This window comes from Caretta caretta, chromosome 10, assembly GCF_965140235.1.
Source record: "Caretta caretta isolate rCarCar2 chromosome 10, rCarCar1.hap1, whole genome shotgun sequence".
NCBI lineage: Eukaryota > Metazoa > Chordata > Testudines > Cheloniidae > Caretta > Caretta caretta.
The window spans coordinates 32,562,466-32,687,818 of record NC_134215.1 but is presented as its reverse complement, the minus strand read 5'-3'; the positions used below and the strand labels follow the sequence as shown (position 1 = coordinate 32,687,818).

General features: G+C 52.4%; 4 protein-coding genes across 10 annotated transcripts; 3 read left to right on the top strand and 1 right to left on the bottom strand.

Moving 5' to 3' along the window:
• Positions 1–497: 497 nt before the first annotated feature.
• Positions 498–21,871, top strand: DNASE1L2 (deoxyribonuclease 1 like 2). 4 transcript variants are annotated; one of them, XM_075132840.1, is made up of 9 exons: positions 498–646; positions 8,731–8,903; positions 11,654–11,742; positions 13,603–13,686; positions 15,433–15,533; positions 17,388–17,500; positions 18,831–18,985; positions 19,708–19,804; positions 20,560–21,871. In XM_075132840.1, exons 1-9 carry the CDS (start codon positions 625–627, stop codon positions 20,611–20,613), a joined length of 888 nt encoding a protein of 295 aa, XP_074988941.1. In that variant the 5' UTR covers positions 498–624; the 3' UTR covers positions 20,614–21,871. The 4 variants fall into 4 exon arrangements, with proteins under 4 accessions (XP_074988941.1, XP_048723689.1, XP_048723690.1 ...); XM_048867732.2 differs by lacking the exon at positions 498–646 and adding an exon at positions 4,009–4,062 and having other exon boundaries at positions 20,560–21,870; XM_048867733.2 differs by lacking the exon at positions 498–646 and adding an exon at positions 4,012–4,062 and having other exon boundaries at positions 8,756–8,903; positions 20,560–21,870.
• A 389-nt stretch (positions 21,872–22,260) lies between these two features.
• ECI1 (enoyl-CoA delta isomerase 1) lies at positions 22,261–34,428 on the bottom strand. Its single transcript, XM_048867731.2, has 7 exons — positions 34,271–34,428; positions 34,042–34,146; positions 32,239–32,366; positions 31,470–31,616; positions 26,408–26,529; positions 25,744–25,922; positions 22,261–22,821 (listed from the first exon to the last, which is right to left on the bottom strand). Exons 1-7 carry the CDS (start codon positions 34,314–34,316, stop codon positions 22,655–22,657), a joined length of 894 nt encoding a protein of 297 aa, XP_048723688.1. The 5' UTR covers positions 34,317–34,428; the 3' UTR covers positions 22,261–22,654.
• Positions 34,429–41,303: 6,875 nt separating this feature from the next.
• PTX4 (pentraxin 4) lies at positions 41,304–54,577 on the top strand. The gene is made up of 4 exons (XM_048867428.2): positions 41,304–41,333; positions 41,950–42,027; positions 43,570–44,386; positions 51,006–54,577. Exons 1-4 carry the CDS (start codon positions 41,304–41,306, stop codon positions 51,641–51,643), a joined length of 1,563 nt encoding a protein of 520 aa, XP_048723385.2. The 3' UTR covers positions 51,644–54,577.
• A 4,034-nt stretch (positions 54,578–58,611) lies between these two features.
• On the top strand, positions 58,612–114,854 carry CLCN7 (chloride voltage-gated channel 7). Of its 4 annotated transcripts, XM_048866364.2 has the most exons (26): positions 58,716–58,847; positions 71,987–72,110; positions 75,973–76,044; positions 80,275–80,346; positions 80,767–80,832; positions 82,297–82,429; positions 84,311–84,420; positions 86,487–86,567; positions 87,814–87,876; positions 89,191–89,274; positions 90,664–90,757; positions 92,085–92,149; positions 92,835–92,951; positions 93,400–93,454; positions 95,049–95,109; positions 97,273–97,411; positions 100,101–100,194; positions 103,626–103,795; positions 104,285–104,336; positions 105,290–105,417; positions 105,862–105,947; positions 107,613–107,745; positions 109,731–109,790; positions 110,688–110,864; positions 111,234–111,314; positions 111,495–114,854. In XM_048866364.2, exons 2-26 carry the CDS (start codon positions 72,051–72,053, stop codon positions 111,579–111,581), a joined length of 2,340 nt encoding a protein of 779 aa, XP_048722321.1. In that variant the 5' UTR covers positions 58,716–58,847; positions 71,987–72,050; the 3' UTR covers positions 111,582–114,854. The 4 variants fall into 4 exon arrangements, with proteins under 4 accessions (XP_048722320.1, XP_048722317.1, XP_048722319.1 ...); XM_048866363.2 differs by lacking the exon at positions 71,987–72,110 and having other exon boundaries at positions 58,612–58,847; positions 103,713–103,795; XM_048866360.2 differs by lacking the exon at positions 71,987–72,110 and having other exon boundaries at positions 58,612–58,847.
• Positions 114,855–125,353: the final 10,499 nt, after the last annotated feature.

Sequence of the window (125,353 nt, the reverse complement as noted above, 5' to 3'; positions counted from 1 at the left end):
AAGGTGACTGCTGGCGAAGGGCTCAGTAAAAGCTGAATAAGACCTTTAAGATTTGCCCCCACACTAGTAGATTTAAGCCACAGTTTCCCTTCTCCTCCTTGCTTGTCTATTTTGCAGCCCACTAGGGACCATTGGCCAGCTGGGAGCCAGCAAGCTGATGCCCCTTCCCTTTGATCTGGAAAGGATGGCCATGCACAGAGCTTGTGTTCCCACAATACTATGACAAACACCATGAGCAAGCAGGTCTCTTCACTCTGCCTGGCTAGGGATCGTCCTGCTGCTCTTGTCTTGCATTGTTTTCGTGGTTCCGTGCCACTCCCGAACTAAATTAGCTGCTCCTGATTAGGCAATGAATTGGTTTTCCCCTTGAGCACTTCTTTATTTAATTCTATTGTAAGAGAGAACTCACTAAAGCAGCCCCACCCTTCCCAGGGATGAGTGTTTGCTTCCCTGTCCACAGAGAAGCATCAGTTCAGAGCCAAAACGTGCACCGAAGGGTCCATCTCGTTCTACCAGGACTCCTGTCTGTGCTCCTGCCAGGGAAGTCGGAGCAGGAGAATTGTGGGCCGCGCGTTATCAGTCAGGAGAGCAGAGCAGCTTCCTGCAAATTCTCCCTCCAGACCCATGCCTGGGAGCTGCTTACAGAGTAAGAGCTAGCCTCTCTTTTTAAAGCATGCCTCTTCTTTTTATTTTTCACAGGCAAAATTATCTTTGTAGCTTTGGGCTGGGCTGTTAACAAAGGCAGAGGTTTGTCTGCACTTTTGAAGGTGAGGTGTATTGTTATTAGCAGAGATCAGCATGACTGGGTGGGATCAGCCATGAAAGTCCCAGAAGATTTGGAGTCAGATCAGATGAAAGTTTTGCGGGACACAAAAGCAAGGCAAAATTACTGTGGATCAAGGCCGAGACCTGAGCATTGGGATTTGCGATAGACACTTAAAAAGCCCCAAACCCAACCCACAATAGGGAGGTGGGATCAGAAATTAAAAATGTGGAGAAGGCATTGGGGGATAATGCACATTCAGCTGGAGACATTTGCAAGAGAGAAGATGGAGGCTGCCTAGAGATCCCCATCCAGTGTCCCTGCTACGGACAGACTGTCTGAGAGTAAAACCTGAAGGGAAAGGGAGAGCTCGCCTTGGATCTTGCTGGGTGCAGAAAAAGCTCGTGGCTGCTCAGTGTAGCGTAGTTCTGTGTGGTGCCTTTGAGTAGATACCATGTGTGGAAGGAAGGTATTCCTTCCTTTGAGAGCTTACAGACTAATGGCATCAGCAGCACAGAATCATATCACACTGGACAAATTCTGGGAGCTGGCAGTTGTTATAGCAAGAACCCTTCCTATGGGTTCCGGGAGTGTTTTTCAGGAGGTGCTCTATGACAGTGCTTCTCAACCAGAAGGACGCATACCTGTGGGGGTATGCAAAGGTCTTTCAGGGGGTACATCAACTCATCTAGATACTTGCCTAGTTTTACAACAGGCTACATAAAAAGCACTAGCGAAGTCAGTACAAACCAAAATTTCATTCAGACTATGACTTATTTGTACTGCTCTATATACTATACACTGAAATGTAAGTACAATATTTATATTCCAATTGATTTATTTTATAATTACATGGTAAAAATGAGAAAGTCGGCAATTTGTCAGTAATAGTGTGCTGGGACACTTCTGTATTGTTATGTCTGATTGTATAAGCAAGTCATTTTTAAGTGAGGTGAAACTTGGGGTATGCAAGACAAATCAGCCTCCTGAAAGGGCATAGTAGTCTGGAAAGGTTGAGAACCACTGCTCTGTGGGCAGATGAATCAGCGGCATGTTGTGGGCTGTCCTGTAACCCATCAGGAGACTCCAAGCACGAAACACCAGGAGGAATTTGGTGATTAGATTCACACCCTCAACCATAGGTGAGAGCCAAGGGGCAGAGGTCTCTCGGTTCTGCTTTAAGCAGAGACCACATGCCAGGGACACTCCCCAGAGATACTCCCAGAGAGTGATGACTGCCCACCTTCAAGCAGAGCCATCCCTTAGCGCTGCCTGTTAGCCCGTAGGAGGGCCTGGTGGAGACTGGCGTTACAGCGGAGATGGTGGGTGTCATAAAATTAAAGGGAAGGGTAACCACCTTTCTGTATACAGTGCTATAAAATCCCTCCTGGCCAGAGGCAAAACCCTTTCACCTGTAAAGGGTTAAGAAGCTAAGATAACCTCGCTGGCACCTGACCAAAATGACCAATGAGGAGACAAGATATTTTCAAATCGGGAGGGAGGGAAACAAAGGGTTCGTAAGTCTGTGTGATGCTTTTGCTGGGAACAGATCAAGAATGCAGTCTCAGAAGTTCTGTTAGTTAGTAAGTAATCTAGCTAGAACATGCGTTAGATTTCCTTTTGTTTAATGGCTGGTAAAATAAGCTTTGCTGGATGGAATGTATATTCCTGTTTTTGTGTCTTTTTGTAACTTAAGATTTTGCCTAGAGGGATTCTCTATGTTTTGAATCTGATTACCCTGTAAGGTATTTACCACCCTGATTTTACAGAGGTGATTCTTTTACCTTTTATTTAATTAAAATTCTTCTTTTAAGAACTGGATTGATTTTTCATTGTTCTTAAGCTCCAAGGGTTTGGGTCTGTGTTCACCTGTACAAATTGGTGAGGATTATTATCAAGCCTTCTCCAGGAAAGGGGGTGTAGAGCTTGAGGGGATATTTTGGGGGAAGACATCTCCAAGTGGTCTCTTTCCCTGTTCTTTGTTTAACACGCTTGGTGGTGGCAGCATACTGTTCAATGACAAGGCAAAGTTTGTACCTTGGGGAAGTTTTTAACCTAAGCTGGTAAAAATAAGCTTAGGGGGTCTTTCATGCAGGTCCCCACATCTGTACCTTAGAGTTCAGAGTGGGGAAGGAACCTTGACAGTGGGTCAGCCTCTAGACCCTACAGTCTCCTTCTCCCTGTGGGTTCCTTACAGACCCCACTGCAGATCACTAACAAGTGGGCTATCTAACACCTTAGGAGAAGCCAGGACATTGCCCTTGGTTGTGCTACCCTGGAGCTGATTGAGTTCTTATGGGCCACAAGGACCTTTGCAAATGGTCCCAGAGGCTCAAGCTAAGCCGTGCAGACCCTGATCTTTTCAGGGGAACTGTCCGGAGCAGCACTTAGCTTTAGAGCACATCAGACAGAGAGCCTGTGGGCCGCTGCCCGGCTGCCCGCTGGAGGGAAGGAGAGCTGTGTGGATGCAGCATGCTCAGCCCCAGGTGTGCCTGGCATTACTGTGCTAGCCACGCTCTGCACAGTGCTCCAGGAGGGAGGGCACCAGGCCTAGCCTTCCCCACCTGGGGCAGGGCTGCCTGGTGCAGAACTCTGGGAGGTGACTGTAGGGAGGCCAAAGGGGAAAAGTGTATGGGAAAGGGGAGGAAGTGGGAGGGTAGACCAAGGAGACCTGTAGGCAACATGAGCCCCAACAGAGGTGACTGGCTGGTCCAGGGCAGTCAGCAGAGATGAGTCCAGGCTGCAAAGCTCAGCTATGGAGCGTTTGTTCCAGGGGCCTGCATGGAGCCTGCCTGATACTGGGCAGCTTTGCTCCCTGTCCCAGCTTCTCTCATCGTCCTGGGGGCAAGTTCACGCCAACCCTCCCTCCCGCTGACCTGTGAACCAGGCTCGTCCAGGCCGATTGCTGGGCTATGAGGCCGCCCTCCCCGTGCCGCCTCGAGAGTCACTCTACAAAGGGAAAAAAGACCAAATGGCTGAAAAGAGGAGAAAGACGCCATAACCCTTAACACAGCTCTCTGTCATTCTGATTTCACAAGCAAGGTTACACCACAATCAGCAGTACCCTCTATAGCATAAATACCATAGACTGAGAGGAAGCGGCAGATGTCCAAATCAGGGACATGGAACTTAAGGAAATGTACCAGAAACAAGATATGTTTTCCTCCAGCCTGTGGAAAGAGGAACTAATGGGTTTGTAAACAACCTGCCTATAAGTACCAACCAGGTACAAGCAAATTGCAGAACCAGACAGAGCGAGGAACCTGTCACCAGCTGTAGAATCGAGCGCACAGACGGTGGTAACTATACTCTTAGTCTTTCTGCTGTCTAGTTAACTAATTATTAATAAACCCAATCAAGCTGACTGATGCGAAGGTCTCTTTAATCACTGAATAAATTTGAACCTTACTACAACCATTGTTGGTAACGAATTGGTGGCCCAGACGGGCACCTTGACAGGCAGTAGTGTTTGGTCTGATATGACAGGAATGCTCGGCCTAGTATAGTGGCAGTGGAGAGCTCAGCTGTGACTATCACAAGTCCAGCTATTTAGCACGGGGGTGGGCAAACTACGGCCTGGGGGCCGCATCCGGCCCTTCAGACGTTTTAATTCAGCCCTTGAGCTCCCGCTGGGGAGCGGGGTCTGGGGCTTGCCCTACTCCAGCGCTCCAGCTGGGGAGCAGTGTTGAGGGCTTGCCCTGCTCCGTGCGGCTCCTGCAAGCAGCAGCATGTCCCCCCTCCAGCCCCTATGCTTAGGGGCAGCATGGGGGCTCTGCACACTTCCCCTGCCACAAGCACGCCCCTGCAGCTCCCATTGGCCAGGAACCGCGGCCAATGGGAGCTGCAGGGGTAGCACCCGCCGATGGGGCAGCATGCAGAGCCGCCTGGCTACGCCTCCATGTAGGAGCCAGAGGGGGGACATGCTGTTGCTTCCAGGAGCTACTTGAGGTAGCTACCCGGAGCCTGCACCCCTCACCCCGCCCTACGCCCCAACCCCCTGCCCCAGCCATGATTCCCCTCCTGCCCTCTGAACCCCTCGGTCCCAGCCCAGAGCACCCTCCTGCATCCCCAACCTCTCATCCCCAGCCCCACCCCAAAGCCCGCACCCCCAGCCAGAGCCCTCACCCCGCCCCCGATCCCCAATCTGTGAGCATTCATGGCCCGCCACATACAATTTCCATACCCAGATATGGCCCTCGGGCCAAAAAGTTTGCCCATCCCTGGTCTAGCACACCGCAGTGCACCTAATCCGATCTAAGACCGATCCGTGGGGTCATGTGTGTTCATGGCTTGGTTCGAAAGCTGAGAAGACACCCAAGGTTAAGGAGTTAAGAGAGGGAGCAAAGTGGGGAACTAAAAATGCTGCTTCAGAATATGAATAGTGTAAATTCTGGCTCGGAATGGCCACAAGGAAAGCTCAGGAAATGTCAGATTGATTGTGGTGAGATGAGTGTAAGGAAGTTAAGTTGGCACAAAGAACCTAAGGAGTTGAGATGTGCTTCCCAGGTGGCACAGGAGCAATTCATTGTGGCAAGGTAGGGTGTCCCGGGGATTCGTGTTAAGTGCTGGAAGGAACAGGAGGACTTGAGAGAGCAGGTTCATGATTGAAGGGGACAAACTGCAGCACTGAGTGAGAGAGCTGAGGAGTGTAGAATGCTAAGAAAAGTAAATGAGCAAGGGAAGGAAAAGATGCAAGAATTAACCACAGACACAAACAGACTCAGGTGCTCATTAGGTGAAAGAAAAATTGCAGCTACACAGGTCCAAGAAACACCAGTGATCTACAAGGTAATTGTGGGTGGTTGTCCTGAAGGAGAAACTGAGAAGAACCTAAATGAGAGAAATTATCTGGGGAAATTACCAGTTTGGAATAAAGATCAAATCAGCCTGATGGTAGATCCAGACGACACCCCTAAAAGGAAATTGTAATGTTAACCCTAAAGCAACCAAAATTGCTAGTTTAAAAAGGAAAGCACTATGATTGTAGCAAATTTTAGACTGACCCAAACGATATAGTTGGCTATTGGCTACAAAGCAGGTAAAAATTGCTACTACGCAACTGCATGATTTGGAAATTTGAATGAGCCATAAAATGCTTTTGAAAATTGGCATATTGGTGTGATTGATGCCTCTCACCCCATTTCCTGGGGGCATGGGTGTGCGTGTCCATGGACTCACATGAGCCTGAATTAAGGGAGTGGAAAAAACGGCTCCATTCATTAATTCAAATTAATTCAAAGTTTAAGCAAAAGGTGCTTAACAAGAGATGCAATCAAGTTGTGCGATTGTGAAAGGTTTAAAGGACCTAAATGAACACTCTCTGTCAATAGAACCCTATTTAAAAAGGAAGGTGTATGTGAAATGTATGTGTCAAATAAATTGGCTTTCAAAGGATTCTGCTAAAAATCCATTTGCTTCAATAATTAAAGAGCTAAAATTTTTTATTTTGAACATGTAATGGTAAAGGTGAGACAAGTTAGCCTTGTTAAAGTAAAAATATGTCAAGTAATTCCTGGGATAATTTAAAGTTAAAGGTATTAAGTCCTCAATTGTTGCTGTGCCTTTAAGTTATGATTTTTAGTTCCAAGTCGAAAAGCTGACAGGGGACCCTGAAAAGCAAAAGGCAGCAACATCACTTGGACTCTGGGGCCAGCAGCCAACATGTTGCTGTACAAAGATAAAGAGGAATTGCCTTTCCTGGCAGGCACTGTTAAATGGTTTTGTCTGTGAAAAAATAACTAGACAAGCAGAACTGCTTTTAACCAAGGATTTGGTTTAATGGGCATTAAGAATTGTTGCCCATGGACGCCGGTCCTAAAACATGACAAATGTCAAACAAAGCAATTAATTTTTGAAGTCCTCAAACCTTTGTTTTATATTTAAACAATGGAGCTTGGACTCTGAAGCAGAACACATGTAACTAATATCAGCTGGCTTTGTTGTAGCAATGACACCATGCCTTTGAAATAGATGCCCCTTTAAACAAGGCGATGCCTGATGTAAATGTCAAAACGAAATTAGTAAATGCAAACAGGTGGAAACAAAACCCTATTCACCACCCTTCTAACCTGCAAAAAAGTGCAGGGGGTGAAGAGGATAGGAGAAAAAGTAAAAGGAGGTAAATTGAAGTATTAAGCATATGTATAGACTGCTTTGTTGCTTGCTTATTGGTCATGTGGGCTATTAGTTAAATGTTGTTGGTTTAATAAGTTAATAGATACAGAAGTTGTTATTTTTATCCTCTGTGAAGACAACCCTCATTTCTCCCCATCTCCTCTGGAAAACGTTTCACTTCTGAAACTTTTGTAAGTAACCCTGTTTCCTCTGTTCTTTCTGAACTGCTTCCCGAGATCATGGTGATTTGGCTCCACTGCTTTGTTCTAACCTGTTTATCGGAACCATGGAATATCCTGGGTTCTGACTGTATGGTTTACCAGGGCTGCATTGTTGAGTTAACTAACCATCTTTGTGTGTAGCAACTGGTTGGTCTGTGGCAGGAAATGACCCTGTATGTAACAGTAACTGATTGCCATATCACTGCAGCAGTTCAAAAGGCTGCCTGTTACGATCTGTCAGGTCTTTATAATAAACTCACTCTTTTCAGGATATTGTACAACCTGGGGTTGAAGCAAGAGCCCCAGCCTTGCTCAGCATAAACATGACTGTGAAATAATGCCTGTCATGGTTACTGTTCCAGGTCCTATCCCAATAGCATCCATATGCAGCTGAAAGCATGAATTCCTTACTACAGCTGGGTGTCCACCAACCCTGTGTCTCTATCCTGGGCAAACCTCATTGAATTGTTAAACCCTAAACAACATTGCAAAATGTAAAGCTGAAAAAAACAAACATTCAAAAGGTTTCTACCTGTATCTCCCAAGGATAAGCAGTCAATAAAAATTTATTATCCTCAGAGGGTTTACATAAACTCAAAGGGGTTATATTTTATTTAATTGTTATATTATTTTCCTTTATACTATGTTTAAAAATGTATTGGGATATTAGAATGTATGCTGTGTATAAATGTTTGAAAAAGTTTAATTGATATAACACAAAAATTAACTCTAAAAAGCTAAAACAAAGTGGTCGGGGAAGAAAGCAGTACATTTTTTTCACTTATAGAGTGAGCACCCCTGTCTTTGCAGTCAACCCCCCCGTTTTAGCAATTAACCCTACAAATGCAGGGTCGAATGACTTAGCAACCCCTATAGCAGACACTCCAACAATCTGTGACATGCAGACAGCATACAAATCTGTCATCTTAGTGGTATGGGATCCTCCAATTCCTGAACCAGCCATGCCTGCTACAATGTTGAAGAAATTGCAACTGTCCATTCCCCTTTTGGGGAAGTAAAGGGGACATGCGCGTGAGTGGGGAAGAAGTGGGAGGGTTCCCAGCTTTGAGGATTAGTGGATCTGTAGCCAACATGAGCACCAACAGAGCTGACTAGCAGCTTGTTCCCTGTCCCAGCTTCTCTCATCCTTCTGTGTGCAAGTTCACATTAATGCTCCAGCTTCAGGGCTGTTTAATGCAATCACTTGCTCTGCACTATTTTCAGATATACAGGCACGCAGGGTTAATGAAGGGAACATACAGAAAGGCTGCCCCATACCTGTGGTAGCTTTAGAGACTGTTTCTAGGGGCTAAAACAGGTGACTGGGAGCCAGGACTCCTGAGTTCTTTTCCCAGCTCTGTTGCTGGTTCACTGGGTAACGTTGGGCAAGTCCCTTCCCCTTTCTTTGCCTTAATTTCCTTATGTGCAAATTAGGGATAATGACATTGACCGATTTCCTGGAGGGTTGTGACAGGTGCAGTTTAGTTTAGTGAGGATTGGTACATGCCTCCTCTGCCAGTAGGCTGTGCACATCACAAGCCACCCCCCGCCCCATCATTCCAGCCCAGCCAGCACCCACAGGCGGCATCCTGCTCCTTGCCAATACACTAACCTCTCCACTGATCCCTACAGACGCTGTGTCCCTTCTTGCCTGCAGGATGGGGGCCACGAGGCTGGCACTGGCCTTGCTGTCCCTGGCCTACCTGCTGTGCACAGCCGCCGCGCTGAGAATCTGTGCTTTCAACATCAAGAACTTTGGAGACAGCAAGCTGTCTGACGAGACAACCGCGGGCATCATTGTGAAAGTGAGTGCTCCAGGCTGCCTGGGGTTGCGGCTTGGTGGTGCTGGCTCTGGGGCCAGCTCAGGAACTCAGCAGCAACCAGGGATGGTTTGTGTTCGCAAAGTTTTAAAAGGGCCCCATCTCGGGGATGACAGCAGGCACGTCCCAGGGGCAGAAAGGGGATCGGTACCCACTGTCCAGAGGATTGGGGGTTCATTCAGGGGGTCACTCTCTGCTGGGGAATGGGTGTGGATTCAGGCTGATCACACTCACTCCCCACACCCTGCTGCCTTGGGACTCAGCTCCCCCCGCCCTAGGATGACCAAATGTCCCAATTTTATAGGAACAGTCCTGATATTTGCAGCTTTCTTATGTAGGTGCCTATTACCCCCACCCCCGGCCCCATTTTTCACACTTGCTGCCTGGTCACCCTACGCCCCACTCACCCAGGGCATGGTCTCCGCGGGGGGTGCGGGGGGTTGGTGGCCCTCACCAGCTCCCCACTGGCAGAGGAGGACACATTAGTCAGGCTAGTGGCTGGGATGGGCAGCCCCTACAGTCCCTGCCCCTGCCCCGTGTGTCATCATTCACACCAGGTGTGAATGATGCTAGGTAACGGGGGGAACTCGCTGCCAGGGCAGGGCAGTGGGGACCTCCCATTTACTCCGGGCAGGCTCCACTGGTGACACTTGCCCTGCTGGGGGGTCGTTCAGGGCAGATGAGGCAGAGCGGCTGCTGGGATCCGGGATCTCCCGCTGGAGACAGGCAGGGAGCTGGTATCCCAGGGCCTTGCTTGGTTCTAGCCCGTTAAAGGGGCTGTTGCCGGCACCCAGTGCCGAGAGGCAAAACAACAGCAGAGGTTGGTTTGCTACCCGGTGTGCTTCACCCAATAATCACAACGGGGTGGAGAAGCAGAAAAGTTTATTTGCAGCTGCAAAAAGGTACAGGGAGAATAGAATCTCAGATCCTGCACCCAGAGCAGGAAGTTACACAGGCTTTTATACATCCTTTCTTCAGCATACTTATCCAATAGCAAGCTGCCCTAAGTATCCATATAGCCAGCCAATCCAGTTACCAGCTAGTTCCCTTGTTTTTTGTATCATTTGTTAAACTATACATAAAGCAGCTTTATTCAGCATTGTTCTTCCATATCTGCCCTGTTTGGCCTTGTTTAGTTTCAGGCAGTCTGACTCTGCAACATATTGTTGCAGATCCTCAGCATAACTGCTGTGTGTGCCTCCAGGCGGGGGGGCCAAGGACACTTGGGCCTAGTACGCAGAGCTGCTGCGAGTGCCTCCAGGCGGGAGAGGGGGGCCAAGGACAGTTGGGCCTAGTGCGACGGCTGGGGGAGCAAACAGGGCAGGAACGTTAAAGCGCCGCAGGGTCCTTTGCCGCGGCAGCGCTTTAACGTTGCTGCCCCTTCCCCATCGGTGGCCCGGCCGGTCCGGACCCGACCAGCCGGGCCCCCGACGTGGGAGGCAAAAGGGGCAGGGATGTTAAACCGCTGCCGTGGCAGCGCTTTGATGTGGGCTGGGTACGGGCCAGTGCGGTTCTTACCGGTACGCCGTACCGGCCCCTACCGGCTCCCTTTCGCCCCTGAGTGGCAGGGAAGAAAAGAGGCCGGGGATGCCGGGGCTCAGCAGCCAGGGACATTGGCACCTCCCTGAGCCCGGTGCGCCCCTCCCCCATTCCTCCCTCACACCGGGACAGATGCCACTCAGCTAGTCACCCTAGGAAATGGCTGGAGGTTGCCAGGGCCACCCCAGCCTGGCAGCGGGATGGGCCTTTCCAAGTGCCCTTGCTCAGAGCCCAAGCCAGCTCAGCGGCTGCAGGGTTGGCTGGCCCGGCCATTCCTCTGGTGCCAAACCCAGCCCATGGCCTGCAGACACGGCCCCTCTGCCTCCCTGCCCCCCTCACGGCTAGGAGAAAAGAGACCCACCAACAAGGCGTCCCCGGCTCTGAACACCGGGGAATCCAAATAGCACTGAGCCAGGAGGTGCCCGGGCTGTGGGCTGGCTGGGTGCACTGCAATTGCACCCTGCCCAGGGCTGTTTGCAGTCCTATAGCATGACAGGCAGGCTCAGCTGCCTCCTCTCTGGAAAGGGTGCAGCTTTCGAGCCAGAAGAGAGGCACCGCCATTCCTGCGCTCACCTCCGTGGGAAGCCAGAGAGATGGGCCCAACCCAGGCCAAATCTGGGCCGGGACTCCTGACTGCAGTGCTCTGTGCTCCTACACGGAGGCTGGGTTCTGGTGTGTGGAGCCGGCCCAGGTAGAGACAGGATCCGCTGTGACCCAGGCCACAGGCCGCTGGAGCAGGACCTGACTTTTGCTGCACGGTGCCCCCTCCTTGTCTCTTAGCTCTGAGGGGACGCTGTGGCTGTGCGTCAAGAGGCTCTTCACTGTTCTGTGACCTCAGGCAAGTCCCTTCCCCACTCCGTGCTCTGGAGAGCCTGGCAGGGCACAGGCACCAGCTACTACCTTGATTCCCCAGATTGCAGAGTCGGGGGGTTCCATCTGTCCCTCAGTGGGGTTCCAGCGCTGTCCGTGAGGCTGGCCCATTGCACACGTACAATTCGAGTGGCACTGGAGCCGCCTTCGTCCCTCTCTGGGGCTGTGTATCGCACCATGCCGGTGTCCACTGACCGCAGGGCCCAGCGCTCTGCACCCAGCCCACAGCCAGTGCACGTCAGGGCAGGGAACAGAGCTGCCCCTCCAGCCCTCCCTGCCGTTTGCTCCCAGCTGTGCGCTGACAACTGCCCCCATGCCGCCCGCAGATCCTGTCGCGGTACGACATCGCCCTGGTGCAGGAGGTGCGGGATGCCGATCTCAGCGCCGTGACCAACCTCCTAGACCAGCTCAACAGGTAACCTCCGGAGTAGGTGGCAGGGACATGTCTCAGTCCCCATTAGTGATTGTGACCGAATCCAACGGAGGTCACTCAGTTAGGGTGAACTGCAAAGAATGGGACAGACAATCCCCAAAGCTGGGGGATATTCCAATACTTAGATTTACCAAACCAGCACAAAACTGCTTCTATAATATCTCACTGGTTACCCAGGAGTCAATAACACAGTTCCCTTAAAGCAACCCAGTCTCAGGCCTCCACCCAGAAACCCAAGTAAGATATGATGAAGATTACTGAAAATCTTATTCATCATATAAGAAAGATCTACCAATCCCAAAGGATCGGACACATTACCTCCCAGGTTAATGAATATTTCAGATCTTACCAAATACACACTACAGCCAATTCTTATTATAAACTCAATTTTTTTTAAAAAAAGAAAAGAGAGAGTATTTGTAGTTGTAAAGAGTTCTTTCAGAATTAGTTCATAGGTTATAGTTCAATGTTTATATTCAGGGTGTTCCAGCTTAGGACTGGGATCTCAGTCTTATGACTTAAGCTTCCCCTGCATGAAGCATCAAGCACGTCAGAGATAAAAAGGATTGGGACCCAAGGCATCTTTATACAGTTTCAGGCCTTCTTGTGATAGCTCAGAGTCTTAGGTGAACAATAGACACTCATGGGGACTTTGAAGTGGATCCATTTCCTAAGCATCGCTGGTAATTATCTACACAGATTAACATAAGGCAGTTGCCCGTTTTCCATCATTCTCAGGTGATTTGCTATAAATTTCAAAGCGAGATGAACACAGTGATAACCTATGTTTACAGGTTTCAGAGTGGTAGCCGTGTTAGTCTGTATTAGCAAAAAGAGTCTCTAAGGTGCCACAAGTACTCCTATGTTTACAGTTCAATTAAATGTTAATATTCCCTTTGGATCTCTGAATCAATAGCTATAGTGACAGACAGGAACTGTCTGTTTACATGGCTAACATTTACAAGATATAAGTACACACATACAATTACCATCACCTCCAATTCTCTAACAATACAGGTTTGCATTTCAAAGTTCTAGCTTATCTAGTATGGAGTGGCCCTAATTACCATTCACACGTCTCTAATGGTTGACTCTGTATCATTTATCCTGAAGGATCCTTACCCTTTCTGGCCATACATCACACTTTGTATAAGATTTGTTGCAATTATATAACAGTGGTAGCAACAATGATTTGCATGGTCATATTTTAAATTAGACAATTCACAGTGATAAACGAGGCCACAGAGCAGTCACCAGGCAAAGGGGCCGGCTCCAGGCTTCAGGGTCTGGGAGGCCGAATCCAGCCTTGTCAGCACGAGATCCTCAGCTGGACGGGGCCACATATCTGTGCATAGGGCTGTGTCAGTGTCAGGAAGGGACTCATGCGCTGCGCAGCAGCAGATGGCACGTAACCATGTGTCCTTGGCTCGACAGCGAGAGAGTCTCCTTCAGCTCCCGTGGTCAGTGGGCGCACAGAGAGTGCAGTCTGGAGATCAGCAGGTGAAAGGTGCGAGCACAGGGCGAAGGAGCATTGTGGGCTGGCTAATTAGCTGGTGTCTGTAGGGAGAAGATCTGAGTGCCATGTAAGTGACTAGTGCCAGGACCCGCCTCTGCCCCATATAAAGAGCAGGGCAAAGGGGAGCAGAGGGAGAGTAAAGTGGGGAATGGCTCGGGGGGGACGGGAAGTGTTTTTCTGGCAGGTCCACGCACAGGACCTGGCTCCCTTGGCACTCCCGCTGGGTACATTGGAGGCACCCCACTTACACTGTTGGAGTGGGAGGCTCAGAGCTGAGGCCAGCCTGTGAGGTCATCACTGCTGTTCTCCTTTGTGTCCCCCCGCAGTGCGTCGAAGCATCAGTACAGCTATGAGATCAGCGAGCCTCTGGGTCGGGAGAACTACAAGGAGATGTACCTCTTCATTTACAGGTAACAGCGTTCATGGAAGAGGCTGGATCAGCAGCTGCCAGCCTGGAGACAGGCCTGGCTTGCCTCCCCCTGTGTACATCAGCAGCAACTCCTGGGGAACCTGACCCACGGCATCTGTGGTGCTCCTGACCCCACACAGAGTGGCTCCTTCACACCTCCTCTCAGGCCCCTTTTAAGCTGGCAGCGTGGTGTAGAGGGGTCTTAGTTTAAACAAGAATGAGGGCCACAGTGTTTGGGCACAAGGCAATCTCTTGGTCTAGGGGGAGTGAGGGCTGGGATCTGGGGGTCAGAGCTAAGGCCCTTTGCATCACAGTAGCTGTGTATTTACATGCTTCTAAACACGTCTGTTGGGCAGCATGTCCCACATGCGGCATTTCCTGCCTGGACGATATTTGCTTGGCGGGTGTCATGGGACAAGCACCCCGCATCCCCTCTTGGGGCAGGGTGAGGGTTGTTATTTCCCCGCAGCTGAGTTTGTACGATCACCCCTTGTCTTGGGACAGCGTAACCTAGGGGTAAAAATCAATATGAGTGCCCTCCCTCAGGGCTGCATGGCCCAACGGCCAGAGTCAGTATAACTGCCCTCTCCTTCAGGCCTGTGGGGCCTAATGGCCAGTCAGGGGAATGGGCCACCATCAGGGTGGGTGGCAACCATGTAGGGGGACCTGGTCCCTCCCTGCTCCATCGGGTCCCCGCTCAGTGCCAAGTATGTTTGCCACTTAGTCAGCAGGAACACTGCCATCTGAAACACACTGACACCATCCAACACATTGACTAATGCCCCCTGAGCTCCTTCCTACGCTGTCTAGGTGCAATGGTTCTGGCATCTCCAAGATATTTGGGCTCCTCAGCCTATGCGGCTCTCAGTAGCTCTGTCGCTCCTTGGGCATCTGCAGGAGCTTGGGCATTCACCTGGGTCTCAGGCTAAATCTTTTGTGGACCCCTTAGACATAGTCCCTGGACCCCCAGGGGTCCGCAGACCACAGGTTGAGAATCATGGCTCTAGAGGACATTGGTATCGGGCTGTATCCGAGCAGTCCCGATGTGTTAAAACCCCTGAGTCAAACAACAGACAACAGCATCATGAACAAACCTTATAGTGAACCATTGCTGCCTGATGCTCTCAGCACCCTGGGGCTGGCTTGGCACGGAGCTCTGACATGGACCAAAGGGACCCTGCTGCCCCCAGGCCACCCCACTGCGTTCCAACAGCTGAACAAATGAACGAATGAACAATGGGCCAGAGCCACAGTTGGTATTGACGGGGGCAGCGCTGTCAAGGGCCGTGGAGCTATATCAACCGACACCAGCTGAGGATCTGGCCCATTGCCTCAGGACCAATTTCTCCTGTGTTGACAAGGAAGCTCTCAGCACTGAGGAGCTGTAGCAGCAGGTGATCCACTGGGCATGAGACCTCTGCCTTCTGGTGACCCGTTAGGCTGGAGATGTACTGACAAAGCTGCATTGTAATAGCTGGGGACGGGGACGCTACAGGCTGGGATTGAGGGGCACCGGCAGAGCTGTGGGTGGGGAGCCCAGGGCTAGGAAGGTAGGGGGCTGTGGGTCAGGATTGAGGGGTGCTGGCAGAGCTGTGGGTGGGGAGCGCAGGGCTGGGACAGTAGGGGGCTGTGGGTCAGGACTGAGGGGTGGGGAGCTCCTACCAAGCCAAACCCTCTGGCATGAACAGCTGGAGCCCCCTTCCTGTCCTCTTACTGACTCTCTTCCCTCCCTGCTGTTTCCCCCCAGGGAGCAGACGGTGTCTGTAGTGGCCACGTACCAGTATCCAGACCCAAGCAACATCTTCAGTCGGGAGCCCTTCATTGTAAAGTTCTCATCCCCCAACTCGAGTAAGCAGAGCCCACTGGCAGGAGTGACCCCAACCCCCGCCCAGCCCCATGCAGGGCCCTGCTCCCAGTTTGCAGCACCCTGAAGCTCAAGTCACCAACCAGAGACTCAGAGCAGCTGTGAGCCCCACTGAGCTGGAGCAGGCTGGCGAGCCACATCCTCGAGTAGAGTGAATGTCTGGGCAGGAGTGGGCTTGTGCGCTGTGCTGAGGGGGTGACATATTCATGGCCCCAGGACGGGTGCATTGTCACTGCTTCCAGCAGGGAGGGACCCGGCCCTCCTGCTCTGGGCTTAGGCCCTGGTGCTGGAGGGCAGGGAGACTCTGCTACGTCTGAGAAGTGTGGCTGTGGGGGTCCGAGGGTACCAGCTCATACAGTACGCAGGGGACTGAACCCTGCAGTCACATTCAGCTACAACCCAGTGTATGTGCATAGCGAGAGCTGCACAGGAGGGATGTGACGAGATGCTCGGATCTCCACCCTGGATTCCCCATTCTCACCCACCCAGGGGGGCATGGGGCTCTGGCTATGTTGGCTAATAGGGGACAGGACACTCATAGATGTAGACCAGGGGAGGGCAAACTACGGCCCGTGGGGATTTCCAGCCCCATGGCACAGCGGGGCTAAGCAGGCTCCCTGCCTGCCCTGTCCCAGCACTGCTCCTGGAAGCGGCTGGCCCCAAGTCTCTGTGGCCCCAGGGGTGGGGGCAGAGGGCTCCGTGCGCTGCCCTTGCCTACAGGCACCACCCACCGCAGCTCCCATTGCCCAGGAATGGGGAACCGTGGTCAATGGGAGCTTCGGGGGTGGTACCCGCAGGCGAGGGCAGTGCGTGGCGGAGCTGCCTGCCCCAGCCCACCCCCAGGAGCCACTGCTGGACATGCTGGCCACTTCCGGGAACGGCACAGGGCCAGGGCAGGCAGGCAGCCTGCTTTAGCCCCACTGCACGCCACTGCCACCCCAGAGCCGCTCAAGGTAAGCAGCACCGGGCCAGAGCCCGCACCCCTCCTGCACCCTGCACTCCAACCCCCTGCCCTAAGCCCCATAACCCCCTGCCTTGAGCCCCCTGCCCTGAGCCCCCTCCTGCGCTCCACAGCTCCTCCTGCCTTGAGCCCCCAACCTCCTGCCCTGAGCCCCCTCCTGCACTCTGCATCCCCTCCTGAACCCCAACCCCTTGCCCTGAGCCCCTGCATACCACACCCCCTCCCACACCCTGCACTCCCTCCCGCACCCCAACCCCCTGCTCCAGCTCTACATTCATGGCCCTGCATGCAATTTCCCCACCCAGATGTGGCCCTTGGGTGAAAAGTTTTCCCACCCCTGATATAGACGAAGGGAGAGAGCTGAACATGTCCCCTGGGCGGGGGCACTCTTGTCCCCACTAGGTCAGGGCGCCCCAGGGCAGTGCTACTGGAGGTGTTACTGAAGCTGACGGACAAACCTTATGGTTCAGGACTGTGTGTGTTCACGCACGTGTGTATGGTGGCTCTGTGTGTGTGTGTGCACGCATGTATATGATGGCTCTGAGTGTGTGCACACGTGTGTTGGCTCAGTGTGTGTATGATGGCTGGGTGTGTATGAGTATGAGATGGCTGGGTGTCTGCGTGTGAAAGCTCTGCGTGTGTGCGAGATGGCTCTGTGTGTGTGTGTGTGCGATGGCTGGGGGGTGTGGGTGTGGGTGTGTGAGAGAGAGAGATGGCTGGCTGGGTGTGTGCACGTGTGTGATGGTTGGGTGTGTGTGAGCATGAGATGGCTGTGTGTGTGATGACTGTGTGTGTTTGTGAGAGCTTTGCATGTGTTGTGAGAGATGGCTCTCTGTGTGCATGTGTGTGATCACTCTGTAACTTGTGTCTCTGGCAGAGGTGCAGGAGTTCGTGCTGGTGCCCCTCCATACGGCCCCCAGCGAGGCTGTGGCAGAGATCGACGCCCTCTACGATGTCTACTTAGATGTCATCGACAAGTGGGGGACTGACGTAAGCAGAAGTATCTGGGTGCAAACCTAGCCCTGTGTGAATGTACAACGGGGCTTTAGATTCACAGCTGTTATGGCCAGAAGGGCCTGTTCTGACCATCCAGTCTGAGCTCCTGCATCGTCCAGGCTAGAGAACCCAGCTCCCTCTCCCCCTTGCTTAGAGCTGGGTTGGTATTAACTCTACAGTTCCTGTGGAACCCACAGCGTCCATCGGCTGCTGCCTCTGGGCCACCACGCTAGCTAGGAAGGAGCCAGCTGCACAGGCAATCAGCTGAAATCTCATTCCCAGAGGAGCTGGCCGGGATGCTCCATGGTCTGGAGTGTGCTCCCAGACAACTCCAGGGTGATGCTGGCATAGTTCCACTGACAGCAGCGTGACATACCCCCAGTGTAAATAGCCGTCTGTGTCTCCGGCTCTGTGGGATGGTGGCTAAATGCCACGAAAATGCCCACATTTCTCTGACGCAGATCACGTGCCGTCACCACCTCCTGCAGGCCTGGCTCTGTGGGGCATGGACCGGGCAGTTTATGGACAGACTTGGAGCTCCCCTGATTCCAGGTGGCTGCTCCTGCAGGGACAGCCTCTGCTGGCAGAGTGTAAGAGCTCTGTGCTTAGTGCCTGGTCCTGCATCAGTAGCACGTCTCCGGGAGGTTGGTGGCTGGCAAAATGCCTTTTTGATGGAAAATGCGGTTTCTGCAAAATCAACATTTTCTTTGGGGAAAATGTTTATGGAAAAATGTTGATTTTCCTGCAGGAAAAGGGAAACGAACTATCTGATGTAGGGTCATGTCGACCCGAAGCACAGGGTTGTTGAATGGCATCAAAACATTTCATTTTGAGGAGGTCTGGCAGTGAAGCATCTGCCAATTCTGCAGCAGGGCCTCATTACCCATTCTCCCCATGGGATCTCTGGATGGACTACATCTCCCATGATACACCACAGTCTCCCCTCGAGATGTAGTCTGGTCAGGGAACATGGCTCAGTGGGTGAATGGGGGCATAAGGCACCTGGACTACAACTCCCATGAGGCAATGCAGCAGCTTCGGCACATGGCTTTTAACAGCTGACCCAAAACAAAAGGTTTAGACCTTTCCAAATCAAACCTTTCTACTCTGGGTAAAACTTTGATATTTTGACTTTTCGTCCCAATTCAAGACAAAACCAAACAGTGAAATTTCAGCCTTTCCCCAGGATGCAAATTCTGCTTTTCACTCAGTCCTCACCGCACAGTCCAAAGGGTGCTCAGGCACTGACTGCGTCTCTCTCATGCCCGGTCCCAGTGCCTGCCAGTACCGAACACACAGCCCATTCACGCCATTCCTTCTGTAGAATATCATGTTCCTTGGAGACTTCAACGCCGACTGCTCCTACGTCAAGAACGGGGACTGGGGGTCCATCCGCCTGCGCACCAGCGAGGTGTTCGAGTGGCTCATCCCTGACAGTGCAGACACCACCATTGGGAAGTCAGACTGCGCCTACGACCGGTGAGACGCCGCCTTTCCGAGCGTCACAATGGGCAGGCCTCTCTTGGCAAGCATGGCGCAGCCCTGGGGCCTGAACATTCCTCCGGCCCTGCAGGGAGAGACCCCGGCTCCCGGCACAGGCAGAGACCCACCTACAGATGCAGGAGATTTCCAAGGGTTCCCTCTGTATTTCCTGGTGGGCTATTAACAAGTCTCAGAAAAGGTGGAGTAACTTTGGCCTGTCAGGAGAATGGCTGTGTGTGGGAGGGTGCGTGCATGCCTACTGGGGGAAGCGTTGGCTGAAGCCAGCAGTCCGATCGTGTGGGCAACATGAGCGCAGCACAGAGGACATGAGAGTGAATGAAGCTGCTGACGGCGATCCTCCGTCTGGGGGATCCACAGAGCAGTTGTGATTCAGGACTCACAGGGCACTCTGCTTGCTGCCTGTGCCTTCATTCCCTCTTGTGGCTGAACTAGGAGAGCTTCAGCGAAAGCCTTGGGTGGGGGCTTCTTTGCCTAGGTCTTAGCTCTTGTTTTTCATCAGAGACCCACTCTCGGAGGCCTGGCACAGACAATGGCAGATGGCATTTGGTGTCGGGGAAAAGGGCTGAAGACTAGCCCAGCACTGATACTAACCCCAGATCCTCGGAGTTGGGATTTTTCCTTGCTGTGTTTGAATCTGAAATGAAAGCCCCTGGAAAGTGCAGGGGTTTAACCCCGAGTCTTGTGTTGTCATGTTCCAGGATTGTGGTGTGCGGCCCCAAGCTGAAGAAAAGCATCAAGCCCAAGTCTGCTGATGTCTATGATTTCCAACACGCTTTCAAACTGGAGGAAGCCGAGGTGTGGTGGGCTGAAACTGAGAGCAAACATTTAATTCCTTTAGACAGCGAAGCTCTTCCTGCTTGTTAAATTCCGGGGTAGACCCCTGGCTGTGCGGGACAGTCATACTAGGGACATCCTTAAGAACCAGACAGGGCCTCTGGCCAGATCCAAGCATCCTCGTTTATAAAACATTTTGAAAAAATGACAGGGATGTCTGCAACTCTGCCAGGAAAAGGTGAGCTCTCAAGGCTTTATGACTGGGAGTTTTGGATGCCTGTAGCACTCACAAGTGATGAAGCAAACAGGTCACTGATGACCTCCATAAACCACAGCTTCCCACCCTCCTCTGTGTGCACTCCATCAGCATCCAAGGGTTGTCACAAAGGTGGTGGGAACTATTTTTTACGTCCCTTCGTGGGTAGGTGTCTTTAGTGGCCAGGAGTCCATAGCTATATAGGGCACCAAGGATAAAGAAAACAATAACTCATGCATTTAAAACTTCTCTAAACGAGCTCTTCTCTCCCTAGAAACCTACAGCTTTAAAGTCAAGGGTGCCAGGCCCTTCCCCTAGAAAACTCCAGCTTGGGGACAGTTCTAGCTCTGTAAGGCTAAGGGAGAGCTTCACCCTTTCTGAGACCCAGCTGGGGACATTGCCAGTCTTGAGGTTGGGCAAGGGAAAGGCCCCTGGGAAGGTTACCCGCTGCACATGTAGCCAGGTGGATCTAAGCTGGTGGAGCTGTTACACTGTGTCCCCACTTGCTGTTCCCATGCAGGCCCTGGCTGTCAGCGACCATTTCCCGGTAGAGGTGACGCTGAAGGCTCACTGAAGCTCCAGGCTGCCTTCACCAGCACCTGCTCAGAATCCTCTCCCTCTGCAGCAGTGGAGCGTGGCTGCCCAGCCCCACCAACTGTAACTATCATCCCGAAAGGACCCTCAGCACCAGCATTGGCCATCCCTGCAGGACAACATCGTTGGCCGAACCAGCCCTCCTCGTACAGCCAGGGTTTAAGTCAATGCCACGTTAGCAAAAGATGCCGGCGTGGCAGCCCTGATGCCTGAGGTCCTAAGTCACAGGACAGCCAATACAAGCAGCTGGCAGGCCCATCTGCCACCCATCACAGCCTGGCTCTGCAGCAGCCCAGTTGTAAGTGGGGTTCAATCTACCAGGCCCATTCAGCCCTTGGCAGCACCCTCCATCTATCAGAGCACAATGACCTTCAGCTACTATGAACCTGAGCTGGATTCCAACTGCAGTCTGATTTCCAAACAATACTTGCCTGGAAGGATGCATTTGGTCCCAGGGTTTCCTTATCCAAAATTACTGTATGTGTAAACACTGTAACTTGTGGCCTCAGGTGAAGGGAAATGACCCCTTTGCCTGTAGCCACCTGTTAGGATACAGATATTCAGGCGTCTGTCTGTCAAGGCCTGTACTCTAAGAATTTAGGTGTATTCTTATCACTTGGCTAGTTAGAGGTATAAAAGAAAGAATCAAAATCACTGTCTGCCGGTGTAAGGTCCTTCTCTTACTGTGACAGTCCCAGGTCCTGTTCTTAGGCTAAGGCCTTTGGCTAACCAACAGAGGCAGCCATAAGCTGGGAAGCGAATGGTCACATCCTCACATTCCAACCTAGTCACATTGAAATAAGGTGCTATTGGGCTGTTAGGAATACAATCCTGCCCTGATAGTGCCTATCGCCTCCAGAGAAAGGGAAGTGCCTAGAAGATGTAAAAGGAAACTTAGTTTGATAGCATCCTGTCTGGCAAGAACTCACTTATCAATAGCTGGGATGTGAAATCCTCACTTCTGTATTGTTTTGCCATTATAGTTCCCACTTTGCTATTGTTTGTCTGTATAATCTCTGTCTGGTTCTGTGATTGTTCCTGTCTGCTGTATAATTAATTTTGCTGGGTGTAAACTAATTAAGGTGGTGGGATATAACTGGTTACATAATCATGTTACAATATGTTAGGACTGGTTAGTTAAATTTCAGGAAAATGATTGGTTAAGATATAGCTAAGCAGAACTCGAGTTTTACTATATAGTCTGCAGTCAATCAGGAAGTGGGGTGGGTGGGTGTGGGGAAGAGGGAAATGGGAACAGGGAATGGGGGTGGGGAAATTGGAATCATGTTTGGCTAAGGACAGGAATGGGAACAAGGACACAGGTGTAAGGCTCTGTGGTGTCAGAGCTGGGAAGGGGGACACTAAGGAAGGAAACTGGAATCATTCTTGCTGGAAGTTCACCCCAATAAACATTGAATTGTTTGCACCTTTGGACTTCGGGTATTGTTGCTCTCTGTTCATGCGAGAAAGACCAGGGAAGTAAGTGGGTGAAGGAATAAGCCCCCTAACACCACCTGGCTGTTACAGTCACACTCCCCAGCCTGGAGGAGCGGTAATGTTTAGTTAGTGCCCAGTATGGACAGACACAGCCCATGTGGAAAATAAAGTGTCCCTCTCTCAATTGTCCTCCTTTCCAGACATTTTATTGACAATTCACATTTTTAACATTCACGCTTTTTGGAAGGCAAATATCTGAGCGCCAGGAGACCCCAGCCATGCCAGTGGATGATATTTCACAGTAGCAACGGGCTGACCACTCATTTATTTATTTGGATCATCCAATCAAACATTTCCTGTAGCCCTTCAGGAAGAAGGCATCAGTATAAGGCACCATAAGACAGGTCACTAGTGTGAAAGGGCTAGAAACAGGAGGCTAAGGTGACAGCCAGGATAAATCGGATCGATTACACAGAAAAATATTTCATTTTAAAAATCTAAGGCTATTTCAGGGTGTTCACAGGTTGGCATATGGCTCTTCAGTCTTCCAGGCCAGCGACCCCATGTCAGGACAGGACGCTTCCTCAGCCTCTCCTCTGCTTTAGCATCTCCATGTACATCTGGAGAGACTTTTGAATGGAGTCTTTCGTGATGAAGCTGACAAAGTTCTGAATGTCAGATTCGCGGTGGGCGAGCAGACGGTCCACAGTTGGCTTCCTCATCATGGATTTGGTGATCTGACGGGCATGGTCTGTGGAGTAGAGAGAGAGAGCATGTTGGCCAAGCAGGGTCAGTGTACATTACAGCCAGAGGTCCACCTGTCAGTAGTAGGACCACGGGGTGTAATTACCTTCCTGAGGAAAAGAATACTGGGTCCTAACACACTCTTGATTCTAACAGGGAATGACAGAGCAAGAACCAAGAGCTGGAAGCTGAAGCCAGACAAAGGCAAATTGGAAACAAGGCACAAATTTTTTAACAATGAGGGTGATTAACCACCACAGCAACCTCCCAAGGAAAGTGGTGGATTCTCCATCTCTTGGTGTCCCTGAAGCCAGACTGGACTCCTTTCTGGAAGATGCTTCTGTCAAACACCTGTGATCGACTCAGTGCAGGGATAACCAGGTGAACTTCTCTGGCCCGTGCTGTACAGGAGATCAGACTAGAAGATTACAGTGGTCCCTTCTGGCCTTAAAAATCAATACCCTTTATCAACACTGTTTGACACAAGTGATACCACCATGAACAAACGTTAATTGCCCCATCCCCTGGGGCATGTCCTCTGAATCAGCTCCCAGAACAGCACAATAAAGCCAGTTTCCCAGCTGGTGTCACTCAGCATTGCTCCATGGACTTCAAGGAATCTGCACCAGTTTACATCAGCTGTGTGAGGACACGGCTCTGAGTTCCAAACACAGAGAATGTAATTATGTATTAAGGAAGTCCATCCCCACCACACTATGGACACTCTCCATACACCTCACTTCCAGGACAGCCTTGGTCTTGCATTAGCCACTGCTGCACTCACTGTGAGAGCCTTGGCTGGCAGGTGCTATTATGAACATAAGTCGTTTCAGTCACAGAAACTCTCCCGAAGCCTATCCCAGAGCACAGACGTTCTCCACGACACGACCAGCCACATCCCCATCAGGAGAGATCCTCAGGAGCACGGCCAAGGAGCCCTCCAGTGGGGAATCTCTGGCTCAGGCACACGGCAAAGGGAAGAGTAAGCTCTCAAGTGGGGAAGAGATCAACCAAAGATAGAGAGCACACAATGCTTGTCTGCCACCAGTTGCATAAACCAAACCCTGCAGCAGGATCCGGATGGCAGCCCACCACCTCTGTTTCCAAAGCTGTCCAGCCCTCGCCTGCTCTGCTTCATACCTTCCCTCTAAGACCCCACATGCTTTTAAAGCTTTCCTCAGAGCGATTATTCTTCCAGCCTTTCCTCTCCACTGAACCCACTCCTATTTGTATGGAGCTCTTGTAAAAAGCGATGTGCAGAAGTGAACCTGGCTCTGAAAAGCAGAGCAGTCACCAGAGCAGAATTTACTTGCTTGTGCTGTGTTGGATATTCCTAACCAAACATTTGCCTTTCCCACACCAGTGTCCAATTGCTATAATGCACATTGATTAAGAGACTGTAATGAAATAAGTGTTCTCATGAGCGTCTGATTGCTCAGTTAAAGTCAGTAAATGCAAGTTAGCTCTGCCAGCAGCATTATACAGAGCAAGCACTGTCATTCTAGCATGGTCTGCCTTTTGTTTTACTTGTGCAACACAAGAGAGTGCATTAGTGCAACACGCATTTCATTTTCCAGGTATTTGTGCAAGAACAAATCAGGGAAAGAAACAGATCAGCTGCCCACACATATACTGGAGGCTCCTCTGGGTGATAACCCACCATGGCCCCTGTGTAGCACATACTCTAGTACACATTAATTTCAAGGACCAGTACTGGGTCAGGGCCCTAGTGTGGGGATTGTGAGATCTGCACTGGAGTCTCCAGGAAGCCAGACAAGAAGGGACTGGTGACTTGCTCCCCTCTGGAATAAGGGGCCAGGGACTGATGGGCATCCCGACATCCTCCCATCATGAGAGTGCAGGGCCCAAGAGATGCTTGGGGACCTGCTCCCAAGCCAAGGATGTGTGGGAGCATCCTGGACACCTGCCTGTCAGTCCCAGATTACAAAGGTTCTAGAAGGCAAAGGAATTGAGAATGGAATGTGAGATCCAACGATACATAAGAGCTGGGTGTAATGTGTCGGGGGGGAGGAGCTGGGAAGGCCCAGACTTGGTTTTTGTCTCTCAGTCCATTCCCCGAGTAGCACGCACATGCAGAGCGCATCTCCCGTCGGCTGGGCACCTTCTGTTTCAAATGCTCAGATCTGTGTTAAATCCCACCCAACGGCTTTCAGGGATAGGACAGCACTTGCCCCTCACACGGGCTCGTTGCATGCTGAGCTGAAAATTGCCACCATTCATACACGAGCCAAGTCATACAGCGAGCTTCGAATTTCTTCCCCCTCCATGCTGGCCTTACAGCAGCATTAGCTGTGTGAAACTGCGTGTCTGAACCCCATGCTAGCCAGGTGGAACTGGCTGGCCTGCCATCCATGGCATCTCAACCCGAATATGCTCATTGCACTGCCTTTATTCCTGATCTCTTGGGAGCCAATAGCAGCTTTACAACTCATTTCAGTGGGAGCTGTCTCTGGTCATGAACTTGGTAACTTCTCCAAAGATAGCCAAGGGGCCCCTTGAGCTCACTAGAAACAAACCATGCCAGGCTGTTTGGCACTGAATTCTCCCATAGATGCTTACAAGCTGGCCTGTTCTAGTTGGTTCCAGAGGCTTCACTGAACTGTTATGGTCCAATTGCCTGGGTCTCTCTGCAGTTCACCTTCCCTCTGGGACCTTGCCAGCCCAGGGTTTCTCAGAGGTTTGCTAGAGCACCTGGTCCAATACTATTCTGCCTCCTTTTTAATCAATCTAGGATAAATATTGCTGACATTACCACATGCAGATGAACTAGGGACTGTTAAGCCTCGCTCTCCGATTGCGTCTCATTCCCCTCCATCGCTCTCACTGTGCTACACTAGGTGACCAGCACACTCTGGCCACGAGCTCACTGCTCTTTGACAGGAGCATCCCGCAGCCGCAAGTCTCTTACCTGGAATAGCTAACCACTGTGACATCACAGCAGCAGCTGTGCTCTGTATCTTCTCCTCTGGTACTAACTGATCTACAAGGCCTATTTTATGGGCCTCAGGCGGGGAGTACAGGAGCCCCAGCTCGAGGGAACGCTCTGTAGCTCGGTTTCCAATAGTGTTCACCAATGTATCCTTAAACCTAGGAGAGAGGAGAGGAAACACTCAGGCGGGGGAAGCACAGAACAACCAGCAAGTGTAAAGAGAAGCAGTGAGACAGCAAAACAAAGAGCTGATGTTAAGTAACCACCCTGTCCTCCTTCCAATCCCTCTTTAGAACTCACCTCTGCTGGGACACCTTCAAACCACTCAGCAATGGTCAGGCAAGCATGCTGGCTGCTTTGCAGACTGACTGGTATCATCTGTGTTGCCTTGCGGTCCCCCTGCCTGCAGCCACCCATTCTCTCGTCTTATACTTTCATTGTAAGCTCTAAAGGGCAGGGACTGTCTCTCTGTTACATATATGTACAGCACCCAGCACAATGGGGCTGGAACTGTATGCGGTACCCCCATACAAATAAACTTTGTTCTGTCAGAGACTCTGGTGTCTCTGAATACACATTTCATAGCAGCACTGCTCCCGTCCCCCCACATAAATACACTTGTCTGATTACAGTGTAACCTTACCAGAAAGGTGCAACAATACCCAGCTGCGTTTCGTTCAGTCCAATGCTGTACTTTGGGTTCTCTGCCATGATTCTGTAGTCACAACTCATGGCCATCAGACAGCCCCCTGCCGGGCTGGACCCCTGGCACAGAAAGGAAGAGACTGGATCTAACTAAATCTCCACAACATGCTTCTAGTTCTAAAATACTCCATCTCCTCTCACCATAACAGCATCATCTATCGCATGCAGGACACGCTCAGAACAGCACTGGGGATAAAGCTTTAAAGTCATGTCCCTATAAATCTTCGAAGGGACATGGTCAGAGTAAAAAAAGACATTAAAACAATTCCTGCCCTACATTATTAATTGTTTTACATTTTAAAATTCTATTTTAATCCCCCCCAGCTATTTATGCTGTTAACTGTTTGAACTTTCCCAGCCTGGGAAATGAACTAGTCAATTTCACCTCTATTCCTCATCAGTGTCATTGCCAGGTTCTCCAGCTCTAGCAGGAGGCTGCCTTGTTTGGGTTGCAAACTCGGCAGTGGAGTAGGGTTTTGCTGAGGTTTTTTTTTTTTTTTTTAAACCAAAAATATTTTTCCTAGGGGAATTTATATTTAAAAACTCCAAGGAAACATTGCCATCGGCCTTGCGCTTTGGGAAACCTACACTTGAGACCGTACGTGACCCGATGGTGTCCCTTTTAAGAAGTCCTAGCTGCCTCTTTTCCTCATACGTTCAGCCTCAGAGAGAAATTCAAGAGCACTTGCTAGTCACAGAGATATGGCCAATGCCAGCAGTTATTTTGTGGAAAAATAAAAGCGAGTGACCAATCAATACACAGAAATCACCAGATGGGCCAGTGTAACCCAAGAAACAATAACCAATTACTGCATATTAACTTATGCCAGAAGACATCTGAACTGCCCTTGCTGTGGATCTAACAGCAGAGTGCAATGACCTCTTCCTTCCACAACGCCTGCCCTTGGATTTCATTCCCTCAAACTCTCAAGGTAACACATTAACTAATAAAGCACAAATGTTAGCTAGAATCATTTACTAAATTCATCAAGTAGGAACTAGGAAGTTGTGCATGTGACACAAGCACATTTCAAGAAGGTAACCTACTAGACAAGCCATTTACAATGCACACTTTGCTTCTCTACAAAAGAAAAAGGACGCTAAACTTTCTAAACTACTACATGCCACAAGGGGCCACAGCAATGGTTCCCTCAACCCACCCAGCAATATTGTTAACCTATCCAACTATACTCTCAGTCCAGCAGAAGCAGCTGTCCTATCTCGGGGCCTCTCCTTCTGCCCCTCCACCCCCACGAACATGATACAGTTCTGTGGTGACCTAGAATCCTATTTTCGACATCTCTGATGCAAGGAATATTTCCAACACACCTCTGAACAACATACTAATCCACAGAGACCTCCCTACCAACACTACAAAAAGAAGGATTCTAGGTGGACTCCTCCTGAAGGTCGAAACAACAGACTGGACTTTTACATAGAGTTCTTCCGCCGACGTGCACGGGCTGAAATTGTGGAAAAGCAGCATCACTTGCCCCATAACCTCAGCCGTGCGGAACACAATGCCATCCACAGCCTCAGAAACAACTCTGACATCATAAACAAAAAGGCTGACAAAGGAGGTGCTGTTGTCATCATGAATAGGTCGGAATATGAACAAGAGGCTGCTCGGCAGCTCTCCAACACCACTTTCTACAAACCATTACCCTCTGATCCCACTGAGAGTTACCAAACGAAACTACAGCATTTGCTCAAGAAACTCCCTGAAAAAGCACAAGATCAAATCCGCACAGACACACCCCTGGAATCCCGACCTGGGATATTCTATCTACTACCCAAGATCCATAAACCTGGAAATCCTGGGCGCCCCATCATCTCAGGCATTGGCACCCTGACAGCAGGATTGTCTGGCTATGTAGACTCCCTCCTCAGGCCCTATGCTACCAGCACTCCCAGCTATCTTCGAGACACCACTGACTTCCTGAGGAAACTACAATCCATCAGTGATCTTCCTGATAACACCATCCTGGCCACTATGGATGTAGAAGCCCTCTACACCAACATTCCACACAAAGATGGACTACAAGCCGTCAAGATAATCCCCGATAATGTCACGGCTAACCTGGTGGCTGAACTTTGTGACTTTGTCCTTACCCATAACTATTTTACATTTGGGGACAATGTATACCTTCAGATCAGCAGCACGGCTATGGGTACCCGCATGGCTCCACAGTATGCCAACATTTTTATGGCTGACTTAGGGGACGAGAGCTGAGGAAGCGTTGTTCTAACACCCCTATTCTACTTGCGCTATATTGATGACATCTTCATCATCTGGACCCATGGAAAAGAAGCCCTTGAGGAATTCCACCATGATTTCAACAATTTCCATCCCACCATCAACCTCAGCCTGGTCCAGTCCACACAAGAGATCCACTTCCTGGACACTACAGTGCTAATAAACGATGGTCACATAAACACCACCCTATACCGGAAACCTACTGACCACTACTCCTACCTACATGCCTCCAGCTTTCACCCTGACCACACCACACGATCCATCGTCTACAGCCAAGCTCTGCGATACAACCGCATTTGCTCCAACCCCTCAGACAGAGACAAACACCTTCAAGATCTCTGTCAAGCATTCTTACAACTACAATACCCACCTGCGGAAGTGAAGAAACAGATTGATAGAGCCAGAAAAGTTCCCAGAAGTCACCTATTACAGGACAGGCCTAACAAAGAAAATAACAGAACGGCACTAGCCGTCACCTTCAGCCCCCAACTAAAACCCCTCCAACGCATTATTAAGGATCTACAACCTATCCTGAAGGATGACCCAACACTCTCACAAATCTTGGGAGACAGTCCAGTCCTTGCCTACAGACAGCCCCCCAACCTGAAGCAAATACTCACCAGCAACCACATACCACACAACAGAACCACTAACCCAGGAACCTATCCTTGCAACAAAACCCGTTGCCAACTGTGCCCACGTATCTATTCAGGGGACACCATCCCAGGGCCTAATAACATCAGCCACACTATCAGAGGCTCGTTCACCTGCACATCCACCAATGTGATATATGCCATCATGTGCCAGCAATGCCCCTCTGCCATGTACATTGGTCAAACTGGACAGTCTCTACGTAAAAGAACAAATGGACACAAATCAGATGTCAAGAATTATAACATTCATAAACCAGTCGGAGAACACTTCAATCTCTCTGGTCACGTGATTACAGACATGAAAGTTGCTATATTACAACAAAAAAACTTCAAATCCAGACTCCAGCGAGAAACTGTTGAATTGGAATTCATTTGCAAATTGGATAAAATTAACTTAGGCTTGAATAGAGACTGGGAGTGGCTAAGTCATTATGCAAGGTAACCTATTTCCCCTTGTTTTTTCCTAACACCCCCCCTACCCCCCCCCCCCCCCCCGACGTTCTTGTTAAACCCTGGATTTGTGCTGGAAATGGCCCACCTTGATTATCATACACATTGTAAGGAGAGTGGTCACTTTAGATAAGCTATTACCAGCAGGAGAGTGGGTTTGTGTGTGTGTGTGGGGGGGGGGGGGTGAGAAAACCTGGATTTGTGCTGGAAATGGCCCAACTCGATTATCATACACATTGTAAGGAGAGTGATCACTTTAGATAAGCTATTACCAGCAGGAGAGTGGGGTGGGAGGAGGTATTTTTTCATGCTTTGTGTGTCTATAAAAAGATCTTCTACACTTTCCACAGTATGCATCCGATGAAGTGAGCTGTAGCTCACGAAAGCTTATGCTCAAATAAATTGGTTAGTCTCTAAGGTGCCACAAGCACTCCTTTACTCTGAAACCTACATCCCTTTGTAACATAGGAATAGCTTCTCCCCTCCTGCAGAGAAACCCTAGCAAGGAGCCAGAGGGGCCAGGAAACAAATCTGAGCTCATCTGGTGGAGTTTCTGAGCAACCGTTTCCTCCAGTGGGAGGGCTTTGGGGGAGCTGAGGGGGATGGAGGGAATCTGGAAAGGAGGGAGAACCCAGGATCTAAGGAGCTGTCATCTTGTCGGGCTTGCCCCTCAGCACTGCTCTGCTAGCTTCTCCCTCGCCTGGCAACATGGCTTCTTCGGGTGTGACACCACCTCTGACCATGTCCCCCAGTGACTGGGCAGCAGTAGCCACAGAGAGGCTCCCCCTAATGCTAGTCCAAGCAGCATGAATTCCAAACCAGATTGCCACTTGCATGTGTGGGCTGCATCGGGGACAATAAAGCAAAAAGTAGCAAGAATGGTGCTCCAGCCTTTCCCATCCCTACAGTCCTTGGACTCATGGACTCCAAGAAAGGAGGGTCTCAGGATGGGGGAGAAAATCATGACAACACCACGAGTAGCCACCTTTCCCACCGTGCCCTCCCCAGCTAGCCATCAAGCCCTCCCGCACACACAGCATCTGGAATAAAGCCGCTCTGAGACACGGCTTCTTGGGGCTGGGCGCACTCTTTGCTATGTCTGTGCAGCAGAAACAAAGAATTCGATCAGAGCCAGCACCCTGCAGGAGATTCTGTTGTGACCTGTCACTTTAAGAGGCTGCTAAGGCGGCTAGCAAGCTGAAATCATGCGAGGCACTGTGGAGCTCGGGCTTCCTGTGTCGTGCTGAGCAAGTCCCACTTCAACCAGAGGGAGCGGGAGGTGCTCAGCACCTCCCAGGTGCAACGTATGGCTGGCAGTGCATTATGGAAGCTGTCCACCCACTGCAATACACAAAACCATCTTGGAGCAACTGACAGTGTAAATCTCTCTCATTCATGCCTATATCTGAGAATCAGGAACAGAACCAACCTCCAACAGTAGGGATCCTGCATACTTCTGTGTGGAGGTGCATGTGAAACATACACATGTATATTTTGCACACACAGTCCCTGTATACATTCTAGTGTTCGTACATAAAGCCTTCTTCCTTTCCTGTCCCTGCCCCCACAGTACCAATATAGCAAGGCAAGTGACTGACAATTGAGAGCCTCCTATGAAGTCAGGTATAAAGTTGACTTGCATTGATAGCGGCTATTGTCACCATGTTGGATTGGTACAGCCTGAGCCACATCTCCTGAACGGCTTTCCAGAACTCTGCATAGTGCTCTGCGCTCTTCCCATACATCTCCATAATATCCAGGCCAGCTGAGAAGATTTTGGGGGCACCCTAAAATAATGTAAGAAAAACATCAAATGGATAATATATAGTGACTGACCTTTCAACTTGTTAGCAACATGGTCTGGTAGAACCTGACCTGATCACGTGTGTACAAAACTGTGCAAACAAATATCTTTAATATTTTGCAAATTTCCTTAGAGTTATATTAACAGATAACTCAAGGGATCTTACCAGCAAGAAAAATAACAACGATATATACAAATAAAGGGGAAATTCATTTCTTTGCAATTATTATTTTTACTTAGCAAAGCTTGTGGTTAATTTCAAATTTGATGCCAGAAAATGCCAGGTGAATTTAAAAAAGAGGACAGAGTACTTCCCTCCCAAATCAGCCTATTTTGTAGCCCACTTTATTTTCTTCCATCCTTGAAGGCCCCTGTAGCAATGACCTCCCTCAGGCAGAGGTGGCTCAATGCGACAGCCTTCAGAGCCTACCAATGCCATGCTTTGATATCGCCTGAACTGGTTGCTAGAGAGCAATATGGCTACGCATGAAGCAAAGGAACAAACCAGGGTCTGGCACTCACACCCTGCACGTAACAACACCTGGCACTACTGGCCAGCTGAAACCGGCCCTGTAAAGAGAATCTTCATTTCACTGTAAACATACTGACGTCAGGATGACCCCTCTGCAGCCTCGGTCATTCTCCAGTTTCTCCAGGCTTATTAGAAACTCTGTTAGAAAGTCCAAGCTCAGGCTGTTCACAGGAAGGTTCTCCATCTTCATCACAGCTACCCCTGCACCACAGAAAATAAGAGGAATTAGAACCCACTGGAGATGACCATAGCAATGTCTGCCAGGCCACTAATTACCACACTCCAGATCTCTGAACGTTCCCAAGACCAGACTAGATCAGGCCTGGATGCTAGCGTAGGAATTTTCCTCCAGGTCAGATTGGCAGAGACCCTGGAGTTTTTTTGCCTTCCTCTGCACAACGGGGGACAGGTCACTTACAGGTTTAAACTAGTGGTGAATTCCCTGTAACTTAAAGTCTTTAAATGATGATTTAAGGACTGCAGTAACTTAGCCGGAAGTTAGGGGTATATTCAGGAGAGGCTGGGTGAGGTTCTGTGACCTGCAATGTGCTGTGTATTGGGAGGTCAGACTAGATGATCACAATGATCCCTTCTGACCTTAAAGTCTACGGGTAACTGGCCATGCCACTTTACATAACTAAATTGCTGGATTTTCTCCACCCGCATCATGCCTGTTAGGGTATCTGGCATCTCTCTAGCTCCCCCCATGCAAAGATCCGTGCACTCCACTAATATCATTTTAGCTTCCCAACACCCTGTGAAACATTGTTTCCTGCCTGCAGATGGGAAGCGGAGGCACAGAAAGATATAAAGCCACAATCACAGTGTGGCAGAACCCAGTTCTCCTGACTGCCCATCTTGTGGAAGAACCCCTTGAAATGCAGCTCTACATGAATTACACTAACGAGAAATAGGGTGTTCCAAGCTCTAGCAGCTACCATCAAAAGGAGCAAGCAGTGTGTCCCATTGTATTCAAGAGGGCTAACACAGACTGGACAGGAGCTGCAGTGGAGAGGCTACATTTTTCTTGTAAATATTGTTCCCTTGGTCGTGGTCGTGTTCCACTGACAGGCATCCAAATGCGACTGGCAGTGCTCTCACATAGGGAACTGACAGGCAATATGTACTTTAGATATAGATTATTTGAGGTGTGCTTGTGAAGATCAGCATGGCAAACTGCTGTAGGGCTGAAGGCCTATTCCTTCATCCAAATGCGTGTACGTGCAGAAGCTCATAGGCCTAAGTCACTGCAAGAGACAAGTCACATGCATGTTAAAACAATCACAGCAGCTTTCCGGATCCATTACCAAGTGTCAGCACTTTGTACCGCAGGCATCATGCACAGCACTGTTCGAGAGAGCCTAGTGCACTGTACACACACACAGACAGAGCCTAGAGCACCGTACCTGTAAAAGAACCCACCCCAGCCTGCCGTACACATACACACACGCCCCCCCTGGCTTGCCATACACCCCCCCCAGTGCACTGTACACACACCCCGACAGGCTGTACACATACATACACGTACAGCACACTATACATGTATGTACACGCACACAACCTAGTGCACTGTACACGCACCGGCAGGCTGTACATGTACATACGCAAAGCATGCTGTACATGTACACACACCCAGCACGCTGTACACACACACACCGGCAGGCTGTACATGTACATACGCAAAGCATGCTGTACATGTACACACACCCAGCACGCTGTACACACACACACCGGCAGGCTGTACATGTACATACGCAAAGCATGCTGTACATGTACACACACCCAGCACGCTGTACACACACACACCGGCAGGCTGTACATGTACACCCCCACCAGCGCACTGTACACACACCCACACACAGAGGCCGCCCCTCACCGGCGCTGCTGTCCAGCTCCACCGCCACCCGGCCGTGGCCGATCGCTCTGCGCGGGGCGGCCCCCGGCTCCCGGCCTCCGGCTCCGCACAGCCCCGGACGCGGCCCTGCAAGACACGCACGAGTCAGCGGCGGGGCCCGGCCGGGCGCGGAGGGCCGGAACCGGGACCAGCGCACGCCGGGAACGGCCCCAGTTGGCTCCCCACGCGCGGGACCGGGGCCGGGCCGCACCTGAGCGAAGCAGCCGCCAGACAAAGGTCAACCCCACCGCCGCCATCTTCCGCCTGCCGGCCCGCTACACCGCCGCCTAGCGCCTAGCGAACTGACGCGCCCAGAGACGCTGACTGACCCCCAGATGCTGACATACACCCAGACGCTGACTGACACCCAGACGCTGATACACACCCAGACACTCAAACACACCTAGACGCTGACTGACACCCAGACGCTGATACACACCCAGACGCTCAAACACACCTAGACGCTGACTGACACCCAGAGACACTGGCACAAACCCAGACACTCACAGACACTCAAACACCCCCAGACAGTGACTGACACCCAGAGACACTGACACACCCAGATACTGACTGACACCCAGAGACAGTAACACACCCAGACACTGACTGACACCCAGAGACGCACCCAGACACTGATACCCAGAGACAGTGACACACCCAGAAACATTGACACCCAGAGACAGTGACTGACACCTAGACACTGACACCTACAGATACTGGCACCTAGAGATACACAGAGACACTGACACACACAGAGAAGTATTAGCACACATATACTAACATACTGACATACAGACACTGACACACACATAGAGACACACATTCACATGTGCACAGACACACACACCCTGTTGACACACACACATGCACTGACTCATATACACACCATCTCTCTCACACACACACACACACTCACTCTATTGACACACAAGTGCACAGTCACATACAGACACTCCATTGACACACACACACACCTGCACGGACACAATCACATGTGCTCAGACTCTCTCATGCAAACACTGACACACACACTCACTGATGCACAGGCACACTTACACATATTTACACTCACATGTGTACAGACACACATACACTCTTCATAGGCACACACACATGCACAGGTTCACACACACATCCACAGACACCCACACTGACACACAGTCCATTGACACACACACAGAGCCATGTGGAGCAGGGCCTCTCCAGCCCGGGGTGGGTAGCTGGGGCTGGCTGCGGGACACAGCGTGTCCGCAGCCCCACATGCTCCATCCTCTACCAGCTGGCAACAGCTCAGGGATAGGGTGAGTGGCCATGTAGGCGAAAGAGCAGGCGCTGGTGTCCAGGCTCAGTGAGTGGGGCTGCAGGAGCCTCTCTGGGTGGGGTGGGCAGGCGATGGGGGAGGAGGGGAGTTGGGGGGAGCTGGGACCACCAAGTAAGCGGAGCTGCCAAGTACCTCTTGGCTGGGCCACCTGACCTCAGAGCCTGGCTAGGAGAGGTGACAGGGCCAGGCCCCGGCTCCCTGCCCTGGGGTGGGGGAGAGGCCCACAGGGAGTCATTGACTGACAGGCTGGCGGCATCCCAGGCCTGTACCACCCACCTTGTCACCATGACAGGGAGAGACACTGCCCCCCACCTCGAGTGTGAGGCTGCAGTTACCCCCTCAGCACCACGCAAATACACCTGCCGGCACCCCCAAATACTCCCTCCCAGTACACACACACACCCCAATTCTCCCTCCCAGTGCATCCTCCCGCACGCACCCCCCAAATACCCCTCCCAGTACACACACACCCCCAAATACCCCTCCCAGTACACACTCACCCCCAAATACTCCCTCCCAATACACACACAGCCCTCATGCACCCCGAAATACTCCTTCCAGTACACACACACCCCTCCAGCACTCCCCAAATACTCCCACTCAATACATACACACCCCTCACACACTCCCAAATACCCTCCCAGTACACAGCCCCCCATGAACCCCAAATACCCTTCCCAGTACACACGCACCCCTCACATTCCCCCCAAATATGCCTCCCAGTACACACACACCCCTCCAGCACCCCCAAATAGCCACTCCAGCACCCCCAAATATGGCCTCCTAGTACACATACACACTCCTCTAGCAACCCGCAAATGCCCTTCCCAGTACACACACACCCCTTCAGCACCCCCAAATACCTTCTCCCAGTACACACACCCCTCCTGCACCCCCAAATACCTCCTCCAGCACCCCATATACCCCTTTTCAGTACACACACTCCAGCACCCCAAATACCTCCTCCAGTACCACTCACATATGCCCTCAGCACCCCCATATATCCTACCATTATACACACATCCCTCTAGCACCCCCCAAATACCTCCTCCCAGTTCACACGCACTCCTCCCACCTCCTCCAAATACCACCTCCCAGTACACACACACCCTCCCAGTACACCCCCCCCCCCGCACAACTGAAATACCCCCTCCAACACCCACCAACTCTACCCTACCAGAAGTGTTCTCTTTTTGGGAACTTGAACTATAGTAACCCTAAGCTGAAGGGAGGGGGGCTGGGCATCAGGGTGTTAGGGGAAGTGAGCTGGGTGGGGGGCAATCAGGGGGTTATATACTTACAATAATTTTATTTGACAAAACCAAAGTTCATACTCTTTGTAAACTCAAAACAAAAGCAAAACTTAAAGTAGTTGTCTAAAAGTGTTTTAATGCCAATATTTGCATCTATTTGACATTTTATCTATGTACTTTCTCAAAGTCTGTAATGTAATTTATGACATCTTTCTTGGAGGTTATTTTTAGCTTACACAGTGTCTTGATTTTATTTTTCATTTAATGCACTCAAAATATAAGCAATAGGCCCTGGGTATGTTACACAGCATTGGGTGTGTTTGTTGAACAGGGCATTTGCGGTGTGAAAAATGTTTCTCTGAAGTCTTAACCTTGGACCCTTGACCAAGAAATTTGGACCCGGACAAAAACTAATTGACTACCCCTGTCCATCTGGATCTCTGATTCATCCTTCCAAAGAACAAGAGAGATCCTATTCCCTCCCAAGATCACACTGGAAAGGGACCTTATACACAGCTGTCCCTCTTCCCCAAATTCCTGGCTAGCCCTGGTAGTTCATCTGGACTACATATCCCAGAATCACATTGCTCTAAACTGAAATCAACCTCAGATTACGGCCTTGTCTATACTGAAAAATTAGATTAAGCTAGCTACTTCGCTCAGGGGTTGAAGCATTTACACTTTGAGTGCTGAAGTTCAGTTGACCTAACCCCCAGCATAGACACAGCCAGGTCAACGGAAGAATTCTTCCATTGGTAGGCGGTGTGGTTGGAAGTGTAATTTCCTCCTTTTTAATCAGCCATGTTTTATGGGGTTTTGTTTTAGCACCTTGAAAATACACTTTGGTTCTGCGCTGTCACTGCCCACTTTTTTGTGCGAAGAACAGCACGGGACTGCAAAATTAAACACACACACACAAAATACTCTGGCCATCTGAAGCATTGATTTGGCTTCTTGGTGTTGTACTGTCACTGCATTCCTTGTAGAAGGGTGTAAGACTTGGCAGCAAGAAGGAAGGGACCAACGTGGATGGGGGTTTGTGGGGCCCTGGGCCAGAGAAAGTGGGGGCCTCTCCCCACCCCTTCTGCCTGCAGTCTCCCCTGCCTCCCCCGGAGCTCCTGCTGGGAGCAGGGTCGGGGCGTGGGAGCTTGCCCTGTCCCGCCCGCCTGGCACTTGTGCCAGAGAGTTGGGTCAGGGCATGGGGGCTTCCCCAGCTCTCCAGCAGGAGCACCTGGCGGGTAGGGGAAGCCACCGCACCCTGACCTTGCTCCCCGGCAGGAGCACCAGGTCGGTGGGGGGAGCAGGGCAAGCCCCTGTGCCCTGATCCCGCTCCCCAGGAGGAGTGCTGGGCAGGCGGAGAGGGTCAAGCCCCCACGCCCTGAAAGGGGGCCGCTAGTTGGCCCGGACACCTGAGCAGGGGTCCCAGAGGCTAATCCGCCACTGATTACACTGGAAAACAATTGCTTTATGTTTTGCACATGCAGTCTCGGTTTCTCTCTCACCCAGAAACTCTGACAAGAAAATGCGTGCAAATGAGATGGCAGCTGAAGGCCCTTTGATCCCTCAAGCATGATGGGACTGGGATCAGAAGCTGCAAAGAGGCCAGCCAAGGATCACCGGCTCTATGATGTCTGGCTTTGCCATCCCTTTGAGAAAAGAACCCCTGGAACTTGTGTAATGGGGCACGGCGGGGTGGGGGTCGGAGCAAGAAGACACAAGCCAATCAGATGTCTTGGGAGTCAGCCACAAGGGAGAGGCAGCTGACTGGACCTATTCCAGGTCTCCCTAAGGAGAAGGGATCAGAAGTCCTCCTGCACAGCAAAACAGACAGACGTACTTTGTAGGTATGTATACACTGCAAACTGAGGTATGACTGCTGCCTGGGGAGACATGCCGGTGCTAGCATGGCTAAAAACAGCCGTGTAGCTACAGTAACTCCTCGCTTAAGGTTGTAGTTATGTTCCTGAAAAATGCTACTTTAAGCAAAACGATGTTAAGCGAATCCAATTTCCCCATAAGAATTAATGTAAATTGGGGGGCGTTAGGTTCCAGGGAATTTTTTTCGCCAAACAAAAGACTATAATATATATATATATGCACATATATACAGTATAAGCTTTAAACAAACAATTTAATACTGTACACAGTAATGAAGATTGTGAAGCTTGGTTAAGGTGGTGGAGTCAGAGGGTGGAAGAGGGTGGGATATTTCCCAGGGAATGCCTTATTGCTAAATGATGAACTAGCAATCGGCTGAGCCCTCAAGGGTTAACACTTTGTTGTTAATGTAGCCTCACACTCTACAAGGCAGCACGAATGGAGGGAGGAGGCACAGCATGGCTGTGGCTGCAAATATTGGAAACTGAAAGGGGTGATGAACCCACGCTATCCCACTGGAGCACACTACTCCCTCCACTTTCCAAAGTGCGGGGGGAAGTGCATGTGTGTGTGTGTGTGAGACAGAGACACACACCATGTGTGTGAGAGAAATGTGCATTGCCCCTTTAAGTACACTGACCCCACTCTAAGTACCCTGACCCCACACTACCTTTTTAAGTTGATCAGCAAGTTGAGACAGCAGCTGCTGCCAGTAAGCTCCCTCTGTCCTGAGCCCTGTCATCCACCTCTCTGTTTTGTGGAGGTGGGGTACAGGAGCGGGGGGAGGGGGACACCCTGACATTAGCACCCCTCTTTCTCCCCCGCCCCTTTACACAGCAAGCAGGAGGCTCCCGGGAGCAGCTCCAAGGCAGAGGGTAGGAGCAGCACACGGCAGTGGTACGAGGGACACCTGAACTGCCCGGCAATTGGTAATTTGCTGGGCAGCTGCCACACAGGGAACTTAGGGGAACTGATAGGGGGGCTGCTGGTCCACCCTGGTGCCAAGCCCCCACCAGCTAGCTCCAACGGGCTGCTCTTCCTGCAAGCAGTGGACAAAGCAGGAGGCTGCCAAACTAAGTTATATGGGAGCATTGTGCAACTTTAAACGAGCATGTTTTCTCATTGATCAGTGACATAACAATGTTAACCGGGATGGTGTTAAGTGAGGAGTTACTGTACAGGGGCCCGGGCTTCAGTGTGTGCTGTGTAAGCACACTGGGGAGGGGACCCTGAGGACATACAGTGCTCACTGGTTTTAGCTGCGCCAAGGTGGGTGAAGCTGGCATGGGCATGTCTACCCAAGCTGCAGGCTGAGGAGCGATTGCAGTGTCATCGTGCCCTAAGAGAGAAGGTTGCAGGATGAGTGGGCGAAGCAGAGCCAGGAGGGCCTCACCTGGGCACACCGAATTCCCCTGCCCATGAAGAGGAGTCTCTGCTCACTGAGCCATGTCCTGACCGGGGAAGAGAGAAGCCACAACCTGCCACAGGAGAGACCTTCCACCCATCCCCAGCTACCAAAGGCCAGCTGATGCCACAGTGGACAGAGAGGGACTAGCAGCTGGGACCATCAGGCGCCTCGGCGTTCAGTTGGCAGTTTGCCTGTCCCTGGGCTCCAGAATGAAGGCCTCTAAAATACTTGACTCCTGAGAGAGAACCAGTGAAACTCTGCTTGACAACCTCAGCTGAGAAAGGTCACAGGCCAAGTCTTGCAGTGGGACTGATGTGCTCCAGGCTGCAGGACCACCTGCTGCCACAAGGAGGCTCGGGGTGGGATGGAGGTGCTCCATGCTCCCCCCCCCCAATACACATACACACACAAAAGTTGCAGAATGCTTGGCTCTCACCTGGTGACTTCTGGCCCTGGATCACAGAGAGAGGAGGAGGCGGCAAGGAGCAAGGAATACAGGTTTCTGTGGCACCGGCCCCACACAGAGTATAGTGCTCCCTGCATGTCCCCCTGCAGCACATGGAATAGGCATTGGGCCCAATCCTGTCCCTAGTGCTGTTAGCAGGAGGAAGCAGGGTTTACACCCGCTAGCTGATTTGCTCTTTGTCCATGGAAGGGTTGCTCTGCTTTCGGGCTCCTCAGCCTTGGGCCTGCTTGCCACTGGTTCTGGCTGGCGTGGCAGATTTCCCCTCTCTCCCTTGCTTCTAGAGTTGGCTCATTGCTGCTGTGCCTCCTCTCTTGACGGTTAGGAAGTTCAGCTCGCATTCCCTGGTCACGTCTCATGGGCTTGGTTTCAAAGGCAGGGCCCTTCCTCGTAATGCAAACAGGGAGCAAAGGATCTTGGGCCACAGGCCTCCAACAAGGGTCCATATTGTCCATTACAGCTGATGTGACTGTACGAAAAGTCTCCCTTCTTTCATATCATTGTGTTTCTTTTACCCCTGGCCCACCTGAAGAGGCAATGATGGTCAGCTAGCATGGATGATTGTTATCCCCAAGCAGGGCAGCCCCATTCTTTGGCTTCCCTACCCCCCATCTCACAATAGAGGAGTTGGTTTTTATTGCAATCCGGGGAATTTGACTGCACCAAAAAAGACTGCAGCTCTGCCTGAAGATACATGTGAATCTTGTGCTTTAAGGCCTGCTGAACCCGTGCTGGGAGGTGCTGAGCATCTGCTGCTCCTCCTGCCTCCAGCTCCCAGGACATGCTCAGCAGGAAGCAGCACCTTGATCCCGGGCAGCTGGGAGGCCCAGCAGGCCTGGCCTGGAGCCTTTGCAGGGAAAACAGCGTTGGTGCAAATATAGCCCTGCTCTGGTGCATGTAGACCAAGATCTACTGGTGACCATGGCTGCTGGGTCTGTTATTAATGTCTTGGTGAGCTGTGCTGAGTGGAAGCCATCAGTAAAAGTTGCTGATTCGGCTCAAACCAAGGGGAGCGCCAGCAGGAGACAGCAGGGCGGGATATGGGCCCCACGCACTTCTGCAAAACCCATCTGGCTTCCTGCATGCAGAGATTTTCCATGGGACGTAAACCAGCACAGCTGACTCTGGGCCAGGGGGTGTCAAGTGCTTGTATAAACAGGAGCGGTGCAAACACTGCCCTTCCCCCAGTACAAACCATCAGCTGAGCCCCTGCGCCAGCCGGCTTGATCCTGAAAAAAGCACTGCCTTCCGTGCTAAACGTGGCTCCCGGGGAATGCTAGGGGAGACTGCATATCTCATCTATTTTGAGGAGAAACCACAGACTGATTTTTGCCTGGTGGGAGGAACATGAGCCCCTTGCATCAGAGGGGGAAACCAGTGAGATCAGCCACAAAAACCCGAGAGAGAGATGCAGAGGAGAATACAGAAGCCAGACACTGAACCAAAGTCATTCTTCCAATTCAAGAGCTACCAGAAGGATCTGCGACACCCGGCTCTCTGCTGCTGAACGCGCTGGGCGAGGAAAATGCTGCCCGTTTGCCTTCTTCTTGCTGCTGTGTGTCTGCAGCGGAGTCTGCTGCAGGAGGCCGGGACCAGGGAGCAGAGAAAGCCATTCTTTGAAAGGTTTAGGCGACTCGAGGAGCAGGTGAATATTCATGACTCTTTGCTATTGGACAGACGGGGCCAAATCCTACTGACTTCATTAGGAGTCAGACCTACTTACTCCAAAGGGTCTGCAGTGTATCCCTCTGATATCAGCATGTCTATCCATGTGTTCCTACAGTACCTGTCTCACCAGCTGGCCCAGCACTGGAACTTACCTGTAGAAGTATATGGATGTAATATATTGGGGTGGCCAAACTTACTGACCTTCTGAGCCGCATATGATAATCTTCAGAAGTTCGAGAGCCAGGCCTGCCTGCTGGGACTCGGGGCTTCTGCCCTGGGGCGGGGTGGTGGGGCAGCCCCGGAATATACAGAACATCAACACCCTTTACTTACACGGTTTTTACTCAAGCCAAACTTCCCTTCTCTTTGCCTGGAGTTTGCCTGAGTCTTGACTCTCTGTTGTCCTAGAGGAGACTGTAATGTCTGGGCAGATGTATGAGTCTGTGTGATAGCCATTAGAGATATGTAGCCAGCGTTTTCCCAGCTAGATCTCTGGGAGCTGCTGGCTGCTCGGCACCACAACAGATCAGACTGTTTCTTGAGGTGTCTAACTTTAGATCAAAGGGTCAAGCTTTAGGGGTTCACTTTTGAATGCTGTTGGTCTCTGCTGAGGAAAGTGCCGACAACAGGGCACTGGCTCACTGATTTGCACAGCAGATCCAGGCCCCCTTTGTGACTTATCAAAGGACAGGACTGCTGGGATAAATGTCTCTGTCCTGTGAAGATTTGGCTGGGGACCCCCTGGGCTTGGATGTCGGGGATTCCAGGGGATGACACAAGCAAAGAGTCAGGGTTGCAATGACCAAAGAGTGAATGATCCAGTTTCTATGATGTGTGTATGGATCACATGTACATAGTGTCCCCGAAACTAGAAATGGGAGAACACTGATTAGGTTATCGAATCCAGTCTCCAGCGAGGGCAGGAGAGAGTCCCCAGTCAGAGAGCGGGCTGAGTTCCTGGGAAGTGTCTGGGTTAGCGGCCTGCGAGCTATAAAGGGCAATGTGAATCTGAGTTACGGGGCATTTTGATATTATTTTGCATTTTCCAGCAGGCAGTCCTGTGTGAAGGCAATACCTGGTTTCTCTAGACTCCGTGGCTCACCCAATGACTGAATTTCAGCTGGAGAGGTCTGGTTATGTAGATAAGGGCTGGATTCCAAGCCCACCTCTGCCACTGCCACACTGGGGGGCCTTGTTGAACCCTAGATTTTGGCTTTAGTTACAAAAGTGGCATCAGATTTGTGGTGCCTCTGGGTGAGGGTGCTCAGTGTGAGACCCCTTTGGGGCTGGTTCCAAACTGCAGTCAGTGGGAGCTGACCATAACCAAAGCAACCGCAATTAGAGGCCCTTTGTAAAAGTTTAGCCCTTAATGCTTGTGTGTCAGTTTCCCCAGCGGTCCAAGGGTTGCGTAAGTCCCTGGGGTTGTGGAGGGTTGATTAGCCTGCGTTCGGCAGCCCTGCCCAGAAATGATCCCTGATCTAAGTGCTGGGAATCATTCAGGGTTCTGGGTGTCTTGCAGTTTCGTCGGTTTCAGGAGGTGACACTGCTGCATCTCCAGGGGATCGCCGGGAACTACAACATTTCCTACAACATCGACACCAGGTTCCGGCACCTGGCGGATCAGTACGACACCATCGCGGCTGCTCTCAACGTGTCGCATGCCGCCCTGCAGGAGGACCTGGGCTCTTTGAAAATCTGGATGAAGAAGCTACAGAAAAGAACCAAAAAGCTAAACTCTAAACTCTCCTCGTTGGCTGAGTCCCTGAGCGAAAGCCACAAGCAGAGCTCTGGGGAGAGGCTGCAGCAGAGCGCTCTCCTGTCCAACCTAACTCTGCAGACTGCAAGCCACGTGGCAGACCTCACCACCCTGCATGCCAGCAGGAACACCCTACAGAAAGAGCTGGAGAGCCTGCGGGAGGCCAGTAGGAGCCAGGGAACCAAACTGGAGGCTCTGGAGCAGCGGCTGAAGAACACGCTGCACAAGGAGATCCTGGCATCTGGGCACCATGAGCTGGCTGCGGCCCAGCGACTTAACCAGACACCCCATGACAAGCTGCTGGAGGCAGAGGGAAGCCAGGGACACAGCGTGAAGAAGCTGCATGCCAAGCACAAACAAAGGAAGAAGCTGGAGGAGAAGAGGCAGCAGGTCCTGGCCCAGGCTGCAAAGAGGGGGCTGCAGAGTAGCCTGTTCCATGGGAATAAGACCCCCAGGCAGGAGAGACAGCCAGAGACCCCCACTGTGCCAGAGCCACAAGCTGCCAGGCAGCAGCTCCGCAGGGTGGCCCAGATCTCACAAGAGCAGCTGCAATCACCATCACCCAAGAAGCCAGGCACAAGTATGTTGAAACCTTTTACATTCTCTCTGTCTCCCCAACACACATACCCACATGATGTTATGCTAGGGGGTGCTTTTGTAGAAGGAAAGCTCAGCCCTCCATTGCTTGCAGCAGGCCTTTGATCTTCAGCAGACCAAAACCCCTCAGGCTAGAGAGGTGCCTTTTCTTTGTCCCGGGAAGAGAGAGAACTAGGTTGGACTCCTCCTGACCATCCCCTGGACCCAGCACATGGTGCCAACAGACCGTTCTCCCCACTATGGGATTACAGCCTTCTCTTGCTGCTAGCTAATGTCGTTAGACTTGCATGTCAAATGGTAGCAGGCTGCGATGTAGTGCTGAAGGTTTAGGATTCAAGCCCTGACACACTGATGCATGATGGGGAGGTTGTGTTAGTTGCACATAATAGAATCTGGCTTTATTTTGCCTTTTAAAAATAACCTAGGAAATTACATACAAAAAATTATGTTAAAAGACCTACATTATTTAGGCTGCAAAATCCAGCACTTGAAAGTTAGGAAATGCCAGGTCTGTGGTTGCCTTTGTAAACTTAATCCACCCCTCTGTCCATATGCCTTAGAACTTTGATTACATGATCACGTACTATTTTTCTGCACATGGGGCCAAATTAAGGTTGCGTGGGCAACTCTAAATCTGATATTTCCTAATTTTCAAGTGCTGGCCCAAACTATAACTGGGTTCAAAAAAGAATTAGATAAGCTCACAGAGGATAGGTCCATCACTGGCTATTAGCCAAGCTGGTCAGGGACGCAAGCCCCATGCTTTGGGTGTCCCTAAACCTCTGTCTGCCAGAAGCTGGGACTGAGCGATGGGATGGATCACTTGATAAATTGCCCTGTTCTGTTCATTCCCTCTGAAGCACGTGGCACTGGCCACTATTGGAAGACAGGATCCTGGGCTGGATAGACCATTGGGCTGACCCAGTACAGCCGTCCTTATGTTTTTTTAACATTCTTTTTATACGTAATTGTGCGCATGTGGCACGTGCGATATAGGCACATACGCTGCATTGCAGCAGGTTCTTGGGAACGCCTTCTATAGGTGATTGGGGCAACATACAACTTCCAGTCTAACTCCTCTTTTGTCAGCTGCTCGTAATTTTGGCAAACAAATTCCTTTGGGGCTGAAGTTGTCCATGGCCAGGCCTGAATTCTCAGTTGTGCTAGGGTACCCTTGTACCGTTCTGGCAGCGTAAAGGGGCTGTGCGTCAGTGTAAATGTAATTCCCCAGCCCCCTTCTGGCCCCTTTACGCTGCCAGAGCAATCTAGATGGCTGTAGTGTCAGTGAGAATTCAGGCCCTATGCTCTGGGCAGAGATTTTTGAAAGATTTCAGCAGCCGAGCTGTCCAGTTGCGTTGTCATTCTTAAAACACCAACCATAAATAAACCACCTTACCCATCAGTTCCCATCAGAAAGGTTGGCCACACATCACCCAACAAGTGCTGGACCAACTTGGCTTCTTTTATAGATCATGCTGGGTTTTGAAGCACCAGCCAAGCTGGCTGGGAATTGTGCTGGGGGGGTTGGAAGTTGGGAGTGTTGATATTTTTCCACGTGCATGAAGCAGAATTTTCTGTTGGGTTTCTATGGTCCCTCTCAGCCTTAGCATCATTCTGCTCCCATGTGCACCGGACGGTGCTGTTCAGGATCTCTCTGCTCGCCCTGACAGGGTTTCACAGGCAGCTGTGTAGTGCTGGGCTCTCAATGCCCAGCAAAGCTGACAGATCTTAGATTGTTGAGTTCTCTTTCCCTCTGGATTTGACTGGCCTCAGTACTGCTTTGCAACTCTGCAGCATGTCCCCACCATCACAGAGCAAGAAGTGGAGAGCCCAGAGTGGGGAGAGTCTCAGGGCGCTGTGTGGGAAGCCCTGAGGGAGAGGGGATGCTTAGCAGATGTAGCAGTGGAGCCGTCAGGCTCTGCTGGAGGGGGTCGCTCAGGGGTCTCACCAGCAGCGTTGCTACGGGGGCTCTCCCTAGAATCCCAAGCTCAGGCTCGGTCTGTAAGGGGGCTCCCCAGTGCACCAGGCAAGCTGCTCTCTGGGCCTTTCCGAACCCCACTCTGTTGGGGGTGGGCACTGAAGAGGGTGGGCTGGACAAGAGATGGTGTGAACTTCTCCCCTTCCCCAGTCCCTCCCCCTCTCCTTCTGGATCCTGTTCATGGACTCTGAGATCTCTCAGTTAATCTCCACTTCTGACCTGCATACCTAGCCGCCCTTGGCCCCAGCCCCCGCTGTGCCTCCCTCCCCCGGCTCCTCTCCCTCAATGGACAAGCCCCTGGTAGGATGCCCCATCCACCAAAAAACCCACCGCAACCACCCAGCCTCTCTGACTCCTGTCTCTCCTCCTTGTCTAAGCTCCTTGAACAGAGTCTTTGCTGTCGCTGCATCACCTCTGGGCTTGTGTTCCTTCCTCAGCCTCCCTGATCTCTCTGCAGCCTTGAATACTCAGGGTCCTCCGCTGCCTCCCCCTTGTCTCCTGTATCAAGTTTAAACTTCTTGTTCAGGCCTTTGGCTCCACCAGAAACAGATGGTGTCTGGGAGGGCTGGGGGCCGATGGACGGATGAGCTCAGAGGTAGCTATTCCTGGTGATGCTTTCTTGTTAGGATGCCCACAGCCTTTGGGGATCTTTCCTTGGCAGGGGCTGAGAGATCATCCCGTCTCCCCAAACTCCTGAGCTATTGCCGTGACCGAGCTGTGTCTCTTCTTTTGCATCCAAACAGGTGTCACACCCCTGTTCCCTCCATCCCCACGGCCTCTCCAAGATCAAAGAGGGCCGTGACATAGACCCGACCAGAGGAAAGGAGGACAGCCGGCTGAGTAGAGGGTTCATTGAGCCAGTTAACCCATGAGGCTGCGTGGATCCACCGGCAGGAGACTCTCGCTGTCGCCCCAGCTAGTGCAGCATCATTATCAGTCAGAACAGAGCAGGCGCGAGGCACTGTGGAGCAGCCACTGGGTGGCACTGTTGCTGTACAAAGGTTCAGCCCCTGCCCAGCTCTGGGCCAACATGGGTGTTGCCGTGTGGGTCCCAGAGAGACATGGTGCGGGAGGTGATATCTGTTATTGGGCCCACTCCTGTGCGAGAGAGAGAGAGAGAGAGAGAGGCTTCCGAGCCACAAGGAGCTCTTCCTCCGGGCTGGGAAAGGCTCTCAGAGTGTCACAGCTAAATACAAGGTGGAACAGATAGTTTAGCAGAAGTAGTTAGCACAAAGTCCAAGGGACCATTCAAGGTGAAGTGGCCCGTTAACACCACAGTAGTCATCTGACAAAAACGGGGAGGGGGGGGATTAGTGAGTTACAGTTTGTTGTAATAAGCCTCAAATCCAATGCCTTTATCAAGTCCATGATTTTTAGTCCCTAGCAAAGTTATGAATTGAAGCTCCCAGCACAGGTGCCGACTTTCTGGTTTTCCCGGGGGGATGCTCGACCCCCGCTCTACCCCAGGCTCCACCCCCACTCCACCACTTCCCCCAAGGCCCCACCCCCTTCCCACCCTTGCTCCGCCTCTTCCTGCCTCCGCTCCTCCCCCACGCAGCGGGCGGGAGGCGCTGGAGAGGAGGGGAAGGAGCTGATTGGTGGGGCTGCCAATGGGTGCTGAGCACTGGAGCACCCACCGAATCAGAACCTATGGCTCTCGTCTTTGGAAGGTGTGGTGCAGGTTCCCTTTGAGGACGAAGCCTGAGAGGTCAGACATGGAGTGATCACTTTGCCGCCAGGTGGGGCAGGGTTTTTGTCTTGATCAGTTTGCGGCATGAGTTCATTCCAGGGCATAGTGATTGATTGTCTGGTTCCACCCACATCGTTGTTATAACGCGCCCACAGAGGCATCATTCCCACCGGAGTGACTTTCTGAAGCTGCATGCTGGCTATCCATCTCCACCTGAGCCTACACTCTCCTGTGCTGGTGACATTTCTCATAGTTCAAGCTCAGGGAACTTCTGGCCTGCTCTGGGTCAGTGGCATGGCTCTCTGGGGGTTGCTCTGTTGAAAACAACAGGCCCTCACTGAAATGCTGCTGGGGAAGTAGCAACTCAGAAGGGGTTTGCAGGACAGCTCAAGGCACCTGAAACTCCGCAGGGTTGAGCAGGAGACAACCAGTCAGGTCCTGCAAGGAGGGTGCAGCCTCTTCCTGGCTGAATCATTAGTGCAAATAACGATATCCATGGCTGCATCCTGTCTCCACTGGCCAGCTTAGCTCTCCACCTGCTGATGCTCAGGGCACGGGGGAGGTTAGTGATAGCATGCTCTCCTGTGCTGGTGGGATTTGAGTGAGGGAGTGGAGCTGGGGGTGCTGCCCCCCAGCCAGCTCACTCATGTCACCCCCAACAGAGCCATTCTAGGACAAGGACTGATGGCCCCAAATTCTGTGTCATGCAAGGTGCTGCCATGCCTGTGATTGTGCCTGCTAGGAGTGGGAGGACGGCCTGGGGGCTCAGGCCCTGGCTGGGGATCAGGAGAGCTGGGTTCTAGCTGGGCCCAGCTCTGGCACAGACTCCGTGTGTGACTTGGGGTTAGTCACCCGCTGGCTGATTCATCTGAGTTGCGGAGCGGCCAGAACGACTCTGTGCCACTGAAAACCTGGCCTTTTGCCTCCCTGTGTGTCATGTTCATGAAGCACCTGGGGTTCCCCAGATGGAGGCACTAGGGATTATTATCTAGGTGGGGTGGGGGAAAAATATGTGGGGCTGCCTGCAGGGCAGCTCCTATGCCAGGTGAAAGGGAGGGTGGCTAACTGTGTGATCACTGCGCTCAGACAGCTGGGGGGGCAGGGAGAGCAGTCCTTGACTGACCCTCACTTATGGTGGGGTCATCAAACAGGAATAAGTCACCAGGACCATATGGTATCACCCAACAGTTCTGAAGGAACTCAAATGTGAAATTGCAGAACTACTAACTGTCGTCTGTAACCTATCATTTAAATCAGCCTCTGTACCAAATGACTGGAGGATAGCTAATGTGACACCAATTTTTAAAAAGGGCACCAGAGGTGATTCCAGCAACAACAGGCCGGTAAGCCTGACTTCAGTACTGGGCAAACTGGTTGAAACTATAGTAAAGAACAAAATTGTCAGACACATAGGTAAACTTTATTTGTTGGGGAAGAGTCAACATGGTTTTGATAAAGGGAAATCATGCCTCACCAATCTGCTAGAATTCTTTGAGGGGGTCAACAAGCATCTGGGCAAGGGTGATCCTGTGGATATAATGTACTTAGATTTTCAGGAAGCCTTTGACAAGGTCCCTCACCAAAGGCTCTTAAGCAAAGTAAGCTGTCATGGGATAAGAGGGAAGGTCCTCTCATGGATTGGTAACTGGTTAAAAGATAGGAAACAAAGGAATAAATGGTCAGTTGTCAGAATGGAGAGAGGTAAATAGTGGTGTCCACCAGGAGTCTGTACTGGGACCAGTGCAGTTCAACGTATTCATAAATGATCTGGAAAAGGGGGTAAACAGTGAGGTGGCAAAATTTGCAGATGATACAAAACTACTCGAGATAGTTAAGTCCAAAGCAGATTGTGAAGGGTTACAAAAGGATCTCTCAAAACTGGATGACGGGGCAACAAAAAGGCAGGTGAAATTCAATGTTAATAAATGCAAAATAATGCATGTTAGCAAACATAATCCTAACTATACATATAAAATGATGGGGTCTAAATTAGCTGTTACCACTCAAGAACGAGATCTTGGAGTCACTGTGGATAGTTCTCTGAAAACATTCACTCAATGTGCAGCAGCAGTCATAAAAGCAAACAGAGTGTTGGGAATCATTAGGAAAGGGATAGATAATAAGACAGAAAATATCATATTGCTTCTGTATAAATCCAGGGTATGCCCACATCTTGAATACTGCATGCAGATGTGGTCACCCCATCTCAAAAAAGATATATTGGAATTGGAAAAAGTTCAGAAAAGAGCAACAAACATGATTAGGGGTATGGAACAGCTTCCATATGAGGAGGATTAATAAGAATGGGACTTTTGAGCTCGGAAAAGAGACGACTAAGAGGGTATATGATAGAGGTCTATAAAATCATGACTGGTGTGGAGAAAGTAAATGAGGAAGTGTTATTTACTCCTCCTCATAACACAAGAACTAGGGGTCACCAAATGAAATTAATTGGCAGCAGGTTTAAAACAAACAAAAGGAAGTATTTTTTCACACAACACACAGTCAGTCTGTGGAACTCTTTGCCAGAGGATGTTGTGAAGACCAAGACTATAACAGGGTTAAAAAAAGAAATAGATAAGTTCATGGAGGTTAGGTCCATCAATGGCTGTTAGCCAGGAATCAGGATGGGAAGGGATGGTGTGTCTAGCCTCTGTTTTCTAGAAGCTGGGAATGGGCGACAGGGAATGGATCACTGGGTGATTACCTGTTCTGTTCATTCCCTCTGGGGCACCTGGCATTGGCCACTGTCGGCAGACAGGATACTGGGCTAGATGGACCTTTGGTCTGACCCAGTATGGCCATTTTTATGTTCTTATGGCGGGGCGGGGAGGGGAGGCAGGAGGCTGGTCCATCGTCACAGTGCAGGCATGAGCAGCAGCCCCACGTGCTCGAGACAGGCAGTGACTGTGGCTTTCTCTCTCTCCTCTCCAGTTTGCAATGTGGATTCCATGCTGCTTTTCCCCAATGCTTCCACTGAAAACTTTGCCACCTTTGGCCAGGGCTTCCAGACCAGCCTGCACGAGCTGTCAGTCTGCAGCTGGGTGAGCACCCACGCTCACTCCCTGGGCTCCATCCTGTCCTACGCCACAGAGGAGAATGACAACAAGCTCGTCCTGCATGGCCGGAACACCGCGGCCCCAGCCTCCATCCACTTCGTCATTGGTGACCCAGCTTTCCGGGAGCTGCCGGTGGGGCGGGTCCTGGACGGCGGATGGCACCACATGTGTGTCATCTGGTCTTCCATCCAGGGCAAGTACTGGTACTACGTGGACAGGAGACTAGCATCCACGGGCTCCAAGTTCCAGGAGGGCTATGAGATCCCCCCTGGTGGGTCGCTCATTCTGGGTCAGGAGCAGGATGTGGTTGGGGGTGGGTTTGACCCCTCAGAAGCCTTTGTGGGACGCCTGGCTGGCTTTGCCATCTGGAACCGCACTCTGATGCCTGGGGAGGTGTCCAGCATAGCGATCGGGAAGGGCCTGCCCCGTGGCACCATCCTGAGGTTGGCTGATGTCTCCTCCCTGAATGGATCAGTGCAGAAGGTGAATTGCACCTGCCTGGAAAACTGTTAGTAAACCAAGCATGCCCCATCCTGGGCTGTCCCCAGCAATACAGACCGTGGGCAGCCCAGAGTCCATATGCCGCCGGGCAGTTATCGACATCAGCTTGTGATGCCTGTGAGCCAGAACACTTTCTCCACCCTGCTAAATAGGCAAAATGCCCTTTTCTCCATCGGATGAGAGGCTAGGGGCTCTACTGACACAGCCATTGCCATGGAGATCCTGAGAGGCATAAAAGCATCACTCAATGCTTCCCATGCCAATTTAATGGAAACTTCTTCATGTGATTGCTCATGTCTCCTCACTGAGTCCAGAAATCAGTGCAGCTGTGTGGAGGGTCCAGCCATGCTGAGATGGCTGTGTCCAAAGGGATAATCAGCCAGAGGCCGGCTCATATCAATACCTGACCTCGGCGTCGTATTGCTTTTCCTCCTGCAGAGCTTTTCCAGACCCTTAGCAAAGACCCAGCAATCGCTTCTCCCACCAGTGCAATGCAGCCAGCTCTGGGGAGGATTGGGGCAGGGGGGCATGGCAGCTGTTCAGTAGTGCACAGCAATACCACACACCAGATTAGGACAAGAGATGAAAGCCTCAGATGGGATTTAGATAGACAGAATGCGAGCATTCAAACTGGAACACAGCCACCCTGCACTTATGGAAACTGCCACAGGATTTTTAATTCCCAGCAATGGTCGGAAATTAGTCTTAGATCTCATCCAAGATACAGCCCCGTAATATCATGCTGGGCATGGGTGTAGCCCAGAAATGGAGGAAAGCGGGCTGTCTCCCGCAAATACCGCTTCTGATAACTACCACTTTTCCAGGAAGGGCTCCCCTCCGAATACTGACCTAAGCAAACCCTACGGAGCTAACACCAGCTTAGCCCAAGGTGCTGTAGCTGCATATAAGTGCAGCAGCCTGGGGGAAAGGCTCTTGGATTCTATTTCCAACCTGAGGCGCAAATGTCTATTGCAGTTAGTTTTCACAGTGAAATGACCACGAATGGAACTTGCCTTCGACATTTAATTCTTCCGAAGAGAGCCCAAGGAAGAGGAGGGCAAGGGGAAGGTGGCCCTCATAACGCAGCCCAGTCTTGCAGTCTAGGTTTGTGAAGTGCTCTTTGAAATGTCAACAGTAACTGTGTACCAGACGGTGTGTACCCTGGTCGTAGAGGGTCAAGCTTACCCCTGTCATGGGGCTGGGCTTGATGAGTAACTCAAAGAAGAATAACAGAGTAGAAACCTCCACCTAAGCTGTCTCCCCAGGTCGGATTGTTCCTGGGGCTCCCTGCAGGACATTCCTGGCTCTGCCCTGAGTTCCCTCTCCCTAGAGGGCCACCCCACCTCTCAGAGGCCGATGAAGTTCAAAACCAGCATGTGCCTCAGTGAAGCAGCAATTCGTGCAGAGCTCTAACCTGGCTAACAGGGCAGGTCAACAGACGATCCCTGCCTCTCTGTTCAGCCCTAGCCCCGGCTACATTCCCCTGTGGTGCCAAACATCCAAACCAAACAGCCTTGATCTAATCATGAATGAGAGCTGGACAGAAACAGGAACTGTGCCTTTCCCCTGGCCCAAGCTCTTCCTTTAAAATGGCCTCAAGTCTAAAGCTCCTTGGAGAGGCTGGCTGCTCTGGTTGCAGCCTCAAATAGCTGCAATAAGCTACCTGCTCCAGTATAATAGGTAACCACTGCATCCAGCTTGGCCTTGGGAAGCCACAGGAGTGTGGAGAGGGGAATGTGGAGGCTCTTATGGGCTGGTGGTTTAGATCAGGTGTCTCCACAATAACCTGTGTGTGGTACTGAAGCTGCTAGAGTGATGCTGCATCTCTCTCGTGAACGCGAGGCCTGTGTCTCTTGCAGCTGGGATCTGGCAACATTTCAAATAAGAAGGAAACAATCATGTTTGCTGTATGTAAAGTGCAAACTGCCCAAGTAAACAGCAAAAATGGGGACAGGCAGGGGAGATTTTTAAGATTATTTCAGCTTGAAAAGGACAGCATCAGCTTGACATTTAGGCAGTTTCAGAACGTGATGTTGAAAGCCTTTTGGGTCCGGCCCCTGCTGACGCAGGGGGTTTTACAGCCACGTATTTTCCATTTTAAAAGAAATTGTTTTCTCCTGTTGCTGGATGAAAATCTCACCCAGGCAGTTCAGGAACCTGACTGTTGTGGAAGGGTGAACTTGATGATGCAAAGTGCTGTCAAATGGATCATGTACACAGAACTGGGAAAATAGAGAAAAGCCTCATTTCGGGCTAATCTCTTGCCATTTCGGTGACATTAGCTGCCACTTCTAGCAAGCAGGTAAAACATTCAAGAGAAAAGTGATGGGTTTAAGTTGAGAGTGTCCCTTTAATCATCTAAGGTGTTAGTAACATGCCCAAGGAGTGGTGTCTGTTTTTACATTGACCATGTCCCTTTCCATCATGTTTACAAGCTTGGGGTCATTTTATTCCTAAAATCAAAGGGCCAGTCAGAGGCACGTTCCAACCCCCAGAACGTATAGTCATGGGCTAGCTCCCCAGCCAAAGGCTCCGTCTTGCAAGCTTTAACTCCTGCGAATGTCAGTGGGAAGTGAAGGCACCTGGCACTTCCAGAAATGCTCAGCACTGTACAGAATCAAGCCCTAAGCCGTATCACTGGTGGGTGCTTGTCAGGTGCCCCATATGGCCCGTCAGTGACATGATTCATTGATGTGTCAGCAATTGGGGAAGATCATCAGGATGGAAACAGGCAGCAGTGACTGGGAATGACCCAAAAGACTTGGGGCTTTTAGTCACCGTTGCTCTGGCTCTGCCGCTACTTTTCTCCGCTTTATTTCTCTTATCTCCTCAGTGGCACTAGCTGGGCTCCCCAAACAGCAACTCTGCTCTGGTCTCCACATCCTGCACTGTCCTGGAGGCAGCTCCCCTTCTCCTACACTTTTATTAAACAGTCTGCTTTCTTTATTTCCCGCATTGGCTTGGTATTGCTGCTTAAAGGCAGAGCATGGGAATGCAGTGCGCTGTAGCCACTGGGAGTGCTGGCCAGCTCCAGGTGTCTCACTCCTAGCTCTCTCACCTCCCGGGCCCGGGTCAGAGTCTCCTGCTTGTTTAAATGCAGCTTGGAGTGACCCTGCTGTTCTGCAATAGTCCCTGGCACCTCAGGAAGTGTTTGTCGCTGAAGGAAAGTGACACCCCGTCAGGAGCTGTTATGTGCGTGGCATCCAGGCAGCCACACCCAGAACTGCTCTGAGGATTTGCCAGCCTGCTACGTCCTGGTTGTCTCCGCTAAAAGAGGCCAATCGGTGGTTCTGTTTTTCATGTCCATGGCAGACAAGAGCAAGCAGCTGCAGCCCAGCATGGTCACTGTCATGGGTCTGTGTCTGGAGGAGACAAGGCAAAGGTTTTCTCTGGAGAGGCTGGTCCCATCCCATGCACCGAAGGTCTTGGGGTAACTGGAAGCTTTGGGCAGCAGCCTGCTCCTCCTGGATTGTGAAAGCAAGCAGGGAAGAGGGGGTTTTTTGTGTGTGTGTGAGGGGGAAGGTGCCAGCTTCCTGCACAGCTCTGTTGTGTGGGTGGAGAGGGGAAACACATGGACACGTTCTATATGGAGGAGGTGGCGGTGCGAGGGCCCACCAGGCGGGCTAGCTCAGATTTCTCTGCCCATAACACCCTGGGACCCACATGACGAAGCATCATTTATATACATGTGAGGCCTTGGCATGTGGCCCAAGTTCTCTGAGACAGGTACAAACAGCAGAACACACCAGAGAGGGGCCATGGAGCATCTTACACCAGCAGCACAAGGGGCAGCGGAGGGTGTCCGAAGGGAGGGGAGACAGGTGCATAGATTCTTAACAGTAACTAGGACTGGAGGAAAAAAATTAGCCAACATTTTGGAAAACGCTGTTTCATTTCAGCCAAAATGTTGTGTGAAATTGTTGCATTTTGGCTACATTTTGTTTAGAAAAACATGGGGGGGAAACATTCCTTCTTCAACACTTTTGGGAATGAAAAGCTTCAACTTTTCATGTTGAATATGACTTTTTGTTTCAAAATGAATGTATTAAAAACTTTACAAAGGGTCAAAATTGAAGCAAAACCAATGTATCCACCTGCACGGTTGTGACTGAGCCACATTTTGAATTTTGTTTGGAATTTCATTTTGTGAACAATTTTGACGATTTTGTCCCAATCTGGGATTAATTTTTTCCCCAAAATCTCAACATTTTTCAGTGGCTAGAAAATCCATCTTCTGATCAGCTCCCTGGGTCTTGCTGAAACCACACCTCTGTCTGGTCTGGTGGGTGAACACCAGCTGACTTCCATCACCAGGCTGGATTTGAGAATTGCTGCACAGTCTCCGCCTGATAGGGAATTGGAGGGTGACGTGTGGGGCCCTTTGCAGACACACCTCACTGCAGACCATGGTCCACAGTCTTTTTAAATAGAGTACTGGTACCCATCTACCCCTAAAGGCAGGGGGCGTCAGGGAGGATTTTACCTCTTGAGGCGTTCAAGCTGGTGAGTGGGTACTTTACGGGCTCAGACGCTTCAGCCACAGTCAGATTTCATGCCGTGCCATGCCTGAGCCCAACCTCCCCAGCACTTAGAGTAGAGCAGCTACACCAGTGCTGAGACAGAGTGTAGAAAAGGCTAAAGCCAGAACAGTTTCTTTTGGGCAAGAGGAGCATCCTCAAACACTGCTGCATCCCCTCGGTGTGATCTGAGCTATGGCACCAGGAACGTGCCTCCCCATCGAGGTGTTGTCCCCTAGACCTCCCCCTGGGCTCCACTTTGGAATGTCTGGCCTCATCTTCAACTGAACCTCCCTCCTTCCACATCTACAAGTTGGGCTGTCCCCCAACTCAGCACTGCCTGGACACGTCTGCCTGTCTCTGTCTGGTGCTTTGCCCCCTCTCTTTTTGACTGTTGCAGTTCCCTCCACAAGAGACCCAGCTCTCCCAAATCCAGAAGGTGCAGAATGCTGCTGCTGCTTGCTGCCATCCAGAAAGGGGTAACCACATCCTCATTCACTGCAGGATCCAATTCAAAATTGTCCTGTTTGTTTTAAAAGCCACCTGGAGACTTGCTCCAGCCAATCTCACAGCCCTGGCTCTAGCTGGGGCTCCCAGGGATGGCTAGGACCCTGCCATGGAGAAAAGGGACCCAGCCAGGGCTCTGTGTGGCAGGGAGTCTGGTAGCCGCAGGCTCCCCAGCCCTGTGGCAATCTTCACAGCAGGGCTGCCCCGAGCCAGAGTTGTGGACTCTGGAACCCAGAATGAAAGAGCCTGCTAGGAAACCATTTGTAAACCTGACTGTGTTTTGGCGAAAGATTTGTTGACCCTGTAATGAGTTGACAGAACATTTCACCCCCTCAGACAGTTTTTTTCTGACAAAACTAAGTTTTTTCTGAAAATTTCCAGCTGCCCCTATTACCGAGTGCTAGAGGCTTTTTTGGAGCTAAAGATCCTGGTTTTCATCTCTGCTGATCATTGAAATGTTTGTGGCCATAGCTTGTTACAGTGTTTCCTCTCATCCGCCTTCCTGCCTGCGTCTCTCAGTTTCTCTTCCTTGGCTGTTGTTCTGGTTTCTTGGACAGTGTATTATGTAATCAATGTTCCCTCTAATTTTTGACAGGCCACGTGCGCAAAAAATTTCCTCTGTGCAAATTTGTGTGTGCGCGGTGTTTCGTTGCGCGTGCGGGGTTTAGGATCTGTGTGCGTATGCACACAACTTAGAGGGAACAGTGCATGTAACTCTGCCAAGTGTTTGGGGTCAGTGAAGATACTGTGCAAAACACAGTTGTATTGAACTGTATTGCACAGATGATGCAGAAGAAAACTCTTGGGATAATCTATAACATTGCTGCTTGTGTGAGACCTGACTTGTACAGTAAGGCAGAGCAAAAGAGAATGCATCAAATGCCCCCGGCTCTTCCAACCAAGTCAAGAGCATTTTCTTTAGTCCTAGTTTTGGGTGTTCTGCTGGTCTCTTGACATGCCCTAACAATTACTTTCTGCTGGATTCACTGAAGACCTGGTCTTGGGTTACCATACTGTACTAAAGGATCATACACAACACGGGGATTGTAGTGTTGTTTAAGCACCGTAGTTCTGGTTCTGAGCTGTTACACCAATATGAATCTGTAGTAACTCCGCTGAGGTCAGTGAAATCTCTCCAGATTTACTTTCCACCCCCTCCCAGGGGTGTTACTTTGGATTTACACCAATATAACAGACATCAGAATCAGGCCCCCCGTCTGTAGGATTTTCTGAAAGGTCTTGAAACTGGTTGACGTACTTTCAGAGACTGAAATGCCGTTGGCTTCGTTGCTAGTGTAGTGTGATTAACGTCACTGAAATTACATCAGGAATGAATTTGGTCCATGATTATTTGAAGGAATAATGCCAGGTACACACACAACACAAGTCACATGTGAAGGGGGAAATTCTGAGCTCCTAAGTCAAGCAAACCTCCCAGTAACTCAAACTAAAGGCCTGGTTGGGTAAGGCCTGCAGAATTGCACATGCACATCCCATAGGTGCGGGGTTCCACTCGATCTCTTTTGGGAACATATCCCTTTAATCTGCCCCATGAAGCCCTTTGCTATACAGCGTGTGTCGGGTGTGCTCCTCTGGACCAGGCATTGCATGCTCCCATTGACCCGAGGCAGGGCCGCCCCAAGCAGCGCACCCAATTGCCGCCACCGCGAGCGGCTGAGGAGATGGGGGTTGCCGCAGAATTGCCCCCGCCGCAGAAATGCCCGAGCGGCACACGGATGCCACCCCTTGCGGGTTGCCGCCCCAAGCACCTGCTTGGAACGCTGGTGCCCGGAGCCAGCCCTGCACCGACGAACGGAGGTTACAGCGCTTTGAGATACCTACGCTACAGGCACCCTCCGCGCGCGCCTCTGGGGCAAGCCGCCGGACTACAACTCCCATGATGCAACGCTCTCCTGGGCTCGGCGGCCGCCGTAGCCCCTGTCACCTGACCGGCGGCGCTGCTTGCCCCGTGGGGTCACATGAGCCGCTCGGAGCCCGATGCGGATCCTCCAGTGGCCGCTGCCCCCGCCGAGCGTCCCCGGCCTGGCCGCATGGCCAACGTCGCCAAGAAGGTGTCCTGGTCCGGCCGGGACCGCGACGAGGAGGACGAGCCCCCGGCCGCTGGGGAGGCCACCCCGCTGCTGAACGGCGCGGGCCCGGGGGCGACGGGCGGCCCCCCGCACTCCCGGCCGGTGAGCGAGTGGGGCCGGCTCCCTGCGGGGGACGGCGGGATGAGAGGCTGGTGTCACGGAGCCGGGCGTTGTGGGGGGCCAGGGGGCCGGTGTCAGCGGGGCTGCGCGGCGGGGAACAGGCAAGCCCAGATCCGGTGCGGGTCCCGCTCGTCCCGCCTTGGGGAGGCTGGGCTCGCTCTAGCTGGTGCCCTGCGTCCTGCCGGGCTGGCCTGTAGGCAGGGAATGTCCAGGGGGCTTCAAGCCGAGCGGTGTCTCTGCCTCTTGCCCCCGAGCCATCCCTGCCTACTAGCTTCACCCCAGCCGTGCTCTGCTTATAAGCCTCCCTGGTCTTCTAGCCCTGCAGCCCCACACTTTTGCAGCTACTTCTCCTCGGTTCTGGGAGCTGCTGTCCTGCCGGAGCTCTGTGTGCTTCCTTTGCTGGAGTTCAGCCAGCGGGTGCTTTAATCCCTGGTGGTGTAACCGAATGGAAGCTCCTGTAAAAAGGTGTAATCTGGCAGAGCCCTGAGCTGGGCAGGGTCTGGACAAATGCTGGAACATTGCAAAGACAGTGTAAATGGTGAAGTGACAAGGGTCCAGGGTGAAATAAATTCTTCTCTGGGCTTATTTGGAGAAAAAACGGTTGCTACAGGATCTGTGCAGCCCTGAGGGTTGGGGAGCTTTATGTCCTTAAGAGGGGATTTTTTGTTTAGTGAGTTTAAGGTGCAGAGAATTCATATGGGGAAGGAGGAAGGGTTAGCAATCGGGTTCTGCCTCCTTTAGTCTTGCTGTTGGCTTTTGCCTCACCTGTCTCTCTGGAGAGCTCCTTGAAACTTTCCTTTAGTATTGGAACGTGTCTCCACAGCCTTCAGTGGAATTGGAGAGACCAAGAAGTAATTGGAGCAAGTAATTAGAGAAAGCAGTGACTTAACTGGACAGCAGCAGTTAGGTGTTAAAATGATTTGAGGAGAGGGACTGGCTTATTGGTGGCATGCAAGATACCTCATTTTGGGTTTCCAGGACTCCTGAATGTGCATTGACCTCTGCAAATGGATGGGGATCTGAGCTTTGCTTCCCAAAGGGGTGGGCAAACTTTTTGGCCCAAGGGCCGCATCTCAGTATGGAAATTGTATGGAGGGCCATCAGGGGATTGGGGTGCATGGGGGGATGAGGGCTCTGGCTGTAGGTGCTGACTCTGGGGTGGGGCTAGGGATGAGGGGTATGGGATGCAGGAGGGTACTCTGGGCTGGGATCAAAGGGTTTGGAGGGCAATCAGGGCTAGGGCAGGGGGTTGGGGCACAGGGGGTGCTCGGGGTGCAGGATCTGGGTGACTCTTATTTGAAGTGGCTCCTGCAAACAGCGTCCTGTTTGTTTCTGCATGGGAGCTGGAGGGGGGGGCCCACACTGCTCTGCGCACTGTCCCGTCCACAGGCACCGCCCCCGTATATCCCATTGGCCAATGGGAGCTGCAGAGCCGGCACTTGGGGTGGGGACACCGTGCGGAGCCCCCTGGCTGCCCCTGCTTCCAGGAGCTGCGCGGAGCTGCTGCACGCATGGAGCAGAGCAAGACAAGCCCCCAACCCTGCTCCCTGGCTGGAGCACTGGAGTGAGGAAAGCTCCTAACCCTGCTCCCTGGCGGGAGCTCAAGGGCCAGATTAAAAGGTCCGATGGGCCGGATGCGGCCTGTGGGCCGTAGCTTGCCCACTCATTCCACTCTCTGTCATCCTTGGGAGACTGTACTCAGATAATTATTTAAGAGGGGGTGTAGAATTCCTTCCTGCCTAAGATTGGGATCCATGCTCTCATTAGGGGTGCTCAGCCAGTGACGGCCTGAGCAGGGAGTGGGGAAATCAAGCAGAAATTGTGGAAATATCATGGTAGAAGAGCAACTCTGCTGCGCCCTTCCTTCCTCAGGGAAGAGAAACTTTATGCCTTCAATTACAGCACAGTCCTGAGTCCCTATCTCTATTCACTGATCAGTCTTGGACAGGTCTGTCTTTCTTGTGTCTGAATCAACCAAAGTGTATTAAAAAGCAGAACTTTACAGGTCACCAGATAGTGAGCTGAGATTTCCTATTGCAGAGCGATACTGGGACAGGGGGGCTACAGATGACTAGGACAACCAGCAAGGAAAAACACAGCATGTGGATCTGATTCATACAGTGTGTTTCTCATGTCACTGTGACAAGTGCCTAGCTGATTGCGGTACTTGGTGAGCACAGCTGATGAGACAGGCTGCTGACCCCCCAAGAGGAGCAGTGTTGCTGTGAGGGGTTGCTATGGCCTGGCAATAAAACGAATGGGGTGGGTGGAAGAGGAATACTTTCGGGGGTTACTAACCATTTCTTAATGATGATCCTTATTAAGTATAATGGATACAGGAAATCTTCATTTCAGTCATGGTCTCTGCTGATGGGTAACCTGTGAATCTTTGGCTGGTCAAGGTGTGGCCAGTAAGAAGTAGCAGGGTCTATAAGCATGGAGAGTGGGACCAGTACGTTATGTATGACCCTTTTAATGGGCTCCTTATCCTCCCCATTTCTGTTGGGCCCTGCCGGTTTTCCACGGCACTCATAGCTGCAGGCAAGAAGCCATGAACTGGGGAGACTATCCCAATTCTTACTTAAAAGCATATGTTTGTGTGGGAGTGAATGACCTAGCAGGCTGGTTCTGGCCTGTTCTCCAGGGTGAGGCAAGGGCTTGAGCAGCTGAGCACAGGAAAATCAAACTCTTTAAATGGAGACTCATTTAATTTCACGCAGCACATGGGGTAACATGCCAGCAATAGTAGTATCTGGCTTGTGAGATGCTACATAGCAAGTAAAAACCCCCACCTGCTCACACTAGGTTCAGGTAATAGGCTTCATTCTACAGGAAACGTCTCTCCTGTTGTGATGTTGGATTGCTGTCTGTGCACCTTGTTCGGAAACGAAGGCTGTTAAATATGGCACGTCTCCCATTGAGGGCATGTTGCTTGCTATGGGAGTTGTTTGCTGTTGTGTATTACACACACTATAGGGAGTTCTGGATTGGAAGGTGCTACCTGGCTTGTGACTCGGAGGTTATGGCTGTGATTTGGTCTGTTTAAGTTAGTGAATGCTTCAGTTAGGGCCCCTGTGTGGTTTTAGGTGGGTGCAGGAAGGGAGGTGAGTTAATAACAAATGGCTTTCTTGCCTTTTCCTTCAAAGCCTAATCTGAAAAAGCAATGAGACTTGGATCTGTGTTTGAGGAAGATCAATGCCTTGCCCAGCCATTATCACTGGCATCTTGTCATGTGTAATGCAGTGCTTCACCTTACTTCAGAGTGCCTTGTGCAAGTTAGAACACTGAACAAAATGGCTTGAGAGAAACCTAGGGCTGTTGAATTGGGAAGTTTCTAAAGATGTGGAGCAGTAAGTTCAAAGAACGCTACAGTAAGTGTGGTTGTGATTGGCTAGCAATTCTAACTGCTGAATTTCAACTGTTGCCATAATGTAGAGATAATCAAAGGGTCTGCATGTTTACACCCACAAACAAGCTTTAAAGGATCTGTACTAGAGGAATAAACTTCCTATTTGCAGACAAAAGGGTGAATTGTAAACTTAGAGGTACTAGCGTATTAAAATGTGGTTTGAAACCAGACCTACAAACTAATGGTTGCGGTGTGAAAGGCACCTCTCCTCATGACTCCCAGGGTTGTCAATTTGATGACATCAGAACAGGTATGGCAGAGGCTGTAGAAGTTTTGCAAGCCTTGTCCATGCTGCCAGGCCATTGTGTCCCTCCCCTCTGCAGTAGCAAGTTGTTCAAACTTCAGCCCTTCTTGTCCTGAGAGAGAACTAAAATCACACTCTTTTGGCAAGTTGCGGTGGTTCTGAGGCTGCGACTAACTTGTATGGCTCTGAACACACACCAAATGGTAACAGCTGTCAGTCACCTGACGTGGCTGAATTTGCACCATTGGCATGGACATGGAGGGCTTTGAAGCCCATTGCCAATCACCACAGTCATCCAGTCTCATTAAAATAAAATAAATGTCAGTTATTTCTAAGCCAAACATTGCACAGCTCAATGAAGACCTCTGCCTGCTTCACACGCAGCAGTCAAAAAACAAACCTGTTGGATACATAAGGAATGGGATAGGGAATGTTACTACAAATAATATATTGTCTGGGTACAAATTAATGATATCCGTCCACTTTAAGTTGGGAGACTAGGGCTGAACACAGGATCCCAAAGATCAGAGGAATAGGGAAGATTCAGAAATGAAAATGATTGGACTTTTGCATGAAGAGAGACTGAAGAAGATTGGGGCCGGTTAGCTTGTGGAAGACGTGAATAAGCTGAGACACAAGAAAAGAATACAAACCTGTGGGTAGTGTAGAGAAATGCACCCCATTTGTCTTATCTATCCAGTCTCATAAAATATTCTTGCAGTGGCCATGAAAGGCAGCAAATGGAAAAATGAGAAAAGGAAATACTTGTCTGCAGTGGTGGTGTAGTCACAGATTGTGTGAACTACTTGTACTAAACTAGCTGTTCCACCTTGTATTTAGCTGTGACACTCCACAGAGTACCTTTCCAGACCTGAAGAACAGCTCTGTGTACGCGCAAAAGCTTCCCTCTCTCCAACAGGAGCTGCTCCATCTCACCCCCGCTGTGTCTCTAAAAGGAAATACTGTCATTTACTCAAGGCACAACTAACTGCCATCAGATCTCTCAGAGGCCAGGAGCTGTGTGGGATTAAAAGGGATGAGCTGTTTAGGGATATGCTTATCCATATAGTTATAGAATGAATATACACATGTTGAATTCAAAGGGGAGAAACTCTTCTGTTTCAGAGCGAGAGCCATTCACGGACTGGCAGGGTTAGGAAGATACTCTGTGTGAGCTGATTATTCCATAACCATCCTCTGTAAAGCTTCTCACGCTCTCCTGAGGGCCCTGGTACTGGCCACCATCAGGAGGATCCTGGGTGAGAGGGTTCTGGGGTCTGGATTTGCATGGTGGTTCCTATGTTCTACATCTCTAAGCACGTGCACACAATTCAGATCAATATGCTCCCAACGCTGAAACACTTGAATCTTGGGCACATCTCATCAATTTGGCGATTTCAAGATTCCTGAGAAGCACTTGAACAGTTGAGCTGGATGTGGTTAACACCTGATACTAAGATAAAGGGGTCTTTGTGTAAAACACTCCTCTTGGTTCTCCTTCCTTGCCATTCGACTGGATCGGCTCTGATATTTTTCCAAGCTAGCTCACAAATTGAATATTAAGTATACAAACAGGCTGATGCCCAGGCAGGTAGCAATCTGAATTCCTAGGCAGGAAGCAATGTTATACATATTCTGAGAAATGTAGCTCAAGAGCCTGCCTTCGATCCCCCGTGGATAAAAGCAAACTTTATGGTGGTGATGACTTGTCAGGTGCCTGCTGTGCCTTTCGTTTTGTCTCTTTGCTTTCCTTGAGAGTAACTTTTTTGGGGAGGGGAGAAGGATAGGTTGGCAGATGGATTTGTCAAACCATGTGATGGATGCTTGGTCCCAAATACTCAGCCTACCATGCAACAGAAGTAAAATTGTTGTATGAGTCTATAGGCTGGTGGGAGTCTAACATCTGCATTCATCTGTGCATGCTTATTTTGACTAGCTGCATGCTTGTTTAGAAGCTCAGATAGCAAGATGTAAAATACTGCAATCAGGGAATAGCACCAGAGGTCTTTCTGCTGGCTATATTTAGAGGCATCCTGGATGTGTCTCCTTCAGGGGGAAGGAAGAAGGATCTGTACCTGTATTAGAGAAAGCAAAAATTCCTGAGGAGTCTTGGAACAGTTCATGCCTAGGATTGTTAGCCTTTCGGGTCAACTGGGCTGGAGCGTATACCTGCCCACTCACCTGTTGGGAGTGAGCACTTAGCCTTGAGCTGATTTCATGAGTCTGCAGAAAGTTTCAGGGTTGCTGCACATAATTTCCGAACGTGACATTAACGAGACTCTGGTCAGTTTCACTTCAGCCTTGTAGGCAGCAGTGAAACAACCAGGACCACTTCAGGTTTATGCTTCTGCTGAGGAGAGGTCTGGGGAGCAGCAGAGGCAGAACCTGGAGTATTTCCAGAGAGAGAGGCCCCAAAACTGGAGGAGGGGTCAAGTTTCGGATGACTGATCTCTTCAGCTCATGGGTAGTTCCCAGGAGGTTGTGGGATGGGGAGTAGGAAGAACATAAAAACTGCCATACTGGCTCAGAACAATTGTCTGTCTAGCCCAGCATCCTGTCTCCAGTAGTGGACAGTACCAGAAAGTCGTGGGGAGTGTACAAAACAGGGCAGTTGAAGTGATTGACCTCTGTCTTCCCCTTCTGGCTTCTGGCAGTCAGAGGTTTATGGTTGCCCGAGCATGGCGGTCTGTCTCTGACCATCTTGGCTAATAGCGATTGATAGACCTATCCTCCAGGAACTTATATAGTTATTTTTTTGAACTGCGTAATGTTTTGGCCATCACAACATCCCATAGCAAGGAGTTCCACAGGTTAATATGGTGTTCCATTGGAAAAACTACTTCCTCTTCTTTGTATTAAAACTGATGCCTATTAATTTCATCTGCTGGCCCCTGGTTTTTGTATTGTGGGAAAGGGTAAATGGCACTTCTCTATTCACTCTTTCTACACCATTTGTAATTTTTGTAGACCTCTGTCATGTTCCTCTCCCATCCCCCTAGTCATCTCTTTTCTACGCTGAACAGCTGTCATCTTTTGTTAAAAGGCAAGACTTTGCCTTCCAGCAGCCAGACCAGGAATGGATTTGTCAGCTGTTAGATAACCAGAGGCTGGTACCAAAGATACAGGCCCCTAGCATGGTCCAGGGGTAGCACTTTGGTAAGAATCCAGGCATCCTGGCCCATTCTCAGCAGTTGCAGGTGGCGGGGGTACAGGGCGTCTCACAAAGTGTTGTTCATGGAGGCTGAGGCCAGGGCAGATATTGTCTTCATGTTGGCCTGTGGGTGGTAGGTTTCTGCTAAAGTCTCCTAGCCTTGGGATTTGATACAAAGTTTGGGGCCTGTCAGGACTGTAGCTTTGTGCTGCCTGTGATAGAAGCTCGGTAGCAAATGAAATATTGGCATAATTGCTTTTCCAGCTAGTATTTCAGCAATGGTAACACGCTTTCCTGTAAAAATCGTACTGTTTCATAGCTGCAGCTTTGCAAGCTAGTTGCCATTCTACTGCCATGCCCATTCAGCATCTGACTAGGAACTCTAACTTAGCCTGAGTTTACAGCAAGGGCCCCGAGGACTGAATATCTTTATCTTTATCTTGTCTTTCATAGAATCCACCAGTCTGTATGATGTCTCTGTGTGGTCACTCAAATTGCTGCATGGAGGTGTATGGGGACACAGCTTCTTTCTAATGTTGTGCGTGATCCAGAGCCAGGCTGTTGGCATGTGATGGTGCAGAGGATAAGGAAAGGAAATAATTCATGTCCTGTGACCCTTCTCTAGAAATTAAAAAAACCCTCTAATAACATTTCCCAGGCAGTGGCCTAGTTTACTCATCAACAACAAAGTCAGACATTAAGTTGAGTCAAATGCTTCTTGAGTCAAATGCTTGCTTGTGGTTCTTCAGAGCAAAGTTGGGAGCCTATAAAAAGTTTGCTGTGTACACAGTCTTAGTGTTTGTTCTGTCAATGTTTTTGTTCATTAACTCTGATGGAAGTCATGCCATTATTGACAGGGATTGCTTCATGGCTAGTCAGCCTGTAAGGGAGAACACTGGTACGGTACCTACCATGCGTGGTGCATGTAATATAGTTTGGCTGAATATAGGCCATTTACTTTTGCCTAAATCTAATCTTGTGGATTCTCATTGTTGGGGGTTGTAACCCATCTGCAGGGCATAGGCCTCACTAGCTCTGCTCCTGGGTGAGTCAGTCCTTGCCAGGCAAGATGCTCCTAGCTGTGTTGGTCTCCTTGCCAAGCAATACCACGCTGGGTCAACCATACTGTAATAGTGGGCCCGTTGTCGTTGCTCATATTTCATCTTATACTGACCCCTGCTGCAGGTCCTGTGGGATAGGAAATTACTTTTGAGTGCTATTTACTGTATATTATAAACTTTAGCCAAACTTTTCTTTCCAATTAAAGTTGTTACTCTGGGTTTGCTATAGGCCCTTTTAGAGAGGTTGTTTTCATAGCAATCAGCCGTTGGACCATGTCCCTGAATGATGTGGCCTGAGTCATCTCTTTCTAGAACTTGCAATTAGAAACGAATGAACTGGCCACTGCGCTAGAAACCAGCAGCACCTTACTTGGCAAAATCGGCCAACTTCAGAAGTCTGTGTAGCGAGTGTCTTTGTACCACTGAGCTGTGGCAGAAACTGCCCTAGCTCTTCAGAGATGGTTACCAGGTGCAGTTGCTACAGTTATTAGGTAATGCCCAACGCTTCCTATGAAAGCCTATTTTATTCTTTTAGTAAAAGCACTACAGAGAAAACATTAAAAACCCTAAAAAGCCTACCTGCGGGCTAATCACCTTCCCAGGCATCACCCAACCCTAACATGGGCTCTGACAGGAGCCATCCGTCAAACACCCACTGGAGGGAGATTCCTTGTGGTTACCTGTTCATCACAGCTTCAGCTCAGAACAAGCCCACAGTCTTATGGGGCGTCAGTAGGCCTAGTCCTTCCAACTCTTCCCTAAAGACTGGGGCTCTCTGTGAAGCAGAAGGCCTGTCCCTTTGCTGGATCAGGAAGAAGGCCCTGAGCCAGTTTAACATCAGGCTATTTATCCAAGAGTCCTTTCTTTGTCAGTTGGTCCGTGGAGAATCCAGTGTGAACCGGTATATGCACCTTTCCTGGGGGTGGCTTCAGAGGGCTGGTAAGCAGGGAAATTACATTAGCATTCCCATCCCTGTTAGAGAATGCACATCCAGTGCCACAATAACACACACACAGTGAACCACAACTTAATTCCATAAAGTTTGCCCAGGGTATTACAGAATAGTGTCAGTCTTTCACAGTAACAACTAGTGGTAACATCATACCAGCCAAGTCAGTCATATTTGCTCTCCCCCACCTCTCTGGCAAACATCTGCCCACATGCGATCCAGGCTGATGGAAAAAGTCCAGTCGGGACTTGGCACCACTCTAAGCATTACACTGCCCCTAGGATAACTTAGAGGAGAATTCTTCTTCAGCGGGATCCCGTGGTCTTGGGGTTGGAGCCCCAAATGCTGAAGAATTTACTCTCAATCTTAATCTGGCCAATGTGCCAGCTTTCGTGTGGACCCGACATGATTGAACTCCAGAGTATGGGAGCTCAAGCTAGTGCTGGTGCATAGGGTCTCGCTTGCATTTACCTAAAGTTCTTCGTGTGTGTGTGATGATTTTTTTTCCCCCCTCATAATGAAATTTGGAGGTGGAAGCTCAGTTCAGCCTTTCTCTCTCAGAGGCCCCGGCAGAAAATACAATTACGTCTTGGTGCTTCCAGTCAGATCAAGAGCACTTGAGTGTCTAGTCTTTCTACCCTATGCTGAAGCCCCCTTCCCTTTACAAGCACTTTAGGGCAAGGATTGTGTTGCCCTCTCTCTGTTCTGCACCTAGCCCAACAAGGCCTCAGTGCAGATCAGGGGCCCCTAGGCTTGACACTGATGTAAATCTGCCTAGATGCAAAAGAATGTTTTGTTGCAAAGTCAAGCACTTAAAATGCATATTTATGGCTGCCTTTGCAACCTGAGTTCTGTCCCCTGGGGGAGTCTGGCCTGTGCACTGAGTGAGGCAGGAGTTCTAAAGAAAAAATAGTATGTGATCATGTCATTAAAGACAGTCGTACACGCGGCGGGGGGGTGTCAAATTAAGGCTACGCGAGCAACCTTCGTTAAAAGCAGATCTTACTTAACTTCTGTTCCTTTAAAAGAAGAGAGTTAAAAATGACTAACAACCTCCCCAATTGTGCATCAGCAGCAGGTTTGATCTACAGGACTGACTACATTAGCAACCTTTTCCTGCTGGCAGCTGCCCCTGGGCTGGGCTGCTCATGCCATGTGCTGGGTCTGGGGGAGCCCCCAGCCCGTTGTTCTTTCTCCCCTCTGGGAGGTGGGGGGAGTTGCTGCCCCATGTGATGCCCCTGGTGGGAAGAGGGGATGGGCTGCTGTGAAGATGTGCCAAGTCCAGGGACGCATGTGGCTAGTGGGAGGCCCAGCTCTTTCTCATCTCCCCTCCCGCTGCTACAGCTTCCAGGTCATTCCAGCGCAGTGGTGGCGTGGGCCCAGCTGTAGAATGTCCAGTTATTTTGGTAGGCTGCCAGCATTTCCCTGGGGAAGCAAGTGAGAGACAGAAAGAGCGACTTCAATTTGTGTCAGTGAGCACAGTGTCTGTCTCAGCCAAACCCAGATGGAATCAAGAGAGAAAGGAAAAGCACTTCTGTAGTCTGGGGATTTTCTTCCTGCCAAATTTCAATTCAAATACAGTTCAATTGGATCCTGGAAAGCGGGGGCTTGACAAAGATTTGGAGTCATGGCAGACAAGCATCTCAACAGGAGCTCCCATTGTGATGCTGTGGCAAAAAGAGCTAAGGGGGTCTTTGGAGGAGAGGGTAGATAAAAATTGACTTAAACACTGAATATTTTTCCTTTTAAATAACCGGATTAAAATTAAATTTGAAATGATGACACCTGGTTTTAAGGGCTACACTTCACTCTGTTCAAATCATTTGAATAAAAAAGTGGTGCATCAGTGAGTCCCCAGATTGAAATTTAGTAACCTGTGCTACTTCTTAAATTCTTTACTGGTGCCAGGGGAAAGCACCTCACTTTCTTTGTCAACTCCAGCTTTATAAATGTCACAATGTTATGTTCTACATGATGTATCTACATTACTTTCAGTCTGTAGAATGGAGGAAGTTCTAGTACTTACATTTTTCCAAATGTAAATAACTGCCAGTTTCTGTTTCCCAGAAAAACTTTTTCCTTAATTACTTTTGGTTTCTGTTTAGCTAGCAAGCGCAGAGAGCGAGTGAGTGCTTCATTTGGACTAGTTTATTCAAAGCTAGCAAAAAACGAGAGGGAATTGAACGAGTAGGAAAACTTGTTTTCATCTTTCAATGTATGAATAAAAACCAGGTTGGAGAGAATGAGATCTATTAAGTGTAAAACCATGAAGGGCATGAGGCAGATATTTCAAAGTTATTTAAGCACCAAAACATGGCACACGGCACCTTTAACAAGGCACCTGGTAGGAATATAATTTCTATCCTGTATCCTCCTAGTTAGCCAAAAGTACCAAATTTTTTATAAAGACTACATTTGGTTTCAATTCAGCATGTTGTAATGGTTAACCACCAATAAAAATGCACCTTTCTTTAGGAAAGTTAACAAAGTGCAAATAAGAACATAAGAACAGCCACACTGGGTTAGACCAATGGTCCATCTAGCCCAGCGTCCTGTCTACCGACAGTGGCCAGTGCCAGGTGCCCTAGAGAGAATGAACAGAACAGGTAATCATTAAGGGATCCATCCCCTGTCAGCCATTCCCAGCTTCTGGCAAATGAGGCTAGGAACAAAACAAAACAAAATTAAAATCAATTATTTAAATTCAGATTTCCTCCTTGAAGACTTAAATCATGATTAAAATGGATTTGACTCAATGTGCTCCTGCAGGTATATAATGAGTAGGAGTACGGCCATGATTTTTACCTCTGTGTATGGCATTGGCCAGACAAATGCTGGAATATTGCTTATAGTCCTGGTGTCTGCATGTTAAAAAAGGTGTTGAAAATTGCAGAGTGTGCAGAAAAGAGCCACAAAAATTATTTGAGGTCTGGAGAAAATGTATTACAGTGAGTGACTTACAGCTCAGTCTGTTTAGTTTGTCACCAAAAACCCTCAAAAAACAGAGATGGTTGATGATGGCGTGGAAGCACCTTCCCGGGGAGAAAATACCAGGTATTAAAGGGCTCGTGCATCTAATGAAGAAAAACATACCAAGAGCTAATGGCTGGAAGCTGAAGCCAGACAAATCCAGATGGAAATAATGGACCCATTTTTAACAGGATGATTAACCATTGGAAGAAACGACCAAGGGAAGTGGCGGAGTCTCCATCTCTTGATGTCTTCAGATCAGCACTGGATGCCTTTCTGGAAGAGGCTTTAGTCAACCAAGGTCTTGCGCTCAGCGCAGGGGTAACTGGGTGAAATTCTGTGCCCTGTGACATACAGGAAGTCAGGCTAGATGATCTGATGATCCCTTTTGGCATTTATCTAGTCATCAAAGGCCTCGACCAGCAATGGAGGTGAGAACTCTTGAAAAAAGGTCACAAAAATCTCTTGCCATGGAAAGTGTTAGGCAACCAAAGTACAGGGGTTGTTACTGGCTCCCATGACCTGTTTTGGAATGCCAGATTGAGTAACCGTTGGCGATGATGTAGGGGAATAAGCTAAAACTGGCTAGTTGCGGCTTCCTCCCCAAGTTTATTAAAATGTTTTTGCTTGTGATCAGTGATGGAGAGGTGACTTCAGGCTTCTTATTAAGGTATCAAAGGCTTAAACAAATCTAGGCTCAATGACTAGGTGGTACTGTGTGTGTGTATGTATATCTATATATATATACATGTACACACACACACACAAAAACATCATATTTTTCATGTATCCTCTTTGCATTCTAGAAATACACAGAACCCCAGAGTGCCAAGCCCGGGGCTGGAGGAGTCAGGGCCTGCAGAGTAAACTCTCCTGGTATGGAGGGATCCCGGAAGGAGTGCACTCCTGCTTCAGGTTAACGCTCCCGGCCTGGTGCCAGTTGCAGGGGTTGTTTAGATCCAGCCCTGTAAGCCACTGCATTGGTTTGGAATCCAGATGGGCAATTGCTTTGCTCTGTGTCAACATTAGGATCTCAAGCAGTGCCCTTCAGCGGGGAGGAAAGGTAGGGTAAGTCTACACAGCAGCAGGGAGCGAGCCACCCCGTCCGGGGCAACAGACTCAAGCTAACACGCTAAAAATAGCAGAGTGGACGTTGGGCGGAGACTTGTACTAGCCTTGCGGTGGGGTGGCTAGCTTGAGTCTGTCGACCTGGGCTGGGGGGCTTGCTCCCAGCTGCAGTGTAGATGTAACCTTAGTGGCTGTCAAGGGAGCTTGAGCGTACAGTTTTGTGATCCTGCTGACAAGCTGATTGCATCTTGGTTCCTGTTTGCTTGCAGACCTGACCACGCTGCTTGGAGATTGAAGAGAAGGGAGGGGCCTGCTTCTGTGTGATCTGCGTGCATGTTGCGTGGCCAGCACCCTAAACTGACTTTGTCCCCCTCCCAAAGCTCACAGGGAGGGGTAAGTTTCATGGTCTGGGAATCTGAGCACTTTCGTGGTAGCTCCTCCTGGAGGGGGTGTGAATGTTAAAGGAGTCTGGGGAGGGCTGTGAAGGGAAGCGAGGGTGGCTCTTCCGGGAAAGGTAAATTACAGCAGCGGTGGGACAGCTCTGGCCCTAAGTTGGGTCTGACAAAACCAGCCCACAAAGAGCTGTTTGTGAAGTCAGGCAGTGCTACTTTCCCCTTCGCCTCTCAAGAGCTCCTCACGCTGCCTCTTTCTGGCTGGGGAGACTCATTGCCTTGCAAGGGACGACTTGACATCTAGCCCTGTGGCTTCATAGCCAAACCACCTGAACCTGCTTGGTACCAGACCAGCAGGGCTGCAGGATCTGGAGATGTGGAGTCAGTCTGGGTCCTGTTTGAAAGCCGTCTCCATTTTGGCCCAGCCACACTTGTCTGGGTGACTCTCCACCTTCGGGCCCTCATCTGCCTCTGCTCCTCTTGCAGCCGCTCACTGTGACCTGGGTGTAAAACAGGCATCAGCTCCTCTGTTCTAAAATGGGATCTTGCATCTCCTCTTTGAATACTTCTGATATGGGCAGGGAGAGCTTGGCCTGAGACCTTTGGAGAAAGAAAGTGTCTTTTTCTTGTAGGCCCCTGTCCCTGTAGTCTCTGAACACCTTTTTGTCTCTAATGGAGCTATACACCCAACACCTCCCATTTTACATCAGGAGAAGGGCCTTCAGTTCCCCATGACTTGCTTGTTTGGGCTATTGCAGTGAATCCTGTGAGACAAGCTGGAAGTGGCTGCCTCCCTGCAGTGGCCAGTTGAATGAAGTGTACATAACGACTAGTACCTGCCCGTTCCCGGTGACTGCTTCTCTCAGTCCACCCGGAAAGACCGAGAGAGTCCAATGTGCCTGCAGGCTCCTAGAGCTGCCCCTCTTCCTGTATTCCAGAGGCTCCTGGCTGGAACAGGGGACGGTGGTTTCTTCGTTTGTCTTTGCCAGGCCATGCTAGTCTCCTGACCGCAGAGATGGCTCCATCCTATGCTGTGGCTCACAATAGGCCTCTTGGCCCTGCAGGGCCAAGGTGGTCTGTGGAAAGGGGCAGATGTGAGTTCTGGGAAACCTCATTTCCATTAAATGTAAATTAAAATAACTCCAGTGTCCAATTGGCTAGTCCCCCCACCCCCCTGCCAGGGCAGAGCTCCCCTTTGCAGGGCAGTGACCCTTCAGATGCCAGGGCAGATGCTTTCAGCGCCAGCAAAGTGTCCGTCCCCCTGCTTTGGAGCAGGACGCCGTCTCTGGTACTGCATGGTGGGGCCCTTTAACACCGCAGCACCACTGCGGGCTTGGTTATAGGCCCAGCCCTTGCTCATGTTGAGTGACTGGAAGAAGTGCCCAAAATAGCTCTCAAACTCCTGTATTAGGCAACTCTGCTGACAGTGCTCGGTTCTGGGAACTTGCCCGGCAGAAGAACCGGTCCTCCCAGATCACTCCGTCTGCTGGAGAACACACCATGGCTCATCCCCGCCTGAAACATGCCTAGGTAGCAGAGTGTGGCTGCAGCAAATGCTCCCTGAACCTGGTGTGTTGTAGCCCCTCTGGGAAACACCTTGTGCAGCTTCGGTTGCGCTCGGTCTGCAGGCTCAGAGCTGTCTCCTGCTTCCAGCTTGCTTCGCTTTGTGTTGCTGTTCGGAAATAGCAGCGTGTCCTCCTGGGCCCGAGCAAGTTAAAAGCTTTGGTGGGAACGCCTGGCGATAAGATTAAATAGACTAATATGCTCATTTCTCCCTGGCCAGGAGCAGGTCATGTGGAGTAGAGCACAGAGCAAAATGCACAACAAACTGTCTGTTGTTAACTGATCCTGTATTCCAGGCCAGGAAATAACTTTCCTGATCATGACCAGCGGGCATTCCCTGCAGTGCAGCTGCAGATTTTGCCCAGTCAGGCAGGTGTGTTTAGTTACCGCAGTCCTGAGACATGTAATGCCCTTGAGTTGGGGAAATGTGTGGGTGAGGTGAGATCATTCAAGGAGGGAGGGAAGGTGGATTTGGGAAGCGAGGGGTTAACGTCCAGTCTCTCCAAAGTAACTCGGAGCCATGAGGCACAAGCAGGTTTCTTGTGGCTGTGGCGCTTCCTCCTTGGAGAGCCCCAGCGTGCTGAACCAGGCTGGGTAGAAAGGCCTGTCTCTCCATGGTGACCGGGGGTGAGGAGTGCATCGCTGGAGCGGCCCTCCCTGCAGGGAAATGGGCAGGGCAGGGCTGCACCTGGGGTTGTGTGACGCATGGGGAGAAAAGCCTCTTGTGCGGCATCAGGTGAGCTGACCCCAGTGACACTGGGCCAGCTCAGTGCAGCACAGGGGAGCTGCTTTGGCGCAGCTGATACGAGGTGTCCCCCAAAGCAGGCAGAGAGCAGTGCCTCCTGCCTGGCTGGAGCTGGCTGAAGTCTCAAGTGACAGCTCCTATTGCCCGAGCTCCAGGGGAAGGAGCTGGAGGTGGCAGAGTTCCAGCATCCCTCCCTTGTGTTCCTCCTGCCTCTGGTCTCCGGGGGGCTGCTGGGTTTACCCTGGGATTTAACCAGGAAAGTCTCCAAATGTGAATGGCTGCAGAGGGCCTTGCAGTCTTGCTGGGAGCGGAACAAGGGGTGTCCAGCCCTGTACACAGTAAAGAGCAACTCCGAGCTTCTCTCCCTGTGCTTGGGCAGCATCGTGACAGTGGTATGGGGTAGGAGATTGGCTGCAATAGGCGAATGAAAGATAGCAAGGAGGGAGAGGCCCTAGCTAAGATCAGCCCCTTTGTGATGGGCTCTAGGTACCTTGAGACAGACAGACAGACAGATGGCCCCTAGCTCTATGGGCCTCGCCGGCTGGCTGATAGGTTGGTTGCCGCCAATGCAGCGTGCTCTTTTCTGCTCCATGAGACAGGCCAAGAGCTCACTAGCAAGAAGAGTGCACAGGAGCTAACCCCTCCAGGCCTCGGAGAGACCCTTTCACATCATGTTACAGGGCAGTATAAATTTGAACTCCCCCTGATGCAGCAAGTGGGCCATTTCGAGCTCTGGGCTCGTCTGCAGAGCTTTATCCGTGATGCAAGGAAATGACCCAAAAGCAGCTCAGTTGTTCCTCCAACAAACACAGCTGAATAGCGTTTGGCTTGTGGAGGGGAGTAATTGATCCAGCCTCTGGCAAGGTAAAATGTTGTTAATAGTATTAATAACAGCTTCTGACAGGGCTTCAAATTGCCTCCTGACCCTGTCATCGCTGGCTAAGTGAGCCTAGCCCTGGGGCGACCAAATTTTGCCCACCAGAGGGTTGCAACCAACTTGCCTAAACCAGAGCAGGTTGCAGCTGCCATGTGGTCACTTTGTGGCAAGTCCAGAACCTGGTGTACCAACTTCCATCTTAACTGGCATGGCTTCTGCATTACAAACTAGCGGCCCCTGTCAACATAGAACTCCATGGGTTGCATTAGGCCTGGGTCCTGCATTTGGCCACTGCTGGCCTAAAGCACGGGATGCCCTGGCCTGAAAGGAAGCTATTCCCATGTGCTGCAGCAAATACAACAGGATGAGCCTGCATGAGGAGATCCTGGGCTGCTGACACTCGGCACGCAGAGCACAGCCACGCACAGTGAGGGGAGCCTGACTAATGCAGGCGGTGTATAAGAAGAGAGAGGGAGAGTGCCCCAGCTGGGCAGAGTGCAACATGAACTTGAGGGCAGGCAGCTGTCAATCTTGCTTCCCTCCCTTCCCCCCTTTGGTATTAGAGTCAGGAGGGCAAAGCGGGGGCACCCAGATGTCTCCCTTCTAGCGTTGGGGCTTGCTAACCTGCGGCCATGTGGAATATTTGAGCATTGACCTAGTTTTCCATTCTTCTCTCAGTTCACCCATTCCCCCTTTCTACGCCTTGGGCAGCTGAGCAGTGTGGATCTCAACGATGATGTACGCGAATTGGTGAGTGGCACAGAAAGGAGCAAACATTGCTCTGACTGTTCCCCTTCTTGGTAACTGAGGCCAGGCTGCGGCAGATGGCTCCTCACAAAGCAGCAGAGTGGGCCGCAGGGGGCAAACCCACTGCCAAGGGTCTGTCTTTCCATTATAAGCCTAACTTACTTTTTCTAACTTGCTCATCTTCCTCTTCCCCACCAAAACCAGCTGCCTACTTCTGCCTGGAAACTATCATGTAGGAGCCCCTGCCCCAGGAGGCACCTCTTGGAAAACTTGGGGTCAGTTGGACGATGTGTCTTGGAGAAATGAGCTCAAAAATTAGTCTGTGTCTTTAAGACTCCCTCGCTCCCTGCCCATACCGCATCTGAGCTCCCATGTGGCCACAGCCAGTGCTCCGGGCTCTGTTCTAAGCACTCACTCAACGGGTACACGTATTGGGGGTGGGGGTGTCCCAAAGAAGTGCATGGAAGTTGTACTTAGCGCCCATGTGTGGCATTGCCGAGTTGGACCAAACAGCGAGCACAGCTGCGGGGGAGAGCACCTCACGGCAGGTCAGTGAGCACCCGAGGCTGGAGCTCCAATCCGGCTCCATGGAAAACTCGCTTTGGCTGTCTGACCCAGATCTCGGGATTGTAGGGCTGCTGCTGGACAGGCCACTCGCCTGCCGTGTCGTCACTTCCCCCTGCACTCCCCTCTCACACCCACTAGCCTCCCCATTCCCCGCTGATGAGCCCTAGTCCTGTGCTCTCTTCAGTGTGTCCTTGCGGCTCTGACCCCATGCAAGAGATGCAGGCAAGAGCCATGTCCTCTGGCTCAGAGCATCCCCCGTGTCCCTTCCGTAGGTGGATCCCCTTTCCCCCCACACACGTACTCTCCATGTGGAAGGGGGCGTTCAGCTGTTTGCTGACCACTGTCCTCCATGCTTGGCCCTACCGACCGGTTAGTCTGGAAGCTGGGGTCCATGTGGCGGGCAGGGGGTGGGCACTGGGTGCCAGGATTGGGCTTTGGGGCTCGTTGTGCGGGGGCGGGAATGCTTTGTGTGACTGGATTCTAGTGGAAAATTCCTGCCCCCAGCTTCACCTGATCCTGGGCCTGTGGGTGGAAATCCAGTTCAGAACGTACCCTGCCAATGGGGAAAACAGCCCTCTGGGGACAAGAGGCACCTGAGACCTAGCTGCTCTATTGTGGCCTATTATGTCTCCTCTCAGAGCAGTGGGTGCTTGCTTGGTTTCCCTTCCCCTCTCACATCCTGTATCTGGCTTTTGCCTCCCTCAGCTCTTGGGCTTCCCCCTCCATTTCCGTTGGGTTGCCGTTTGTGTTACGGTGGTGCCAAATGGGGTCCTGCACAGACACCGCAGGAGAGGGGGCCCTGCCTGAAGAGTGGACAGGCTGAGTGGGCGCTGAGCGGTCACTCCTTTCTGGAAGGCGTAACCCTAGGTGGCGGGAGAAATCCTGTCACCAGTGGCTGAATCTGTATTCTACGGATGGGTTCTGCGCTCGCTTTCTCTCTTTCTCTCTCTTTTTCTTTCTCACCAGTCAGATCCCATGGGCCAGAGAAGTGTCCCTCATCCTCCACCCCTTCATGAGCTGCCCCCAAGCCCCTCCTGAACCTCACATACCCTGGAGAGTGGGGCTGGCCCTCGGGGAGATTGATCTAGAGTAACCCTTATACACCATTTCACATGGCACCTCTGAGTGGGAGCCGCCGGGGTGGGTTGTGTTCACACTGCTGCTGGAGCCGGAAGTGTCTCTAGACTCGCTGGCGTTGAGGTTTGCTGAGCTACAGTGATCTGACGCTTTTATCTTTCTAGCTACAGTAGTCTGAATTAGGACACATGTTCGGTCTTCACTTGTGACTAGGGCTGCCTCAGAGCCATTCTCTTGTCCTGTAGCTGGGCCTTGGTCACTCTTATTAGTTGTATTGCTGGTCCCCACCTGATATCAGGGCCTAGTTGTGCTAGGTACTGTACCAACACCCTAGCCCTGTCCCCGCCTGACAGCGCTTGCAAACTCACGACAGGCAGGATACAAGTGAATGTAACAAATGGGACAGGCAGGAGGATCGGAGTAACAGAGCTACCGTTCCCCGATTAGGTAGACATTTCTTGTTCTCTGCAGCCCGGTGCTCCCTGCTGTGCGCTCTGCAGGGATTTGTAGGGCCAAGGACAACAGCAGAGCACAAATAAATGGACCCCACCCCTTCCCTAAGCGTGTAGTCGCTGTATCAACTCAACGAATGCTGTGCTCCCGCCAGGAGAGGGGAGGAGCGACAATATTCTCGAGATCTACGGCTGGATTGTTCTCTTAAAGCCCTTTTCCTCTTGGTACCTGTCTGTGCATTGCCACACACCACTAGGCCATGCGCTGGTATGCTAGGGGAGACCTCACAAAGCCTGTTTGAGCCAATGTTGCCAACTGTCATGACTATCACAACTCTTGTGATATTGGGTGGTTTTCTTCAAGCCCCAGCTCCTGGGGTCATGTGAATACATGAGACTCTTGTCTCTCTTTTTAGAAAGAATTTTAGCCCTCATTGTCTTGCAGAGAAAAGCTTAAAAATGTGAGCCCCCTCCCCCCCCCAAGGATCTAACACCTGAAGGCAAGTAAAAAGACCCCCACACTTCTTAATGGCTCATGATTCTTAAGCCAATCTCACGATTTTGGAGGCCTGACACCAGATTTTTAATGTCCAGGGTTGGCGATGTAGTTGAGGACAGTGGGACAGAAATTTCTGCCCTAGCTTAGTGCTTCATGGCACTTTCCTGCCTGACTTCTCCAAACCGTCTGAAGCAAATGGGGTTCCAGTATCTGCTCCTGGATCCCCCCAGATCTCGGTGACTGGGAACAATAACCATTTCCATGAGAACGGCTTTGCACACTGTTGGTAACTTGCCAGGGGTGTCTCGGAGTTCTTGGAAGCGCATAATCCGGCTGCTCTGTTTCCCCCTTGCCTCCTTGTTCCCCAGCTAAAGCAGATCTCCCCTTCCCAGTGGGCACTCTAATTGAGAGCCTGCTTTGCTCTGAAGTGGAGGGAGAATTTTCTTGCCCTGGGAATGTGCCTGCCCTGTGCCAAACATCACTGGTGACCCCTCCAGCCTTTGCTCGCTTCTGAGCAGAAGTATCTCGGGCGACGGTCTTGGTCACTGAGACCTGAACAAACGATGGCGATAAAGCCTTGAACTGTTCCTAAGAAACACTCCCGAGGGACCAGGTCATCTGGTCCGCAGGCTGGAGGTCTTAGAGCATCAATTGCCAGCTATAATAGCGCAGTTCCCTTACCACCTCCTTATTCTGGGCAAGGGAACACATTGGAGTAGCTATAGCACCTCCAAGTCCAACCTGCCGCCCTTCCCAGCGTGCCGCAGCTAGGGGCAGGCGGTGTTGGACAGAGGAGGGGGTGCCCTTCGCTGCCACGGGGCGTCCAGCCTCAAATCTCACTGCACCAGGGGTGGCTTTGGTGCTGCGCATTTGAAAAGCTCCCCATCTGCCTTCCTGGGATAAGGGTGTCTCATTACGGAGTTGCCTTGCTACCGAGGCATTTAACTCGCCTTTCCCCTGTACTTAATGGGCGACTGGAGGGAGGTACAGCAGGGGTCCCCCTCTGCCTGATGAGTTGAGCAATAAAAGCTGTCAGCACACCCGTCCTGGCGGGTGTTTCTGGCTGTGGCATCAAGGCTGTTCTCATAGCTTGGTGGGCTGATTGGTGTTGGTACTGGGATGCTCATGCTGAGCCAGTCCCATCCTCTTTAGTTCTGCAGGAAATCCCCTGGGATCAGACAGCATCTGCGCTGCATTCCCAGCTCTCTGCACAGCACTCTCAGTGCCTGAGGCAGTGGTGTGTCCTGCTTCGTTAAGTAGACTCTGTTTATAGCAGTCAAAGTCAACAGCTATAAAGAGGCTGCTTCATGGTGCCATCTAGGACGCTGGCGTGAACAGCCAGAGCAGATGCTGTCCTACCCCATCTCTGCCTAAAGCCCCTGGCAGTGAACAAACCCCTGTTTTTGTGAAAGGCTTCCTGGCAGAAGCTGGCAGCGGGAGCTGCGTGGAAGCAGGCGATGCGACCTGTTGATGCCGTCAGCAAGCATACCCCAGCTGGTCCCTCGGAAGAGTAGCTGAGCACTGGGGCTGGGACTTGGGGGTAGCTGCTCCAAATGGCAAACTCCAGCAGCCCTGCTTTGGGGCAATGCCTTATAAGATGTCCTGGCTGATCTAACGCCTGATCTTTGCCTCCCCCAGGAAACGGAGGCCCCTAACCAGTTTCCCAGTGAGATTCCTCACAATGAGAAGCTGCTCTCGCTCAAGTATGAGGTAGGCACCCCAGGTGATGTCTATTTAATTGGGATTAGAAGATTCTGGTTCATACTTATTTGAAAACTGGTGATGCTCAAGCCAGCGAACGAGTGGCGTTGAGTATGGGAGGAGGCAGTGGAGCTGAGGGGTTATAACCTGGTGCGTGGAAAACCTCAGCACCGAGGCTGTTCTGGTGCTGCAGGGCAGGAAAGTCCCTGTGGGACAGCAGGACACCTGTCTCCAGAGTAATCTGTGGGGTTCCAGACAGCAGGGGGAGGTTTAAGCGGAGAAGAGTGCTGGGACTGGGGGCATGAGCAAGTGGGGGTGAAGTAGGTTTCATTGGGAAGGGGCAGAGCAGAGCTGAAGCTCACACTCCTGCAGGAAGGAGATCCCCTGCTGTGGTACCCAGTGAAAGCATTTCCCTCTCCCTGAATCTAGAGCCTGGACTACGACAACTGCGAAAACCAGCTGTTCTTGGAGGAGGAGAGGCGGATCAACCACACGGTGAGTCTGGCTGTGCCCACAGCACCGGCCTGCCAGCCTGAGCCCTGACGAGACTCCAGCCACCCCTGTGGAAACTGGTCAAATGTCACTGCGGGCCAAGGGTCAGAGATGTGGCTTCTCAGCAGCATAACCCATTGCTTCTGGGAACAGCTAGCCCCAGGCCCCCAGAGGAGAGACTCTCCTCACTTAGTTTATGAGCCCACTCTTCTACGTTTGGGGCCACTTCCAGCTGAACCAGTGAGTGACCATGGCCTAATTAATGCCAGTTTGCTTGGGGGAGACCTGGCGTGGGACCCTCTGTCAGCAAGGGGGATTTTTAGGAAGGAAGCTGATCCAAAGGCCTTAACATCTAAAATTATGACATTAAATTCTGCAGTCACTGCGTGGGAACACTACCATTGCTGTCCCAGAAGGTGACTCCCCCTAAGAAAAATGAAAGCAGGAAGGCCAGGTAGTGTAGCTAAATGCTTCAAGAGATCCAGACCAGGTCTCCTCCCAGAGAAGACCTTGAAACCAACAGGAAGGAGCATGCACCATGACTGGTGATGTGTGAGGAGGCCTCAGGGCATTGGAAGAGCAAATAGCCAAACGGGGAAGAACAAGAAAGTCTTTAAGAGCTTCAGCAAGGAAACCTGCCAGGTCTGCTGGACCCCCGGGGAGTAACAGGAGCAAGGATAAGGGCACTGCAGGAAGGCAAAACCACTTCTTTGCATCAGCCTCCACCACAGAGGATGTTGAGGAGATAAGTGTCAAACTAGGATGTGCTGTGGTACCGACTGATAAGTAGGGCACAGTTCTGCAGAGCAGCTCCTTCCCGCGCTCCTAGGGAAGACGCTCCCTCGATCCCGTTCCAGTTCTAAGATGACCAGATGGTTGAAACTGTAATGATGCTGTTCCATGAGTCAGTGATACGTCCTTAGAAACACCCTGTGCAGGAACGCTGTTCTAAGCCTGTAAGCGAAGGGGCTGGAGGGTCGCCTCTTTAGCTCAAACACCCAAGACACGCTTGGGAGAGAAAAAGTCTTGGCTAATACCAGTTTAGCGAACACAGACTGTTTTCAACTGTCTGAATGAAAATCCTTTCCCCTTCAGTGAATCAGGTTTAATCCTACCAGCTGTCACCAGCCTGACAGGAAAAAGAGTAGATCAGACCAGAGCGTGTAATGTTCAAAAGAATAAATAAAACCCTTCCAGACTGTAATTGTCCAGTGTCAGAAGAGGGCATGTATCTGATCAGCTTTTCTCTGGGAGGGGAGCTGCCCTGCCCTGAGTACTTAGTGATTTAGTTCTGCACAATGGGAACAGCACTGACAAGAAAGTCACGTTTCTTGAGGAAGGGGTGTGTGTGTTAAGGTGCACGACACCATCCTTCACCCTATGAGTGCATTTGGATAGCTAGAGTGTGCTGTGCTCAGGATCAGCCAAGGCCCTGGGGTGGAGGAGTCTCATCTCTGTCTCTCACAGGCGTTCCGAACAGTGGAGATCAAGCGCTGGGTCATCTGTGCCATGATCGGGATTCTCACCGGCCTCGTCGCCTGCTTCATCGACATCGTGGTGGAGAAGTTGGCGGGGCTGAAGTTCAGAGTGGTGAAAGACAGTATCCTTCAGCTGGGGAGCAAGTGACATGGGGGCAAGTGTGGACAGGGTATTGCAGTGATCTCTGGGCGATGGAACAAGAGGCCGTCAGCACAGTAGCGAGCAGAGTAAATTACCCACCGGGGAACTCCTAAAGGACATGGCCATGTGGGGTCAGGTGCATGTGTGTTGGCACTGAGTGAACTAACCCTGCAAGAACTCTGTCTGTCCATGGAGGAAGTTGAATCTTTGGTTAGATCTGTGAATGCCCTGGGCCAAGAGTAGTGGGTGCACTTGTGATCCGTGTCAGGAGGGGAGGTTTGTATCACAGTGGCCGTACCATAAGAAGCCCAGCATGCTCCAAGTCCTGTCTCATTAGGGCCCGAGAAGCGAGGTTTCCCATAGCAGACAGACCTGCCGAGGGGCTCCCAACCCTCATGGGATTCTGTCAGAAGCAGAGATGTTCCTGACGGAATAATGTGATTGATTCCTGGCTGCTACCTGGAGAATAAGCATGGGTCAAATCTGTTACTCCCTCGGAGCAGATAGTCCAGCCTACCATGGGTACCTTTCCGATGTTCTGCACAATTGATTCCTAATAAGTTTGCTGCGTACTACAGCAATTCACAGTCAGAGAGCAGTTCTGCTCCAGAAAACGGCAGCCCCTCGCTCTGCAGACCAGCCCCGTGTGCTCAGTGCTGGAGCTGCCGTGCTGTTGACTGAAATACGTGTCAGCTTAGAGCTGGCAGACATCCAAAAACCAGAACTATTTCAATTAAAAACTGCCAGCATTCTTCACCCCACGGTCTTCTGTCCCTGGTCGGGGGAGTGGGGAGAACTGCTGCCTAACTGACCTCACGCATCTTCAACAAAGTAGTGTAATATTCAGTTACCTACACCCCGTGGCAGGCCATGGCTACTTATCAGGTTGTGAGCGCTTCCAGGCAGGGACTGCCTCTTTTCTATCCTTATGGCACCCAGCACTGTGGGCTGCCCCATCTCAGTTGGGCCCTCCAGGAGTTATTGTAGCAGCTACTTGGAGAAGCAAGCAGATCCACTCTTGGATTCTTCAGGATGAACACTGCTGTATAATGTGCCCCTACAGACCTGCACGCAGAGATCTAAAACCTTTGAGAAGGCAAGAACCCAGCTTGACTCTCAGCTCTCTCGGGAGCAGGCCCTGGCAGTTAGGGGAAACCTTCTCTTTCAGCTAGAACAAACTGGCTGGGGGGTCGTTGAGAGCATAAACAAGGGGTCCCACCATGCCCTTGTTAGTGACTCTGCATAGTTACGCTGCACTTCAGCTCTTGTCCCAGGCCAACACCGGTGCATCATGGTTTCTTGCTTTGGCCTTAAAGTGAAGGGCTAAAATCAGGCTGAATCAGAGAGATCCCAGTCCCTTTTGGTGAAACACCCTGTAATGCCAGAGCTCAAGCGTCTGGCTCCCTACACCACTCAGCCGGGGAGAAGATGCCCGGCAGAGGGGAGAGCTCAGGAATTAGCACTAGTGAAAATACAGCAGGAACACACCAGCCAAGTCACCTCCTTTCTGTATTAAAAGCTCCTTCACCAGGCTTGGTGCAGTGTGAAAATCCTTTAACTCTTTGATGCCTGGAGCCTGCACTTTCCCCCGTGATGTGTTCAAATGAAACATGCGTTAGCGTGATCACAACTGCCTGAATCACCGGGTGCTAAGAATTTACCGCTGTATTGCATTACACTTGTCAGGGAAGCTGTTTAAACACTTCCTTGAAAGATGTGCTGCTTTGTGTGTGTGTGTGTGTGTGTGTGTTTGCCTTGCAGTGTGCGGCTGTCTCCCATGAGATGGTGCAGTGGTAATGGGGGGAGGAGGCGGCGGGTTCTTCAACCGGTGATATTTGAGTTTCTTGACTGACCCTCCCAGATATTGACAAGTTCACTGAGAAGGGGGGGCTGTCCTTCTCCCTGTTACTTTGGGCCATTCTGAACTCGAGCGTGGTGATGGTTGGATCCATTATTGTTGCTTTCATAGAAGTAAGAGTTAAGAGCCAGCTGCAGGCCGGTTGGTTTGCTCACTTCCCCCTGCATCGGTTCTGCAGTGAAATATGCAGCAGACTCAACAGCCAGTTAAACATTCTAGTAAAACCCCCCTACTTGAGGGAGTGGGAAGTCACTTAGTTTCTTTGCCTGCATTTCCCTGTCTGTTCTCTGCTCCCCCTGCTGGAGCAGGTGACTTCAAAAACATCTGGGCCTTAAAAACTCTTTACTGCAGGTAATGCTCAAATCTGTGGGTAGTTGAGTGGGATTACGTATCTTCTGGTAAAGCAGACACAGAGCTGCCATGGGCATGAGATGAGATTGATGAGATTACGCTGAAGGAGGATTATACTGGCTGAAGGAAGGAGAGGACTTTTCCTTTTCCTAAGAGGGGAAGAAAATGCAAATATTATAAAGCTCAGGGTTGTTTTGTTATTTCAGATGTTATTTATAACCATAATTCCTCTGTGGATTAGCACAGGGACTGAGTTGTTTTACTACTGCCATGCAAGGATTTCTCCTTAAGGGTCTTAAGGAGACTACTTCGGCCAGTAGTCTTAAATGAGGCACTGTCTCTTTCCGGTTTGATCCTTTATTTGTTACATGCGCACAACCCTAGGTAACAGCATCCAGCACGGCACGTAGAAGGAGCCCAGCAAATAGTCAGAGCCAAAGGAGGCGAGGTGTTAAGGAGGGAGCTTTTCGGGATGCTGATGGTAACGGTTTGCTCAGCTGGGGAGATGGTGCAGCTTCCTCGACATGAGTTGACCTGCGCCCATTTACACTAGGTCTGGTCTTGGCCAGTCTCTACATTTCCTGCATGTCCAAGTGTTTAAGGATGAAAAGCTCGTAGGCAGAACAATGCGCTTCTGAGACAAGCGCACAGCAGCCCCCTTAAACTGCTGCCCATCCGGAGGGGGGCTGTAATCAGGGGGAGTTATTGTGAGGTGAAGGGAACAAATCACAGTAACAAGGCAAATGAGCAGCATCTCCGGTGGGGAATCAGGGTAACGGAACCTTAAAGCACAGTGGAGTCCGACTTGGCCAGTGTGCTAGACCTGTTCTGTGTTGAGGAAGTTGAAGATAAACGTCCTGCCCTGTCTAAAGTGGGGGGTGGGGCCTTTAGCCATGAGGCAGAATGGGTGCAGAAACAGAGGGTCACACAGCACTCGTAGGCCCCCCGAAAGAGGCGGCCAGCTTTGCTCTTTGTCACGCCCTCCCCTTTTGGAGCAGGTCCGGAATAGCCTGGACTATACATGGTGCTGTGGCCTTTACTCCGTGCTGACGGGTGCTGGCCCGTGCTCTTGGGTTAGTCCGGCTGCTGGCTGAGCGTTAGTTCCCAAGTAGTATTGAACAGCAGCTTGGTCTAGCAGGATCTCTCGCTCTTTCAGCTAGGCCGTCGCTCTCCTGTTCAAGTGCCCGGCTCTTTCCATAGATTTAAAGAAAGCCAGGCAAATATAAACCCTTCGGTGGCCCTGCACCCATTCAGCCCGTCCACCAGAGGATCTGGTGAGCTGGCCGCAGTGGCTTCAGTAGAGTCCTCCCCTTGGAGTTGTTTTCTGGAGAACATCTCCTGGGGCACGGCCTGCTCCCTAGTCGCTTCTGAAGAGGGAACCACCTCGACTCCTACAAATCGATTCAGTCCATCCTGCTTTAGTACTCCTGGCAGGTCGGACTACTCTCAGCCAATCGGGTTTTGCTTGAGGACAGCTAAGAAGTTACTTTTAAAAGCACAATAGAGGCGGTGCCAGAGGAATAATATCTCCCTGAGTTTCAGGTGACTAATCTCAAGTCCCACTCCAGGGAAGGAGCTGCTGGCTAGCCAGGGTCTTGCCTCTGGAACATGTCTGGCCAGCTGTAGGGGTTGGGGTGGGCGGGGTATGATCCCTACAGGAAGCAAGGCTCAGACTGCCCCTCAATAGCCGTCATGTTTTCCCCTTATGGGGGGTGGGGGTGGAGGTGCTGAAATGGTCAGAGAGCGGCCTCTGGCCCTTGTTGCCATCTGGGATGATGGAAGCCACTGTATAAGGGCTGATGCTAACAAACTCTCCCTGTGCTTCTAGCCTGTAGCCGCTGGCAGCGGGATTCCTCAGATTAAATGCTACCTCAATGGCGTGAAGGTTCCTCATGTCGTCCGCCTCAAGGTAAGACACTGGGTTTTGGTGCGAGTGCACTTGGCCGTCCCATGCGCCATCGTCCCTCCCCCACACCAGCGTGGTAAGGCAGACCAGGAGGCTGGCAGCTTGCAGGAGCTAGGGCTAGGACTTCCTCCTCTGGCATTCACCAGCCTGGTCTGCCTCCACGCCATGCCAGTGCCCCCGTGCGCTGCCAGCTCCCCGTGCTCGTCTGGGATGTGCGCTCCTGTCCCAGCTCTGCGAGGATGCCCTGTGGCCTCCCATCTGCAGCTGATAGTGGCATCTTCTGGGGGAGAGGAAACTGGCCCTGAGTCACCAACTCATGACCCCAGCAGTCGCCATCCTGCCCAGCTTTGTGACTCCTCTTGGGCAAGTCCCTTCACCTCCCTGGGGCTCCGTCTGATAAACACACCAGTGCAGATCCCTTTGGGGCTGGCTGGGGCGAAGCGCTAGGTAACTGCAGTATCACAGCTGGTACTGATTGTACCGGGGGGCTGCATGTGCACGCTTGCCTCTTGTAGCCTCCTGTGCTCTCAGCCTAGCTTAGGCTGCTGCTCTCCCACCCGCTCCCTTCCAGTGGCAGTCAGTCCTTGCATGCACCCCTTGGCAACGGGAAATGTTGTTTAAGGGCATTTTTACGGTCTGCCGGCCCTACAGAGTAACGTGGGGGCTCAGTGCTGGCTGTGAGATCTCTCACGTGGCAGAGCTTTGCAAGTAAAACGGCACCCCCGTGTTTGGATCTGAGGGCTCAGCAGGGCTCCAGTGGGCACGTGGGGGAAGCTAGTGCTGTGAATACTTGCTGACCCCTGGATGCTGGGGGGCGGGGGGCAGTTACTGGACTGCCCAATCCTCTGTGACGGCTGTGACTCCTGCCCTGCTGTTACCCCAGAGAGCTGGTGGTCTGCGCTGGAGAAAGGCTGCTGCAGTGGAAGTTTAGATGTTACAACCGCAGCAGTGAAACAGCAAGCCAAAGACAAGAGGCAAAGAACTCTTTGGCATCGCTGGCTCCTGCCGCTCTAGCTGCTAGCTTGCTGGCTACCCGCTGCGCTTCTTGCCCTTGAGTGAGATTTCCAGGGGAAAGAGGCTGTAACTCCACCTTCCCCTTTGCTCTCTCCCAGGTACCTGGGTTGCGGGGAGCAGCTGTGTCTGGTTTGGAGCTCTCTGCGTGTCTCCCACCAGCCCGCCGCTGAGCGTGACTGCCTCATGACTTGCTGTCTCTCCTGTGCTAATCAGGGACTCTCTCCTTGTTTTCCAGACCTTGCTGATCAAAGTCTGCGGGGTCATTCTGTCGGTGGTCGGAGGCCTGGCTGTCGGGAAGGTAATTTTACCCAGGAAGCTAATCGAATTCAGCCACCTTCCCAAGCGCACTGTTGGTGTGCAGTCACCCCTCTGTGCTGCACCCTGGCCCCGGGAGCTGCTGCTGTCACGCACGCGTGTTGCGCTCGAGCATTCCTGGTGCCTCCATCACTGCTAGCATCCTAAACCGTTTGTTTCCCGCAGATACGTGTATCCGTTTGTCCTGGGTCAGTGACTTCTCCGCTTTCCCCTTTGCTCTGATGCCCCTCATCAGTGAGCTGCCTTGAGGTGCCTCTCAGAACAGCAGGGCTTCTCAACCTTTTCCTTTCTGAGCACCTCCCCCCCCCCCCCCCCCCCCCCCCCGGCGCTATAAAAACTTCACGGCCCAGCTGGGCCACAACAACTGTTTTTCCACATATAAAAGGCAGGGCCAGTGCCAGGGGGTAGCAAGCAGGGCAATTGCCCGGGGCCCCATGCCAGAGGGGGCCCCACAAAGCTAAGCTGCCGAGGCTTCAGTCCTGGATGGCGGGGCTCAGAGCCCAGAGCTTCAGCTTTCTGTCCTGGGCCCCCGTGAGTCTGATGTCAGCCCTGCTTGGTGGCCCCCCTAAAACCTGCTTGCGGCCCCCCGAGGGGCTCCAGAGCCCTGGCTGAGAACCACTGCAGTACAGCACCAGCAGTGTGCCGTGCCCTCCTGGGGGATTGGGGATCAGGGACCCTGGGTAGTGGCGACGTATCCCAATGACATCTGCTGACCTGCCAGGACTCGGAGGAGTTGGGCAGGGGAGTCGCAGCCCCTGTGGCTGTCTGGTTCTTTCATCCTCTATATTAGAGGCCATCTCGAGAATGAACCCTACAATGGTGTCGCTGCACCATAAGGTGGCCTTCCAGAGAGTCCTGCTGTGACATTGCCAGGCAGAGGTGCAGCCACTGGTACAGTCTGCGGTTATGAATGGAGCTTGAGTCCACTCTGACGCAATCCTGGGGATCCCCTGCACTGATAGAGACAGCGTTTCAGGAATTCACGCTCCGCGTTCTAGAAAGCAGAGTGGTTTGTCCAGGCCTGCTGGACGTTCTCTTTAGAGCCACTTATTAAAGCTAGGAAGCATGGGAGTAAGGTGAGGTTTCCACTTCCTGCAAAGAAACCTCCCCTGCGGGAGCCGGGGCTACTTCGGCCATAGAATGTCCGCGTGGCTGTACTCCCTCGCAGGCTCTGAAATCGAGCTGGGGGCATGGGCGGGATGCACAGAGTTCACGCTCTGAATGCCCGCGTCTTCATGGCAAGGCTCCAAAAAGCGAAGCTGCCTTTCTCCTCTAACATCCGCTTTCCTGCCTTCAGGAAGGGCCAATGATTCATTCCGGAGCGGTCATTGCAGCTGGGATCTCGCAAGGAAGGTCGACTTCTTTGAAGCGAGACTTTAAGGTTGGTTAGCTCGCTCCCAGAGTCTGACGGGGGGAGGGGGGTGTGTCTGTGTATGTCACCACATGCTGGGGAAGGAGCTGTGGTTACTGGCTCATGACATCTCTGGTCCGGTGGATAGAATCAATATAGCAAAGTGCTCTTCACCTTCCTAGTGCGATCTAGGGCCAGCCAACTAGCACGACTGAATCCAGAAGAGCCTGCCCTACTGAAAAGGTGGGGTAGGGCAGTGAAATGGAGATGGGCCTGCTGAGGGCATGAGTGCTGTGGACTTCCATGCAGACAAAGCTATCTGCTTGTTATGCTCCCCAGGGCGGCAGGGGCCAAGAATCCTGCTCGAGCAGTCAGCGGGGGTGGCTTGGAAGGAGTAATACTGGCCTATCCTGAAGGGGGCTCCATCCAATCCTCTTTGCCCTAAACCATTCCAGTTGCAGTGCTCTCTGGGTACCTATCCCACAATTCCCAGCAGCAGTGCATTCTGGGGGGAGCTTGAAATGAATATATTCTCCCCCTACAGCACCCACTGTAGCTGTGCTGGGGAGAGCACCAAGGAGCGGTGGAATGTCGCTCCCCTCTGAGTCCGGCATTGCTAGTGAGGAGGGCAGGGCTGGGCGGGCGGGCGGGCAGCGAAGGCTCCCCCACGTTGCTGAGCTTAATTCAATTGGCCGCTGATGTCATCATCTTTATTGGCCTCAGCAGACTGAACACGCAGCCGATCTGTACTGGGAAGCCAAAGCCTTGATGGCAACCCCGTGATGCTGCCATCTGGGCTAGGTGGCCTTTGTGAAGGGGCCCACTGGCTGGCACGAGGCCCCTGTGCGCTCTGTTACACTGCTGAGCGCTGGTATGTCAGGGGGACATTGGCTCTGCGGCTGGGAGAGGAATCCAGTTCAGGTGGACAGACACACGGTAGCCCCGCGTGAGCTGGCGCACCAAAAATAGCCGCGTGGCCATGGCATTGCAGGCGGCGGTTTAGCCAGCTGCCCGAGTGCATCCTCAGGGGGGCGGGTGGGTAGCCCAAGCTGCCACAATGGGGCTGTGGTCTCACTGCTGTTTTTAGCACGCTGGCATAAGCAAAACTAGCCTGTATCACCCCGCTGGAAAGCATGCTCCCGGCAGCTCTGTGACATAACCCCCTAGGGGAGCAGGGAGCTCAGTGTGTCTGCTTTTATTGGTTCACATCCTGGCTGCGACGAGTCCTGTGCTGCCAGGCCATGTAATAAACTATTCCGGGGTTTAACACCCCTCCACTCAGCACGGGCAGCGGTACAGGGATAGCTGCGAGCAGCATTCTCTGCATGGGAGCCAATGTCAGGCCAACGTTACAGGGGGTGCACTCGGGCTGCTAGCAACTGCCCAGCCGGTAAAGCTGCTGTCCTCGTGTTGTTTCAGATCTTTGAGTACTTCCGCAGGGACACGGAGAAAAGGGACTTCGTCTCTGCTGGAGCGGCTGCTGGCGTCTCGGCCGCTTTTGGCGCCCCAGTTGGTAAGATGTCTTCTGGTGCTGGGTGTTCCCCTGCAGGCCAGACCCTGCCCCAGGAGGGATGCTCACCACACCTCACCCCCTGTTAGGGGTAGCTGGCAGTGATCTGGGTCACCCAGAGACTCGTGGCTTTCCCAGCCCTCTTGTGGTGGGTGGGGCTAGTCAATCATGCTTAGAGGAAGTGACCTGTGCTGGACAGAGCTTGGAGCAGCAGCTTTGGGTGCTCTGCATATTTACTCTCGGGCACTGCTTGAAACTGTTACTTTCAGAGCTGTGTTCCTATGTAGCACCGCCAAACTAGAGAACAATGGCGGCTCTGTCCATCTGTCCCTCTTCTCCTGCCCATCGAGCTTGGTGGCAAACAAAATACTGGCATGCAGGCTGCCTGCCTCTGCTGGGCTTCTGTCTGATGCCGAGGGGAGCCCTTGGAGAACAGAGAGAGGGAGCTGGTCCTGGCATGCAGATACAGCCAGAATGCCTGGGTACCACTTGGTCCTGTTCCTGCTGAGTCCAAGAGAAACCTGGACAGCGCTAGTGAAGCGGATAGGGTCGTGCCTGGGTGGGCAGGGCTGGGAGAGCTGTTAACCCCCCAGGAGGGGTGTTGGTGTCTGTATCAGTCACTACAGGAAAACTCATGCGTGTTCCCTCCTCCGACGTAAGCCTGAAATCTAGGCGTAAAGTTTCATGTTAAGGAACGAGTTAGTCCCCCAGAGAGCCGTCCCTGCCCCCCAGCAGCCCATATCCAGGGTGAACCCACACCCCAGCATTGCTGCTCCTCCCCGCTAAGTGACTGGGGAAGTGGCAGGGTGTAGGCCAAGCGCTCTCTCCCAGTGGTCCCCAAAGGGCACCAGGCTTTGTCCCCACGGCAAAGCCTTCCTGCTGCCATGGAGGCAAGCGTCAGAATGCCCAGCGTTTCCATCTCTTAGCCGAAAGCGACCGTGTGTGATGCTCCCCCAAAGCCTCCTGGCTCCAAGTGCGGTGTTGGCATGACTGAGAGCTGCTAGCATAGACGTGCATCTGCAGCGGTGACCCTCCCCAAGGCTTGGCCAGCCATTGGCCTGCTTTTGGGGCTCAGGCTGGTGGGGGTGATCCCCTTGGCAAAGTGTCATCAACCACAGCCAGGTGCATCAGTTCCTAGTGCAGGGGTGAGGTCTCCAACCCTGTGAGGCTGTGCCCCTTGTCTCTGCACACCCAAGGGGCAGGTTCTTTCCAGCCCACATAACTGGGAGATCAAAACTCACCCTGACAGGCCCAGCCGCTCCTGGGCAGGGAGGCGGTAGCTACCCGAGCTGATCTATTACAATTGCCGCATGGCCTTTTGTATCCCTAGGGGGAGTTCTCTTCAGCTTGGAAGAAGGTGCCTCCTTCTGGAATCAGTTCCTGACATGGCGAATCGTAAGTGTTAGCAGCCTGAGGCCGAGGATGTGCCACCGCCTTGGCTCATGCAGGGCCAAGTACGATTGGCCCCGCAGGTGCTGGGCACCGGCTTCTGAAAACTCAGCTGCCAGCTGGGGGTTCGACTGGGGTTTCACTCGGGCTGGGGAGGGGCAGGATGCCTTGTCGAGCGAGGGGCCTGCACTGGGTAGAGACGCCCCTGTCAGAACGGGACTGTCGGGTGAATCTAGGCCTTGACTGGTGTAAGAGTCTGAGGCCAAGACAGAGGATGCTGACGGTTCCCCTCCCAGAGAAGCTGCCATTTAGCGCTTGGAGTCCTGCAGTGGCCTGTGCCCCAGAGGTGGCAAGAGGGAGATGGGACGTAAAGGGAACAGCGCAGAACCCTTGGAAGAGGCGCGAGGCACTTGTGTATGAGCACAGAGTGCAAGGTGCTGCATGATCCCCAAGGAAGATACGGCTTCTGCCTATGGAGCTCTTAGTGTAGCAGACATGCTGATTTGGGTACCAGGCAGTGGTTGGGGTGTGAACTAAATTCTGCCCCTCCCTGTTGTAAGAACACTTTGGGGAATGAGTGGGGCCGAGGTAGGCCCCTGGTGGATGGAGTGGGGTTTGAAGAGGTGTGACAGCAGGCAGCCGAGGCAGCAGGTTGTCTCATGCCATGATACTCTCTTGCTTCTCTTTGCAGTTCTTTGCCTCCATGATCTCTACATTCACGCTGAACTCCATCCTGAGCTTTTACCATGGGAACCCTTGGGACCTCTCCAGCCCGGGTCTCATCAACTTTGGAAGGTTCGACAGTGAGGTAAAATTGCTGGCCTTGCTGGCAGGTTTGTGCTGTCACTGGGCAGGCACACGCCCTGTACCGGGCGTTCTCTGCAGCCTTGCAAGTAGTGGCAGGACCTGAGGGCAGCAGATGGGGCCATTCACTCCCTTTATGCCCGTCCCCTGAATGTTTGACAGTATGAGGCACCTCAGGTGGGGGGTGTCATGCTGGGGCGGGAGCGCTCTGCAAAGGCCAGATGCACCCAGATCAAAACTTCCTGCCGAGCAGCCTCTTGGAAGTATTTGTCCAGCTGTTGCTGGACTCTGGTTCTGCCAGCGCGGGTTCTGTGGGGCCTGGGAGCGAGGAGCCCTGCTGCAGCCACTGCTCTGGGCAGCTGCCAGCTGTAAAGGCTTTGAGCAGAGGCAGTGACTTGGCACCGAGCAAATCGCTGTGCCGAAAGGTCTCCAAACCCATTTCTCGTTTACAGAAACTGGGATACACGTTCCAGGAAATTCCGATCTTCATCGTTATGGGAGTGGTTGGTAAGATCGGTCTGCTCGTTCAATTGAGTTAACACCTCTGAATAATCCCCTGTCCTGAAAAGCTGCCTTAGCCCACTTCCTCGGGAGAATGGGAAAGCTATTAAAAAGCACAAAAACAGAGGGCCCTCGGGGAACCTTTTGCTGCTCGATGCTTTCACGGGCCACAGCTAGATTCTCTGGCCAATCTTGATCTTCTGTGGTGAAGACAAAAACCCTTAACTTTGTTCTTCCCCCTTGCCGGGTAGGGTTGGGGTGTGGCAGAGCCTGTCAGAGTGACATTGGTCCGAGGTATGGCCCCTTGAGAGGCTGGCGGAAGGAAACTGGTGTTTTAGGCAGAACTCCCTTCCCGCTATGAGTCTGTGGGCTGGGTGTTTGGAACGTGAACTGTGTGAGAATTATTTTCTGATACGTTGTTTCCGTACAGCCCTCTCCTGCTGCGCTGGGCACAGCACACATCTAGAAATCTGTCTTTCAGCTGCAGCCTTGCCTGCCTCTGCCTCAGTGCTCTGTACAATCAGGTGGCTGCTAACAATCCACCACTGGATTTAACAAAATGACCAGAAGTGCAGGGAAATGCCAGGTCGGAGTCGGCGAGGAATTGCTACGGACTTTCCTCGTAGATAACATGTCAGAAGCTACCCTTTGGATCAGACTGGACCCCAGCCAGTATGCTGATGTCATCTGCTTCTTTCACTGCCCTGGGGTCTGAGTGGTGGTTGAATTTCCAACCTTTCCGCCCACTGCTTCCTGCCCAGAACAGAAACAGGAGTACTGTGGTCTTCAGTTGGCTGGCTGCCGTAAGGCGACAAACTCTCCTAATGCTGTGTTGTGTCTGAGCATTGAAACGTGCATTGGAATAATGAAAACTACTGATCCCACAGTAACCCTGATGCAGCCACATTGCACATCCCAGAATACACTGGAAAACGTGGCAGTTATAGTCTACGTGGGGCCTCTGACTAGCCTGATGCTCTGTAAAAATTCTCAGTCCTAATGTTGCATTAATGCATCGTGCCGATCTATGACCTACATGTTGTAGATATAAGATCGGGCTTGGGCGCTAATGTTTCCTTTAGTGAAGAAACAAGAAACGAAGGGGAAGGCCAGGTGTGTACATGGATCTTTCTCGATGATGTGCGCTCGCTCTCATCCTTCTATCCCCCCTCCAAAGCAGGAGAGTTACATTTTGACTCTTTCAATGGTGAAGCCTCCGTAAACTGGAGATTTGTGCCCATAGGGAGCAATGGAAGCAGCTTGTGCAGTTTCTTCCACGACATTCGGCTTGCTCCGCTGTGTGGCTTGACACGGGGCATTCCAGCAGGAAATTGCTGCTTTTCCCTGGAAGCTGCTGCTGTCAAAGGCTTAAAAACGTTGTGCTATTGAGAATGTGTTGCTGACGAGGGCAGAAAAGTGTCCAAAGGCAAACTGAGTCGGGGAAATCTTTGTCGTGTGTTTTTGTTTTGTTTTTGTTTTTTTTTTAAAGATGTGTTTAACTCTGTATATAGGAAAATCCTGAATGTGGCATAAAGGAATATTGGTTTCTTTCAAATCACTCAGGAGGTTTTCAGCTGCTTTCCCTCTTTCCTGCTTGCAGGTGGAATTCTTGGCGCGATATTCAATGCCTTGAATTACTGGTTAACCATGTTTCGAATCAGGTAAGAGCCCAAAAGGAGCTAAATAAAATGAAATCGCTCAGTATTCTCCCGGGTTGTGTTCAGATTGGGGGCCGATTAACTGAACCAAAGGGCGTTCCTTTTGTGCCTGAAGCCCTACTGCTTCAGATCTGGTAAGTGACGTGTGGTGTTCGCAAGTGTTCACTCACAAAACTCAAGTGCTTAGAAGTGTGGAAGTGGAAAAAGGGATAAAGGGAATTTGAACACAGACATCTTAGTTTTCTTAGGAATAGAGCAAGAGTCAGGCTAAGTCTAACTCTAATTCCCGCTTCCTTGGCAGGTCTCTGCCAGATAAATAATTATGGCAGGCGTTTATCAGGCGGAGACCTGCCTAGGAAGGGGGAATCCCTGTCCATGTGCACTCTCCCCCTTGCAATTGCTCGAGAATAAACGGTCTCTGACTTGTTGCAAACAACCTAAGAGTGAAGACTGCGTTTTTCTTCCACAGAAGCAAGGAAGTGATCGTTAAGGATGCCGTCGCTTTATAGCACACTAGAATCGACAGCTATTATCACAAAGAAATCCATATTTCATCACAGCTGTAACTCTGACCCAAAGTAAATATCCATTCCATCATCTCCTAAAGCAGAGACCAGTCTGAGAAAGGAATCTTCTCTTACATGTGCCTATTCACAGTACTCTAATCCACCTAAAATACATGAAAATGTTCCACGCTTTCCTATTGGACTGTGAATAACCACCGTTTCTTGAGACACGTTGGATTTCATTAGATGCTACTGACGACCTGCAAGTATATTAACTGATGATGCAAGTCCCATGTAACAGTAGCTTTTTGAAGAAACACTTAGATTCTGAAGACTGAGGATGGACTGAAAGACTTTAGAACAAATACATGGGTCAGAGTTCAGGTGATGGTGACAAAAGATGGGTTTCTTTCTTCTGATGCAAATGCTTATGTTGACAATGCGATTTTCTTAACCATCCATTTCTTTGCTGTTTATTACCTGGGTTATGCGCTATGTAAATGCATTGGGGGAACATTTTCAAAAGCTCAGGTCCCAGTGAGCTCCTAAATCACTGTCCCCATAGTCACTTTGCTTCAAAAATTAGTTAAAATGGCTAAGCTTTCTGTGTTGGAATACCTCCCTTCACCCTCTTGGGACCTGGTTTCTCATTTATCCACCAGAGCTCACCTTTCAGACAAATAATATCCCATGTCTGCTGGGAGGATATGAGGAGTGCTTTGTAGCTTTTGCAGATGGAACAGACAGGAGTTGAGGGATTCAGAGCAGACTGTACGTTCCGTGTTCGATGGTGCTGCAAATGTGTTCGTGGAACCAGAAGTCTGCAGGACTGTTAAAAGTATAAAGGGCGATTTCCATGCAGCTCCTCTTTCGTACAGCCCCAGTAACGTTCAGACGGCCTTCCGCAGGGCGGGATAGCATCCAGGAGCAGAGCTGGGGACAACTTGGTGAGAGAGAGAGAAGAGAGAGAAGTTGTTTCTGTGGACAACTTGGTGAGAGAGAGAGAGAAGAGAGCAACAAAAATGATCAAAGGTTTAGAAAACCTGAGCTATGAGGAAAGGTTAAAAATAGCAGGTGTGTTTAGTCTTGAGAAAAGACAACTGACGGGGGGCTGATAAATCTTCAGACATGTTAAGGGCTGTTATAAAGAGGATAGTGATCAATTGTTCTCTGGCCATCGAAGGTAGGGCAAGAAGTAATGAGTTTAATCTGCAGCAAAGGAGATTCAGGTTAGGTGTTAGGTATCCTGAGAGATAGTTACAACATTTTCCTTAAGTACTGGGATAGGTGACCAAGGGAAGTTGTGGAATCCCCGTCACTGGAGGTTGCTAAGAACAGGTTGGGCAAACACCTGTCGGGGATGGTCTTGGCTTACTGGGTCCTTCCTCCGTGCAGGGGGCTGGACCAGATGAGCTGTCAAGGTCCCTCCGAGCTCAACATGTCTATGATTTCCCCTTCATTTGAGCTTGTGAAATCCTGCTGCTTGTCTGGTTCCCGCCCCTGGGAGGAGGCAACCTGCACCAGCCATTCCCCTGCCCCCAAGCCACCAGCAGTGGTTGCAACCAGTCTGAAGAGCCAGCTGACCTGGGGGTGCTTCTGGGAAGCAGAGAACAGCCGGGAGGTTGCTCCCTGTTCACGTGGCTTGTGTCTGACTCTGCAGGTACATCCATCGCCCGTGCCTGCAGGTGATCGAGGCCATGCTGGTGGCGGCTGTGACGGCAGCTGTGGGTTTTGTGATGATCTACTGCTCTAGCGACTGCCAGCCCCTCCAAGCGGATTCCGTGACCTATCCCCTGCAGGTAGGAGACATGGCTGTGAACCCCCTATCCCCAGCACAGTGTCTGTTCCTGACTGCCCCCTAGAGCTGGATCGGGTCACAGCACAACCAGGTGCTCAGGGATTTTCCAGGCATAATCTCTGCTGCCTTGCTTGGGAGCTGGTCTCAAAGGGGCCAGGCTAGGCCCAGGCAGGGGGGAGGTCTCTGTAGCTTTTCGATGAGCCAGGGGACTGCAAGCACTGAGGGAGGCAGGAACATCCCCTGAGATGGGCAGTGAATGAGGCAGGGCTCCATATGTGGCAGAGGAACCCTGCCTCGTTCAGGGCCTGAGCTTCCTGGGCTCCCATTATAGACAGTCTAGCAGTGCTGGGAAGGGTCACGCAGTGCACATTGAATGAGGTGAGGCTCTGCTGGGGGGTATGGTTCACGGAGTGCATGGCCAGTAAGCGGGGCCTGGCAGGGTCTGGCCAGAGACTTTCAGTTTAAGGGACTACAATAGAGAAGCGGGCATCCAAACTGTTGCTGGAACATGCAATCTGCAAACCAAGCTCTCGGTTGGGGAATGACAAAGGTAAGGTCACCTGTGCAGCCTGAACGCTGCCCCTTGTGCATCGGCATGCACAGAATAGCACAAGATGGCATGTGTGTATCTAAGATTGCAGAGAGAGCTGTATACTTGCGGGAATAGTGTGTGATCAGCTGATCAGACAAGACTTGGGTGGGGGGCTGAGCTAAAGGTCTATGCGAGCTCAGTGGCCTCAGGACAGGTTTCTAATAGAATCTAGCTGGGATTTGATGATCCAGCCTAGTGCACCAGCAGAAGTGAAGGCTTTGCAAATCACGTGAGCCTTCACTGCACCACCTTGGTAAAGGGGTCACTGTTGATTTAAAGTCACCAGTCTCTGACAACATATTGCCAACTACTGTTAAGGAACATCTAAAACTACAAGAACAATGAGGAGTCCGGTGGCACCTTAAAGACGAACAGATTTATTGGGCATAAGCTTTTGTGGGTAAAAACCCCACTTCTTCAGATGCATGGAGTGAAAATTACAGATGCAGGCATAAATATACTGACACATGAAGAGAAGGGAGTTTCCTTACAAGCGGAGAACCAGCACTGACCAGGCCAATTCAGTCAGGGTGGATGTGGTCCACCCCCAGCTAAAACCTCTCCAGCACATCAACGATCTACAACCTATCCTGGAAAATGATCCCTCACTCTTCAACCTTGGGAGACAGGCCAGTCCTCGCTTACAGGCAGCCCCCCCAACCTGAAGCAAATATCACCAGCAGCTACATACCACACCACAAAAACACTAACCCAGGAACCTATCCTTGCAACAAACCACATTGCCTACTCTGTCCCCATATCTACTCTAGCGACATCACCAGAGGACCCAACCCCATCAGCCAGACCATCAGGCGCTCATTCACCTGCACATCCACCAATGTGATCTATGCCATCATGCGCCAGCAATGCCCCTCTGCCATGTACATTGGCCAAACCGGACAGTCTCTACGTAAAAGAATAAATGGACACAAATCAGACATCAGGAATGGTAACATACAAAAGCTAGAAGGAGAACACTTCAGTCTCCCTGGACATTCAATACAGCTTTAAAAGTAGCCATCCTTCAACAAAAAAACTTCAAAAACAGACTTCAAAGAGAAACCGCAGAGCTACGATTCATTTGCAAACTTAACACCATTAATTTGGGCTTGAGTAGGGACTGGGAGTGGCTGGCTCACTACAAAAGCAGTTTTCCCTTTCTTGGTATTGACATCTCCTTATCAATTATTGGGAGTGGACCACATCCACCCTGACTGAATTGGCCTTGTCAGCGCTGGTTCTCCACTTGTAAGGTAACTCCCTTCTCTTCATGTGTCAGTATATTTATGCCTGCATCTGTAATTTTCACTCCATGCATCTGAAGAAGTGGGGTTTTTTACCCACAAAAGCTTATGCCCAAATAAATCGGTTAGTCTTTAAAGTGCCACCAGACTCCTCGTTGTTTTTGTGGATACAGACTAACACGGCTACCCCTCTGATACTTAAAACTACTAGTACGGATAGAGATGGGAGAGAAATCTCACCACCCTTTCTGCTTTCACTGCTCCCCTTTATAGCGAGTAAGTGTACCCCATTTGTGACAGTCGTTCAGCTAGTAAAGGGGAAGAGTTAAAATAGTAATGTGTCAAATTCTCAACTAAACTAGCTAAATTTCAACTTGACCATGACCCTCTAAATTTCTGAGGTGGGTAACACTGTACAGGTGAGAGGCTAGGCCTAGTGTGCTCACCGTTGCAACACGTAACTGATTTTGGAGTGTAAATATTTTCGAAAGGGATTTAGGCATTCTTAATTCCCAGGTGCCTAAATTCCTTTTGAAAATATGTGGGCTCCTAAATCAGTGAGGTGTTGCACCAATGCATGCAGCAATATCTAAATACCTTTAAAATGTCGGGCCTAAAAGTATAACTAGCTGAACGCAAATGTATCATGCTAGCGATGCCTGTGGCCTATGGCTCCATGAAACTGCACATCTGCTAGTGGGGTGTCTTTCACCAGGTGCCCAGGACCCACTTTCACTCCTGCCTTCTTGCTCTCTGCCAGCTACTGCGTCCCCATGTGCCACACGTCCCAGTGCAGCGATCGTTGCGTGGATTCTGCCAGATCTCACAAGCCAGCCTTTGTTTTTTCTCCCTAGCTGTTCTGTGCGGATGGAGAATATAATTCGATGGCCACCACCTTCTTCAACACGCCTGAGAAGAGTGTCGTCAGCCTCTTTCACAACCCTCCAGGTCGGTTCTGGCTCGGCTGGTGGAATGGGGAGGGGGCTCAGGTCTAACGGCAGGTCCGGGGCAGCAGACCCAGAATTAGGAAGCCAATCGCTTTGCTCGGTTTGTGGTCAGATGTTCTTGTGTTAGCCCAGCCCTGCAGCCCTACCGCACGCTCTGCCCTGCTGGGTGAGCTCTGTTCAGTAATGCTCATAGGCTTCAAGGTCACAAGGGACTATCGCAATCATCTAGTCTGATCTCCTGCACATCGCAGGCCACAGAACCTCACCCAGCCACTCCTGTAATAGACCCCTAACCTCTGGCTGAGTTACTGAAGGCCTCAAATCATGGTTTAAAGACTTCCAAGTTACAGAGAATTCACCATTGACCCAGAGCTCCTGTAAAAAGATCCTCATCGCTGGTGAATATCAACCCTCCGCAGAGCCTGCTGGGTCGACAGGCTCTGGGGCTGTCCAGTGTGTAACACGTTGGTGGAGGTGGTGTCACGTAGAAGCCCTAGGGTGTGGACCAGGACCCATTGTGCTGGGTGCTGTACAAACAGAACAAGGACAGCTTTAAGAGCAGGGGTAGCAGGAGCCCTTCATAGCATTTACAAGTGACCTGCTGCTAGTCTGTGCGATGTCCTAAATCTTTCAGACTGACCTCATCAGGGGAACAGAGTCTTGCTTTGTTCGTACTCACTAATTCATAGAATGCAGGTGTTTGCGAGGCATCTGCCGTTCACTAGTGCGAAGTGGGTGATCTGCTCTTGAATACGCATTGAAACAAATTAGTCTCTAGCCAGAGGTGAATAGGTCAGGTCTGAGGAGGAGACCTGTATCAGAAGTCTTGTGCTTTTAGGTAGTTGGCTGATTTGAGGCTTTTAAAAGTCAAGATCTGGATTTGGATCTGCAAAGTGGTGTCAATATTTTATTGACGCTCCCACAAAAATTCCCCCTCCCTTAGCCTGTGATAAGCACCCTGTCCCCTGGGCACATGTGCTCAGACAGGCAGGATGAGAGCTGTGGTGTGTTAGCTTGTGTATAGATGGGACCTTGATGAGGAGGTTGCAGTGTCCCATGAGCACTCTTGTTAAATATCAGCCAAGCATTTTCCATTCACTGCCTTCAGTCTCTGTTCCATCCGTTCTCCTTTGTGTGCTCGCTCCAAAAGCTGGAGTCTGTGGAACGTTCTGGAAATGTTGTTGGCTGCTTCCTGTTTGCTAAGGTCTCTCTCTCCTGAATGACTTTCCCTTCTGGTCATGTTTTAAATGTGGATTTTACATTTTGGGTTGTCTAGAAACGAAATCTCATTTCACAGTGCCCCGGAGAGTCCTGGCTGGGTTTGCATCTCTCGGCTGACGTAATGGCTGGGTAACTTTAATTGAAAAGGCACCAGTTCCACCTCTACCCCAGAAACAGTCTCCTGGAACAGCCGCTTGAATCTCATACCTGTTCTTTCACTGACAGCTGAAGCACAGAGATGGCTATCCCTTGAGTGCACTGAACTGGCAACTCCAGCACTGGTTGCACTCAGTGGTGATGACTTCCCAACGGACATAGGATAGGACCCAGAGGACTTGTGGTGCCCCAAACCTTTTCCTCTCCTGTCTCAAACCTTGGTTGACAGTTGCTGTGGAAATGCTCAAAGGGGGTGGGGAGGGGGTGCTCACCTACTTGACACTCTAAACAGCTGTTGGCTGAGGATGCAGATCCAGGGAGTGCTGGGCAGGGGGGACTTCAGGGCACTGCACAAGGGCCTCTCGACACAGGTGATGGCCAGTGAATCAGCTGCAGTATGGCGGGTGAGACTTCCCTTGCAGGTAGCAACGCACAAGCAGCAGGGGGCGTCCCTGGTGAATATAGAGCAGGAAGGTTTATTGCTCTGCCTGGCAACAATTATGCCACAGCACTGTAAGGAACACGACACGCCGGGTCGAATCCTCTTGGCTTCCGCAAAGGAAAACGGGGCCTCCCCAGTGGAATAGAATTCTGCGGCCTTCTCCAGAACTGGCTGTACTAAGTTATCTGGGTTGTCAGGTGTCTTTTTGATGAAGTACCTCGCAAGAGGCTGTTAAGAAAAATACGTCCTCCAAGGGGACGGTCAGAGTATCGTCCTGGGGTAGAAACTCAGAGAAGCAGAAAGCCAACGAAACAGTCAGTTTGAATTGTGGCCAAAGGCTAACGGGGAGCAGGAGGGGTGAAGTCCTGGAGTTCAATATGAAATTAACCACCTGGAAAGGGGGGTGAGCGGAGAGGGCGGTTCATAGAAAGGATGATTGTGAGATGCGTAGACGGGCCTGACCCTGCGAGGGGGAATGAACAGCTGGTGGGAAGAGGAATCGGAACTGCTCCTACAAGTGTCTGAGTCTGAATTAACCCTGGAAGCTCACCGCAGACCTCTCTCATGGGAGCAGAAATCCAGTTTAGGAATGAGAACGACCCCCCTGAATGAGTGAGCCCCTTCCCCAACGTAACCGTGCCAGTGTTGATCATCCCTGTGGGAAGGGGCAGCGAGCAGGGACAGCTGGGCACAGGAAGGGGCGATGAAGACTTCCATGCAGAGACTGACCCGACAAGCAGTGTTTAGTGAAGAGATGAATCAGGTCTGGGAAAGGCCTGCTGGCTAACGAATGGGACGGGGTGGGGGGAGCATTCATAGGTGCTCTCTGTTCAGAGCAAAGGGATTTGGTGCCATTGAAAGGCAATGGGTTTAAAATAGCTGCAAGGAAAGCAAAACTAACCCTGCGGCGCCCCTGGCCAGAGAACATCGGGGCCAAGAGCAGAGCAGGGATTGGAAAGGCTTGGCCCTTGTGTGACCATGAGAACAGCTGCAGTTACGGGATTTTTTAAAGGTTTTAGGGCTGTGAACCCTCCTGCTGCAGGGCATGAGCTGGCTGCTGGGATGGGGGCAGGCTAGCCCAGGTTGGGACTGCTTTCAGAGTACCTGCCTGCAGAGGGCTTGGTGATCGGAGCCAGCCAAGGGACGAGAGAGGGAAAGATCTCGTTCTTTGAGGGGAAATACCAATCTTTACTTGTGAGATGTCTCTACAGTGGCTAGGTAGGTCCATCCCACTGCCATGACCATTAATGGAGGGGGATCGGAGCAGAGTGGTGAGGAGCTTTGCTGCACCCGGGGAGTGGGGGGAGGGTTGTAGCATCGGTTCTGCCCTTTGTCAGCCCCCTCAGGGATGCTGTTCTCTCGGGTGTGCGATGACGGACAGATGCGCCTTGCTCTTCTGGTCCGACAGGCTGGTGTGTGTTTGGAGGAGCCCACCCTCTCGGAGCCACATCGTGGCAGTAATGGGGGGCTGCTAACAAGCTGGAATGTGCCATTTAACGTTGCAGCTTGACCGGGCTGGTGCCAGCAGCTGGTCTAGAACAGCGTGAATCTCTGAGGTGTAGAAGGGCTGAAACCAACCACCTGGGCCTCTCCTCTCTCCCCCCCCACCCCAGGTTCTTACAATCCCATGACCCTCGGGATGTTCACCCTGATGTATTTCTTTCTGGCCTGTTGGACCTATGGGCTCACCGTGTCGGCAGGTGTCTTCATCCCTTCCCTGCTGATCGGAGCTGCCTGGGGACGACTCTTCGGCATATCGTTGGTCTACTTGACCAGTGGAGCGGTGAGTTACCCCCCGGGCAGGGTGGGAGCACTGACAGCGAAGCCACGTTTTGCTTGCAGATTTATGAGCGCTCCATGTCTGAAGGTCAGCTGAGGAGCTGTGTGGGAGGAGGTCGTGCTGGAGTTTTAGCTGGGTTAGTGGGTGAAGGGAGAAAGACAAGCTTTAGATACTGCAAAATCCTAGCTAGAAAGGGAGTGGATCTTGCTTGCTGCCCTTCGCCGCCTCATCCAGCAGCAGCAGCTCTGGAGGAAGTGCAGTAGACCCGAGTGGCTAAGGCTCCCTGCAGAGCATCCCTGGGGCAGTGCTTGCTGGAGCTTGGTGAGGCTGTTGTCAAGGGGCCTTGGATGCTCCAGCAGATGGGTGGCGGCTGCTTTTGTTGTCTGGCCTGTGGCTGGCACGTAGGGTGGCTGCCTCTGCCTCTGAGGGGGTACAAGTTGGATGACTCTGTCCCACCCCATGTAACTCCCTGTCCCTGTCTCTCCTGTTCAGATCTGGGCCGACCCAGGGAAGTACGCGCTGATGGGGGCCGCAGCGCAGCTGGGTGAGTTTGGCTCGCTATTAGAAAAGTGCCCGGTCGGAGGCGTTGGTTGTGTTCCATGGAGACTGGGCTGTGTCTGGATGTGTCTCTGCTGGGAACGTCTGGTGGAAAACGCAGCCTCTCTGTGCTTGGAGTGCTGCTGGTCAGCTTCAGGCAGCGTATTGGCAGCTGCCTGCGGTGGGGGAAAGCCTTTTATTTAACATGCACCTGCATCAGGGGTTCCGCTTGTCCTGTGAATCGGAGACTGAAGTGCAGCCGCTGGGAGGGGGGTGCTCCCCCTTAGCCTGGGTCTGTGGAGGAAGGGGTTGTTAATGGAGAGCAGGTCTCCCAGGAGTGGCCTGGGCCTGTCTTGTTAAAGGCAGCTGGTGGCATGGCACAACACACCTGGTTACGCACGTCAGACTTTGCAGCGCAGGCTTGTCTGTTCGCTGCCTGACCGTGTCCGATGTGGAACCACAGAGCTCCCTTGGGGCCCCTCGCAGCCCCTGGGTGGCTCCCCGCAGAGCAGCACCAGATGTGGGCGCTGCACCTTGCTGCTGCTAATATTAACTCCTGGCATGGATGAGCCCCCGGTCCAGCAGTGACCCGGAAAGCAGAACTCTCCACGCCAGCACTGAAGAGCAAACATGGCGTCATCCTGACCCGTGGTTAGCTAGGCAGGGTACAGCCTACAGGAGCCAGCTAGCGCCCTGCTCTCCTGCTAGGCTCTGTGCCTCTGTTCCCCACCCGCACTCAACGCAGGCCCCTGCCCCACCCCATACGCCCTTCGTGGAGCCGTCTCTCCAGGCCAAACCCCAAGGCAGGGTCGTCCCCAGAGTTCAGGTACATGCAGCAGCCATGGGGATCAGCTAATGTCCCAGCGCCAGGGCTCAGAGCCTTTGCTGGAGCCTCCTCTTGCTCTCCCTCCTGGGTCCTGCCCTCTCCCTGCGCCGACAACATGTACACCTCTCCCTCAGGTGGGATAGTGAGAATGACCCTGAGCCTGACCGTCATCATGATGGAAGCAACGGGCAATGTCACCTACGGATTCCCCATCATGTTGGTGCTGATGACTGCTAAGATCGTGGGCGACTACTTCGTGGAGGTGAGCAGCCTGGGCTGTTCCCATTCCGAATGAGGGCCAGCAGGCAAGGCAGTGGCTGCAGGAGCCAGGACCTGCTCTCTGTTTTGGGGCTGGATGCGAGCATGGGGCTGGCAGAGCCTCGGGAGCCTGCTGACTGGGCATGGCTTGGCACCGCCCCCTAGTGATGTAGCCCGGCTGGGCTTGCCTGGGGAAACCACTTGATTAGTAGGGATGTTGGGGTCTTTGCCAAACTCCATTAGCCTGAATGGAGCAGAGTTAACACCTCCTTAATGGGCTGTGGCTGGGGTTAGTGACCCGTCAGCTGAGCACTGAGGAGTTTTGGCAGGGCGGCATGTGGAAAGCCCAGGGACAAGGCCAGGCTCGAGCAATTTGAAGGGAGCCTGTGGCCTGTGTCCATGCTGTGCCTGCCTGTGGCTGATTGCTTTGCCTCTCCTCCTGCTGCAGGGTCTGTATGACATGCACATCCAGCTGCAGAGCGTTCCTTTCCTGCACTGGGAGGCTCCAGTGACGTCTCACTCCCTCACGGCCAGGTAAACAAGCTGCCGTTCTGCAGGGCGGCTAGGCCCCTGGCTGCCTTCCTTGGAGCCCTAGTGGGTGCATTGGACAGAACAGCCCTTGGCACCACAGCGAGTGGGGCTGCGGTCCGGTAGGGGACAGCAAGTGGAACTTTGTGCCCTGGGCTGCAGAGCTCCCAAGACTGGCTGGTAACAGAGCAAACTGCCCAGGAGGCATCCACCAGTTCGAATTCCCAGTGCTGCTGGGTCTGAGAGCTTTGAACATGTCTGCCAACGGGTCTGGTGGGTCTGTCCTGTCCTGTCCTGCCCCACGTCAGCACGGTGGCACCAGGACGAACCTGAACTCTTTTTACCACTTTTTGGGCAGTTTGATTAGAAAGGGAAGGGGACAGGGTGGTAAGGGGTCCTGGGGATTGGGTCCAATACAGGGCCCCCCACTGCTGGACCCAGGGCCACAGAGGCAGAGCTCTGGACGGTCTGATGGTGTCTGGGTGTCAGCCCATTCTTAGTAGCGGAGTGACTGCTTCACAACCCACCAGTGCAGGGGATTGTATTCCCCGCCAAGGGGGTCTGCCTCCCTGCCTTCCCCAGCACCCAGCTCGGACTGGCTGCAGGCATAAGAGCAGTGTGGGGGCAGGGCCGCTAGCAGGCTGCCAGGCTGTCCGCATGGTACTCGCTGTGCGGGATCTGGGAGGTTCCTGTGGGTAGAAAGCTCCCGGGGTGCCGGGGCTGAGCAGACTCCCCAAAGGGAGAGCCCGTGCAGCGCTCTCTGGCGCAGGATGGAGCTAGGTTCTCAGTCACTGCCGCCCATCGGTTGCCCAGGCTGTTCCACAAGGGCCCCCAGGGCTGCGTCCGCTCTCAGGGTAGTTCCTGGTCCTACAGGTTGAGGCTGCCCTCTAGTGGCAGGCAAAGGAAAGTAGCCATCTGGAGCTGCTCTCGTCCAGAGGCAAACCCATAGAGAGGGGTTTGTGCACGGAGCCTGCCAGGCCCTGGGGAGGGCAGATCACAGGAAGGGCAGCTGTGCCACGCGCGGACCCTTCTGGCCGCTCTCCCGTTTGTCCGTTATGCTAGCAAATGTAGTGTTTATTTGGCGGCTGTTCATGGCTGTGCTCAGATTGGCTGTGACCTTGGGGTTTATCCCCTTCTTCTGCAGTGTGGGGCATGGGGCACTGGGTGGGATCTGGGCGGGTCTCCTCAACCCAATTCTCTGCCTTGGCGGGGGTCTTGGCACTGGTGGCACCTCAGCCCCTCCTGTTCTCTGCTTGTGCACACAACAGCTTAGTCTTGGGTCTAGCTCAGGTGTCCGGGCTCAGCACAGGGGTAGCTGCACCTGGCCCGAGCTGTGCAGGAGAGCAGACTAGATCCCCGTCTAGCCTTAAACTCTGGGACACTCTGGAAGGCTGCTGCTAAGTGGCTCTCCTAGGCCGTAGCGTGGGGAGAACATGGGGAACACTAAAGAAGCTGCAGACCCAAAGACACAACCTGGCCCGCCTAGCAAGTTAAATAAGGTCCACGTGATAATGCAGGGACCAGGGCCCTGCCTGGGGTAGGATGGGGGGTCGACTTTTGGCTGGTGTGTTGGGCACTGCCCTCTGTCTGGGCCGGGCAGCACACTCCTCTGCACCGGTGAGGAAGAGGCCAGTCCCAGCCCGCCGTCACCTGGCGCTCTGTCCCCTGCAGGGAGGTGATGAGCGCGCCCGTGACCTGCCTCAGGAGGATTGAGAAGGTGGGGACGGTCGTGGACATCCTCAGCGACGTGTCGTCCAACCACAACGGCTTTCCCGTGGTGGAGAGCAGCCCGGACCCCACGCAGGTGGGGCAGACCACTGGCCAGCTGCTGGCCTTGCCCCAGGACCACGGGCAGTTGAAGTAACACCCACGATGGGGGTGGGGGTTGGGCCACTCTGCAGCGCTTGGGGTTCAGCCCAAACTGCTGAATCGGGCCAGCGTGGTGCCCCAGCCAGTCAGAGACCTGACAGCTGCAGAGGCATCTCTCTGACCCTTGTGGGTGCTAGGGGGCCTTCACCAAGCCTGTCCCACATGCACACGGCCCAGCCCCCCTGGTGCCCTAGGAGCCCTGGGTTCATGGGTACTGGCTGCTTCTGGGATGGTTTTCTGCACCCACGTGGTGCTCTCAGGCTGGTGGCTTCCCTGCCCTGCAGCTCCCAGCATTGCTGCTGCCACCAGTGAAGCCACCCCAGCGTGAGCAGCGATGGGGAGAGGCTGCTCCGTTCCCTGGGGCTGCAGGACCTTGCTGAGCTGGCTGGGGGACGGTCCCGCCTTAGAATCATAGAATATCAGGGTTGGAAGGGACCTCAGGAGGTCATCTAGTCCAACCCCCTGCTCAAAAGCAGGACCCATACCCAATTAAATCATCCCAGCCAGGGCTTTGTCAAGCCTGACCTTAAAAACGTCTAAGGAAGGAGATTCCCCATCTCTAGCTAGGAATCCCCAGTGCTTCCTGCGCTGATAGGCCTCGTTGCCGGCTGGCAGCCAGGAGCCGAGGGGGTGGTATGGGGGTGACCCAACGTGCCAGCACTCTTCAGAGGTGCCGTGGCCAGGCATGTGTGTCTGGGATGGGCAGATACCAGGAGAACGACCCGCTCCCCAGCTAGCCCCTGTCCCGTTGCCAAAGCCTTGCTGATGCACGGCCCTGCATGCTAGCATCTTGCACCAGCTGGTACTGGGGAGCAAACCCTGACTCTGCGTCAGAAACCAGCGTTCCACACCTCCCCCCTTGCCCTTTCCTGGGGCACCCAGACAGGGTCGTCCCTACCAATGATGGTGCCCTACGCAGCCTGAGCACCGGCTCCTCCGCCCGCCGCAGCAGGTCTGGGTTGTGTTCAAGGCCTGTAGGGCCACGGAGGCAAGAGCTGTGGGGTGCCATTTTGGGGGGCCACACAGGTCCAGAGCAGCCCGGGGGATTAGCGGGGGGCCTGGCGCCGGCAGCAGGAAGCGGAACAGCCTGGCCCCAGCCCGCTCCCCCCGCCCCAACTGTGTCATTCGGGGGAGAGGGTTAGGGGCAAGGGGTGGGACACAGTGGGGAGCCAGCGGAGTGGAGCGGGCTGGGGCTGGGGCTAGGGCACTCTGCTTCCCGCCACCGCCAGTGAGTGCAGGGGTAGGCCTGACCCTTGCTGCCCGTGCCAGGCCCCCCCACTAATCTCCTGGGCCGCGTCCGTCACTGGGGGAGGGGGCTTGGGGGAAGGGGTGGAGGTGGGAAGAGGCGAGGCAGGGGCAGAGGGAGTTATCCCGGGCCCCGCACCTCACTAGGAATGCACAGGGGAGCCAGCTGGGGGATGGGGCTGTCCACCGGTGCTGCTGCATATGGAGCACGCAGCTGCTTAGGGCACCATGAAGTTTGGGGCAATTTGGTGCCCCAAACTTCATGGTGCCCTATGCAGCTGCTTATTCTGCATATGCCTAAGGACGGCCCTGCGCCCAGACGCTCTTTGTGCAGCCCCTGGGGACAGCAAACAGAGTCCTCCTCCCCGCTCGTGCTGAATTGCTGCCTCTCACTGTCCCCGGGGCTGGACCCTGCGTGGTGTGTGCAGGCCTCGCGCACTGCAGGCCTCAGGCTCACTCACATGCCGTAGTGCAGGGCGTGGTCCTCGCTGACCGCCTCTGAGCCTGCACCTGCCTCTCACCCGACAGCCCGCCCTGGGGCTCTCGGCTCTGCATCCCTGGAGGCCTGCCTGCTTGTCACCACGGGGCAGTGAGCAGCCAGGGCCTGTCTCCGGCCCGTCGGGCTGATTGCTGAGCTCTCCTTGGCCCCTGCTCACGCCCAGCGCTCTCTTACAGGTGGCGGGACTGCGAGGCCTGATCCTGCGCTCCCAGCTGATTGTTCTCCTGAAGCACAAGGTAAATGACTCCGTGGGATTGGGAGCCTTTCTCCCCCCAGGGGACTTGCTGTAACTGGGCCTGGATGAGCACTGTCTGATGTTACGCCTCTGGCCCTCTAGTGGGGTGCGTCCGGCCTAGCCCCTCTCCTGGCCTCTGCCTGGGGCTAGCTCAGGGAGGTGGCATCAGCCTGGTTCAGTGAACCAGGAACCAGACTCCCCTTCCCCGTGGTATGGCAGGGGCTCAACTGTCCTGGCTGCCCAGGTACCCAGTGATGCCCACTGCTTCCCTTGGCAGCTCCTGGCTCCTCTCCCCTGCCACTGGCAAGCAGAGCAGGCTGGAGCAAGGTGGGTCGCCAGCTCTCTGCTGGGAGGCCGCTGTTCCTAGAGGTGATGAAGGGTCCCCCCGTCTCGCTGCCCAAGGATGAGCCGGGCACGTCGGTGCCGCATGCTGGACCCACTGTCCGCTTCTGAGCACCAGTCTGCACAGGGGAGACCATCCTCTGGCCAAACGTACTGGGAGCCTGGAGATCGGGGCTCTGCCAGCCCTGGGACAAGTCCCTTGGCCCACTGTCTCCCTCGCCGGGGCTGTCTGCCATGCCTCAAGGCAGAAAGCTGAGTGAAGTGGGCTGGCCCTATGGGATGTTCCGGGGTGATGGACGTTTCTCTGTTTGCTCCGTTACGTTCTCGCCCCATCAAGTGGCAGCTGTCCAGTTTTACCCGACTGCCTGGATCTGCGCAGGGCTGGGATTCCTGCTGCCCATGGACAGTTGCTGGCTGCTGCTAGTGGGGAGGTGGGTCTGCAGGAGCAGGGTGGGAGGCAGCTGATCTGCCAGGTCAAGACTCCCAGCAGCTGAGCAGGGCTCTCCTGGCTGGGGTGGAGCCACGGCACCTGTACCAAGGGTCTCCCCTCTCCTAGGTCTTTGTGGAAAGAGCCAACTCAAACCTGGTTCAGAGGCGGCTGAAGCTGAAGGATTTCCGGGACGCCTACCCCCGCTTTCCCCCCATCCAGTCCATTCACGTCTCCCAGGACGAGCGCGAGTGCATGATGGACCTGAGCGAGTTCATGAACCCGTCACCCTACACGGTGCCCCAGGTATGCCTTGCTGCGGGCAGAGCAGGGCGTGGCGCTGCCGATCCAGCTTTGGGAGTGAGCCAGCGGGAGGAGGGGAGGCAGAGCAGCCAGGGATCTCCTCCCACCACTTGGGGGCCAAGTCGGGCCCACTCCAAATGGGAAGAAAACACCCCTCCCCTGGGGTGAGTGGGGAGCTGCGTGGGGCTCAGTGCAGAGGGGCTCTGTGCCCCGCGAAAGTGGGGGAAGAGAGCCTGTTACAAAGGGGCTGCTCAGCCCCCTAGGCCCTCCCTGCCAGTGCTCCCCGCTTGGCCCTGTAATGGGCAGCTCGCTCTGCACGCAGCAGGCAGCCTCCGGGGCTCTCTGACCTCCTGGCCTCACTCTGGATTGCAGGAGGCGTCTCTGCCAAGGGTCTTCAAGCTGTTCCGGGCGCTGGGCCTGCGGCACTTGGTGGTGGTGGATAATCACAATGAGGTGAGTGGCCAGCGGCTCCAGGGCCATGTAACGCCCTGGTGGGTTCCCCTGGTTCCGTATGGGGCACCAGGCTATGGCAGAGCCCCGTCACCACAGGGCCAGCATCTTTGTCCGCCAGACATGCGCCCTGGGGTGATCTCTGTGGGGCGCCCATCGATCCCTCTGCCTTCCTCCCTGCAGGTGGTCGGGCTGGTGACCAGGAAGGATCTGGCGAGATACCGACTAGGAAAGGAAGGGCTGGAGGAGCTGTCCCTGGCGCAGACATGATGCCCCTGGGGTGGTTGCTTTGCCGTGGTGAGCCCCGTTCCCCTGGAGGTGTCGGCAGGGAGCTGGTCCCCGCAGGCTGCCGTGCCACCCAGTGCGTTCAGCACCAACGCCCAGCCCCGATTGTGCGTCTTGTCTGTTGCCGTGTTCCCGTTTTACTGGCTGCCTGTCCCTTATGTCGGCTGGGCGTCACTGCAGTCTACTGTCCTGTCACCCGAGGGAGCAGTTGCTGGGCAGATTCCTGGTTTCTCCCATCTGCGCACTGGGCCCTTGGAACAGCTTTGAGGCTAGAGAGTGCTGGGGTGGGGAAGCTGAGCCCAGTGCCTGGCAGGAGCGCGAGCGTGCTACGAAACTGGGCAGCAGACGTCCCACTGCTAATCCCCGGCTGGTGCATTCCAAGCCAGAGCCGCCTCTGCACCCCATGCCGCCTCCTGGACTATGTGCTCTGGACTTCAGGAACCAGAATCGTGTGGATCTGACCCAGTCTGCAGCCACCATTGACCAATGTCCATCCCGCCTGGGCCTCCTCTGCACCAAACCCTTTACCCGGGACACAGGCATGGGAGCTGGCAGGGCCTGGTCCAGTATCTTCTAGCAGGGAACTTGCCAAGCAAAGGCCCCCTGGATCCGTTGGGCCAGTGTCTGGGGACCAGTGTCTTAACGCTACCCACAGCTGAGATGGCGTTTAACCCTGCATGCGAAGGGAGCAACGTACCCCAATTCCACAGCCCCAGCCTTGCAGCTCGGCGGGTCTCCGATGACATGGACACACACAGACAACCAAGTAAATGGGCTGCCAGGGACTGGGTGCAGCTGGCTTGCCGCTCGCTGTTGCTGGGCCAGTCTCTGCCACGGGTTGCAGCCAGGCCCCGCTTTGGCAGTGACATGCCTGGGCCTGTCTGAGACCCTGGGCCAGCCCGGGGGCACGGACCCTCCTGGCACTCCCTGTGCTGTGCATCTCTGACATGGCGCAGCCTCCCTCCCCTCCCCTCCGCCACGCCGCCTTGTTTCTCCCAGGCAGGGTTCACCCTGGGCCCCTCCTGGGGAGGCCAATTGGCCTGGGGCCAGGGCTTGTTTGGATGCAGGCGTTTGGTGAAGGAGTCTCCCGGGGCGTGTGCGCCAAGTGGGTGTTGGCACTGCAGTTCTGTAGGAAGGTACCCGGGGTTGAGTGCTGCCCAGCTGTGGGGCCGGGCAGGGGTGGACCCCATGCTGGGGAGGGGAGGTTGCTCTCCGTAGAGCGCAGTGGTTATCAAAGGCCTTGTGCAACGACCGCCGTGGCCTCCAGCCACATCACTGCTGGACCCTCTCCCTCCAGTGCCAGGCACACCACGCCCGGGGCAGCAGGATAGTTTGCAGGCAGCCAGTTCCAAAAGTCCATGTGACTGCTAATGGGAAGTGCCCTCAGGGCACCGTCTTGGCCCATTCCTGGAGAGCAGCCGTCTCAGCAGAGCAGGACTGCCCCCTCTGTCCAGTCTGCGCTGCCTTCCCCGGTCGCTGGGCGTCCTGTTCCTGGCTTCCTTTAGGCGGAGGGGATGAAAGGAAGAGGGATCTGCCTTATGAGTATTAATGGGATGAAGTGATGCCATGTGGGATGCTGAAGTGGAGCATTTAGAAACGATCCCCTGCTCCAGGAGAGGGGTTCGCCCCGCTCAGGCAGCCTCTGTCCCTAGCTCTTGTCCGTTCTGCCCGCTCTCCTGGGCTCCACTCAGTGATGACAGCACAGGATGGGTGCCTGAGGTGCAGCTCATGCTCCTGGCGAGAGGGTGGTGGGGCCGAAATGCACGGAGATCGTAAGAAATAAAATCACTGGAACCAAACTGCTGCTGCCAGATCTGCTTTTCCGTCTGCGCCCCGTCCCGGCCGCACCACTCTTGGGCAGCCCGGTGAGATCCAACCGGGTCAGGCCGGGGCAGGGAGCAGTGTCTGGTTCCGGGGGGTAGACTCTGGAAGGAAGAAGCGGCTCTGCACGACTGGGGCTTAGAGTGAAGTCATCCGCACCTCTGCCTCGCAGAGCTCAGCCCCTGCCCAGCAAGGATGCCTTGTGGCTGAGGGGAAAGGCCGGGCCAGTGCGTGCGGAGCCGGGGCTGGCAAATCGGCACACCTGAGCTTGCCGCATGGCAGTCCCAGCCTCGTGCAAAGCCTTTACAAATCAGGGTGTGAAAGTCTGTCCTCAAATCACAGCCACTCTGTGTGAAGCCATAAGTGAAAGATGCTGCTGGCGCTAGTTCCCAGAGGGGACAGGGAACGTGACAGCTGAAAGCTCTGGGGCACCAGCTCATGCTGCCCTGAGACCCAGCTGCAGGTGGTGAGGAGACAATGGGACAGCCAGATGCCATCCTTGCCAGCTTGGAGGTGGCAGGGGCTGCCTGCTGCACCTGAAGGTCAGCCATTGCTCTAGCCCGCGGGTTCCTGGAGCAGCCTTGGGAGAGGAGGTTTTGGGCCTCTGGTCAATGCAAGCCTTGTTCCTGCATCCCCTTCCACGGGCCCTGCTCCCCTGCAGGCACAGTCCCAGGCCTAGGACTTCACCCGCTGCTAGAAATGAGCTAGTGACCAGCCACTTGGAGCCATTGTAAAGCTGGGCTCCCCGGCAGAAGGCCGCGCCTCCCTGGTAATGTACAGACTGTTCATCTGTCAGCATGTCATACTGGAGTCTGAAATACCAGTCCCACTGTGCTTCCCCATGTCCCAGTTACTCTGGGCTGGAGCGGTTTGTTCATGAGTAGCTTGCAGGTTGCAGCTAAGGGCTAGGTCATCACCAGGTGCGTGGGTGTGGGGCTAGAGATTTTACACACCCGTGTCTAGCAAAGGGCTAAGATCAACCTCCCCAGAGCCCTTGGAAACAAGTTAGGATCTTTCCAACCGAGAGAATTCACCCCCTCCAGGTCAAGTGGATTCCAGCATCTCCTCGGAGAGCTGCTCTAAACACCCAGGGCTCGAGCCTACTTGCGTTGTAGATGCAGACCTCGCACAATCAGCTAGTGCATGTAAATGTGCCTGCTTGGGCAAGCATATTCTTGTACCTCTGGGGCAGGATGGGGTTCTGAAGGGGGGCATGCAGGGCAATGGATGCCCTCCCTCTGGGACTCAAACAATGCACTCACAGAGCAGGCCGGAATCTCTGCCTCTCCTCTCACCTCATCGGGCCTTGGTAACTGAATTTGTAAAAGGAGCAGTTGCAAACCCCAAGTGTCTATTTTGGAAGCCTTGAGATTTTCTATGGGGAGATGATCCATGGGAGATATTTTTGAGCTGAAATAAAAGCTGTTTATACTTTTATCCCAGCATTGACTCCTTTCTCTTGCCTTACGGCATTGGTTGGAGCGAAAGGCCAAGGCCATGCGGCCTGGGCAGCATTCACCAGTGTGTTCAGGGACTTGTCCAGGCAGTCAGGCAAGGTGAGAGGGGCGCTCAGGTGGAGGGTGAGGGCAGAGAGGCAGCTTTGGAGTTCTGCTCCCAGACCGGTGGGGCTGAGGTGAAAGCGTGTCTGCTGGGAGCCTGTTTGTCCCGAGCCCCCCTGCCCCAGCTAAGGCAGCCGGTGATGGTCCATCTCTGGGAAGGAAGAGGGAGGATCAGGTGGAGAAGGGTCCAGAAGGGTGCACATGGGCCGGTGTCTGGCTGGTGAGCATCATGCTGCCCCTTGGGTCCCATCAACCTCCAGGACTCGTCAATGGGGCGCTGGGGCTGTTACTGCCACGTGCACTGTGGAGTTGGACATGCAGAGCTGTTGGGGCCTGGCTGGCAGTGGGAGAGTGCTGGGTAGAGCAAGCCCCCCGCCCCAGTGATACCCCTCAAGGAAACCAGTGGGGCAATGCCAGGGGCTGTGGCCAACCTCCAGGGTCCTTGCTTTGTGCCAAGCACAGCATCACCCCCTGGTGGTCAGGAAGGACAGTGCCCTGTCCACGCTGCCCATTTAACCACTGGAGAAACAAACCCGGACTGTACAACTGGAACTGATGGGAAACAATGTCCCATCCTTCCCGCTTGCCTCCCTGGTGATTAGAGAGGCATCCTACAAGGGGGCAAATTTCAGCCCCCCTGGCTCGGCACTGCCCTTTGGGCCTTGCACACAGCATAGTTAGGTGGCTGGTGACCTGGTTGGGGTCGTCAATGGTGCTAGCTTAGCCTAGTCTGCCCTGTGGGATGCTGTCATAATAAACATGAGGATAGATTTATTCTCCCTGAACGCTGCGAAGCTGGCTGCCCCCATGTGGGCCCCTATTGTCTCTCTCCTTTGCTTCTCTCCCTTCCTCACCTTTTTCTCCCTTCCCTAGCTTTCCCTACCTTGGCATTTCCTGTCCAGCTGCCTTCACGCTGCGGCCTTCAATCACTGCCTGGAAAGGATAACAGGATCTGCAGTGCGATAATTAAGGCCAACATGTACATTTTCACAATCTCTCTTTACTAGCAACACCCCAGTGACATTAAGGGGGCAGGCCCTCACTCTGACCCGTAAGTGCAGGCGGGCCGACAGCGCTGCATTGGCTGCACTTGGGCCACGGAAGAGTTCATCACAACCACGAGGGCTAGAAACTGACTTTTAATAAAACTCCAACTCGGCAGAATGTGCGTTGGCCTGTGGCCCCTAGGTACAGCAGTGGGGCTGGATCGGGCCTGGCGCCCGGCTCTCCAACTCCCTGGCTATGGCACTTTTGTTCTCTGATGTTTTCAGGTGCAGAAGTCGCAGCTGGTGTTTTGTCACCTAAAATTGTAATGGCTGGTGTATGTGCCACTAGGGGGCAGCACTAATCGCTCACCCCCCCTCAGTCTACGCCCACTTCGAATGCCTTAGAAAGAACAGGAGGACTTGTGGCACCTTGGAGACTAACAGATTTATTTGAGCATAAGCTTTCGTGAGCTACAGCTCACTTGCCTTGTTTCCTTTTCGAATGCTGTTCTGAAATTGCTGAAGATTGCACTATTCCCATTTAATGACCGTCTCGGCTCTACAAGGACGTGATCCCTCAGTGCCCGCAAAGATAACAGCCACATGGTGCTTTTGCTCTTGAAAGGAGTATGTGAAAACACTCCCTCTTTGATACTTTTTGGTGCTGGAGCTGAACCTTTGCAATCTCTAGTGGCAGCCCCTAAGAACAGACTGGGAGTACTTCACACCTCAGTAATCATAAGCCAGTTAAACGTAATCCAGTGAAACATTACAGCTCTCGGGGGGGTTTCACCCATGGAAATGGTAAGGAGCGCAGACTGGCATGCTGTGAATGCTGGCACACGGGCTGGAGCAGGTCCCGCCATCCTCCTCCCCAGCACCGCACAGTGGGGTCAGAGATCCAGTACCGTTGACTCCAGTACCTGCAAGGGCGACACTGGCTCCAGCTGTTTCCGCACCAGCGGCGTACCAGGCAGCAAGGGACCTCCTCTGCCTTTCTGTCCTGCCCTCTCTCTTGGCCCAGGGTATTGCCAGGGCTGTGTTGTTTGTAGCCCCATGGGCTGGGCGGCCTGCTGAATCGATGGGTCTGTCAGTGCCACGTCCTGGGGTTTCCCTTCCACACTCGGTGAAAATGAGGCGGGTACTGGACTTGGGGCCCTCCTTGGTACCGGGAACCTCTTCAGTCCCCACATGGCTGGTGCCCCCAATATTGCCATGGCAGCCGGCACCACTCTGCCCTTTGGCACCGGTTGTCACATCAGTACTGATGCTGACGTCGGGGTTACTACTCCTGGCCCCAGGAATGACGGAGCTACACTCAGTGCAGGGGGCACCAGCCCCTCGTCACCCTGGGGTGGAGTCAGACTAGCTGCGTGAACCCTCAGGGCTCGCCCCACTGCTGCCCCCTGAAGCCTGGGACTCCTCAGTGTCCAAATCCGGGTCTGTCTTCTCCCACTCTCCATTACCTGAGCAAGGGCCGTTCATGGAGTGATGTGGGTGTGACAGGTTGGATCACAGAAACCCCCTTGGGAACTGCCAACTGATGGTTTTATATAGACTGCAATGTCACAGTGGGTACCAGGACTGGCACTCATCTCGCGGTCAGAATGGGGGCCCCTGGCCACCAATGCCCTTTCCATACCAGTGGCCTTCATGGAAACTGTGGGCCACTCCGCTGTCATGGAACTCCCACTGAAAACTGAGAGCACTGGCCAGGTCTGTGGTGGTACCGGTGAACCTTTCTCCCGAGGAGCCTCCAGCGCTGTCCCACCTCGGCCTGTCACCCCAGCTCCAGCACAGTTAACTGTCTCATCCTCGTCCCCAGACAATTCCATGGTGCCAGGCTCTTTCTCCCCATCAGTACCAGAGGATTTCAAGGCGTACCAGGACCTGTGGTGGCATGGGGTTGCTTCCCTAGTATCCAAGTGGAGTTCCTGCAGGAGAATACTCACAAGTTAGTGGACGTCCTTCAACCATCTGCCCCTGGGCCAGTCACCCTCCCTCCTAATGATGCACTCCTTGAGCATGCGAATGCCCACTGGAGCACATCAGCTTCAGTACCGCCTGCAGCTAAGCATGTGCAGAAGTGCTACCTCATTCCCACACATGGATTTGAGGGCTTTTTCCCCATTCAGCCACAAATTCCTTGGTAGCAACCATGGTGAACGATAGAGCCTGCTAGGGCAGGTTGCTCCCAACCTCATTCTCATTGACCTGGTGTGGCCGAGGCAGTGCTGGTTCCCCGACCTTTTTGCATTGCCAGTTCAGGCTCCCATCCTGCTTCCTCTCCATCTCAATCTACTCACCCAGAATCACAGCTGCACCTTGCACCCCGCGGGGCGTGGCTGCTGCGTGGCTGGCTGAGGAGGAAGAGCGTTATGCAGTGGCTATTCAGCAGGTTCTGCTTAACGGTAAAAAGCCCTCTACCAGCATGGCCTATTCAGAAAAACAGGAATGGTTTGCCACGTAGCCATTGGCCCATGAAATTCAGCTGCTGCTGGCTTCTATCCAGGACATCCTGGAGGACTTGCTTCACCTTCAGCGATCAGGAGGTGCGCTTCGTTCACAGAAAATGCACCTGGCAGTGATACTGGCATTTCATCTACCCATTCAGGGACGATCAGTCTTCTCCAATCCCATGGTACCAAGATTCTTAAAAGGGCTTCTTCATCTACATCCCCCGTGGGACCATAACACGGTCCTAGCGGTGCTGATGGGACCTCCGTTCGCATCCCTAGCATCTTGGCCCTTTCCACTTCCCTGGTAGCACTCACATCTGCAAGGAGACTGTGAGAGTTGCAGGCTGTGATGGCAGAATCTCCTTATACATAATTCTCCAAAGACAAGACGACTTAACAGCCACATCCAAAACTTTTGTCAAAAGTGGCCTCTGTTTCATTTGAACCAGGCTGTATATTTACCTGTGTTCTTTCCTGAGCCGCATTCATCTCCAGAGGAGCAGCATCTCCATACATGCCATGTCTAGCCTTCTGTCAGGACAGGACTAACCAGTTTCATGCTTCCCCTCACCTGCTTGTGTCATATGCAGAGCATATGAAGGGTCACACGAGTCCTTCACAGATGAGCTCTAGATGGATAACATCCTGTATCAAGAATGCATGTGAAATAGCTTCCACTACGCCCCCTCAGTGGTTGGAACTCATTCGACAAGAGCGCAAGTGACATCAGAAGCGTTCCTCGGTGACGTCTCAGTTTTGGACACTTGCTGCATCTACTCGAAGAAGAAATGGTTATGTACTGTAACTGTGGTTCTTCGAGACGTGATGCACATGTGCGTTCCGCGACCCACCCTCCATCCCCTTTGCACTGGAGTTTCATCTCTGGGTGTTCAGTGAGACAGAACTGGGGGAGGGAGGCACAGCCTCATGTAGCCAAGGGTGGAGCTACCATCATGAGGTGCGAGCTCTGCTCGGCAAATTCTCCAGCAAGCTGGGCGCGCGCGCGCACCCCCCCCCCCATCCCTTAGTGGAATATACAGTACGTAACCGTTTCCTTCTGCATCGTCACCTCTTCACTTGACCTGCAGCCCTGGGTCACGTCACCACCAGGGCTGGTCACTGGACTAGGTCTGCACTAAGCGCCGCTCTCTCTGATCTCTCTCTTTCTGCGTTCCCCCTCTCTAACCATCTCCTGGTCTCCTTCACCATGGCCCAGCAGCCCCCTCCATTGTGCTCTGGCACTTGGCCTTTCTGTGACCTCCAGTCCGTTGGAGCTGGTGACTTCTCATCTGCTCTCAGCCCTCCCCTCCCACCTTTCCATTCTCTCCATGGCTCTCTCTCTTTCGCCCTTCTCCCATGGTAAGGTCCATCCCTGACTCACTCCCCCAACCTCCCCTTGCTCTGCTCCTACCCTGGCGCTGCAAAGTAGCTCTGACATCTTCACTGTGAACCAGTTCCACTTCCCCAGCCGAACTGCAGCCCACACCCGTGATCCCAGCTGCCTTCTTGTTGCTCCTCAAACCCTCCCCTTCTCCGGCCTCTGCTGCTCTCACCGCACAGGACCTTGCTGATTTCTTTCAAGAGACCTGACAAAGTACACCAGGACCTTCCCCCTCCCCTTGGCTCACCCTCTCTTCCCCCATCCCCTCCCACACTCGCCTCCTTCCCCCTCTCCCCAGTGCAGAAGTGTCTGTCTGTCCCCACTAACCCTGCTACTGGTCCCTGTGACCCCATCCCACCTCCAGATCTCCCTTACTCCTCTCCTAACTGCTCTTTCCCCTCACCATACAAACATGCTCTAGTTTCTCCCATCTTAGTGCACTATCTGCAATTGCTGTCTGGGGTTCCTCTCCTTCAATTCCATCCTAGGTCCCCTCCACCTGCCTTCCCAGCCTTCCCACTCCTCTTGCCAAAGAATCTGCCTTCTTTATAGCCAACGATCAGAGCCAGTGCGCCTGGGACACCATCACTCAGGCTCATCCTGAAATCTTGTCCTCTTGGCTTCCCTGACTCTGCCCTCTCCTTGTTCCCCCTGGACCTCCCTGATGGCTCCTTCAGTGTGGAGGTTTCTTCTCAGCCCCTTTTCAGCTTGCTGGGAAGGTTCCACAGGGCTCTCTCCTTGGGCGCCTTCCCTCGCTACAGCTCATCTCTGGGTCACCTCATCCAGCAACACAAATCCAGCCCCCGTCTGACGACTCACAGATCGGCCTCTCTGCTCCAGACCTGTCTCTGCCGTCGCCTCGGGCTGTCTAGCTGTCAGCTCAAGTTCACCAGGACTGAAAGAGACCTTTAGCTCCTCCCTCCCACTCCTCCCTGCATCCTCTTTCTTGATCACTGTGAACAATACCACCAGCCTGCCCGGCACGGAGGCCTGTGACCTGGGCCTCATCTTCACCTTGGACCTCTCCCTAGCTGCTCACAACCAGGATATAGCCACATCTTGCCCATTCTTTCTGCAAAACATCTCTGAGAGGCCCCTCCTATCCCTTCGCACTGCTAAACTCCCGCCCAGGCTCGCATCGGCTTGTGGCCCAGTGATTGCTGTTGTCTTCTCTCTCACCCTGCTGCTGCTGCTGCAAAGATTGTCATCCACGCCCTCACCGCTGGCTATACCACCCCTTTGCATCCCTCCACTGGCTCCCCCTTCCTCCAGAGCACACCAGCCTCTCGAGCAGGATGCCTTGTGATCCTCCAGGGACCGCATGGCCTGCCCAGCACCCACAGGCTCCAAGGGCAGCATCTCGCCAGCCCTGCCAGGCACTGTGAAGATGCCCCAGGCACAGTACCGCAGAGGCAGAGTCACCAGGCCCATTGGGGGCACGGAGCAGCCAGGAGCTTGCTGGGTGCAGCATCCCGGGGGTGGGGAGCAGCAGCTGAGCCTGTATCCTTGTGCAAGGGGTCTGCGTGTGGAAAAGGAAACGCTGTGGCTTTGGGCTCAGCCTGCAGCTGGGTGAGCTCCACGTGGCTCTAAGCCACCTTTGCAGCTCCCTGATCCTGGGGCCAGCTAGGGAGCAGTTTGGCTCTTAGCAGAACTTAGAGCAGCCTGAAGGCTGCCACAGTTGCCAGAGGCCATCTTGCCAGCCAGGGTGGTGCTCCGGGCACACCTACTCCTGCGGAGGCTGTGAAGCAGGGATGGGATAGCCCTGCCTTTGCACCCCCCACGTGCACATCAAAGGCCTGACTTGCAGGAGGCGCCAGCTGGTGGTGCTGTGCTGGAGCTCCCCAGTGACCTGGCCCAATCCCCAAAGGGGTTACATGACCCCGTAGCTGTGGGGGTTGCAAGCTTGTCACAACTCGCTTTCCTGCTGACTTTGGCTTGTGATGCTGAGCTACCAGGGGTGAGTGCTACACAGATCAGTGTGTCTCAGGAGGTTCCCTGAGCCATGACTCCCAGCACGGCCAGGGAAGCATTGTGGGAGTGCTGCAGAGACGCAGGGAGGGCAGGCCCCCTGCCCGCCCCAGTTCCCCTCCCTTGTTAGCGGGTGTTCTCGCTCTGGTTCCAGTGCTGCAGGAGGAATGTTAATGCAGGGAGTTGCTGAATATTTCTGAAACACAGCCTCTCCAGGTCTGCAAATAGAGATGCTGGCCCTTTGCTCCCACTGCGATCCCTGGCGGACGGCACGGAGCAGGAGATGTTAGTACAAGCTTTTAGCATCCATAAACAACCCCCGAACGCACCGCTCTTATTTGCCAAGATAGCTCCGCTGCTGAGTATCCCTGGAGTTCCCCTTGTGCTGTGTGCCACAAAATCTGGGGGCCGGTTGCTAATGACAGACTGACTGCCCAGCTCAAGGGCTGGATTGGGAGCAGGTGGCACAAGTCCAGGGCATACCCTAAAGGTCAGGGAGTGCAGAGGAGGCTGCATTGAAATTAGCACTAAATACAAGAAGCCGTGACTCAGCACGATCTGCTGCTGTCCTGCTTCCTCTCCCCATGGCAAGTGTGGGGCAGCCCTATAGTAGAACTGGAAGCTTAGGGGCTGGTGTTCTGGGCAGATTTAAACATAAGAACATAAGAATGGCCATACTGGGTCAGACCAAAGGTCCATCCAGCCCAGTATCCTGTCTACCGACAGTGGCCAATGCCAGGTGCCCCAGAGGGAGTGAACCTGACAGGTAATGATCAAGTGATCTCTCTCCTGCCATCCATCTCCACCCTCTGACAAACAGAGGCTAGGGACACCATTCCTTACCCATCCTGGCTAATAGCCATTAATGGACGTAACCTCCATGAATTTATCCAGTTCTCTTTTAAACCCTGTTATAGTCCTAGCCTTAACAACCTCCTCAGGCAAGGAGTTCCACAGGTTGACTGTGCGCTGAGTGAAGAAGAATTTCCTTTTATTTGTTTTAAACCTGCTACCCATTAATTTCATTTGGTGGCCCCTAGTTCTTATATTATGGGAACAAGTAAATAACTTTTCCTTATTCACTTTCTCCACACCACTCATGATTTTATAGACCTCTATCATATCCCCCCTTAGTCTCCTCTTTTCCAAGCTGAAAAGTCTTAGCCTCTTTAATCTCTCCTCATATGGGACCCGTTCCAAACCCCTAATCATTTGAGTTGCTCTTTTCTGAACCTTTTCTAATGCCAGTATATCTTTTTTGAGATGAGGGGACCACATCTGTACGCAGTATTCAAGATGTGGGCATACCATGGATTTATAGAAGGGCAATAAGAGATTCTTCATCTTATTCTCTCTCCCTTTTTTAATGATTCCTAACATTCCATTTGCTTTTTTGACTGTCGCTGCACACTGTGTGGATGTCGTCAGAGAACTATCCATGATGACTCCAAGATCTTTCTCCTGATTAGTTGTAGCTAAATCAGCCCCCATCATATTGTATGTATAGTTGGGGTTATTTTTTCCAATGTGCATTACTTTACATTTATCCACATTACATTTCATTTGCCATTTTGTTGCCCAATTCCTTAGTTTTGTGAGATCTCTTTGAAGTTCTTCACAGTCTGCTTTAGTCTTAACTACCTTGAGCAGTTTAGTATCATCTGCAAACTTTGCCACCTCACTGTTTACCCCTTTCTCCAGATCATTTATTTATACGTTGAATAGGATTGTTCCTAGGACTGACCCTTGGGGAACACCACTAGTTACCCCTCTCCATTCTGAACATTTACCATTTATTCCTACCCTTTGTTCTCTGTCTTTTAACCAGTTCTCAGTCCATGAAAGGATCTTCCCTCTTCTCCCATGACAACTTAATTTACGTAAGAGCCTTTGGTGAGGGACCTTGTCAAAGGCTTTCTGGAAATCTAAGTACACTATGTCCACTGGATCCCCCTTGTCCACATGTTTTCTGACCCCCTCAAAGAACTCTAATAGATTAGTAAGACATGATCTCCCTTTACAGAAACCATGTTGACTTTTTGCAACAATTTATATTCTTCTATGTGTCTGCAATTTTATTCTTTACTATTGTTTCAACTAATTTGCCAGGTACTGACATTAGACTTACCAGTCTGTAATTGCCAGGTCACCTCTAGAGCCCTTCTTAAATATTGGCGTTACATTAGCTATCTTGCAGTCACTGAGTACAGTAGCTGATTTAAAGGACAGGTTACAAACCATAGTTAATAGTGCCGCAATTTCACATTTGAGTTCTTTCAGAACTCTTGGGTGAATGCCATCTGGTTACTGTTAAGTTTCTCAATTAATTTCAAAACTTCCTCTAGTGTCACTTCAATCTGTGACCATTCCTCAGATTTGTCACCTACAAAAGACAGCTCAGGTTTGGGAATCTCCCTAACATCCTCAGCCATGAAGACTGAAGCAAAGAATTCATTTAGTTTCTCCGCGATGACTTTATCGTCTTTAAGTGCTCCTTTTGTATCTCGATCGCCCAGGGCCCCCATTGGTTGTTTAGTAGGCTTCCTGCTTCTGATGTACTTAAAAAACATTTCGTTATTACCTTTTGAGTTTTCGGCTAGCTGTTCTTCAAACTCCTTTTTGGTTTTTCTTATTACATTTTTACATTTAATTTGGTAGTGTATATTTCTCTTTGTACTGACTACCATTCACAGGATAGCACTGCCCCTACTCTGCCCGTGCTGCTAGGACGCCACCCCCTCCAGAACCACCCGGGCCCAACACCAGCCTAGGCTGAGACAGCGTGGTCCTGACACTCAGATCTCAATTATGGCCGCAAAGAAAGCTAGGGCTGCAGCATGTGCTGATCATTACTCACTTACTAATACCTGTCTTCTGGCATTATTCCCATCAAATCCATGGCACTCGCTGGAAACTGAGCCCTACTCACTGTGAGTAAGGAAATCAGCAGGTGCCCTTAATGCTGGCTGGAGATTTCATGTGCCCTGCATTATAAAATGCACCTGATGGGGCATTCAGTTCCACAAGCGGATAATGAAGATGAAAAACACTTGGCTGGAGACCTGCCAGAGCCTGATATTCGTCAACCAAGCAAAACTGTCAATGGAAACCTGCCTGTGTGCGCTCATGCATTCATCCATCCTCTGCGGTGTCTGAGGGTTTGTCTAGACCAGGAGAGGGCAAATTTTTTGGCCCAAGGGCCACAGCTGGGTATGGAAAGTGTATGGTGGGCCATGAATACTCACGAGATTGGGGTGTGGGAAGGGGGGTGAGGGCTCCGGCTGGCTGTGTGTGCTCTGGGGTGGGGCTGGGCATGAGGGGTTTGGGATGCAGGAGGGTGCTCCGGGCTGGGACTGAGGGGTTTGGATGGCAGGAGGAGGATCAAGGCTGGGGCAGGGGGTTGGGGCGGTGGGGAGTGGGAGTGGCGCTTACCTCAAGCAGCTCTCAGAAGCAACAGTACGTCCCCCCTCTGGCTCGTACATGGAGGCGCAGCCAGGCGGCTCTGTGCACTGCCTCATGTGCAATGGGCTGGGGCAAGGGGTTGGAGTATAGGAGGGGGTGAGGGCTCCACCTGGGGATGCGG

Bases quoted from the DNA above. Each gene is read 5' to 3' on its own strand.
- DNASE1L2 (XM_075132839.1), top strand. From the start codon at position 6,754: ATGCCTGATGTAAATGTCAAAACGAAATTAGTAAATGCAAACAGGTGG. The intron at 13,687-15,432 runs GTAACAGCGTTC...GTTTCCCCCCAG, and splicing joins ATGTACCTCTTCATTTACAG to GGAGCAGACGGTGTCTGTAG. The intron at 17,501-18,830 runs GTAAGCAGAAGT...TTCCTTCTGTAG, and splicing joins TCGACAAGTGGGGGACTGAC to AATATCATGTTCCTTGGAGA.
- ECI1 (XM_048867731.2), bottom strand. From the start codon at position 34,316: ATGGCGGCGGTGGGGTTGACCTTTGTCTGGCGGCTGCTTCGCTCAG. The intron at 31,617-32,238 runs GTATGTTTACAG...ACATTATTTTAG, and splicing joins GAGGGGTCATCCTGACGTCA to GGTGCCCCCAAAATCTTCTC. The intron at 25,923-26,407 runs GTAAGGTTACAC...CCTCTCTCCTAG, and splicing joins GGTATTGTTGCACCTTTCTG to GTTTAAGGATACATTGGTGA.
- PTX4 (XM_048867428.2), top strand. From the start codon at position 41,304: ATGGCTGCTGGGTCTGTTATTAATGTCTTG. The intron at 41,334-41,949 runs GTGAGCTGTGCT...GTGTGTCTGCAG, and splicing joins GGTCTGTTATTAATGTCTTG to CGGAGTCTGCTGCAGGAGGC. The intron at 42,028-43,569 runs GTGAATATTCAT...GGTGTCTTGCAG, and splicing joins TTAGGCGACTCGAGGAGCAG to TTTCGTCGGTTTCAGGAGGT.
- CLCN7 (XM_048866360.2), top strand. From the start codon at position 58,635: ATGAGCCGCTCGGAGCCCGATGCGGATCCTCCAGTGGCCGCTGCCCCC. The intron at 76,045-80,274 runs GTGAGTGGCACA...TGCCTCCCCCAG, and splicing joins ACGATGATGTACGCGAATTG to GAAACGGAGGCCCCTAACCA. The intron at 103,796-104,284 runs GTGAGTTACCCC...TCTCCTGTTCAG, and splicing joins TCTACTTGACCAGTGGAGCG to ATCTGGGCCGACCCAGGGAA.